General features: G+C 41.6%; 4 protein-coding genes, 1 long non-coding RNA gene and 2 pseudogenes across 7 annotated transcripts in view; 1 reads left to right on the forward strand and 6 right to left on the reverse strand.

Annotated features, from left to right (window-relative positions):
• Positions 1–7,242: 7,242 nt before the first annotated feature.
• On the forward strand, positions 7,243–20,175 carry cabp2a (calcium binding protein 2a; the record flags this gene model as incomplete). Its single annotated transcript, XM_084188756.1, has 6 exons — positions 7,243–7,485; positions 14,616–14,646; positions 15,514–15,648; positions 15,837–15,946; positions 16,167–16,314; positions 20,150–20,175. The coding sequence occupies 6 exons, from the start codon at positions 7,243–7,245 to the stop codon at positions 20,173–20,175; spliced, it is 693 nt and encodes a 230-aa protein (XP_084044882.1).
• A 3,007-nt stretch (positions 20,176–23,182) lies between these two features.
• LOC311110135 (interferon-induced very large GTPase 1-like) lies at positions 23,183–92,104 on the reverse strand. Its single transcript, XM_084188699.1, is given in 11 exon segments — positions 23,183–26,070; positions 26,074–28,703; positions 30,838–31,107; positions 37,331–37,600; positions 84,349–84,618; positions 85,708–85,977; positions 89,087–89,356; positions 89,581–89,847; positions 89,972–90,241; positions 90,440–90,482; positions 91,837–92,104. Coding segments are annotated over 11 exon segments (6,681 nt in total). The 5' UTR covers positions 91,921–92,104; the 3' UTR covers positions 23,183–24,033.
• On the reverse strand, positions 44,169–46,125 carry LOC311110146. Its single transcript, XR_014610683.1, has 3 exons — positions 46,037–46,125; positions 45,682–45,795; positions 44,169–44,251 (listed from the first exon to the last, which is right to left on the reverse strand). It is a non-coding gene; the product is annotated as an uncharacterized lncRNA (long non-coding RNA).
• On the reverse strand, positions 74,704–75,241 carry LOC311110144 (interferon-induced very large GTPase 1-like; annotated as a pseudogene). The gene has a single exon. The product of its transcript is annotated as an interferon-induced very large GTPase 1-like (transcript).
• LOC311110140 (up-regulator of cell proliferation-like) lies at positions 75,098–81,097 on the reverse strand (annotated as a pseudogene). Its single transcript has 2 exons — positions 80,859–81,097; positions 75,098–79,334 (listed from the first exon to the last, which is right to left on the reverse strand). The product of its transcript is annotated as an up-regulator of cell proliferation-like (transcript).
• A 230-nt stretch (positions 92,105–92,334) lies between the features above and the next one.
• Positions 92,335–94,678, reverse strand: LOC311110219 (uncharacterized protein; the record flags this gene model as incomplete). Its single annotated transcript, XM_084188757.1, has 3 exons — positions 94,569–94,678; positions 94,204–94,317; positions 92,335–92,428 (listed from the first exon to the last, which is right to left on the reverse strand). The coding sequence occupies exons 1-3, from the start codon at positions 94,673–94,675 to the stop codon at positions 92,335–92,337; spliced, it is 315 nt and encodes a 104-aa protein (XP_084044883.1). The 5' UTR covers positions 94,676–94,678.
• Positions 94,679–133,238: 38,560 nt separating this feature from the next.
• Positions 133,239–144,179, reverse strand: part of LOC311110220 (up-regulator of cell proliferation-like) — a gene marked incomplete at its 3' end in the record, with an annotated part of 12,188 nt that continues 1,247 nt past the window's right edge. Inside the window, exons 2-7 of the mRNA XM_084188758.1 lie at positions 143,088–143,201; positions 142,583–142,880; positions 142,401–142,449; positions 141,961–142,227; positions 136,432–136,701; positions 133,239–135,772 (exon numbers count right to left, since the gene is read on the reverse strand). Of these exons, the coding sequence (XP_084044884.1) occupies positions 133,239–135,772; positions 136,432–136,701; positions 141,961–142,227; positions 142,401–142,449; positions 142,583–142,880; positions 143,088–143,201 (3,532 nt within the window). The remainder of the gene's footprint in view (positions 135,773–136,431; positions 136,702–141,960; positions 142,228–142,400; positions 142,450–142,582; positions 142,881–143,087; positions 143,202–144,179) is intronic.

A 144,179-nucleotide genomic window follows, 5' to 3' on the forward strand; every position in this document is an offset into this window, starting at 1 on the left:
TGCACTATATAGGGAATAGGGTGCCATTTGGGAAGCATCCTAAGACATGTGGTGTGTTTAACGCTGTTGAAAAGAGGAGACAATCACATTCCCTCCGCTGTTTGATCTGGGGTTACATGTGTTGTTACTTTACAGTAGGCTTATGCCTCAGCTGTGAACACAACATCTCTTGGCATTCCGAGGACTGTGGTTTTACTTAGGAATTGATTTGCTGCTTGGTGAATGTGGACCTTTTTTTGGCTCTATTTAGCCCTTCAGTTTTCGGAAATTGTCATTCAGGGGTCGTTCCACGAACAGTGCCTTTTATTTTAAGTAGAAATTGTGCACCAATATTGCATTTTTTAAGCCTGTTATATTAAATGAAGTGGCCTTTAACATAGACCACATGGAGAATTCAATAAATACTTTTTTTATAGGAATAAAGACGCTAAAATTGCCCTCTGTGACATCTAGGAACATTTTAACCCACCTAACCCCAACATTTCTCCAAGTTTTCAGCATAATTGTAAAGCCCTATTTATTTTGTTGCTTTGAGAGTAATTTCTGAAAATTATTGTTTATTTGATATGATTAGTGATTCATTTACATCTGTCCCTCCTTTTAAGATCAACTGAACTCTCGTTTTAATATGGTAAAACTATTCCTTTTTAAATATTTTTTTTCAAAAGAAACATTGAACACTTATTAGTCAAATCATAGTGTAAAAGCAGGTGAGCTGGTTCTACTCTTTTTGGCCATTTTCTGGTGTTTTGTTTTATGAAGTGTCAACCTGTACACCATTAGATAGAAAGAAATGCATCAATTGCCACTCCCTGTCGCACACAACAAGCTTCCATTCCTCCTGTCACAAGGAGATTTATGGCTGATTTAAGATGAAATCGTCAACCCTGTTACGGTCAACCCTGTTACGGTCAACCCTGTTATTTTATTTGGCACTTACTATAGTATTTTTATTTATTTAACTTCTTGAGATGGGAAATCATGTTTTTTATTAAGTTTAACATGTGGTCTTTACAGTAGAGGCTGCTGTGGGGAGGACGGCTCATAATAATGTCTGGAACAGAGCGAATTGAATGGCATCAAACACATGGAAACCATGGAAACCATGTGTTTGATGTAGTTGATACCTTTCCACTTATTCTGCTCCAGCTATTACCACGTGATCGTCCTCCCAAATTAAGGTGCCACCAACCTCCTGTGGCTCTTTATGACAGAATGTTAAAATTAAATGAAATCAAACTGTTTTTTTTACCAAGCTACAATTCTCAAAAGGTACCGAATTGGTGGAACGACCCTCATATTGCGAACAAGTAACATCTTTATTCCAGGTAGGCTACCCTAAGAATGGGTCAACCAGAGCCAGAAGTAAATAAATCACTCAACAGCATTCACTATGATCTGACAGAGCTGGCCTGGTTGGAACCAAAGCATGCACACTCAGCAGTCCTCAACCAGAGAGTCAGTCGGTGACAATTGATCTACTGATTGTGCTAGACTGCCACCTAGTGGTGAATCTCTAGAACGACTGCCTCTAGTGGTCTAGATTGAGTACTGCAGCCTCTCATGTAGACTCGGCAAAACTGGGCTTGGCGCTATAGTTGTTGTGGTAGGACATTCCATTGCAGTTTCCTATAGAGTGATACAGAGAGAGGGAGAGAGAGAGAGAAAGAGTAAGAGAGGGAGTGATAGAGGGAGAGAGAGGTGACGACGTGGCAAGAGAGAGACACACAGAGAGAGAGAGAGAGAGAGAGAGAGAGAGAGAGAGAGAGAGAGAGAGAGAGAGAGAGAGAGAGAGAGAGAGAGAGAGAGAGGGGGGGGGGGGGTGATACAAAGAGTTATAGAACGACAGAGAGAGATACAGAGGGAGGGGTGTGTGTGATTGCCTTTCCAATCTGACAATAGGGATTAGTGTTGTGGTGCCCAGCTCTACTCTAATGGCCTGGATACACACAGCTAATCTCTACTGTAGAGTCAGCACAGACCACACTGCTGGGGGAGCACAAACACACACACACACACACACACACACACACACACACACTTTTGCATGCACTCAAGAGTGTACACACACACAGACAAACTCACACTTATCAAATCAAATCAAATGTTATTTGTCACATACACGTGTTTAGCAGATGTTATTGCGGGTGTAGCGAAATGCTTGTGCTTCTAGCTCCGACAGTGCAGTGATGTCTAACAAGTAATATCTAACAATTTCACAACATATACCCAATACACACACAACTAGTAAGGAATGGAATTTAAGAATATATACATATATGGACAAGCAATGACAGAACGGCATGGACTAAGATACAGTAGAATATTATAGAATACAGTATATACATATGAGATGAGTAATGCAAGATATGTAAACATTATTAAAGTGACTAGTGTTCCATTTCTTAAAGTGGCCAGTGATTTCAATAGGCAGCAGCAGCCTCTAATGTGCTAGTGATGGCTATTTAACAGTCTGATGGCCTGGAGATAGAAGCTGTTTTTCATTCTCTCGGTCCCAGCTTTGATGCACCTGTACTGACCTCGCCTTCTGGATGATAGCGGGGTGAACAGGCAGTGGCTCGGGTGGTTGATGTCCTTGATTATCTTTTTGGCCTTCCTGTGACATCGGGTACGCACGCAAATTACATTTACGAAATGAAAAACTGGAGTAAAAAACCTGACCATTTCTGAAATTATGATAATGTTCAACTTGAACATATTCCAGCAGCAATTTCAGGGTTTATTTGATCATGAAGATATGAAGTACATAATCGTTTTTCATAACACAACTATTACATCATAATAGACTGTGACATTTTCACCTTCATATTCTTCATCCATTTCTTATAATGCTGATACCATCTGTCTCGTTTGTGCTGAAATCTTCTTCCCAATCATCCATGGCAAAACGAGACAATGTTGGGTTCTAACTGTTCCTAGACATCGTGTACTAACCATTCCTTTACATTGCATTCTAAATGGTCCTAGACATTCTAAATGTTCCAAGACATTCTAAATGTTCCTAGACATTCCAAACATTCCTTGACATTGCGTTCTAAATGTTCCTAGACATTCTAAACGTTCTAAAGCAGTACTCTCACGTAACCCCGGCTGGATAAAGCAGTATTTAAACTGTATTACTATGGTGGCCGTTTAAATCCAAGTAATGCCTTTATCTTCTGTTGGAACCCAAATCCTGCTGGGTGATTCCACACAGAAAGAACAGCAGGCCAAGAACCCAAAACATCTGCAAGAGGAGAACATAGAAATAGAATGGATAGAATAAAAATCAGGTTTGAGGTTGACCATGCGGTTTGATTTTAACAGTGAGGAGGCATACAAGGAAGATGTACTTTTTTCTTGCCAATGTGAGGCTTTTTATTTGCAAAGTGAGGATAGAAGAGCCGGCGAACTGTACAATTATTAACAAAATCAAATAGGACGATGACCAAAAAGAAAGCTAATAACCTGACCTGAATAACATAGAACTCTATAACAAATTAACACCCAGGCTTGTTATATGTCTGTCTTCTCTGTCTGTCTTCTCTGTCTGTCTTCTCTGTCTCTCTCAAACAAAGCAATGACATGCTTCTTGTAGCAATACCCATTACCCAGAATGCATCACAAACCTTACCAATTACCTAATTGACAATCAACTTCAAGGTATGAAAATGGAAGACAAACACATTGAGGTCATAAACACACATATTAGCATCAACACACAGGTCAATAACAGTGCTACCACGCTTTAAGCATCAATACAACCTGGAATATAAACATGTACGTCCCCCGGGAATACCGCATTATCCCTTACCATAAAAACCCTTGCACTCGAAGGCGCCCCATTTGACGTCACAAATATGACCAGGAAATGGACCTAACCCTCTTGCATCAATAAGGAAATAAAAGGTAATCGTTTACATTTTGAAAAAATCTACTTTCACATTTTACTTGCTAAACATGCTCACATTATATATGTAACTTGTGATCACTAAATGCATGCACAGAAATAGTTATGTTAACTAGAGACACGCAACAAAAGGTTTTGGCGCCAAACCAAACCCAGACGCTCCTAACTCGAACTCATCATAGGCAGTTTTCTTTCTTTGACGGGTGATCAACAATAACGTGACCAATCCCACATTATTACAATACATACATGTGATTCTCAACCCCTACATCATGTCGGGTCATTTATAATAGCAAGTCTTTAGATCAAGTGACGTATGACATTATGACGATCGTCACATGAGGATTCTTATCAAAAGGCTACAGTTTTTGTATAGAGGACAATCAGCCTCAACTTTCTCCCATCCAATCTACAATTAACTAATCTCATATCCTTTCTTTCCTTTCCACTTTCTTCTTCTTCTTCTTCCTGGTGAATTCACTCTTCCTATAGTGTATGTCCTGTTAGTATCTCTACATGTCCTTCCTTTCTCTCCTCTCTACCTATCATGCCCTCATCTCCAACCCTGTGTTGCTCTCTTCTCAGGGCCAACCCCTCACTTCCCTCTCCTCTCCATCCCTCCCTTTCCACTCTCTGGCTTTCCATCCTTAATTTTCCACTAGTCCCATCGCTCTGTTCCTTTAATCTGAAATGTTGAGGATTAAAAAGGCATCCCGTTTTCCCCTCTAATTCTCCCCCTCCCTCTCAATTCTGTCAAACTGGTCATTTGCAGAGTGAGTGAGTGTGGAAATGAACGATAAAGGGCCTGAGATTTATTAAATTGAGGGGTAATCAAAGGAACATAAATGGAGTGAGAGAGTGGAATAAACCTAAAATAGAATCACCTTGCTCTCCTAATTTATCCTGCCGGTAACACCATGTGTGAGGGTTTCCACCACCTCAAGGAGCTTTGACCAGAGACACATGGCGACCGCATGGCAACCTAGTCTCTCAATAGACCAATCGGATCTTTGATTCAGCAGGACAACGATCCTAAGCGCACAGCCATCATCTTCATTATCATCAACATCAGTAGTGTTCTATTGGTGGCCGAAGAGCTCCCTTCTGGGATAGATTAGAACTTCAGGTTTGGACCGGGACTTTGGCTGGAGAGTTTATGTAATAGCTAACTGGAGAGAGAGAGGGAGGGAGAGGGACTGGGCACGGGACGGAGGGAAAGAGAGGGGGAGGAGAGGAGGACTCAGAAAGAAAAGCTGATGGGAAACAAGAGAAGTAAAATGAGGAAGGTAAGGGATTATTCCTATGTTATTTCTTGTTGTTTAGATTATTTGGGATTTAGTATTGGAGATCTATTGATTCTATTGATGTGTGAGAGACAGACGTAGTACAGTGCCTTCGGAAAGTATTCAGACTTTTTCCAAATGTTACGTTACAGCCTTATTCTAAAATTGATTACGTAGTTTTTTCCCCTCATCAATCAACACACAATACCCCATAATGACAAAGCAAAAACAGTTTTTTAGAAATCTTTGCAAATGTATTTAAACAAAAAAATACCTTATTGACATAAGTATTCAGACCCTTTGCTATGAGACTCTAAATTGAGCTCCGGTGCATCCTGTTTCCATTGATCATCCTTGAGATGTTTCTACGACTTGATTGGAGTCCACTTGTGGTAATTTCAATTGATTGGACATGATTTGGAATGGCACACACCTGTCTATATAATGTACCACATATGACAGTGCATGTCAGAGCAAAAACCAAGCCATGAGGTCGAAGGAATTGTCTGTACTGCTCCGAGACAGGATTGTGTTTAGGCACAGATCTGAGGAAGGGTACCAAAAAATGTCTGAAGCATTGAAGGTCCCCAAGAACACAGTGGCCTCCATCATTCTTAAATGGAAGAAGTTTGGAACCACCAAGACTCTTCCGCCAGGCCAATCTGAGCAATCCGGGGAGAATGGCCTACGTCTGGGAGGTGACCAAGAGCCCAATGGTCACTCTGACAGAGCTCTATAGTTCCTTTGTGGAGATGGGAGAACCTTCCAGAAGGACCACCATCTCTACAGCACTCCACCAATCAGGCCTTTATGGTAGAGTGGCCAGATGGAAGCCACTCCTCAGTAAAAGGCACATGACAGCCCGCTTGGAGTTTGCCAAAAGGCACCTAAATACTCTCAGACCATGAGAAACCACATTCTCTGGTCTGATGAAACCAAGATTGAACTCTTTGGCCTGAATGCCAAGCGTCACGTCTGGAGGAAACCTGGCACCATTGCTATGGTGAAGCATGGTGGTGGAAACATCATGCTGTGGGGATGTTTTGCAGCGGCAGGGATTGGGAGACTAGTCAGGATCGAGGCAAAGAGGAACGGAGCAAAGTACAGAGATCCTTGATGAAAACCTGCTCCAGAGTGCTCAGGACCTCAGACTGGGGCTAAGGTTCACCTTCCAACAGGACAACGATCCTAAGCGCACAGCCAAGACAATGCAGGAGTGGCTTCAGGACAAGAATCTGAATGTCCTTGAGTGATCCCAGCCAGAGCCCGGACTTGAACCCGATTTGAACATCTCTGGAGAGACCTGAATATAGCTGTGCAGCAACGCTCCCCATCCAACCTGACAGAGCTTGAGAGCATCTGCAGAGAATAATTTAAAAAACTCCCCAAATACAGGTGTGCCAAGCTTGTAGCGTCATACCCAAGAAGACTCGATGCTGTAATCGCTGCCAAAGGTGCTTAAACAAAGTACTGAGTAAAGGGTCTGAATACTTATGTAAATGTAATATTTAATATTGTTTTTGGTATAAATTAGCAAAAATGTCAAAAAAGTTGTTTTTGCGTTGTCATTATGGGTTATTGTATGTTGATTGATGAGGGGGAAAAAACAATTCAATACATTTTAGAATAAGGCTGTACCGTAACAACATTTTGAAAAAGTCAAAGGGTCTGAATACTTTCCGAAGGCACACTATATATATATATTTTTTTACAGTAGGTGGGGTAAATGTAACTTTTCTAAGACTTACAATGTGCATGACTTCAAAAATCAACATTATTGCTTGTACATTGACTTTTAGCTGAACCAGAAATGTGCTTTTTTAAATGTGTATTAGCATTGACGACACTGAGTCAACTGTACAGCATACTGGTTCATACACGCTGCTAGGAATGACTAACACCAGGAAGCATGGAAGGAAGCCTACTTTAGTGATCTAGTATACAACCTAGTGTGTCTTAGAACAAGGCACAGGGCTTAAAAACTACTTCACTCACCTGCCATTTTGATTGGCCGAACACACCTTTTCTGATCATTCTGATTGATTGGGCATGTGGTTGGTTCCCCTCCCTAAGGGGGTGTTCCCCTCGGAGGGGAGCGGAGCCCCATTGGCGGCGGCGATGCTTGGGGGCGTGGGGGTCCTGGAGGAAGAAGAAGAGGATGAAAGGAGCGAGGAGAGGAGGAGAGTGGTTGAGGAGCCGCTGTGTGCTGTGGTCCAGAACTGCACCGTGCTACACAACATCGTGGGGCCCGCCTGCATCTTCCTCAGAGAGGCGTTCATTCAGAGCCAGCTCGTACGTAACCTTACCGAAACACACACACTAATGTAAACTACATGCCATACTGATATAATAGTCATCCATTTATCCATTTCAGATATTTTGTCTGAACAAATCACCAGTTCTCTATGGTCCTTGACTAGCTTTTACAAGAGTGTAACACCATATGAGCTTGTATGTTCACCAATACTTTATATCCATCCCATAATATCATTACCATCATGATCACTTCATTAAACGTCACTCTGTCCACAGCTCTGACCCTATCCACCTGGATCACTTCAATCGTCACCCTGTCCACAGCTCTGCCCCTATCCACCTCTGGATCACTTCATCAAACGTCACCCTGTCCACAGCTCTGACCCTATCCACTCGATATCAGGTTCTATATCTATGGCACCAGCATCTCCCCTTGTGACATCATCATCACCCTCACATTACGAGTGGCGTGATTGGAGGAAACCACTACTACATCATCTCCACCAATGCACATCTGCCAACCCTGTGAGTGTCCCCTATCCGTTGATGCCCCTTTCCATTGTTTTTAGTGATGGCTTATTTACTTGACATATAGAGTCCACCGTACATTATTTTAGCAAGGGAAGACCACATCCTGCTGTGTTTTATATGATAATTTCCCACTATGTGGTTGGAATAATACTGTGAAATTGTAACAATGATGATAATGTCCTATTAGTGTAAGAGCTGTTTGAAAAGACCACCTGAAATTTCAGCTTGTTTTGCATGGGTGGATTTTTGGCCTGCCTGGCGACATCACCAAGTGATTTAAGTTAATAGACCAATAGCAAAGAGTTTCAAACCTCACTGCCAATAACAGCTAGTTTTCAGGTTACATATCCCTCCCGTTTGCCTCCTCCAATTAGACCCCTTACTCAGACCACTCCCAGACAGTCCTAGCAAAATTCTTGCTTGAGAAATGCAATTTTGCTAAGAAGCCATTTTTGTTTCTTTTTGACACTTTTAATTAAAAACCATCACAGTAAGGGATACTTCGGGATTGTTGCACTTCCCAAGAGTAAGATGAACTCGTGGATACCATTTCTGTGTCTGCGTGCAGTTTGAAGGAAGTTGCTAACTAGCGTCAGCGCAATTGCTAACTAGCGTCAGCGCAATTGCTAACTAGCATTAGCGCAATGAATGCATGCTAGCTGTTCCTGTAGACATCCAGTTATTGCTTTAACTCTACTTAGAATTGGCTCGCAAAACTACCTCTAACTTCCTTCATATTGGACGCAGAGACATAAAAAATGTGTCTCCATGAGTTGATCTGACTGGGGAAGTAGACAAAGAGAACATTGCCAAAATCCCAAAGTATCCCTTTAATTGATATCCAGAAATGATTTGATAGAAATAAAAACCTTTAAAATTTCTCAGTTTTGTGTAGAACAAAGAAAGACAAAAGAGAACGACGGCCAGTGCTCAGCCTGTTCCTGGAACAGATTGTACTGTAGATGTTGTCGAAGACAGAGTGTGTGGCGATAACACGGCCAGTGCTCAGCCTGTTCCTCAACGTTGTAATTTAGATGATGGATTCATCCACTGTTCACCGAGCGAGCAGCGTCTGATATAGCCTCTTATTCCAGATGAGTGTCTTTGTTCGAGTGAGATCATATCATCTCAGTCCCAAATGGAACCCTATTCCCTATTTAGTGCCCTACTACCAGGGCTCTGGTCAAAAGTAGTGCCCTATTTAGGGAATAGGGTGCCATTTTGTACACAGCCATAATCACACAAATAGGAGAGTAATTTCCTGATAGCAGCTATGCTAGGCTAATGCTAAGCGCTATTAGCTGGGTGTTTCCCATTTGGGCCAGGTACTTACAGTAACTGGGACTAACTAGCTAGCACTTGAAAGTGGATCTGTCCTTGGATGGACTGTAGAGGAGAAATATCACATTATGTTGGGAGATGGTGTGGTTTTGATGTCGCCATTTTGAATTGGAGATGCTTATTAGTGATGGGTATTTCGTAAACTAACGGCTTTTTTTGAACGGCTCTTTTTGGTGAACGTTGGAAATCGAATCGCATCGGTGAAAGAGCCGTTCATTTGGCTCCCTGATTTGCATACTGCTACTACTGCTTTTTTGAGCGCACAACAACGATTATGACGCGTTACAACAACATTGTCTAAAGAGGGTGAATCCTCACTGCAGAAACAATACATAGTGGGGAGTGCACGTCATTCTGCTCATTTTTGCAGTGCGTAAAAATAATGCAGACGACCTACATTAATAATTTGGCCAGTTAAAAATGCATTTGAATGTGCATATAACGGTCTGACATAATGGTAGCCTACTTTTTTGGCATTGCGTTAGAGATTTTAATTTTTTTTAATGGTTCTAGATTTTCAAGCATTTTTGAATGAAGAGCCGTTTGGGAGCCAAACGATGCGACTCACCGAAAAGTTTTGGAATGCCCATCACTCATGCTTATGGGAGGCCAGTTTAGAGGCAAGTGGGCAGTGATTGGTCAATTTGAAAGCGTTGGACCATTTGAACCAATCATGAAGTGTAGTACTGATATCTATACAGGGCTGCCGATCAATCAATAATGAGAACCAAGTCTACACAGGTTTGACCTAAAAGCTACAAAGGCGAGGAGGGTAAATGGGAGGGTATTGGACCATCTGACCCACTCATAGAATTAACTCAATCTATACAGGGATTCAATCATGAGGATCTCTACAGGCTTGACCCATGATACACTGAACAAAAATATAAACGCAACATGCAACAATTTCAAAGATTTTACTGAGTTACAGTTCATATAAGGAAATCAGTCAATATAAATACATTCATTGGGCCCTAATCTATGGATTTCACATGACTGGGCAGGGGTGCAGCCATGGGTTGGCCTTGGAGGGCATAGGCCCACCCACTTGGGAGCCAGGCCCACCCACTGGGGAGCCAGGCCCAGCCAATCAGAATTAGTTTTTCTCCACAAAAGGGCTTTATTACAGACAGAAATACTCCTCAGCAACCCCTGAAGAAACCGGATGTGGAGGTCCTGGGATGGCGTAGTTACACGTGGTCTGTGATTGTAAGGCCGGTTGGACGTACTGGCAAATTCTCTAAAATGACATTGGAGGCAACTTATGGTAGAGAAATGCATATTAAATTCTCTGGCAACAGCTCAGGTGGACATTCCTGCAGTCAGCATGACAATTGCACGCTCCTTCAAAAATTGAGACATCTGTGGCATTGGGCTGTGTGACAAAACTGCACATTTCAGAGTGGCCTTTTATTGTCCCCAGCACAAGGTGCACCTGTGTAATGATCATGCTGTCTAAGCAGCTTCTTGATATGCCACACCTGTCAGGTGGATGGATTATATTGGTAAAGGAGAAATGCTCACTAACAGGGATGTAAACTAATTTGTGCACTTTTTGTGCCTATGGAACATTTCTGGGATCTTTTATTTCAGCTCATGGGACCAACACTTTACATGTTGCATTTACATTTTTGTTCAGTATACAAAAGTGAGATGATTCCTTGATAGCACAGAACAGATTAGGTAGAGTTAGAATGGAATAAGGGTTAATACTCTATCGATCCAGAACACAAAGTACAGGTTATGTAATCCCACAATCCTCTCTGTTCTCTGAAATGTAGATGAAAGTTGATCTAATGTCTGAGACCAGTAGGAAGTGTCTGTAGGTCCAGAGTGAACTATGAGCTATGTTGATGCATGTTGCTGGGGATATGAACCTATAAGTCCATATTTTTTGTATGGGGGCTGCGATGAGCTTCGCCATCAATCTGTCTGTCCTGTCCCTGTCTCTGTCTCTGTCCCTGTCTAGACAAAATGGTTGGTTACCCCAACACCTTGGTTGGAATGTGAAAGTCTAAATACCATTTTGTGTGTCTGTGTGTGTAAACAAGTCGATGAGCATAGTGCCGGCAGACAAATTAATAATAGAGAGGAGAACCAATTAATAAGCATTAGAGATTTATCTTGATACAATTTAGCATAGATGTAATCTCTCTCCTGCTCTCTCTAATCCAATCCTGTCCTTTTACTATTCCTGGTGATGTGATTGTGATGTCACTGGCTGTCAATCACAGAACAGAACAAAATGGAAGACACAGAACACGTGTGAAACAAGGCCGTTGTGACACATTCCAAACTCTCCAGCCACCCTAGAAAGCACACGACCGGGAGAAAATGGGTGTGCTTAGTCAAATTTGTGTCAAAGAACAGTAGAGCAAAACTCCATTCCAACTCCATTCCAATGTGCATTTGGATGACATTACAGTATATAAACACTGACGTTTCAGGTCATACTGACCTTCATCAGAAATAACGTCAAAGCTTTTGATATCATTGAGATAAATGATGGACTTTGAATTTATGAACGAGAGATTTGAGCCTTTATTTTTAGCAAGCAGATGTTGCTTATTTTGGCTGCGTCATCACCTCAGCATCAGTTGAAGTGCTGTGACTATCCTCCACCATCCAAACTCAACATGTTACTGTAACATGTATCCTATAGAACAGTCCCTGGTTTAGGACTCAACATGTTACTGTAACATGTATCCTATAGAACAGTCCCAGGTTTAGGACTCAACATGTTACTGTAACATGTATCCTACAGAACAGTCCCTGGTTTAGGACTCAACATGTTACTGTAACATGTATCCTATAGAACAGTCCCTGGTTTAGGACTCAACATGTTACTGTAACATGTATCCTACAGAACAGTCCCTGGTTTAGGACTCAACATGTTACTGTAACATGTATCCTATAGAACAGTCCCTGGTTTAGGACTCAACATGTTACTGTAACATGTATCCTATAGAACAGTCCCTGGTTTAGGACTCAACATGTTACTGTAACATGTATCCTATAGAACAGTCCCAGGTTTAGGACTCAACATGTTACTGTAACATGTATCCTATAGAACAGTCCCTGGTTTAGGACTCAACATGTTACTGTAACATGTATCCTATAGAACAGTCCCAGGTTTAGGACTCAACATGTTACTGTAACATGTATCCTATAGAACAGTCCCAGGTTTAGGACTCAACATGTTACTGTAACATGTATCCTATAGAACAGTCCCTGGTTTAGGACTCAACATGTTACTGTAACATGTATCCTATAGAACAGTCCCAGGTTTAGGACTCAACATGTTACTGTAACATGTATCCTATAGAACAGTCCCAGGTTTAGGACTCAACATGTTACTGTAACATGTATCCTATAGAACAGTCCCAGGTTTAGGACTCAACATGTTACTGTAACATGTATCCTATAGAACAGTCCCAAGTTTAGGACTCAACATGTTACTGTAACATGTATCCTATAGAACAGTCCCAGGTTTAGGACTCAACATGTTACTGTAACATGTATCCTATAGAACAGTCCCAGGTTTAGGACTCAACATGTTACTGTAACATGTATCCTATAGAACAGTCCCAGGTTTAGGACTCAACATGTTACTGTAACATGTATCCTATAGAACAGTCCCAGGTTTAGGACTCAACATGTTACTGTAACATGTATCCTATAGAACAGTCCCTGGTTTAGGACTCAACATGTTACTGTAACATGTATCCTATAGAACAGTCCCAGGTTTAGGACTCAACATGTTACTGTAACATGTATCCTATAGAACAGTCCCAGGTTTAGGACTCAACATGTTACTGTAACATGTATCCTATAGAACAGTCCCTGGTTTAGGACTCAACATGTTACTGTAACATGTATCCTATAGAACAGTCCCTGGTTTAGGACTGAGGATGTACAGGCTTGGTGCTGTTTAAAAAAGGTTTTCTGAGTGCATGCGTGCGTATATTCACGTGTTCCCCACTCGTACTAAAACCCCCAAATCTCCTCATCTCCATTTGTGGCCTGGCAACCTCTCGCCCCGTAATCTGTTTTGACCTATGACCCTGGCTGCATGTCATACACTACCCAAAATAGAAGAAATCAATTCAGATCAAATGCAATTTTATTCGTCACATGCTTAGTAAACAACAGGTGTAGACTAACAGTGAAACGCTTACCCGGTGCCCGGTCACTGGCAGAACCCACTGAGTGTGTGTGTGTGTGTGCCCAGTCACTGGCAGAACCCACTGAGTGTGTGTGTGTGTGTGCCCAGTCACTGGCAGAACCCACTGAGTGTGTGTGTGTGTGTGCCCAGTCACTGGCAGAACCCACTGAGTGTGTGTGTGTGTGTGCCCAGTCACTGGCAGAACCCACTGAGTGTGTGTGTGTGTGTGCCCAGTCACTGGCAGAACCCACTGAGTGTGTGTGTGTGTGCCCAGTCACTGGCAGAACCCACTGAGTGTGTGTGTGTGTGTGTGTGTGCCCAGTCATTGGCAGAACCTACTGTATGTTTTGAGACTGACTACGTTGCAGTCAGATTGCACAACATCACTGATCACTCTACAAATCCCCTTGCAACAAACTGATCCCCTCTAACCCGCGGCCTGTGTCTACCTCACACGGACTGCATCCCAAATGGTACCCTATTCCCTTTTGATTCATGGGCCCTGGTCAAAAGTAGTGCGCTTTAAATAGAATAGGGTGGCATTTGGGACACAGCCACTTTGATGTAGCCTACCACTGACAGACAGAGCAGTGCAGCCAATCACAGGCGACGGAATAGGACTGTGTTGAGCGAACTGAGGTTACTAAAGCCAATCGGATCACATGCTGAGTAATCCTGTAACAAACCGCTGGTCTGGCTGCGTAACATTCATTTATGGGGTTTTAGAAATGAGGGAGGGAGGCAGTGAGGGGAGAGAGTGAAAGGATGGAACTTGTGTGTGAGAGAGAAGTGGATGAATCCTCTGTATTTAGGTTTCTGCCAACTCTCACTCTCAAATGAGTCCATATCAAATGAGTCCATATCAAATGAGTCCATATCAAATGCTTTACTACCTGTCTAGTTCAGTACGCAACATTCAGATGGAGCTACATCAAAGATGTGCTTTACTCTTTGTTTTTATGAGGATGTTTCTCTGTCAGTCACTGTGTGTTTGTATTTCTGTGCATCAACACTAAAGTATATTCAGTGCACGTGTGTGTGTGTGTGTGTGTGTGTGTGTGTGTGTCCATGCGAGCTAACACACTGTCTGTCACTCTGTGTGTGTCCCCTCCAATCTGAAACCCTGCAGGACAGAGACCTACGGCCAGAAGAGATTGAAGGTACAGATAAGACATTACACAGAGCCAGTCAACACCATTATCCTCCCGCTCTCCCTGTTTCCTTCAGTCAACACCGTTATCCTCCCTCTCTCCCTGTTTCTTTCAGTCAACACCGTTATCCTCCCTCCCTCCCTGTTTCTCTCAGTCAACACTGTTATCCTCCCTCTCTCCCTGTTTCTCTCAGCCAACACCGTCATCCTCCCTCTTTCCCTGTTTCTCTCAGTCAACACCATTATCCTCCCTCTCTCCCCGTTTCTCAGTCAACACCATTATCCTCCCTCTCTCCCTGTTTTCTCAGTCAACACCGTTATCCTCCCTCTCTCCCTGTTTTTTCTCAGTCAACACCGTCATCCTCCCTCTCTCCCTGTTTCTCTCAGTAAACACCATTATCCTCCCTCTCTCCCTGTTTTCTCAGTCAACACCGTTATCCTCCCTCTCTCCCTGTTTCTCTCTCTCTTCCTGTCTTTTCCGTACATACTCACATTTTCAACATACTGTATTTAGTCCCAGACAACAACAATACATCCCAGTGTTCTGACTCTACTATGTTGTCCTCCTTTAAAACGTAGATACTTGGTGGCTGCTGGTTTTTCCGCCTCTCATACAGGAGTTCTAAAGCCCTAGTTCACAATTATATGTATTTGTTTATCAGGGGGACTGCATCACCCTCAGCACCCCTACTTCCTGTGGCTATGGGTGTGGCTTGTCATCAAAGAGTCTGCAATGAATATAAGAAACAATGTATATTTTTCAAATTTCTATTCAACACATCTACCCCTCCTCTCCTCTCCACCTCCTCTCCCCCTATCCGTCTCTCCTCACCCCTCTCTCCTCTCCTCTCCCCCATCCCCTCTCTTCCCTGTGCAGAGCTGAAGGAGGCGTTCGGGGAGTTTGACAAGGATAAAGATGGTTACATCAGCTGTAAGGAACTTGGAGAGTGCATGAGGACTATGGGGTACATGCCCACTGAGATGGAGCTCATCGAACTCAGCCAGAACATCTGTGAGTCACACACACACACACGGAGTTAAAGACACGCATGCACACATTGTGAGTGTGCACGCATGCAGCACACACACGCACATTAACCAGAGAAAGCCAGGACATACCCACTGTGTGTAGTATTTGAAGCTCTTCAGCTCTTCATCGCCCCCATAACAACTTCTGTAATGACTCTTGTTTTCCTCCAGGTGGCGGCAGAGTGGACTTTGAGGACTTTGTGGAGCTGATGGGTCCTAAGATGTTGGCAGAGACAGCAGACATGATAGGAGTGAAGGAGCTCAGGGATGCTTTCAAAGAAGTACGGAGACCCAATATTCATCATATTATATCTGTTTACAATATAAGACCACAGAAATGTAATTAGAAGTTATTTTCTATTAACCTGCTCTTTCTATACCTCTCTCTTTCTCTATCCCTTTAATATCTCCTCTCCCTTTCTACTACTCTTCCCCTTTTTCTGTTCCTCTCTCCCTCACCTCACCTCTCTTCTTCTTCTTCTTCTTCTTCTTCTTCTTCAGTTTGACTCTAACGGGGACGGTCAGATCAGCCTGGCTGAACTGAAGGAGGCCATGAAGAAGCTGGTGGGGGAGCAGCTCAACCAACCGGAGATTGATGAGATCCTCAGAGACGTTGACCTCAACGGGGACGGCCTGCTCGACTTCGAGGGTGAGGGGAGAGGGGGAAAGAGAAAAGGAGATGGGTTTGGTGAACATCAAATGGGAGAGAAGGTGAGGGAGGAGGGGAGGAAAGGGTGTGGAGAGGAGTAGAAAGGAACTAAGAGAAAGGAGGTGAGAGAGGGGATGAAGGAAAGAGAGAGAGAGGAAGAGGGAAGGAGAGAGGAAGAGGGAAGGAGAGAGAGGAAGAAGGAAGGAGAGAGAGAGAGGGGATGAGGGAAGGAGAGAGGGAAGGAGAGAGGGGATGAGGGAAGGAGAGAGAGGGGATGAGGGAAGGAGAGAGAGAGAGGGGAAGAGGGAAGGAGAGAGAGAGAGGATGAGGGAAGGAGAGAGAGGATGAGGGAAGGTGAGAGAGAGGGGATGAGGGAAGGAGAGGGAGAGGGGATGAGGGGGAGGGGTTGAGGGAAGGAGAGAGGGGATGAGGGGGAGGGGATGAGGGAAGGAGAGAAAGGGGATGAGGGGGAGGGGATGAGGAGAGGAGAGGAGAGAGAGGGAAGGTGAGAGAGAGGGGATGAGGGAAGGTGAGAGAGAGGGGATGAGGGAAGGAGAGGGGATGAGGGGGAGGGGTTGAGGGAAGGAGAGAGGGGATGAGGGGAGGAGAGAGAGGGGATGGGGGGATGAGGGAAGGAGAGAGAGAGAGAGGGGGTGAGGGGGAGGGGATGAGGGAAGGAGAGAGAGAGGGGATGAGGGAAGGAGAGAGGGGGGATGAGGGGGAGGGGAGGAGAGGATGAGGGGAGGAGAGAGAGGATGAGGGGAGGAGAAAGGATGAGGGGAGGGGATGAAGGAAGGAGAGAGAGGATGAGGGGAGGAGATGAGGGAAGGAGAAAGAGAGAGGGGATGAGGGAGGGGGGATGAGGGAAGGAGAGAGAGAGAGAGGGGGGGGTGAGGGGCTGAGAGAGAGTTGATGAGGTAAGGAGAGAGAGAGGGGATGAGGGAAGGAGAGAGAGAGGGGAAGAGGGAAGGAGAGAGAGAGAGGGGATGAGGGAAGGAGAGAGAGGATGAGGGAAGGTGAGAGAGAGGGGATGAGAGACGGAGAGGGAGAGGGGATGAGGGGGAGGGGTTGAGGGAAGGAGAGAGGGAATGAGGGGAGGAGAGAGAGGGGATGAGGGGGAGGTGATGAGGGAAGGAGAGAAAGGGGATGAGGGGGAGGGGATAAGAAGAGGAGAGGAGAGGAGAGAGAGGGAAGGTGAGAGAGAGAGGGGATGAGGGAAGGTGTGAGAGAGAGGGGATGAGGGAAGGAGAGGGAGAGGGGATGAGGGGGAGGGGTTGAGGGAAGGAGAGAGGGGATGAGGGGAGGAGAGAGAGGGGATGAGGGGGAGGGGATGAGGGAAGGAGAGAGAGAAGGAGAGAGAGAGAGGGGATGAGGGGGAGGGGATGAGGGAAGGAGAGAGAGAGGGGATGAGGGAAGGAGAGAGGGGGGATGAGGGGAGAAGAGAGAGGATGAGGGGAGGAGAGAGATGATGAGGGGAGGAGAAAGGATGAGGGGAGGGGATGAAGGAAGGAGAGAGAGGATGAGGGGAGGGGATGAGGGAAGGAGAAAGAGAGAGGGGATGAGGGGGAGGGGATGAGGGAAGGAAAGAGAGAGAGAGAGGGGGGGGTGAGGGCGGAGAGAGAGGGGATGAGGGAAGGAGAGAGAGAAGGGATGAGGGAAGGAGAGAGAGAGGGGATGAGGGAAGGAGAGAGAGAGAGAGGATGAGGGAAGGAGAGAGGGGGGATGAGGGGGAGGGGAGAAGAGAGAGGATGAGGGGAGGAGAGAGAGGATGAGGGGAGGGGATGAAGGAAGGAGAGAGAGGATGAGGGGAGGGGATGAGGGAAGGAGAAAGAGAGAGGGGATGAGGGAAGGAGAGAGAGAGGGGGGGGGTGAGGGGCGGAGAGAGAGGGGATGAGGGAAGGAGAGAGAGAGGGGATGAGGGAAGGACGGAGAGAGGGGAAGAGGGAAGGAGAGAGAGAGGGGATGAGGGAAGGAGAGAGAGGATGAGGGAAGGTAGGAGAGAGGGGATGAGGGAAGGAGGGGGAGAGGGAATGAGGGGGAGGGGTTGAAGGAAAGAGAGAGGGGATGAGGGGAGGAGAGAGAGGGGATGAGGGGGAGGGGATGAGGGAAGGAGAGAAAGGGGATGAGGGCGAGGGGATGAGGAGAGGAGAGGAGAGAGAGGGAAGGTGAGAGAGAGGGGATGAGGGAAGGTGAGAGAGAGGGGATGAGGGAAGGAGAGGGAAAGGGGATGAGGGGGAGGGGTTGAGGGAAGGAGAGAGATGATGAGGGGAGGAGAGAGAGGGGATGAGGGGGAGGTGATGAGGGAAGGAGAGAAAGGGGATGAGGGGGAGGGGATAAGAAGAGGAGAGGAGAGGAGAGAGAGGGAAGGTGAGAGAGAGAGGGGATGAGGGAAGGTGTGAGAGAGAGGGGATGAGGGAAGGAGTGGGAGAGGGGATGAGGGGGAGGGGTTGAGGGAAGGAGAGAGGGGATGAGGGGAGGAGAGAGAGGGGATGAGGGGGAGGGGATGAGGGAAGGAGAGAGAGAAGGAGAGAGAGAGAGGGGATGAGGGGGAGGGGATGAGGGAAGGAGAGAGAGAGGGGATGAGGGAAGGAGAGAGGGGGGATGAGGGGAGAAGAGAGAGGATGAGGGGAGGAGAGAGATGATGAGGGGAGGAGAAAGGATGAGGGGAGGGGATGAAGGAAGGAGAGAGAGGATGAGGGGAGGGGATGAGGGAAGGAGAAAGAGAGAGGGGATGAGGGGGAGGGGATGAGGGAAGGAGAGAGAGAGAGAGAGAGGGGGTGAGGGCGGAGAGAGAGGGGATGAGGGAAGGAGAGAGAGAGGGGATGAGGGAAGGAGAGAGAGAGGGGATGAGGGAAGGAGAGAGAGAGAGAGGATGAGGGAAGGAGAGAGGGGGGATGAGGGGGAGGGGAGAAGAGAGAGGATGAGGGGAGGAGAGAGAGGATGAGGGGAGGGGATGAAGGAAGGAGAGAGAGGATGAGGGGAGGGGATGAGGGAAGGAGAAAGAGAGAGGGGATGAGGGAAGGAGAGAGAGAGAGGGGGGGTGAGGGGCGGAGAGAGAGGGGATGAGGGAAGGAGAGAGAGAGGGGATGAGGGAAGGACGGAGAGAGGGGAAGAGGGAAGGAGAGAGAGAGGGGATGAGGGAAGGAGAGAGAGGATGAGGGAAGGTGTGAGAGAGGGGATGAGGGAAGGAGAGAGAGAGAGGGGGGGTGAGGGGCGGAGAGAGAGGGGATGAGGGAAGGAAGAGAGGGGATGAGGGAAGGAGAGAGGGGGGGTGAGGGGGAGGGGATGAGGGAAGGAGAGAGAAGGGATGGGGATGAGGAGAGGGGATGAGGGGAGGAGAGAGAGGATGAGGGGAGGGGATGAGGGAAGGAGAGAGAGGGGGGGAGAGAGGGGATGAGGGAAGGAGAGGGAGGATGAGGGAAGGAGAGAGAGGATGAGGGGAGAGGATGAGGGAAGGAGAGAGAGGGGATTAGGGAAGGAGAGAGGGGGGATTAGGGAAGGAGAGAGAGAGAGAGGGGATGAGGGAAGGTGTACAGCAAAATCTTAGGGCCAAGTTCCCTCTATCACACTTTCTGCAACAGTCAGCATATTGTAGACTCTAAGACACTACAAAGGAGAGAGAGGGGATGAGGGGAGAACTAAAGGATCAGAGCGGAGAATGTGAGGACATTGAGATATGAAGGCTGCCCTCTAATACAATACTATGTTCACCCTGTTGTCACCATACCAATACTCACCACGTCGTCACCGTACCAATACTCACCATGTCGTCACCGTACCAATACTCACCACGTCGTCACCGTACCAATACTCATAGTTTGTGTTCTCTCTACAGAGTTTGTCAGGATGATGTCTCGCTGACTCTCCTGTCCAGAAGACCATGATGAAATGACTTTAAGAGAATAGTCAACAACAACAACCTCCTCTATTAGATGTTATGGACCAGTCCTCAGTATGTTGTTGTACATTTAATTACAGTATTATTGATGTACAAATATTTAATGTTGATTTTAGGGTTTTTGTTGGTACTTTTGTATTGCTATAGCAACAATCCCTAATAATACTGTATGTATGATTTTGTTGTATAAATGTAACGTTATAATAATAATAATAATAATAATAATAATAGCATTTGTAAAGTGCTTTTCATGCATTATGTTTAAAGTGCTACACTATGTTATCAATTAAAGTGATGCTCTTATATAGTTTCAGCCAGCAGTTTTGAAAGTAGTGCTCACGAGCCAAAACGGGTCCCTGAAAGTTGTGCACAATTGTGTATTACGTCATCCATTTTGTATGATATGTTACGTCTTGAAAGAAAATACAATATTATGATACGAATTCCAATTCGTACAATATGTTACGAATTTGTAAGTGCTTCAGATCCTGGACTGCATCATTTTAAAAAATACTGATTTATTGATAAATTATTTTCATATTATTGATCAGAGACTAAGAGTAAAGGTCTGATTATATCATAGTGATGTTGACATACAGTTGAAGTCGGAAGTTTACATACACCTTAGCCAAATACATTTCAACTCAGTTTTTCACAATTCCTGACATGTAATCCTAGTAAAAATGCCCTGTCTTTGGTCAGTTAAGATCACCACTTTATTTTAAGAATGTGAAATGTCAGAATAATAGTAGAGAGAATTATTTATTTCACCTTTATTTCTTTCATCACATTCCCAGTGGGTCAGAAGTTTACATACACTCAATTAGTATTTGGTAGCATTGCCTTTAAATTGTTTAACTTGGGTCAAGCGTTTCAGTTAGCCTTCCACAAGCTTCCCACAATAAGTTGGGTGAATTTTGGCCCATTCCTCTTGACATAGCTATTGTAACTGAGTCAGGTTTGTAGGCCTCCTTGCTCGCACACGCTTTTTCAGTTCTGCCCACAAATGTTCTATAGGATTGAGGCCAGGGCTTTGTGATGGCCACTCCAATACCTTGACTTTGTTGTCCTTAAGCCATTTTGCCACAACTTTGGAAGTATGCTTGGGGTCATTGTCCATTTGCGACCAAGCTTTAACTTCCTGACTGATGTCTTGAGATGTTGCTTCAATATATCCACATAATTTTCCTACCTCATGCCATCTATTTTGTGAAGAGCACCAGTCCCTCCTACAGCAAAGCACCCCCACAGCATAATGCTGCCACCCCTGTGCTTCACAGTTGGGATGGTGTTCTTCGTCTTGCAAGCGTCCCCCTTTTTCCTCCAAACATAATGATGGTGATTATGGCTAAACAGTTCTATTTTTGTTTCATCAGACCAGAGGACATTTCTCCAAAAAGTACGATCTTTGTCCCCATGTGCAGTTGCAAACCATAGTCAGGCTTTTTTATGGCGGTTTTGGAGCAGTGGCTTCTTCCTTGCTGAGCGGCCTTTCAGGTTATGTCGATATAGGACTCGTTTTACTGTGGATATAGATGCTTTTGTACCTGTTTCCTCCAGCATCTTCACAAGGTCCTTTGCTGTTGTTCTGGGATTGATTTGCATTTTTCGCACCAAAGTACGTTCATCTCCAGGAGACTGAACACGTCTCCTTCCTGAGCGGAACGATGGTTGCGTGGTCCCATGGTGTTTATACTTGCATACTATTGTTTGTACAGATGAACGTGGTACCTTCAGGCATTTGGAAATTGCTCCCAAGGATGAACCAGACTTGTGGAGGTCTACAATATATTTTCTGAGGTCTTGGCTGATTTCTTTTGATTCTCCCATGATGTCAAGCAAAGAGGCCCTGTGTTTGAAGATAGGCCTTGAAATACATCCACAGGTACACATCCAATTGACTCAATAGCCTATCAGAAGCTTCTAAAGCCATGACATTATTTTCTGGAATTGTCCTAGCTGTTTAAAGGCACAGTCAACTTAGTGTATGTAAACTTCTGACCCACTGGAATTGTGATACAGTGAATTATAAGTGAAATAATCTGTCTGTAAACAATTGTTGGAAAAATTACTTGGCATGCACAAAGTAGATGTCCTAACCGACTTGCCAAAACTATAGTTTGTTAACAAGAAATTTGTGGAGTGGTTGAAAAACGAGTTTTAATGACTCCAACCTAAGTGTATGTAAACTTCCGACTTCAACTGTATCAATAGAATTACAATAAATGTTCATTCAAGTAGTTTCATTAATTGTATTATTTCTGTATTTATTTACCTAGAAGGGAATGAATAAAAAATAACTGTGTCAAACAATTGTTATTTTATTTTGAACTGTACATCCTTGTTAGTTTGATGTTCAGTAGAGGAATCATAGAATGTTACATGCATTTTTCTACAATAAAATAATGCTGCGGTTTAAAAAATAAATAAAATCGGAGGTATACACATTCTTCACATTTACCAAAACTGACAAATGAACAATAGAATAATGAACTTGTTACATCTTTTAACATGCAACTACAGTAGCCCTTAATACAATACATCTCCATTGTATAAGATGAAGAGCAGGACTATAAAAAGCCTTTTCCAATGTACAGTATGTAGGCATGTTGTCATGGTAATGTAAACATAACATAATCACATCTCTATGAATGTTAAACTCTAATGGACCATTCACAATAACATGATGTACAGAACATTCTGCATGATTTTAGGATCCCCTTTCAGCCCCTCATTGGGCTAGTCTTTCAAAGACTAAATGAATGACATACAAGATACATTTAAAGAAAACCAAAGACAATACAAAATATATATTTAAAAAAATAAAAAAGACCTTTATTTCATTTTTACAGAGTTACACTTCTCTCTTGCACTGATATCCTTGTTGTAATCACAATGAACATTATCTACATTCACTTCTAATCAAAATGGTTATAAAAACAATATATATTGTCTATATATATAAATATATTTGTCTAACATTGTGATTGAAGACCATACTCCAGTCCAAGTCAACTAGAAGTCAACAGTATGATAATAATCTCCACCCGGCACAGCCAGAAGAGGATTGGCCACCAGTCAGAGCCTGGTTCCTCTCTAGGTTTTTTCCTAGGTTCTTGCCTTTCTAGGGAGTTTTTTCTAGCTACCGTGACTCTACCTCTGTATTGCTTGCTGTTTGGGGTTTTAGGCTGGGTTTCTGTATAATTATAAGCACTTTTTGACATCTGCTGGGCTTTATTAAATACATTTGATTGATTGAGTATATGTGGTATAACTCCAACTTCCTTCCTATACTGCAGGTACCTGTCAGTCTACAGTATGTATGGTATAAGTCAGTGATGTCAACTCAAACACTACCCTTGCTACATGAAGGTTGTGTGAAACTACAACTTGTTGGCAGTAGCCAAATGTGCTCCTACATGGATATGCCAAGATAATAAAGGCTTTTCTTTCTGCAACTATCTGGTAAGAGTTCCGTGGGATCTTTTGGATGGTCAGTATCCTAGTTTAGTCTAAAATGTTTCTAGTTTTTTATGATTGTGAAAGGTGGTACCTTTTGATCAACAGTTTCTTCCTTCAACAAACCAATCAAGGTAAGTGAAAGATAAAAAGTACCCGATCAGCGATAGTGAAATTGTATTGGAATTGAGAGATGAGCAATTTTTTTTTCACAAGTTACTGGTTGAACTGACTGGCGTCTGGCTTTTTTTTGGATAATTAACATTCATGCTTGGTGAGTTATTTCTGGTTGCCATGTCTGACATCTTTGATTGGCCAATTCTATGTTTGGGTCAAGAAGAGTCTTGCTATCGTTTTCCACTTTATTTCATGTAGAATGCGATTTTCAAGCTCTTCAATGCGTCATCACTTGTTAAAGCCTTCCAGTCCTCTGGGATATCAGCAGGGAGTGCATCTGTGTCTGTAGCAATTCTCTCATTGAATGTGGCCATCACATACTTCCAGTAGTCTGAAGCCTTGATGCTGAGATCTCCTGTTATGATCCAGTCAGGGTAATATGTCTGGTAGTCCTGGTAGGGATAAGATTCTTTTGCTGTTGAGGATATGTAAAATGAACGGCCACTTATCACAAGAGATGAACATATGTCAGTACTAATCACCCCTGTCCATGAATTCCTCAAACCACTGACTCCGTGTGGACGGTGAATGGAGGTAAAGTGTTTGGTATGCTCCTTCCCTCCTGCTTCACAGGGTGCATGGCAGAAGGGGCATGCCTCTCCACAGCCAAACAGACTGGTGAACATCATGTCCTGAGGCTTGAATGGCAGAGATCTGAGTCTATTTTTGATGTCTCCTCCCTGAACGTACTCAGCTGCCAGTGACTGCTCCATTTCTCCCACAAACACTGTGAGGTAGTCAACAAACTGTGCTATGTTAGTAAAGTAGTTCAGAGTCATGATGGAATCCAGAGCATCCTTTGGAAAAACAAGCTTTTCTTCAAGGGCATAGCAGATGTTCTGAATGAATGTCTTGATATCTTTTACAGTGCTGGTTCTGTTTCTGATGTTTGAAATTGCAACAGTGATTATCTTGACTATCTCTGAAAGATGTTTCTTCTCCAATTTCTTCAGACTGTTGTCCTTTGAGAGTTGTTGGACAATCTGATCAAACAGCCAGTCCTTCACAAACCTTTCATAATGGTTAATGTACTCTTTATATTTCTGATATTCTCCATCAGTCAGGAGCTTTTTCAAAATGGAGAACTGGAAAGCACTTCGGGTGCTGTAAGCCTCTGACCCTTTACCGATCTTCACTTCATAAACCACATCAGGACCAATCATTTTGGTCACATAGTCCTGTACAGCTGGCTGCAAACAAAGCTTTGTGAACTCCTCAGCTTTCTTTTGGCACTGGTCTCGGTTATGAAACAAGTCTCTGAACTCAATAAGGTACTTGTTCTTAGACTTTTCCAGACAATTCCTTGGGTCATTGACTTCAATGAAATCATCATGCATCTTCTGAAACTCTCTGGCTGCTCTGCCACAGATGTGTTGTTTGAGAGAAACCTCACTTTCCTCACTGGCTTTAACTTCTGTGTGTTGTTGCAATGTTTTGTCAATTATTCTAAGCAGTTTTTTTATGTGAGTGTCATGGTAATCGGTTTTGCTTTTCACCCTCTGGGTTATAAACTCCTGACACTGTGTTATGATGTCATCACATAGGTTTTGTCGTTTTTTCCTGTGATGGTCGGGTTCCCCGTACTTTGCTACACTTTTAGCCTGCTGCCACCAACTCTCTGATTCCAAAACAAAGGCTTTTCTCCCACAATCCACCAGACTGTTTCCAACCAACATCTTGTTGGCATGACTCCCCCTCATTAACAGATTATCACGTAACATGAGGAAGGCATCTTGAGCCACATCTCTTCTTGGGAGTCCTTTGAAGTGAATCTCAGACAGAGTGTTCCTCCACATGTTTTCAAACTCTTCACTGAGGGCCTCATCTGATAGACCAGATTTGTTCTGTCTACAGTTCTGCAGCAGAGTCAGAACCTTCTTTTCCATTGTACTTGTCTGAGAGCTCTTGATGTTGTTCAGTTCTGTCATTCCCTCTTTGATTTCAACAGCTCCTTGCAGTTTGTTCTTCACTGTGTTTTCTGTCTCTCGTCTCAGTGTTTTAGCACTACACACAAAGTCCTCCTTGTATTTTTCCACCAGATTGACATGGCCATCTTGCTTTTTAAAGTATTTTACTAGATTGTCTTGGATTTCCTTTTCTCCCTTTGCAAGATTCTCAGATGCTTCTCTCATCAAGTCGTTTAGCACATATTTTATGGACTTCTGGGGATTTTGATCTGTCATGCCAATATTGGATATTTTAGTTTCAGCACTCATCATCCATTAATTCATCTCTTTCTGGAAGGCCCATTCCCAACCATTGTACTCCAAGCATATTCTGGAGTATGCATCCGCAACTAAGCTATTTCTGAAACTGAAGATGAATTTCTCAAATTTCACTGCCTCCCACAAGCTTTGTGTCCACTTCCAGAAATGTGTCAAATCATCATTTCTCTGGCATTTTCTGAAATCTTCCATCAAGGTCTTTTTGAAGCTGTACACCGCCTCACTGTAGCGTGCATTGACTGGAGCCATCGGGGGAGTCCCATGCCAGAGTCCTGGGATATAGCAGGTACTTGTGTCTGGATCATACTCCATCACGTCAGTAAACTTGGTGACATTCTCCTTCTTCTCCATTTTGGCTGCTGCCAGGGTCATTTCATTCAACTGTTCCAACAACTTCTTCCTGTCCCTCATGTTGTTGTCATGAGCAGACATGTCTGACACATTCTGGTGTACAAAATGACATACTGGCTTCTTCCCCACTTCCTTCATCCTGATAAAAGCATGAACAACTATCTGCAGAATGTCTTTCATCTCTGTTGAGTTCTCCATGGCGATGTTGATAATTGTAACATCACTGAGTCCAATCACCAGTGTGGCCAATTCATTGTCATGTTCATGGCTATCATCTAGTTGAGCCAGCTCTGGTGATTTTAACCCCTCTGTGTCAATGATCATGATGAAGTCACATTTCAGCTCCTCCTTGAGTTCTTTGTTGACTTTAATCAGTAGCATGAAGGCCCCTCTGGTGCATCTTCCACTGCTGACAGCAAACTGGACCCCAAACATGGTGTTGAGGAGAGTGGACTTCCCAGTGCTTTGGACCCCTAAAACTGTGACCACCCGGATCTTGCTGTTGGATTGGACAAGAGTATGAAGCTGAGTCAGTACAGCTGATATCCATTTCAGAGGGATATTTGATGCATCGCCATCCACAAGCTCAACAGGGGAGCCATCCAACAGCATCTGAGCACACAATCCAGGGAGATGCTCCATCTGTTTCCTTTGAGGGCTGTCTTCAGGGAGGGAGCAGGCAGCTTCATATAACTGGCCCAACTCACGTAGGAAGTGTTCAAGACCTAAAGAACAGTCAGATAATTGCTTATCCAAATCTTTAATGTCATCTTTTTTCTCCGGAGAATGTTGGCAAAGATCTTTGTACTGGTCCCGCAAACCAGACAGGTTCTGCCGTGACAGATTGTCCAGATTTATCCGCATCCACTTGAGGAAATAGGATCGCTCAGGTCCTGATTTTGACATTCTGAAAATGAAGCTTGTCATTGCATCTGACATGTCAAATTTATGTTGCTTCTTTCTCAACTCCTCCTGCTTTTTCTTCAGAGAGCTCTTGTAGTGTTCAATTTCTTGATCTCCTGCTTTTCTCAGCCTACACCTCTCTTTTTCCAACTGGGAAAGCTCTTTCCAGAGTTGGCCTTGTAAGGGTAGCTGTTCATCTTTGAATTTAATTGTGTCTGTGATGTTCCTGGTGATTTCATCTGCCATCATCCTGGCACTCTGACACTCACCGTCTTCATCAATCAGAATCCCAAACTGACGAGCCACGGCAGCCATGTTTTCAATTGTCAATTTGTTTTTACTTTTTTTGATTATGTCACCCACAGTTGACTGCAGGGTTTTGACAAATTCTGCATCATTCTGCTTCTTTTTCAAAATCACATTTGTTTCTTTGATACTGTATTGTGCGATCATTTTCTTCAATGTATCCACCTTGAATGTTTTTCTCTGAGAGTTGACAACCAGAAATAACTCTGCTTTTGTGCTTTTTCCTTCCAAAACCTTGAGATCTGCCTCGAAGTCATCAATGAAAATATAAACTGCAGCTGATGTTTGACACAGAAAGGAGAACTGTTTTTCAAAGGACCTGATGTCTCCTCTGAGATTGGCCACAGCGACAGGCTTAGTGAACATGTCTATGTTTCTGTTCCCAGATGGAAAGTACCAGCTGATTTCAACTAGACCATCTGAGATTTGCCGAGGGACATCGCTACATTCCATATCATGATGAACAAATGTATCATGGTACTGTTGAGGGTTACTAAGCAACTTGTTCAAAATCTGAGACTTGGACAAGCTGCTCTCTCCTAGCCTGACAAAAGACACCATAGGAATATCAGAGAGAACTATTCTCTCCTCCACGAAAGCATTTGTGGCCATTTGTGAAGAGGGTCTAAACTTCTTCACTATGTCCCTCAAGGCCCACAGCATCAAAGTGCTTTGTTTTGTGTCACAGTTTGGCAGCAGGAGAGGAACAGCAAACTGACACATGGACATTTTCTGGACCATCTCCTGCTGCAGGAAACCATCTGAGCACAGAAACAGGGCAGTTATCAGGTCCAGTGGATGAATTACATTGCTGGTATCAGAGTCAGTGTCCAGGTTGGCTACACCATAATAGAAAACTTCCTGGTCAGTGGACATACATTTGACACTCCTAGCATTCACATTTGCCATCATTAATTTCTTAAGGAAGGCCCCTGGAAGTGACTGCATAGTGGTAAGTGGTTCATCGGATGTAGTATTATCATTTATCTCAAGGACAGTACTTAACGTCAGCTTGTTTTCATAATGATCTTCTAGTCCAGCCTTTGACAACAGCTCCATGAGACAGGGTTCTGTAAATAGAAAGGAAGATTAGGAAATAGGAAAGATCCAGGGAATTCACCATCATATATTTCCCATCAGGGAAGATACTGTACCTTTACATCCCATGCTGACACATCCATTATGATTAGTTCATAGAGTCATTTTGATAACTACCCACTGGGCAAACAACATCATTTCAACATGGATAATTGGGTAGTATTTGGTTGAGACGTTGATCAATGAGATTACAACCTACATTCACCCACTCAAAAACACAGCCAAAATGTAGTTTATATCCCAATGTGTTATCACTATGCTTTCAACCATCTAAAAGCACAACCAAATTCCAATGGGAATACAATGTGAGATATTTTGTTTATTTATTCAACACAAAAACAGTGGCGCAGTGGTCTAAGGCACTGCTTTGCAGTGCTAACTATGCCACTAGAGATCCTGGTTCGAATCCAGGCTCTGTCGCAGCCGGCCGCGACCGGGAGACTCATGGGCGGCGCACAATTGGCCCAGCGTCATCCAGGGTAGGGGAGGGAATGGCCGGCAGAGATGTAGCTCAGTTGATAGAGCATGGCGTTTGCAACGCCAGGGTTGTGGGTTTGATTCCCACGGGGGGCCAGTATAAAAAAATATATATATGTATTCGCTAACTGTAAGTCGCTCTGGATAAGAGCGTCTGCTAAATGACTGAAATGTAAATGTAATAGCCTAACCTAGTGACCTGAATTGCAGTTGAGATTACATTAAAAGTATATGGTGCAAGTTATCAATGCCATTCGAGATTCTACCAGATTATTACAGCAATTGTGAAGATCTGCGATGACCTTTGCATGCTATCTTAAACATGCAGACTTTATATGATTACATAAGAAGAAATGTATAGTTACAGTAACCTCAACATGTGGCCATGGATGTGTTACTCATTTTAAGGTTGAACGTTACATTAAGATACCTTTAGGCTATGTACTGTATTACAAAAGTAATATGGAATTGTGTTTGGTTGACAAGGCAACCAAATATCAACATTAATGCTAGAATCCTTAGTTGCTACATCCATTTTGGGACTTTTAAAGTAATTATATATACCCATTGATTTTTGAAGAATACACATTATAAAAGCATCAAAAGCTTAGTTAAACTGTTGTACCCCATAAGAACCCAAAATATTAGCTTGTTTTACTCCAGTGTTTGAAAGCAATTTAAATGTAAACAAACTCTGTATAGCCTCAAAACATTGTCTATAATGTTGATTTCATGGATAGTCAGTCCTTGCAGCCATAGCTTTGTCTATGAATTTGAGTGGTTACATTTCTCCAGGCCCATCCCTCAGCTTTTTACTTAAACTGAGGCGGGCTGGTCTGCTTTGTTATTGTTTCAGTTAAGGATTCTAGCTTTAAAGGAGACGTAACTAGTTCCATTTGAACAAATGGCTTAATCCCATCCTTTAACTTTTGTTTTTGGTTGAGTTAAAGACGTCAAGTTAATAGGCTATTTATTGTATTTCAAAAGGAATATGGAATTGTGTTTGGTTGTCAACGCAATCAAATAGCAATATTTCAAGGTGATTTATCTTCTGCCTGGATAGTTCCATCTGTGCCACTGTCTTGGTTTAATTCCAGTTTGTCTACAAATTAATCATTGATGTGTTGGATTCACGTCTCCATCTCAACCAAAAATCTAAGTTAAAGAACATGACTAAATCAAACGTTAAATTCGCTTTAAATAAAGTTTGATGTGATTTAGTCCTATTTTTTTTACTTTTATGTTTTGTTCAGTGACAAATATCATAGCTAAGAAGGTTAAAACCCTGGGAAACAAAAGGGTAGATCAATTCTCCAGTAGGAGGTGCTGCCCAGCCGATTGTTTATTTATTCTGATAGTGGATATTACATTGAAGATCCAACATTGTTTTAAAAGGTACAAATTCAACATATTTTACAAAAGGTTTTTCTATGTTGAAATTTGGTTACCATGATGACAATCCTGTGGTATAATTTTTCTCCTGAAAACAACATTGTTGATTACGTTTTTCAAATCCAATGTATTTTCCATGTAGATTCCATGTCACAATACATTGACAAATTATGTTTAAATATAGTTGATTTAACCCGTTTTTTTCCCAGACAATACTTAAGTAGTGTACTTCCTTACTTGTGGTGAGGGTTGTTGACACCAGTGTACTTTGCATTCCATTCTTCAGCACAGTGTAGACAGTGACTGAGTATTGAGTCCCACTCTGCAGGTCAGAGAGAGTGATGATGTGTGAAGATGTGGAAGTGATATGTGGTTCTGTCCCTGGACAGTGGTAGGAGATCTGGTAATGATGTTTGGTTTGGTCCAATCCTGGTGGTTGGCTCCAGCTAACAGCAGCTGATGTGTTCTTCACTGAGTCAACATTCAGCTGGTCTGGAGCAGGCAGTACTAAAGGAAAATACATTACTGTTAGTGCTACAGTTTAACTCCAGAAATAAACTACAGGAGGAAAAGTAGAATAGTAGTTGAAAAGTAGAAAAGGTTAGCTTGCAATTCTTTTTGATATGGGAAGAAATAAGCTAAAAACAGAAGTCACAACAGAAGTTGTATTTGTAGTGTAACAAAAATTAAGGGTTTCTGCTATATTCATTTAGTAATAGTGTTTGCAAAAATAAATAACTATAAAACTGGTTTGGATCCTGGATGCTGATTGGTTGATAGCAGAGAGTAAAGCCACATTCATGTGCTAGTCGGAAGTAGGAAACTTGGACATTTCCGACTTGCTAACTCGTTGCAGAAAGATGAATCAACCAATAGGAAGCTCCACGTTCATTTTAACTCAGAGGTTCCTAGTTCCGACTATGTGAATGCGGCATTATTCCCCACAATCCCATGCTACTGTGCTAGGATTTGGTTTGTAACAGTTGGGGTTTGTCTAAACCTGGAGTTCCAGGTCTCAGGCAGCCTCTGGAACTGCCGTTCTGCTGCCAACAAAGCTGACTTCATCCCAGCCTATGCTAACCTCCATTCCCTCGACTTCCTGGCGCTGACGGAAACATGGATTACCACTGAAAACACTGCTACTCCTACTGCTCTCTCCTCGTCTGACCATGTGTTCTCGCATACCCCGAGAGCATCTGGTCAGAGGGGTGGTGGCACAGGAATCCTCATCTCTCCCAAGTGGACATTCTCAATTTTTCCCCTAACCCATCTGTCTATCTCCTCATTTGAATTCCATGCTGTCACAGTCACTAGCCCATTTAAGCTTAATATCCTTGTCATCTATCGCCCTCCAGGTTCCCTTGGAGAGTTCATCAATGAGTTTGACGCCTTGATGAGCTCCTTTCCTGAGGATGGCTCACCCCTCACAGTTCTGGGGGATTTCAACCTCCCTACGTCTACATTTGACTCATTTCTCTCTGCCTCCTTCTTTCCACTCCTCTCCTCTTTTGACCTCACCCTCTCACCGTCCCCCCCTACTCACAAGGCAGGCAATACGCTTGACCTCATCTTTACTAGATGCTGCTCTTCTACTAATCTCACTGCAACTCCCCTCCATGTCTCCGACCACTACTTTGTGTCCTTTTCTCTCTCGCTCTCCTCCAACACTACTCACTCTGCCCCTACACAGATGGTAATGCGCCGCCGCAACCTTCGCTCTCTCTCTCCCACTACTCTCTCCTCTTCCATCCTATCATCTCTTCCCTCTGCTCAATCCTTCTCCCTCCAATCTCCTGATTCTTCCTCCTCAACCCTCCTCTCCTCCCTTTCTGCATCCTTTGACTCTCTGTGTCCCCTATCCTCCCGGCCGGCTCGGTCCTCCCCTCCAGCCCCGTGGCTTGATGACTCATTGCGAGCTCACAGAACAGAGCTCCGGGCAGCGGAGCGGAAATGGAAGAAAACTAAACTCCCTGCCGACCTGGCATCTTTTCACTCCCTCCTCTCTACATTTTCTTCATCTGTTTCTGCTGCTAAGGCCACTTTCTACCACTCTAAATTCCAAGCATCTGCCTCTAACCCTAGGAAGCTCTTTGCCACATTCTCCTCCCTGCTGAATCCCCCCCCCCCCCCCCCCTCTACTCTCTCTCTGTGGATGACTTTGTCAACCACTTTGAAAAGAAGGTTGACGACATCCGATCCTCGTTTGTTAAGTCTAATGACACTGCTGGTCCTACTCACACTGCCCTACCCTATGCTTTGACTTCTTTATCCCCTCTCTCTCCAGATAAAATCCTGCGACTTGTGACTGCAGGCCGCCCAACAACCTGCCCGCTTGACCCCATCCCCTCCTCTCTTCTCCAGACCATCTCCGGTGACCTTCTCCCCTACCTCACCTCGCTGATCAACTCATCCTTGACCGCTGGCTATGTCCCTTCCGTCTTCAAGAGAGCGAGAGTTGCACCCCTTCTCAAAAAACCAACACTCGATCCCACTGATGTCAACAACTACAGACCAGTATCCCTTCTTTCTTTTCTTTCCAAAACTATTGAGCGTGCCGTCTTTAGCCAACTCTCTTGCTATCTCTCTCAGAATGACCTTCTTGATCCAAACCAGTCAGGTTTCAGGACTGGTCATTCAACTGAGACTGCTCTTCTCTGTGTCACGGAGGCTCTCCGCACTGCTAAAGCTAACTCTCTCTCCTCTGCTCTTGTCCTTCTAGACCTGTCTGCTGCCTTTGATACTGTGAACCATCAGATCCTCCTCTCCACCCTCTCCGAGCTGGGCATCTCCGGCGCGGCTCACTCCTGGATTGCGTCCTACCTGACCGGTCGCTCCTACCAAGTGGCGTGGCGAGAAGCTGTCTCCGCACCACGTGCTCTCACCACTGGTGTCCCCCAGGGCTCAGTTCTAGGCCCTCTCCTATTCTCCCTATACACCAAGTCACTTGGCTCTGTCATATCCTCACATGGCCTCTCCTATCATTGCTACGCTGACGATACACAACTAATCTTCTCCTTTCCCCCTTCTGATAACCAGGTGGCGAATCGCATCTCTGCATGTCTGGCAGACATATCAGTATGAATGACGGATCACCACCTCAAGCTGAACCCTGGCAAGACGGAGCTGCTCTTCCTCCCGGGGAAGGACTGCCCGTTCCATGATCTCGCCATCACGGTTGACAACTCCGTTGTGTCCTCCTCCCAGAGTGCGAAGAGCCTTGGCGTGACCCTGGACAACACCCTGTCGTTCTCCGCTAACATCAAGGCGGTGACCCGATCCTGCAGGTTCATGCTCTGCAACATTCGGAGTACGACCCTGCCTTACACAGGAAGCGGCACAGGTCCTAATCCAGGCACTTGTCATCTCCCGTCTGGATTACTGCAACTCGCTGTTGGCTGGGCTCCCTGCCTGTGCCATTAAACCCCTACAACTCATCCAGAATGCCGCAGCCCGTCTGGTGTTCAACCTTCCCAAGTTCTCTCACGTCACCCCCCTCCTCCGCACACTCCACTGGCTTCCAGTTGAAGCTCGCATCCGTTACAAGACCATGGTGCTTGCCTATGGAGCAGTGAGGGGAACGGCACCTCCGTACCTTCAGGCTCTGATCAGTCCCTACACCCAAACGAGGGCATTGCGTTCATCCACCTCTGGCCTGCTGGCTCCCCTTCCTCTGCGGAAGCATAGCTCCCGCTCAGCCCAGTCAAAACTGTTCGCTGCTCTGGCACCCCAATGGTGGAACAAGCTCCCTCACGACGCCAGGACAGCGGAGTCACTCACCACCTTCCGGAGACATTTGAAACCCCACCTCTTTAAGGAATACCTGGGATAGGATAAAGTAATCCTTCTACCCCCCCCCCAAAAAAAAAATTATATATATATATATATATTGTAAAGTGGTTATCCCACTGGCTATAGGGTGAATGCACCAATTTGTAACTCTGCTAAATGACGCAAATGTGCCCTTGAGCAAGGCACTTAACCCTAATTGCTCCTGTAAGTCGCTCTGGATAAGAGCGTCTGCTAAATGACTAAAATGTAAAATGTAAATGTAAACCTTTTTGTCTGCCTTTACGACCTGTGCAACAGTATCTACATTTCCATTAACTTGTCCAGTGATTTTTTGACAACATTTAGAAAGTTTGCATAGAAAATAGATGTGACAAGTGCCTGCTAGGGTGCGTTTCCATTGAACGACCCTGTCTTGATAAAACCAGCTTTACGTAATGACGTCACATATAAAACAAAATATTGTAGTAAAAAACGAATAATGCCGTGTTTCCATGCTATCATAGTTATTGGAAATTCCTTGTATCGACTGGGAAGTTTTACTTGAATGACCCTCCATGTTGGAATTACAAGTGGGGAAACTGCCCGAGTTGCTGAGTTGTGATGTTTCACCACTGACCTTTTAACTTTTCAACCAAAAGATGACAACAAAGAAAACATTTGACAACTACAACCTTGTCAATATGTATAATGTAGCTAGTTTGACCATATTGTCAATGTTAGGCATATAGCTAACTTTATTATTAGCAATGTTAGCTAGCTTATCAAGCTAGGTAAAATGTTATTGGTTGAAGAATTGTATGCCCTTTCGACATATCTGTTTCATGTCTCAGGTAGCCCACTAAAGCCAGCATGGATAGAATGCAAGAATTGACTAATATTTTCTAATAATTATCACAGTCTATATACCATAGTGAAACCATAGAATAGCAATAGAAATAGTAGTAATTTAATAGGATTTATATCAGTGAAAATTGCAGTCCTGTAGCGTAGATCTGAAATAATTGGATGTTGAAACTTGCAACCATCCAACCAGAAAAGCAAAGTGAAGCAATTCAGGCATTCTTGAAAGTTAAGACAATCCTTGTCCTGCAAAGAAACATTTTTATAGAAAAATGGATTTAGCAGTAAGCATTTAGAATTAAATGTAGACGGTGCTTCATAGTTATGCGATGACATCATGTGCCCCGCGTACCTTCAAATTTATTCTGCAATCATTATTTTTTCCCAAAAACACAGTTTCAATTAGAATGTTTTGCAATAAAGAAAGTTAGACAAAATAAAAATCCACCCGTCGAACGGATACAGAAGTTGTCGATCTTTAGAAAAATTTTCCTATAGCTGTTTCCATTACACATGTCGCAATGTTTTCATTTGCGACATTGCTTTTGTAGAATAAACACGGATCAACGCATTGTCTCATGTCAGATAGCGAGTTGATTCTACCTGCACTGATCGATTGAGGGACAAGCGTCTCGTAGGAGTGACGCCATCTGACATAAGACAATGGTGTCAATGCAAACCTGCCTACTGTTGCAATTATTTTGTGATCTCCACCGTGCCATAGCAGGCTAGCCTAGAGAATGAACATGAAACTAATAATTCACCTTGGAAACCTGTAAACACTCAGAATTCTATTAATTCATAGACCAGCGCAGTGCAGCTGCTACAAACACAAACAAAACATGGAGAAGTCCCCCCCCCCAAAAAAATAAATAAAAATACATTAAACAAAATATAAAAAATATAAAAAAACACAAAAACATTGTAAAGTGGTTATCCCACTGGCTATAAGGTGAATGCACCAATTTGTAAGTCGCTCTGGATAAGAGCGTCTGCTAAATGACGTAAATGTAATGTAAATGTAAATAATTAATTTTAACATTTGGGGAGACATGGATTTAAAAGTATGGTGGGAACAGGATATGGGAGGGGGAGGAAATCCCAAAATAACCAACTGGCACGCACAGGTGGAGATAAAGGGTTATGTAACCACAGCTACAGTGGCTTGCGAAAGTATTCACCCGCCTTGTCATTTTTCATATTTTGTTGCCTTACAACCTGGAATTAAAATTGTTTTTTTGGGGGGGTTTGTATCATTTGATTTACACAACATGCCTATCACTTTGAAGAGGCAATATATTTTTTCTTGTGAAACAAAAAAGCAGAAAACTTGAGCGTGCATAACTATTCTCCCCCCCCCTCCCCCCCCCCCCCCCCCCCCCCCCCTCTTCCTTTTCTCTGCTCATTCCAGAAAGGATTGATTTGGTAAGAGCTCTATATTAGAGTGCATAAGTAGATACCATATTGGATTTATTCAATATAGTGCTACATAACCCCCTGGAAAAGAGCCATAATTAAGCCAACACAGTCAAGTAGACAAACTGGGCTGAGATGTTTCATGGACTGGCTATGTGAAAAGGAGACAACTTTCTCTTTTGAGACAACTGCAAAAGAAGGGTTGAATAATATTCTGTGGGAGTTTTATGGCACTGTGAGGAATATTAAGGGTTAAATGTACGGGCTGAGCAGCTACACGGGTCTCTGTGCTGAGTTAAACCGCTACATAACGCCCCCCCTCTGAGCCTTTCCTGGTGTCAAATGAAAGACTCAGAGTTCACGACATCCAACAACATCGTAGTGGGCACCGTTAAGCAACTGCAGTGACAGGGGAAAGACAAGACAATGCACCATGCAGCCATCAGTGAGCAGGACTTCTAGAAGATAAAGAAGTCAACAGCAGTAGACCAACACACCTGGGGCTTGTAAAAAAAAGTGTGGTTCAAAATACAACTTTACAAGAAGAGGCAAGGAGGATAACTAACAACTGGCTTTTGCCCAGACTATATTTTCAAGAGTGATACATTGCATGCTGACAAATCCATTAGAGTGATTTGAAAAAATGTGACACTAGAAATAATCCTTAAGTAGGGTATTTCCTTACTTGTGGTGAGGGTTGTTGACACCAGTTGACTTTGCTTTCCATTTTCCATCACAGTGCAGACAGTGACAGAGTACTGTGTACCACCTTGCAGGTCAGAGAGAGTGATGCTGTGTGAGGATGTGGTAGTGATGTTTGGTTCTGTCCCTGGACAGTGGTAGGAAATATGGTAATGATGTTGGGTTTGGTCTAATCCTGGTGGCTGGCTCCAGCTAACAGCAGCTGATGTGGTGTCCACTGAGTCAACAGTCAGCTGGTCTGGAGCAGGAAGTACTAAGGGAAAATACACAACTCCAGAAATGAACTACACGAGGAAAAGGTTGAATAGTAGTTGAAAAGTAGAAAAGGCCAGGTTGCAATTCCTCTATGGGTTAGAAATATACTAAAAACAGAAGTTACACAAACATTGGATTTGTAACGTAACAAAAATAAAGAGTTTCTTGCATTGGAATTATATTGAATTCTACTTATATAATCACGCTATACCACAAACAAAGTTAAAATGTCGAGACTCTGAGATCATTGCATGCTTTTGAAATCTTTAGCCTCTCTGCTGTTCTGTATCAGCACAATGGACAGCGCCCTACAGCAATGCTGTTTTGGTAAAGAATACAGGCTGCAAGATAGATAGGGTAATTCACCTATTAAAAACAGCCTATGTGAATGCACCGTACACACAGCTGTCTTACCAAAATAATGCTAACTAAATGCTGAAAGTAGTATCCTAGTTATTCACGCATGCAAAGAAAAATACTGAAAAGTTTGGCTTAGAATACCAACACAACTGCAAATGTGAACGAATGAATGGGAACAGAACAAAACAGGGGTAACAAGTAGTAGGCCAAGTAACATTAATGTCAGATCGATAAAGGCATGACACCATCTATATTCAGGCTAGTTAGATTAACAGTAAACAAACGCAGTAAACAACAGGTGAATGGAGATCCAAAGAGCCAAAACATAGCCTACAGCCTATTACAGTGAGATGCAGCCAAGCACAGCTGTTTAGACAAATAAATACGCCTGTAGGCCCACTTCAACATGGACAATCATGCCACTCATGAGTTCAGCAACACCTTGTGAAATGGCACAATACACAGCTGTCTTACCAAAATAATGCTAAAACTTCACATTATATGTTACGAATTTGCTAGATGTACAGTATGTAAAGAATTAGCAAAACGGATAATAATTTTAATGAAAACATGTTGATAATCTTTTTTTAATATGTTGGAAACTGTTTTATAAAAGCAATAAGACCCTCGAAACCGGAAATTATCATGAATGTCACCCTCCTAAGAACAGCACTTAGTCAAGAGTTACTCACACTATAGTCCCCAGGTTATCATGCCTTATTACTTAAACATAAATGAAAAGAGTGGTGTGATTAGGAATCCTCTACACAATAAGTGTTTTACACTGTACTACTGATAAAGTTTTAAGCAAGCAGAGACAGATCAACTCCTTGACATAATGACTAACAGGAATGGAGGAAAGCATGAATTCAAATATGATAAAAAATACATTCGATTGATTTTAGCACCTAAGAGCACGATGAGATCTGGGGAATTCACCATCATATATATCTCCTCAGGGAAGATACTGTACCTTTACATTGCATGCTGACAAATCCATTATGATTATTTAATGAATATTACAGTGATTTTGACAACTAGTCAGTTTGACAACAGACATACAGTGCCTTGAAAAAGTATTAATCCCCCTTGGCGTTTTTCCTATTTTGTTGCATTACAACCTGTAATTTAAATGGATTTTTATTTGGATTTCATGTAATGGACATACACAAAATAGTCAAAATTGGTGAAGTGAAATGAAGAAAATAACTTGTTTCAAAAAAATCTAAGAAATAAATTACGGAAAATTGGTCCATGCATATGTATTCACCCCCTTTGCAATGAAGCCCCTAAATAAATATCTGGTACAACCAATTACCTTCAGAAGTCACATAATTAGTTAAATAAAGTCCTCCTGTGTGCAATCTAAGTGTCACATGATCTCAGTATATATACACACCTGTTCTGAAAGGCCCCAGAGTCTGCAACACCACTACGCAAGGGGCACAACCAAGTAAGCGGCACCATGAAGACCAAGGAGCTCTCCAAACAGGTCAGGGACAAAGTTGTGGAGAAGTACAGATCAGGGTTGGGTTATAAAAAAATATCCGAAACTTTGAACATCCCACGGAGCACCATTAAATCCATTATTAAAAATGGAAAGAATATGGCACTACAACAAACCTGCCAAGAGAGGGCCGCCCACCAAAACTCACGGACCAGGCAAGGAGGGCATTCATCAGAGAGGCAACAGAGACCAAAGATAACCATGAAGGAGCTGCGAAGCTCCACAGCGGAGATTAGAGTATCTGTCCATAGGACCACTTTAAGCCGTACACTCCACAGAGCTGGGCTTTACGGAAGAGTGGCCAGAAAAAAGCCATTGCTTAAAGAAAAAAATAAGCAACCACGCTTGGTTTTCGCCAAAAGGCATGTGGGAGACTCCCCAAACATATGGAAGAAGGTACTCTGGTCTGATGAGACTAAAGTTGAGCTTTTTGGCCATCAAGGAAATTGTCTGGCCTCTCATCACCTCGAGAACACAATCCCCACAGTGAAGCATGGTGGTGGCAGCATCATGCTGTGGGGATGTTTTTCATCGGCAGGGACTGGGAAACTGGTCAGAATTGAAGGAATGATGGATGGCGCTAAATACAGGGAAATTCTTGAGAGAAACCTGTTTCGGTCTTCCATAGATTTGAGACTGGGACAGAGGTTCACCTTTCAGCGGGACAATGACCCTAAGCATACTGCTAAAGCAACACTCGAGTGGTTTAAGTGGAAACATTTAAATGTCTTGGAATGGCCTAGTCAAAGCACAGACCTCAATCCAATTGAGAATCTGTGGTATGACTTAAAGATTGCTGTACACCAGTGGAACCCATCCAACTTGAAGGAGCTGGAGCAGTTTTGCCTTGAAGAATGGGCAAAAATCCCAGTGGCTAGATGTGCCAAGCTTATAGAGACATACCCCAAGAGACTTGCAGCTGTAATTGCTGCAAAAGGTGGCTCTACAAAGTATTGACTTTGGGGGGGGTGGGGGGGTGAATAGTTATGCACGCTCAAGTTCTGTTTTTTTGTCTTATTTCTTGTTTGTTTCACAATAAAAAATATTTTGCATCTTCAAAGTGGTAGGCATGTTGTTTAAATCAAATGATACAAACGCCCCAAAAATCGATTTTAATTCCAGGTTGTAAGGCAACAAAATAGGAAAAATGCCAAGGGGGGTGAATACTTTCGCAAGCCACTGTAATACTTTAGTAGGGTACTTACCTGTGGTGAGGGTTGTAGACACCAGTTGACTTTGCTTTCCATTTTCCAGCATAGTGCAGACAGTGACAGAGTATTCAGTAGCAGGTTGCAGGTCAGAGAGAGTGATACTGTGTGAAGATGTGTTAGTGATGTGTGGTTCTGTCCCTGGACAGTGGTAGGAGATCTGGTAATGATGTTGGGTTTGGTCCAATCCTGGTGGCTGGCTCCAGCTAACAGTAGCTGATGTGGTGTGCACTGAGTCAACATTAATCTGGTCTGGAGCAGGAAGTACTAAGGGAAAATACATTATTGTTAGAGCTAAAGGAGAAAATGTAGAATAAGGCCAGGGATAAACATGTCTTTGCAATCACTTATAATGTGGGAAGAAATAAGCTAAAAACAGAAGTCACAATAGAAGTTGATTTGTAATATAGCAAAATGTCTGTTCTGGTAAAGATGATGAACTGTAATAAGGTGAGGAGATCTCTTACTAGTGCAGATAGTTGTAGAGACAGGTTCACTCTCTTCCCCATTCTTCAGTACAGTTGAGACGCTGACGGTGTACTCAGTAACAGGCTGCAGGTTTGAGAATGTTTTGTGGCAGTCTTTAGTATTCTCTGCATGGAGGTCTGTTCCTGGGCTGCAGTAGGATATGAGGAAGCGTTGTGGGACTTTCTCCATTCCTTCAGCCTTGGACCAGTGGAGAGTGAAGGAGGTATGGTTCAAATGGTCTACCTTTAAGTCTCTGGGTGGAACCACTGGAACAAAAATCAAGATTTGTTGTAAGAAGATCTTCCTTGACAGATGAGTCCATAACAATATCGCTCTTAAAACACAACAAAGTATGTCAGTAAAACATGACTAAAACAAAACTCTTTACCTGTGGATAGGGATGCTGAGACACATCTGCTTTGTCTTCCATCTTCTCCCTCTGTAGCCACGTTGAACTGGTACTTTTCACCAGGTTGGAGACTGCTTATTTTAAGATGATACCCGCCTTTCACTTTTGATGAGTCCGTTTCCCCCAGGTCACAGCCCCAGGTCACTCTGAACTTGTGTGGTGCCTTCAGCCCCTCAGGAGAACCCCAGCTCAGAGACACGGAGTCTGATCTCACTGACAGGACCTGGATCTTCCCAGGAGGGGGCAGCACTGGAGAGAAAAAAACAGACTTAATTGGAACCACAAATGCATACTAATTTACTTATATCAGAATAGGAGTAAAAAATTATATCTTAAATACTTTTTTACAAACGTTATGTACATCATTGTTCACAAGTTATGAGCTATCACTAAAGATCTCAAAGAACAACTTTTGGGTTAATTCATTATTGATTGTACATGCACTTACCGTCGACTGACTCTGGCCTTTGGCGTTGCTCTCCATCAAAAGTCTTCAGCAGTGGAAACAGAGTAAGAAACAATCTTTTCATTGAAAAAACTAAATGTTTATGTTGCAAAACAAGAAATGACAAAGCTTGTAGCATGAACTTGAATTAACAGTATTAGCAAATCTTCTGTAATAATTACACTACATTGCCAATAGTATTAGGACACCTGCTCGTCGAACATCTCATTCCAAAATCATGTGATTTAATATGGAGTTTCCTCTAGATGCTGGAACATTGCTGCGGGGACTTGCTTCCATTCAGCCACAAGGGCATTAGTGAGGTCAGGCACTTATGTTGGAAGATTAGGCCTGGCTCGCAGTCTGCGTTCCAATTCATCCCAAAGGTGTTCGATGGGGTTGAGGTCAGGGCTCTGTGCAGGCCAGTCACGTTCTTCCACACCGATTTCGACAAACCATTTCTGTATGGACCTCGCTTTGTGAACGGGGGCATTGTCATGCTGAAACAGGAAAGGGCCTTCCCCAAACTGTTGCCACAAAGTTGGACGCACAGAATCGTCTAGAATGTCATTGTATGCTGTAGCTTTAAGATTTCCCTTCCCTGGAACTAAGGGGCCTAGCCTGAACCATGAAAAACAGCCCCAGACCATTATTCCTCGTCCACAAAACTTTACAGTTGACACTATGCATTCGGGCAGGTAGTGTTCTCCTGGCATCCGCCAAACCCAGATTCGTCTGTTGGACTGCCAGATAGTGAAGCGTGATTCATCACTCCAGAGAATGCGTTTCCACCACTCCAGAGTCCAATGGCAGCTTTACACCACTCCAGCCGACGCTTGGCATTGCGCATGGTGATCTTAGGCTTGTGTGCGGCTGATCTGCCATGGAAACTAATTTCATGAAGCTCCTGACGAACAGTTCTTGTGCTGGCGTTGCTTCCAGAGTTAGTTTGGAACTCGGTAGTGAGTGTTGCAACTGAGGACAGACAACTTTTATGCTCTACGTGCTTCAGCACTCGGCGGTCCCCTTCTGTTGTAGGCTTGTGTGGCCTACCGCTTCGCGGTTGAGCCATTGTTGTTCCTAGACGTTTCCACTTCACAATAACAGCACTTACAGTTGACCGGGGCAGCTCTAGAAAGGCCGAAATTTGACGAACTGACTTGTTGGAAAGGTGGCATCCTATGACGGTGTCACGTTGAAAGTCACTGAGCTCTTCAGTAAGGCCATTCTACTGTCAATGTTTGTCTATGGAGATTGCATGGCGGTGTGCTCGATTTTATACACCTGTCAGCAACGGGTGTGGCTGAAATAGCCGAATACACTAATTTGAAGGGGTGTCCACATACTTTTGGCCATGTATATTCAGTGTATACTCAGGTATAATGAGGGGGGGAATCAACTACCTGTCTTCCTGTTTGTTTTATCTCTTCAATGATCAGGTCATGACCTTTGTGCTTTGTCACTGAACACTCAGCAACATGTCTTCCATGAAATCATCAATATGAAATAGTTTTCAGAACAAGTGGTATTTTATGGAGAAACAAACATTTTGTATAGTGGGATGCAAAAAAAGTTGCACTACTTTGTATTGGACAATGATGACAACAGAGGAAAGTAAGTATGTTTTCTGATAAAGGGGAGAAGAAAGCATAAACTATACCTGTCTTCCTGCTTGTTTTATCTCTTCATAGACTACATCATGTCCTTTGTGTTCTGTTACTACACACAGACTGCAGATCAGCTTCTGGTCTGTCCTGCAGAACACCTCCAGAGCTCTGTGGTGCTCCTGACAGAGTCTCTCCTCCAGGTCTCCAGTCACCTCCACCAGGGTGTGTCTCTGTAGTTTAGGTACTGTGTAGTGCTTCCTAACGTGTGTCTCACAGTAGGACTGAGTGCAGGTCAGACAGAACTTCACAGCTTGGACCTCAGAGCAGATATCACAGGGTACCTCTCCTGGCCTGGTTGGGAATTGGAAAATAACATTCATCAAATACATTGATCAAAAGAACCTGACCCATTCAGTTTAACACATAATGGCCTGATAATATAACTCATGTTAACCTACTCATCATTATGTGCATTTTTGTCTCACCTTAAGTCACAAATAATTAAGAAAATATTATTATTATGACATAGGCTCAAAGGACTATGTAAAATATTACCCTTTCAAATTAAAAGGGGGTTCCATGGATTGGTCACTCTTCATTGATAAATAACCAGATGAAACAGACTCTGCTATCTCTGGTTGGGACCTGCAAGCAGCACAAGAGAGTCATGCAACATAATACAACATTGAATATTGAGTCATAATTCATAATTTTAGTTTAAATCATTTCTACAGACATAAAATTATTCTGATCCTTTATCTAATATATTGATGAACAGAATATTTTATGTGAAGTTTATTCTACACTGCAACATTAACATGAAAAAGTAAAAACCATGTGATAACTAAAGAATTACACTTATAGGTGGTTATTACTAAATTATACAACGGGTGGGTCTAATCCTGAATGCTGATTGGTAAAAACTGCATTCCATCTGGTGTCTATTCCACAAGTTGCCACCGGCTAAATCTTTGACATTAAAATGCCTATTTACTCTGTTCCATCTGACTGCGCAATCCACTGTCTCATCAGCCCAGCCAGGCAATGTATAAACTTGATTTCCACTATAAAAAGCATGTAGACATTATCTCACATTTATTTTAGACTAACATTTCGTTTTCAACAGTGGAGATTTGTATAAACCTAGCTGTCTGTCTCTCCGACATTTGCAACATTGTTTCAATATTCAAATTCAATCTCCTGCTGTCCCATAGTAATGAACGTGTCGGGAGTCGGGACGAGTCATTCGAAATCATGAATCAGCTGGCATCATTTTTATGGATATATACAAAGAAATGTCAATTGAAAAAAGGTAAAACAGTAGCTCATTAGCTCATTGTTATGGATTGATCCGAATAAATGTCACTAGAAAACAGCTTAAACAAATGCAAATGCAGCTACTGTTGTTATTTTGGCTGCACTGTTTGACGTGACTGTAAGTTAGCCGTAGTTGGCTAGCTAGCAAGCAAAGGATAAAAGCGTTGCCAGACAGTATGGCAATGGAACATTTAGAAAGAACGACTGGGTCGCGTCCATAGGTACAGAACAAAAAGACTGAACGACTGGGTCGTGTCTCTGGCAACCGAACCAATAGAACGAATGACCAGCCGGGTTGGGTAGCAATCCTAGATTTGTGCCGGGACTATATCTTGTGGCAGGATGAAATAGTATGAATAAATTCATCAAAATAATTTTTTGGGGGAAAATATGTAAATCAGTATTTGAATATGTTGGTAACCCATTGTATAAAAGTGATAATGCCCTCAAAGCCGGTCTTCGTGCCTAACAACATCCGTGCCAATATATCCTCCAAACACCGGCTTCTCTTGCATTATCACTTAATTATAGAGATGGGTTACCAACATATTCAAATAATGATTTACATATTTTCATTGAAAACTTCAGTCCCACAGCGCTTCCTCATATCCTACAGTAGCCTCGGGCATTATCACTTAATTACAGAGATGGTTCTAAATATGAATGTTAGCGGTAATGTGAATTGCAGCTTCTCCTCTTCTAGCCAACTACATGTATTACATAACTGTTCCATTTCCTGGTAACATGTAGAAACTCACCCTTTTCTTTGTGAAGAGGCCCCCTCTTTGACATGAAGAGAGTGAACCATTGATGTACCAATCTTCATTGATAAATAACCAGAGGAAACAGACTCAGCTATCTCTGGATGGACACTGCAAATAACACAAGACAGACATGCACCTTTAGTAAATACTAAAATCACATGCAGCATTACAGAAGTGAACTACCTTTGGACTTGGTTTGTCCTCAGTCATTTACACTTACCAAATCATTCATATTTTCTGTTAAATGTACTATGCAGTAACTCAGTATCCTTCTAAAAATGCATTACTTTTCAACAGGATACAGATCTAAAAGTCTTCAACAAGCAGTTGTGCGCGCACACACACACACCTCTTCATATCAGGGTCCATGGTCTCATCAAGATCCTTGTTTGGTGACCCATCCTTCTGTCTTTCTTTAGGGATGGCACCACCCTTAGCCCCCAGATGATAATAATAATTATAATAATATGCCATTTAGCAACTCATTATAACTCTCAGAGAGGTGGTTTCACAATCCTGAAGAGGACTGGTCTGGTCCCATATCAATCTGTAAATAAGAAGAGTAAATACCATTATATTATATATTATAATGATATTCTGTAAAGCATTTTGTGCCGAATACAATTGTGAAAAGCAGTAAAGGCTGAATGTTTTTTGTTTAAATTATTATTATTATTATAAAACAATAAAAAAAGATTTAACCTAGCAATGTAGCATAATTACATAGTGAATATGTAATTATGTTATTTAGTTGTCTTTTTCGTGTCAGTCCTCTTTTAGGAAATTGTATTATGCCTAGGCAGGACACCAATCCGCCCCAACCTGGGCATGGCTAGATGGTGCACAGTTTGTCAAATTGACGTTAAAAGTTTGTTTTTGTATTTTAGTTAACCCTTTACTTAACTTGAACCTAATTTTCCCAACCTACTACGTTAATTATACTAACCTGCGGAGTATTTCTCCTAACCTGCTAGGAAAAGTCTATCCTGGTCAATTCTGACATAAACTGTATCCCGGCTAGTCCCAACCTGCCCCAACCATAGAGAATGATAGAGGCCTCTAGTGGCCAAAAGGCTGTATTAGCATGAGCAGCGGTTCCACCATTTCAACGTATTCAACTGTGTGGGGCTTCCACCTTCATTGGCTTATTCTTCCTGGTGACCCTGTTGTGTCCAGTCGGGTCATCGGGAGGGATCAACCAGTGTACTACTTCAAAAAGGAGATAGCATCAATAAAGCTGCCTCTGCTGTATATCAAATCAAATTTTATTGGTCACATGCGCCGAATACAACAGGTGCAGACATTACAGTGAAATGCTTACTTACAGCCCTTAACCAACAGTGCATTTATTTTAAACAAAAAAAGTAAGAATAAAACAACAACAAAAAAAGTGTTGAGGAAAAAAAGAGCAGAAGTAAAATAAAGTGACAGTAGGGAGGCTATATATACAGTAAAATAAAGTGACAGTAGGGAGGCTATATATACAGGGGGGTACCGTTGCAGAGTCAATGTGCGGGGGCATCGGCTAGTTGAGGTAGTTGAGGTAATATGTACATGTGGGTAGAGTTAAAGTGACTATGCATAAATACTTAACAGAGTAGCAGCAGCGTAAAAAGGATGGGGTGGGGGGGCAGTGCAAATAGTCCGGGTAGCCATGATTAGCTGTTCAGGAGTCTTATGGCTTGGGGGTAGAAGCTGTTGAGAAGTCTTTTGGACCTAGACTTGGCACTCCGGTACCGCTTGCCGTGCGGTAGCAGAGAGAACAGTCTATGACTAGGGTGGCTAGAGTCTTTGACAATTTTGAGGGCCTTCCTCTGACACCGCCTGGTATAGAGGTCCTGGATGGCAGGAAGCTTTGCCCCAGTGATGTACTGGGCTGTACGCACTACCCTCTGTAGTGCCTTGCGGTCAGAGGCCAAGCAGTTGCCATACCAGGCGGTGATGCAACCAGTCAGGATGCTCTCGATGGTGCAGCTGTAGAATTTTTTGAGGATCTGAGGACCCATGCCAAATCTTTTTAGTCTCCTGAGGGGGAATAGGCTTTGTCGTGCCCTCTTCACGACTGTCTTGGTGTGTTTGGACCATGATAGTTCGTTGGTGATGTGGACACCAAGGAACTTGAAGCTCTCAACCTGTTCCACTACAGCCCCGTCTATGAGAATGGGGGCGTGCTCAGTCCTCTTTTTTTTTCCTGTAGTCCACAATCATCTCCTTTGTCTTGGTCACGTTGAGGGAGAGGTTGTTGTCCTGGCACCACACGGCCAGATCTCTGACCTCCTCCCTATAGGCTGTCTCATCGTTGTCGGTGATCAGGCCTACCACTGTTGTGTCGTCGGCAAACTTAATGATGGTGTTGGAGTCGTGCCTGGCCATGCAGTCATGGGTGAACAGAGAGTACAGGAGGGGACTGAGCACGCACCCCTGAGGGGCCCCCGTGTTGAGGATCAGTGTGGCAGATGTGTTGTTACCTACCCTTACCACCTGGGGGCGGCCCGTCAGGAAGTCCAGGATCCAGTTGCAGAGGGAGGTGTTTAGTCCCAGGATCCTTAGCTTAGTGATGAGCTTAGAGGGCACTATGGTGTTGAATGCTGAGCTGTAGTCAATGAATAGCATTCTCACGTAGGTGTTCCTCTTGTCCAGGTGGGAAAGGGCAGTGTGGAGTGCGATAGAGATTGCATCATCTGTGGATCTGTTGGGGCGGTATGCAAATTGGAGTGGGTCTAGGGTTTCTGGGATTATGCTGTTGATGTGAGCCATGACCAGTCTTTCAAAGCACTTCATGGCTACAGACGTCAGTGCTACGGGTCGGTAGTCATTTAGGCAGGTTATCTTAGAGTTCTTGGGCACGGGGACTATGGTGGTCTGCTTGAAACATGCTGGTATTACAGACTCAGTCAGGGACATGTTGAAAATGTCAGTGAAGACACTTGCCAGTTGGTCAGCACATGCTCGGAGCACATATCTCTATGGCCCAACGCAAAACCAAAGTGGCTAAGTTTTAATGAATCCATTTTGTCAAGGTTGGCTGGGAGTCATAGGTCGTATCCGAAATACTTACTAAAACGACATAATGTGTATTACTAATCGTAAAAATGTATGCAGTAACAACAAATATCAACATACTAGACTCACCGTTCATTTGGGTATAGTGCGTCCTTCCTCAACAGTGTGCAGAGAATTATAGCCGAAATTAGTATAACATCCTGGCACTTAAAGCTTAGTCGATTTTCCAAATGTCACATACAAAAACGTTATATTTTCGCATACCTAAAATGCCTAATATTTAGAACGCAAGAATGGGTATTCTGACACAACTGTAAAAATGTAACAGGACTCAAATAGGCCTATGACCGCCTATCAAAGTTAGGAAGAAATACACTGTATGTATACAATACACACGATTGTCCATTATTTCTTTCCTCATAAGCATCTCTTATTTTAGGATAAATATATTAATATATCTGCTAAATATCTTAACTCTCAGCGTCAGGTAGCTGTGTAAAAGAGAACACGTTTCGTGGTCTTCCTTGTGCGCACTCTGCCATTATGGTAGTGGGCCTAGCGGGGTACTAGATTTTTGTACTTGCCATGTATTAGAAAGAAGTTGAAAAATCGGGCCTTTATTATAAGACAGTTTCGTTGAGTTGAATAAGAATCGACTCCCAAAGAATCTAACACCTGACTTTCATAATTAAAATATTAACCTACAATTTCTCCTGCTGTCTTGCAAGTCGAATATACCTGGGTGTAGCCACAGAAAGACAGAAAAGTTGTCGAATTTACTCTCACTTTCTAACAGGAAAGAACTTCGACAAAACAACTCCGCTTTAAAAAAACACAACAGGTCTACGTTTTCTAAGAGGCAGAATATGTAGTTCTAATATTTGAAACGTTTGTGGTGTCAAATATTGATAGGGTCAAATTAATTAAAAACATCTGGAAATAACACGACACATCTTAGCATTGGCATACGCCGCAAACTCTATAAAGAAAATATTATTTGTCCATTAAAATGATTTGATAATGTGGGAATGTGTCTTCAGCTCGTAGTTATTAAATGCAGTGAAAATACAAACAAGCATAGATCCGAAAACATTATACAGTATTCGTATCAACTTTTTGGCCTTCCTGTGATAGTTGTAATCACTCCTTTGTTCCTCTAGGGAGCGACAGAGGACGTTGTAGAGCTGATGGGTACTAAGACGATATAGCAGAAATACAATACACACGAATGTCTAGCTCTTATTTTAGGATAAATATATTATTATACCTGCTAAATAGCGTAAATCTCAGCGTCAGGTAGCTGTGCGAACTCCGCCATTATGGTAGTGGGCCTAGCGGGGTACTAGATTTCTGTACTTGCCATGTATTAGAAAGAAGTTGAAAAATCGGCCCTTTATTATAAGACAGTTTCGTTGAGTTGAATAAGAATCGCCTCCCAAAGAATCTAACACCTGACTTTCATAATAAAAATATTAACCTGCCATTTCTCCTGCTGTCTTGCAAGTCGAAAAAACCTGGGTGTAGCCACAAAAAGAGAGAAAAGTTGTCGAATTTACTCTCACTTTCTAAGAGGAAAGAACTTCGACAAACAACTCTCGCTTTAAAAAAACACAACAGGTCTATGTTTTCTAAGAGGCAGAATATGTAGTTCTAATTTTTGAAATGTTTGTGTTGCCAAATATTGATAGGGTCAAATTAATTAAAAACATCTGGAAATAACACGACACATGATAGTTGTAATTACTCATTTGTTCCTCTAGGTGCGACAGAGGACTTTGTAGAGCTGATGGGTCCTGAGATGTTACAGCAGAGACAGCAGAAATTAAAGGAGTGAAGGGACGCTTTCAGATGTACAGAGACCATAGCCACAGGAAGTCGTTTGGGGGTGGAGGGGGCTGCGTTTTATTTTATTTTTAACAGACACCTCAGTGCATTCAACATGTTAATACTTCTTACAAAAAGTCAATCTCTCCTCCACTTTGAGCCAGGAGAGATTGACATGCAAATGATCAATTATCTCAGTTTACATTTAAGGACCAGCTGTGCTGCCCCGTTCTGAACCTATTTTAATTGTACATGGCTAAATAACAGTTGACAAGTTACATTTTAAGCCCATCTCAAAATATATATATTTTAAAGCCCTCTGCTTTACACCTCTGAAGCCCTCCCATGTCATGGTATATTTTCATAGAACTGTACAGTGCAGAGGAGGCTGGTGGGATGAGCTATAGGAGGATGGTTTCATTGCAATGGCTGGAATGGAATTCATGGAATGGAGTCAAACATGTGGTTTCCATACATTTGATGTGTTTGATACCATTCCATTCATTACAATGAGTCCATCCTCCTATAGCTCCTCCCACCAGTCTTCTCTGGTACAGTATCATTGAATATCCTTTACTGAATCAAAGTGTAGCGATGTGAACAATCCCTCTGTAAATATTGATGTACATGTTTACTTTCTACATTCTTTTTACAGTTTATGTTGATATTTTTACTGGGGAAAAGGTAGATATTCACAACTACATAGCCTCTATAGCTCATGAAGCATTGTGGGGATACATAGATACTGTGCATTGTTGTTCACTAACTCTGTAGACGAACTAGTGCATAAATAAAACATGGAATGGAGTCCTTAGTCCATCCGTTATCAGTGTAATGAAAACATGGACTGGACTAGCAGTAATGTTCACTAGTAGTTATCAGTATAATGAAAACATGAACTGGACTAAGGTAATGTTCACTAGTAGACTACACTACAGTAGTTATCAGTATAATGAAAACATGAACTGGACTAAGGTAATGTTCACTAGTAGACTACACTACAGTAGTTATCAGTATAATGAAAACATGAACTGGACTAAGGTAATGTTCACTAGTAGACTACACTACAGTAGTTATCAGTATAATGAAAACATGGACTGGACTGCAGTAATGTTCACTAGTAGACTACACTACAGTAGTTATCAGTATAATGAAACCATGGACTGGATTAACAGTAATGTTCACTAGTAGACTACACTACAGTAGTTATCAGTATAATGAAAACATGGACTGGACTACAGTAATGTTCACTAGTAGACTACACTACAGTAGTTATCAGTATAATGAAAACATGAACTGGACTAAGGTAATGTTCACTAGTAGACTACACTACAGTAGTTATCAGTATAATGAAAACATGGACTGGACTGCAGTAATGTTCACTAGTAGACTACACTACAGTAGTTATCAGTATAATGAAACCATGGACTGGACTACAGTAATGTTCACTAGTAGACTACACTACAGTAGTTATCAGTATAATGAAAACATGGACTGGACTACAGTAATGTTCACTAGTAGACTACACTACAGTAGTTATCAGTATAATGAAACCATGGACTGGATTAACAGTAATGTTCACTAGTAGACTACACTACAGTAGTTATCAGTGTAATGAAAACATGGACTGGACTAGCAGTAATGTTCACTAGTAGTTATCAGTATAATGAAAACATGAACTGGACTAAGGTAATGTTCACTAGTAGACTACACTACAGTAGTTATCAGTATAATGAAAACATGAACTGGACTAAGGTAATGTTCACTAGTAGACTACACTACAGTAGTTATCAGTATAATGAAAACATGAACTGGACTAAGGTAATGTTCACTAGTAGACTACACTACAGTAGTTATCAGTATAATGAAAACATGGACTGGACTGCAGTAATGTTCACTAGTAGACTACACTACAGTAGTTATCAGTATAATGAAACCATGGACTGGACTACAGTAATGTTCACTAGTAGACTACACTACAGTAGTTATCAGTATAATGAAAACATGGACTGGACTACAGTAATGTTCACTAGTAGACTACACTACAGTAGTTATCAGTATAATGAAACCATGGACTGGATTAACAGTAATGTTCACTAGTAGACTACACTACAGTAGTTATCAGTATAATGAAAACATGGACTGGACTACAGTAATGTTCACTAGTAGACTACACTACAGTAGTTATCAGTATAATGAAACCATGGACTGGACTAACAGTAATGTTCACTAGTAGACTACACTACAGTAGTTATCAGTATAATGAAAACATGGACTGGACTAACAGTAATGTTCACTAGTAGACTACACTACAGTAGTTATCAGTATAATGAAACCATGGACTGGACTACAGTAATGTTCACTAGTAGACTACACTACAGTAGTTATCAGTATAATGAAACCATGGACTGGACTTAGGTAATGTTCACTAGTAGACTACACTACAGTAGTTATCAGTATAATGAAAACATGGACTGGACTACAGTAATGTTCACTAGTAGACTACACTACAGTAGTTATCAGTATAATGAAACCATGGACTGGACTAACAGTAATGTTCACTAGTAGACTACACTACAGTAGTTATCAGTATAATGAAAACATGGACTGGACTACAGTAATGTTCACTAGTAGACTACACTACAGTATTATCAGTATAATGAAACCATGGACTGGACTACAGTAATGTTCACTAGTAGACTACACTACACTACACACATAAATGAGAGTGTCTTAACAAATCATGGTATCTGTCCAGCACTGCCTCAATACTCTCATAATATATTGCTGATGGCTGCTGTATTAGGACAGACTACTTATAAAGGAGCACCATCATCATGTGATTTGGTTTATCCTTTTCTTGTCAGGCATTTCTAATGAAATTATAGTTCATTGTAGAGTTTAAAAAATGTATAGACAGACTACAACTCCGCCATTTTAGGCCATATTTAACTGCCAGAGAACAGTGAATATTGTCATCAGGTGGCTGCCCTTCCCTTGTCCTTAGTCTGCCTACTGTCCCTCCTATCTCCATGGAGACACCTTCATGAAAACAATAACACTGTACTTTGCTTAAACCTGTTCTGCCAGTTCATGTCCTTAAATATTAGAATGTTCCAAAAAGATGACAAGATGGTTCATACATTCATCATCCAGGGTTACTATTAAAAAGATATGTTATATTTCTGGTTTGTCCACTTGTTTCCTGCTTGCAGTTACAGGAATGTTCTAACTACAAGACACATGACTACATGAGAAAATGTTTCTGCAGTCAGGGTGGGTAATGCAAGTAAAGGTGTCCTTGGATGAATGTCAACTAAAACACTCAAATTCAAATCTGGACCTCGAAGCCTGTTCCACTGCTTTTGTCTTCTAATTTTCTCTATCAGGGACTGATTTAGACCTGGGACACCAGGTGGGTGCAATCAGTCATCAGGTAGAACAAAATCAGCACCATTTCAGATTTGAATACCCCTTCCCTAAAATAATACAATGTTCAAAGGTAGTGCATGAGGAGGTAGGCCTATTAGGATTATGTGCACAGCTATTAACCTCACATGTAGCTATAGCAACTGATTAGGGACCAGGGGTATTCACATTTTACCCTACGAGGACTGCTGCTGGTTTTCTGTTCTACCTGATAATTGATGGCAGCAACCTGGTGGCCCAGGTCTAAACCAGTCCCTGATTAGAGAGGAATCATTTTTAAAAAGCAGTGGAACTGGCTCTGGTCCAGATTTCAATGTGAGGGGGTTAGGCAGCTATATCGAGAGGAAGATGGCGTTCCAGATCGTCTTTTTCTGCATACGAACATTATCACATCTCACACCACCTGGAGAAGTATGTATCATGTCAGGAAACCCATTAATGTGACATATTATTATATTGCAATCAGACTCGCAGCGCAACTGCAAAAAAAGACTACCTGGAACGCTGTCAGATAGTTTGCCTGTAGTGTTTTGTTTTGCAAGTAGTAACAAAATATGTTAACATTTGACAATTTCATGTATGCTAACAACAAATTAAATCCCTTTTTGTGAACATCCTTACAATCTGTCATGCGAGATCTGGTCCATTCGATTTGTACCTGTTCAAATTACCTGAGAGGAATAGCAATTGTTACAACGTTGAGTCCTAAAGTCTTCCCCAGTTTGAATAAGAATTAGCCTACCTGCCGTCAAACATATATTAACCTGACACTTTTATAAAACATGTTGACTTACCATTTCCCTGCTGCATTCAGAGTAGCCTAGCCTGGAGCATGTACTGACACGGTCATCATAAAAAGGTGGAAGCCTAAGGTGACGTTACTGAGGGGAGGAGCATCTGTGTATCCATCACTTCGAAGAACTTTAGCAAAGATGGTGAGCGTGGGCACGCTTTCTCCGCGTGAGCTCACTGGTTCCTCTGCCTCGCTCCGCCTATCCAGAAAATATTAGCCAGTGAGATGTCTTGCCCTGGGGCAGGGCAATAAGTAGACCACTCGATTGGCCCCTTTCCGATCCGAATAAATGGGGGATGTAGGTGTTTCGCTTTCTCTACAGTCTCCGACTTCAGAGATCCCTGTTGTCAAAATACTACAATAGCCACAAGACTGTCGACAACCAAAGCAGCCATTACTGCAGTTGTTTAACATAGCAGTCAACCTATTTCCTGTAGTCTCAAAATGGTTCAAGTTTTCATTTAGTAAAGTTTATTTTCGATTTCTACTTTAAATGGAGCATACTTTGTTAATAACATGCATTAAATCACATGAAATATCTCCAATCCAAAGTTAAATCTAGGATCGGCTTCCTATTTCGCAACAAAGCCTCCTTCACTCATGCTGCCAAACATGCCCTCGTAAAACTGACTATCCTACCGATCCTTGACTTCGGCGATGTCATTTATAAAATAGCCTCCAACACTCTACTCAGCAAATTGGATGTAGTCTATCACAGTGCCATCCGTTTTGTCTCCAAAGCCCCATACACTACCCACCACTGTGACCTGTACGCTCTTGTTGGCTGGTCCTCACTACATGTTCGTCGTCAAACCCACTGGCTCCAGGCCATCTATAAATCACTGCTAGGCAAATCCCCGCCTTATCTTAGCTCACTGGTCACCATAGCAGCACCCACCCGTAGTCTGCGCTCCAGCAGGTATATCTCACTGGTCATTCCCAAAGCCAACACCTCCTTTGGCCGCCATTCCTTCCAGTTCTCTGCTGCCAATGACTGGAACGAATTGCAAAAATCTCTGAAGCTGGAGACTCTTATCTCCCTCAATAACTTTAAGCATCAGTTGTCAGAGCACCTTACCGATCACTGCACCTGTACACAGCCCATCTGAAATTAGCCCACCCAACTACCTCATCCCTATATTGTTATTTAATTTGCTCTTTTGCACCCCATTATCTCTATTTGCACATAATCTCTTGCACATCTAGCATTCCAGTGTTAATACTATTGTAATTATTCTGCACTATAGCCTATTTATTGCCTTACCTCCATAACTTGCTACATTTGCACACACTGTATATATATTTTCTGTTGTATCTCTGACTTTATGTTTTTTTTACCCCATATGTAACTCTGTGTTGTTTTTTGTTGCACTACTTTGCTTTGTCTTGGCCAGGTCACAGTTGTAAATGAGAACCTGTTCTCAACTGGCTTACCTGGTTAAATAAAGGTGAAATAAAAAAATAAAAAATAAAAAAATAAAAAATATGTTGACTCACCCACATAAGTATACATGGAGGCACATGTGTCAACTCTGAAAAATGGTTTTCTTTGTTTGGGCTAATGGCTAGGCTAATGTGACTTCTACCTGAGGACATGGCCCTTGGTAATAGCCTGCAATTCACATTTCCCATGTAGATAGAGATCATTAACATAACTCTCAGTGTTCTGTCCCCCTTTCCCGCCAAACATTCCTTTGTTCATTGAGCAGCTTTTCTGCATGAGCTAGGCGGTGGAGACCATAGAGAATGATAGAGGGCTCTAGTGGCCAAAAGCCAGTGTTAGCATGGGCAACGCCATTGAGGGCTTCCACCATTTTAATATAGTCAACTGGATGGGACTTCCAACATTATTGGCTGATCCCTCCTGATTACCTAGTTGGGTTCATGTCCAACCGGGTCATTTTAGGGATCAGCCAATCGTGAAGAAGAAAATGGACTACTATATGAAGAATGGAAATTGCCTCATGGTGCTGCCCATGCTGTCACAGATGCTATACAGACACGGATACAAAGGTGAGTCCTCTATCTGTCTATATGATGGAGACCCACATAGCCGCGGGAAATAGGGGTGCTGAGGGTCCTGCATAAGATAAATCAAAATTAAAGAAATTATAATAAAATAATAACATGTTCACAAAATTTGTGAACTAGGCCTTTATTACTCCTGTATGAGAGGACATGGAACAAATATATATATATATATATATATATATATATATATATATATATATATATATAGTACCAGTCAAATGTTTGGACACCTACTCATTCAAGGGTTTTTCTTTATTTTTACTATTTTCTACATTGTAGAATAATAGTGAAGACATCCAAACTATGAAATAACACATATTGAATCATGTAGTAACCAAAAAAGTGTTAAACAAATCAGAACATATTTTATATTTGAGATTCTTAAAATAGCCACCCTTTACCTTGATGACAGCTTTGCACACTCTTGGCATTCTCTCAACCAGCTTCATGAGGTATTCACCTGGAATGCATTTCAATGAACAGGAGTGCCTTGTTAAAAGTTAATTTGTGGAATTTCTTTCCGTCTTAATGTGTTTGAGCCAATCAGTTGTGTTGTGACAAGGTAGGGGGGGGGGGTATATAGAAGATAGCCCTATTTGGTAAAAGATCAAGTCCATATTATGGCAAGAACAGCTCAAATAAGCAAAGAGAAATGACAGTTATTGTCCCTTCCTTTCCTGTGGCGGTTCTCATGAGAGCCAGTTTCATCATAGCACTTGATGGTTTTTGCGACTGCACTTGAAGAAACTTTCAAAGTTCTTGACATTTTCCGGATTGACTGACCTCTTAAAGAAATAATGGACTGTCGTTTCACTTTGCTTATTTGAGCTATTCTTGCCATAATATAGACTTGATCTTTTACCAAATAGGGTTTTCTTCTGTATACCACCCCTACCTTGTCACAACACAACTGATTGGCTCAAACGCATTATGAAGGAAAGAAATTCCACAAATTAACTTTTAACAAGGCACACCTATTCATTGAAATGCATTCCAGGTGACTACGTCATGAAGCTGGTTGAGATAATGCCAAGAGTGTGGCTACTTTGAAGAATCTCAAAAATGAAATATGTTTTGATTTGTTTAACACTTTTTTGGTTACTACATGATTCCATGTGTTATTTCATAGTTATGATGTCTTCACTATTATTTTACAATGTAGAAAAGTAAAAAAAAAAAAGAAAACCCCTTGAATGAGTAGGTGTATCCAAACTTTTGACTAGTACGATATATAGAACAATTTACGAACAAAAAAACAAAATCATATTTCAATAAGAACATCTCCACATGGCCTGTCCTCCCTATAGGCCTACATTAAAATGCAACCAATGCGGTTCTAAAAATGTAATATGTTTTTTTTCCTCGCTGATGCTACGTCAGTGTGAATCATTTCACATATCTCCCCTCTTTCAGGGGTTTAACGTTACAATTGTATAGATAGGCTATGTGTTTGTAGATTGACTAAGGTGAATGAACCTACAGCAGCCAAGGTGATAACGGCTGGGGTCATTTAGGCTTGTTTTTGCAGTTCTCCAAATAGCATTTTATCGTTTTTTTTTTTATTGTATCAAAATTCAATAAATGAGCTTCAACTTAAAAAAAAAAATACCTTGAGGAGGGGATAGCAAACTCGTCCGTTCACCTACCAATTTACACTTTCCTCAATTTTTTTTATAGACAGACTACAACTCCGCCATTTTAGGCCATATTTAAGAGAAAGAGAACAGTGAATATTGTCATCAGGTGGCTGCCCTTCCCTTGCCCTTAGTCTGCCTAGTGTCCCTCCTATCATCATGGATACACCTTCCTGAAAACTATGGCACTGTACTTTGTTTAAACCTGTTCTGCCAGTTCATGTCCTTAAAGATTAGAATGTTCCAATGTGGTTAGTCAAAAAATATGACAAGATGGTTCACACATTCATCATCCAGGGTACTATCAAACAGATATGTTATATTTCTGGTTTGTCCACTTGTTTCCTGCTTGTAGCAGGGCACAGTTAAAGGAATGTTCTAACTATAAGTCACATGATTACGTGAGAAAATGTTTCTGCAGTGAGGGTTGGTAATGCAAGTAAAGGTGTCCTTGGATGAATGTCAATTAAATGAATTAAATCTGACCATACCAGTTCATGCCCCAAAACACTCAAATTCAAATCTGGACCTCGAAGCCTGTTCCACTGCTTTTGTCCTCTTCTAATATTCTCTATCAGGGACTGACTTAGACCTGGGACACCAGGTGGGTGCAATCAGTCATCAGGTAGAACAAAACCAGCACCATTTCAGATTTGAATACCCCTGCCCTAAAATAATACAATGTTCAAAGGTAGTCCATGAGGAGGTAGGCCTATTAGGATTATGTACATAGCTATTAACCTCACATGTAGCTATAGCAACTGATTAGGGGCCAGGGGTATTCACATTTTACCCTATGAGGACTGCTGCTGGTTTTCTGTTCTACCTGATAATTGATGGCAACAACCTGGTGTCCCAGGACTAAATCAGTCCCTGATAGAGAAAATTAGAAGAAGACAAAAGCAGTGGAACAGGCTTCGAGGTCCAGATTTGAATGTGAAGGGGTTAGGCCTACAACTATATTGAGAGAAAGATCGTCTTTTTCTGCATACGAACATTAACAGATCTCACAACGCCTGGAGAAGTATGTATCATGTCAGGAAACTCATTAATGTGACATATTATTATATTGCAATCAGACTCGCAGCACAACTGCAAAAAAGACTACCTGGAACGCTGCCAGATAGTTAGCCTGTAGTTTTTTTTTAAAGTAGTGAAAAATATGAACATTTGACAATTTTTGTATATATGCTAAGAACAAATGAAACCCTTTTTGTGAACTTCCCTGTGCGCAATCTGTCATTATGCGAGATCTGGGCCATTTGATTTTTACCAGTTCAAAATACCTGAGAGGAATTGCAATTGTTATGACATTGTGAGTCCTAAAGTCTTCCCCAGTTTGAAAAAGAATTAGCCTACCTGCCAGTCATCAAAACATATATTAACCTGACACTTTTATAAAAACATGTTGACTTACCATTTTCCAGCTGCATTCAGAGTAGCCTAGACTGGAGCATGTACTGACACGGTTATAATCAAAAGGTGGAAGCCTACGGTGACGTTACTGAGGTAAAGTGAGGAAGACCGGCAGGAGGAGAGGGGAGGGGAGGAGCATCTGGGCATGCATCACCTGGGACAATTTTAGCTTCTTCTTCGATGAGGTTTAACGGCGGTTGGCATCCAATAAATGTCGCAATACTGCTACCTACTGGACTGGAGTATAACTCCCTTTATACTTTGCCTGAATTGAAATCATAATAAAAAAAATATAAAATAAAATAAACACCCCCTACTCCACTATTTAAATACCCTACCATCTAACCCAATCACAAAAAACCCACCACCCTAATCCACTATTTAAATACCCTACCATCTAACCCAATCACTAAAAACCCACCACCCTACTCCACTATTTAAATACCCTACCATCTAACCCAATCACTAAAAACCCACCACCCTACTCCACTATTTAAATACCCTACCATCTAACCCAATCACTAAAAACCCACCACCCTACTCCACTATTTAAATACCCTACCATCTAACCTACTCACTAAAAACCCACCACCCTACTCCACTATTTAAATACCATACCATCTAACCCACTCACTAAAACCCACCACCCTAATCCACTATTTAAATACCCTACCATCTAACCTACTCACTAAAAACCCACCACCCTACTCCACTATTTAAATACCATACCATCTAACCCACTCACTAAAACCCACCACCCTAATCCACTATTTAAATACCCTACCACCTAACCCACTCACTAAAAACCCACCACCCTACTCCACTATTTAAATACCCTACCATCTAACCCACTCACTAAAAACCCACCACCCTACTCCACTATTTAAATACCATACCATCTAACCCACTCACTAAAAACCCACCACCCTACTCCACTATTTAAATACCCTACCATCTAACCCACTCACTAAAAACCCACCACCCTACTCCACTGTTGAAATACCCTACCATCTAACCCACTCATTCAAAGCCCACCACCCTACTCCACTATTTAAATACCCTACCATCTAACCCACTTACTAAAAACCCACCACCCTACTCCTCCATAATATCTGGCATGCTCACGGTTCCTCCATAATATCTGGCATGCTCACGGTTCCTCCATAATATCTGGCATGCTCACGGTTCCTCCATAATATCTGGTATGCTCACGGTTCCTCCATAATCTCTGGTATGCTCACGGTTCCTCCATAATATCTGGCATGCTCACGGCTCCTCCATAATATCTGGCATGCTCACGGTTCCTCCATAATATCTGGCATGCTCCCGGTTCCTCCATAATATCTGGCATGCTCCCGGTTCCTCCATAATATCTGGCATGCTCACGGTTCCTCCATAATATCTGGCATGCTCACGGTTCCTCCATAATATCTGGCATGCTCACGGTTCCTCCATAATATCTGGCATGCTCACGGTTCCTCCATAATATCTGGCTCACGTGAGAGAGGGAACAGCTGGCTCTAACCTACTTATTGTCCCATCCCTTACCGCCAGACAAGAAAGAATTTGCCAGTGAGAAGTCTCGCCTGGAGCAGCCCCTCCGTGGGGCGGGGGCAATAAGTAGTCCACTCGAGTGGCCCCGTACTGATCCAAATAAATGAGAGAGTGGGGTGTCTCGCTTTCTCTACCGTCTCTGACTTTAGATATCCCTGTTTTTCTATGGTCAAAAGACGTCAATAGCCACAAGACTGTTGACAACCAAAGCAACCATTACTGCAGTTGTTTAACATAGCAGTCAACCTATTTCCTGGAGTCTCAAAATGATTAAACGTTTTATTTCATGTAAAGTTTATTTTAGATTTCTACATCAAATAGAGCACACTTTGGCTAGACTAATGTGGCTTCTACCTGACGACATGGCCCTTGGTAATAGCCTGAAATTCACATCTCCCATGTAGATAGAGATCATTAACATAACTCTCAGTGTTCTGCCCCTCTTTTCTGCCAAACATTCCTTTGTTCATTGAGCAGCTTTTCTGCATGAGCTAGGCGGTGGAGACCATAGAGAATGATAGAGGGCTCTAGTGGCCAAAAGTCTGTGTTAGCATGGGCAAAGCCATTGAGGGCTTCCACCATTTTAATGTAGCGAACTGGATGGGACTTCCAACATCATTAGCTGATCCCTCCTGATGACCCAGTTGGGTTCATGTCCAACCGGGTCATCAGGAGGGATCAGCCAATCGTGAAGAAGAAAATTGACTACTATGTGAAGAATGGAAATTGCCTCATGGTGCTGCCCATGCTGTCACAGATGCTATACAGACACGGATACAAAGGTGAGTCCTCTATCTGTTTATATGATGGAGACCAACTTCAGCACTCTGCATAGCCACAGGAAGTAGGGGTGCTGAGGGTGCTGCGCCCCCCCCCCCCCCCGATAAATCCAAATGAAAGAAATAATAATAATAAAATAATAACAAATTCACAACATTTGTGAACTAGACCTTTATTACTCCTGTATGAGAGGACATGGAAAAATACATATACAGTAACAGTCAAAAGTTTTGACACACCTACTCATTCAAGGGTTTTTCTTTATTTTTACTATTTTCTAAATTGTAGAATAATAGTGAAGACATCAAAACTATGAAATAACACATATGGAATCATGTAGTAACCCAAAAAGTGTTAAACAAATCAAAATATATTTTATATTTGAGATTCTTCAAATAGCCACCCTTTGCCTTGATGACAGCTTTGCACACTCTTGGCATTAGCTCAACCAGCTTCACCTGGAATGCTTTTCCAACAGTCTTGAAGGAGTTCCCACATATGCTGAGCACTTGTTGGCTGCTTTTCCTTCACTCTGCCATCCAGACTCATCCCAAACCATCTCAATTGGGTTGAGGTTGGGGGATTGTGAGGCCAGGTCATATGATGCAGCACTCCATCACTCTCCTTGGTAAAATAGCCCTTACACAGCCTGGAGGTGTGTTGGGTCATTGTCCTGTTGAAAAACAAATGATAGTCCCAAACCAGATGGCATGACGTATCGCTGCAGAATGCTGTGGTAGCCATGCTGGTTAAGTGTGCCTTGAATTCTAAATAAATCACAGACAGTGTCACCAGCAAAGCACCCCCACACCATAACACCTCCTCCTCCATGCGTTACGTTGAGAAATACAAATGCAGAGATCATCCGTTCACCCACACCGCGTCTCACAAAGACACAGCGGTTGGAACCAGAAATGTCCAATTTGGACTCCAGACACATTTCTACTGGTCTAATGTCCATTGCTCGTGTTTCTTGGCCCAAGCAGGTCTCTTTTTATTATTGGTGTCCTTTAGCAGTGGTTTCTTTGCAGCAATTCGACCATGAAGGCCTTGTTCACACAGTCTCCTCTGAACAGTTGATGTTGAGATGTGTCTTTTACTTGAACTCAGTGAAGCATTTATTTGGGCTGCAATTTCTGAGGCTGGTAACTCTAATGAACTAATCCTCAGCAGCAGAGGAACTATTGGTCTTCCATTCCTGTGGCGGTCCTCATGAGAGACAGTTTCATCATAGTGCTTGATGGTTTTTGCGACTGCACTTGAATAAACTTTTAAAGTTCTTGAAATGTTCCGTATTGACTGACGTTCATGTCTTAAAGTAATGATGGACTGTCGTTTCTCTTGGCTTATTTGAGCTGTTCTTGTCATAATATGGACTTGGTCTTTTACCAAATAGGGCTATCTTCTATATACCCCCCCTACCTTGTCACAACACAACTAATTGGTTCAAACGCATTAAGAAGGAAAGAAATTCCACAAATTAACTTTTAAGAAGGCACACCTGTTAATTGAAATGTATTCCAGGTGACTACCTCATGAAGCTGGTTGAGAGTATTTCAAGAGTGTGCAAATCTGTTATCAAGGCAAAGGGTGGCTATTTGAAGAAACTCAAATATAAATATATATTATGATTTGTTTAACACTTTTTTGGGTTACTACATGATTCCATATGTGCTATTTCATAGTTTTGATGTCTTCACTATTATTCTACAATGTAAATAATAGTAAAAAATAAAGAAAAACCCTTGAATGAGTAGGTGTGTCCAAACTTTTGACAGGTAGTGTATATAAATTCTCACAACATTTGTGAACTAGGTCTTTATTACTTCTGTATGAGTGGACAGAAATTCTCCTCAGCGTAATTTTTCTTAAACGCTGGGACACTTTCTGGCTATGAATCCAGCGTAAACCGCCAGAGTTCTCTCATCCGGTGTTGCGTCGATTCTCCTTAGCATAGGAATGAGCCCAAAGACTGTAGCCATGGAGATAGATAGAGGACTCATCTTTATATCTGTGCCATTATAGCGCCTGTGACATCATGGGCAGCGCCACTGAGGCTACAACCCATAGGAAACCCTACCTAATTGACTACTTTAAAATGGCAGAAGCATAGTGGAAGCCCTCAATGGCAATATCCATGCTGGAATGAGTTATAGTCATGATGAGTCCTCTATCTAACTCTATGACTGTAGTGTTCTTTCAATCTCGTCTGCGACTCTGTCATTCAGGAAATACATTTAGGTTGGCCAGAATAATTTATATGTATTATAAATTATTATAGGCCCTATTATAAATTCAGGACAAACAACTTTCCCATCTGTTCTTCTAAAACATTTTCAAAGATACTCAATCCATTTTGCATAGCACATATGATATCAAATTGATAAACACAATTTTAGGCTACTTTGTTTATTGTCAAATATGATGAATTAAAACAAAGCGTATTAGCCTAATCATTTGTGAGCCGACACTCGCAAAGCGCAGTCAAGCCATCCGCTCTTCAGTTTCCTCCTGAAGTTGGTGGCACAACACTTTACGGCAGTGGTCACCAACATTTTCAGAGTCAAGATCACTTTCGCAGTCAAAAACAAACCGAGATCTACTGCTCAGATTTGTTTTAAACATTAGGCCTACTTAGAAAATGTAACATTAACCTAATAAAACAGTTGTGTATGAATGAGGTTTGTGCAGTAGGCCTAATACATCACAGCATATTGGCTATATGCCTGGCCTGACAATATTGTTATTCTCAGACCATATTATATTTTAAAACATGAGCTTTGATAACAAAATAGATCAGTTGGTGTAACATAAATTGAAATTATTAGTTTATTTTATTTTACTGGACTGATGGTACCTGCATCTGATGGTCATGGTGCTTTCAAGACAACTTGGAACTCGGAAAAAAACGAAGTACAAATATGACGCCAGTGATCTTCAGGTCGGAAAGTCGGAGCTCTAGAAAGATGCCAGAGTTTCCGACTTGAATAACGAGTTGGATGACCTTTTAAAATATTTATCCCAGTCGGATCTCGTTTTTTTCAGAGTTTGCAGTTGTCCTGAACACACTGAAGTCAGAAGTCTGAGATTTCCGAGTTCCCAGTTGGTTTGAATACAGCATTTGTCTCAGAGGGTTGACCTCTCACAGTCCCTGCTCTCTCCTTCCTTTCCTCTGGTGAGACTGACAAGAGAGAGGGGACATAGTCTTCTACCTGATGGCGAAACATGAGTCGCTATAGTAGTGTAGATGTCAGAACACTATACTATCACCAGATAACTGACCTGTTATAGTAGTGTAGATGTCAGAACACTATACCATCACCAGATAACTGACCTGTTATAGTAGTGTAGATGTCAGAACACTATACTATAACTAGATAACTGACCTGTTATAGTAGTGTAGATGTTAGAACACTATACTATCACCAGATAACTGACCTGTTATAGTAGTGTAGATGTCAGAACACTATACTATCACCAGATAACTGACCTGTTATAGTAGTGTAGATGTCAGAACACTATACTATAACTAGATAACTGACCTGTTATAGTAGTGTAGATGTCAGAACACTATACTATCACCAGATAACTGACCTGTTATAGTAGTGTAGATGTCAGAACACTATACCATCACCAGATAACTGACCTGTTATAGTAGTGTAGATGTCAGAACACTATACCATCACCAGATAACTGACCTGTTATAGTAGTGTAGATGTCAGAACACTATACTATCACCAGATAACTGACCTGTTATAGTAGTGTAGATGTCAGAACACTATACCATCACCAGATAACTGACCTGTTATAGTAGTGTAGATGTCAGAACACTATACTATCACCAGATAACTGACCTGTTATAGTAGTGTAGATGTCAGAACACTATAGACAAGTTTTTGAGCCGTTTCCGCTCTACTTCCTGAACTCCTCCCGTCGATGCAATCCAGTTCCGTTCTGCCGGGCTGGGTTTGTTTTGCTAGCTAGCTCCGTTGTGCCGACAAAGCACTGATATCGCAGTGACAAAGAGGATATAAAAATTACAATTACAACATGAAGAAAAGTGGTTCGGGAACGACGTGTGCGGTAGTTGGTTGCAAAAACTCGAGAAAGCACCTGAACGAGTGGTTAGATAGAGAGTGCTACGACCACAAACCAGCTACAAAGAGGCAATGACCATACGCTCCATTGTTAACATTTTTTCGCAAGCCTGATACCGACTCGGAATCAAGGACCTGGCTGAAGGCATTGAATCTAAAGAAACCACCCCTCAACGTTTTTGTTTGTTCCTATCACTTTGTTGACCAAAAACCTACCAAGGATAATCCTTTCCCAGAGTTGTGGTTGGGATACAATCGCCCTCCCCAGCCAAATAGGCGTCAACTCACCCAGCGGACCACTGCCTCCTCCCAGATAAAGAAACGCAGACTTGAATCTGAGGGTAAGTTCAGCAACTTTAGCTATGAAGCTGACAATACTGTTAATTATGAAGAAGTTGTCATACATTAACATTGCTACCGATATTTTGCTAAGGCAGTTGATTGTTTTGGAGATGGGACAAACAATGCCCACGATAGCTACATCATTAATTGTGTGTGTGTGTGTGTGTGCCTGCCTGCGTGTGCCTTAGTCTACATCATAAATACAATGCAAGGTGGCAGGCTGTTGTGATGATGATTGTGTGTGTGCGTGTGAGTGCAATGTTGTAGTACACATTTTTCCATTGTGATGTTTGTAGTGAGAGGACTCTATGCCTGCATTAATTTTGCTCCATCCATGTTTTCTCTTCCCCTTTTTAGATGCTCCAGAAACCTGTCAGCCTGTCTGTGAGGCCGAGCCTGCTACACCAAAATTTCGAGATGCCCAGACCCAATGGGTAGCCAATGTCCGCATACATGTGGAAAGAGCAATCCAGAGACTGAAGGTGTTTAAGATTTTATCCCAGAATGTTCCCATCAGCATGGCACCGAAACTGGACAACATCTTAACCATCTGTGCTGGCCTAGTTAACCTGAAGAGTCCACTGATCAGTGAGGTTTAGAATCTTGCCCTATGTCCCTGTCTACAAACACCCAGCCATGTTGTTCATTAAATACAGATAAACACAACAAATACTGCGTGCATTGTATTTTTAAATATTATATATGAATATTTTCATAGTGATGTAATTGTGTGGGCTGCTTTTGTATTTTACTTTTTAATACCTGTTGAGATTAAACACACCATCTTTCTTGTTGAAGCCATTTGTTTAGTTTCCTCAAAACAATTCATTAATCGAGTGTTATTTATGTACAGTATGAGCTTACTATGAATTATGAACTGTGTTAAAATAAATTGTAGCACTCTAAGGATTGAAATTACATCAAACTTTATTTTCACTCAAACAGTAGGCACACTGATATATTGCACAGCATAAAGAGATCATGTAAACAATGGACATCTGTTGGCTCCTGTGGGCATGACCTAAATAAGGCAGTTTATTTTGGTTTTAAAATGCTGAGATATTTACTGCAGAACTGTAACCTTCCCTCAACAAAATCATCAACAATTTTCGGGAGCATGTGGGCAAAGTAGAATGTGCGCAGCCTTATGATATGCCCCTGGACAAAGCCTTGGTCGTAGGGTACTTCGATTTCTAGGTGCTCAGTTTTGTTCCAGATCACCAACCTGGAGTGCTGAAGCCCTGTGCAGTGCATCCCAATTTGTACCTGCTTGTAGTAGCATTTTGGACCATTGCAGGCAATATGGTAATCTACCCTATCTCCGTTTGCCACAGTTGTGATTTCGCAGTTCTTTGTTGCCAAAAATTCTGCAAGTGACTTGTTTCCCATCACAGGTGATTTGATCTCCAACAGAATGTCGTTGTTTATCACTCCATCGGGAGATGCTGCAAGCCACGGTTCCTTTTCGCACACCACTAAGCCTTTGGTTTCAATGCTGTTGCCCAGAGTTTCCAAATAGTCCCTTGCAAGTTCCTCCCCCTCCGCTCCTTGACGGGTTGCGGCATTGCCACGGAAGGATGGGTGTAAGTGTTCTGACAAAAACTTGTCAGGCGCCGTGGTTGAGCGAATGGGCACCTTTCTAGCTGTGCTCGCTGTGATGCGCACTCTCCGAGCATTGTCCGTCTGTGCAGGCACGCCCGGTTTTCCCCTGTCTCACAGCATTTTCTACCTAGAGAGATATAGTAAAAACAGTGCATAGATATTATAATGGGTTCACTGCACACATGTCATATGATGTAACACGAATATGAAGAAAATGCGTTATTATCATAATTCAATTCAATTATGAGCGCGCTTATCTAAACGGCACCTAAAAGCTGTCTCAAAGAACCAGCAAAAGTAATGATTATGAATATGTAAAATATTGCAATGAGACATTTTAATTGTTTATTCATAAACAAGTGTTCGGTTCATGCATAAGCTCCAGTTCAGGCCGGAGCCTTATGTTGTCATTATCTATTGTCTGTCTGCTGAATTAAAATTAAGATACAATTAATACAAAACAAAATTCGCTTTAAAGGCTTTGTTCTTTCTGTTTTGAGGTGTCTGTGAAAGTTTGAAAGTCTTTAGTGCCGCTTTCAGAGCGCTCACGTCCGTAATGGAGAACTGTCGTAGGCCTAACATTGTTTTTTCCTCATAAATGCAAACACGAAAATTAAAACACAAAATAGTGTTTTTTTTTTAATAACAAATTTATGGATTTATAGCGTTTTGAAAAAAAGACATAGGCCTAGGCTACAATGGTCAAATAATTACCTTCCACAGGATCGCAGCTGAGTGGGAACAAGATCTCCCTGGTCCAGCAACACACGTACATCCCGCAGTTTTGACTTCTCCAGCTTCAGTTACCAGCACCCAAGCATTATGCCATGCATTGTTCAAACACTGGCTAGGCTCTACATTTGCTTTCAGATAAACAAAACGATCATGTTTGTATGACATGACACAACCGACTTTGTTGCTGTGCAGATATTGATATGCCTCGGAGGCTTTCAGATTGTCCATTGCTTTTCCATCTATTGCCATGGATTGCACGAAGTAGGAGCAAATCTTGCTGTATGTTATGTTGGGCCACGTCGTCATGTTATCCTCCCAGTTCTGCACTGAATTCGGGTGGAGGAGAGTAACGCCATCTCCAGTCAAAGTAGTAGAACCGTGTTCCCAAGCTAGCGTCGACATCGCTGTGTTTACACCGGCAGACGTTGTGTAAACAACTTCCGGCGGAAATGAAATGCATTTGTGTAGAGTTATGGCGCCACCCGTGATACAGCGCGTAAACTTGTCTATACTATCACCAGATAACTGACCTGTTATAGTAGTGTAGATGTCAGAACACTATACTATCACCAGATAACTGACCTGTTATAGTAGTGGAGATGTCAGAACACTATACTATCACCAGATAACTGACCTGTTATAGTAGTGTAGATGTCAGAACACTATACTATCACCAGATAACTGACCTGTTATAGTAGTGTAGATGTCAGAACACTATACTATCACCAGATAACTGACCTGTTATAGTAGTGTAGATGTCAGAACACTATACTATCACCAGATAACTGACCTGTTATAGTAGTGTAGATGTCAGAACACTATACCATCACCAGATAACTGACCTGTTATAGTAGTGTAGATGTCAGAACACTATACCATCACCAGATAACTGACCTATTATAGTAGTGTACTGGTCCCCGTTATAGACACCGTACTGGTCCCCGTTTTCTCCACAGTGCGGTTCACGGGAATATCAAAGGTGAGTGGAACCTCGTCCATGTTGGTGATGTGCTCTGGCCGGATCTTCTTTTCAGTGAACTTCTTTTTGCAGTATGCGCGGAAAGTGACCAGCTTTTCTTGGTAATCTTTTGGCAGTTGCTGCGAGACGGTAGTTCGTGTGCGGATGGAGAGATTACGTATTTTCATAAAACGAAAGCACCAAGAAGGACCGCCTCGAAATTCATCGATTGTCATGTCCCGTGCTAGCGCTGTTGCCTTCATTCGAATAGTGACTGTAGAGACGCTTTTACTTGCTGCTCTCTGTTCAACAACCCACTGTTCGAGTTTGTCCTCTAACTGTGGCCATCTCGCTTTGTTCCCTCGGAAACTGTTTAGTCTTCTTTACTTGGCGCAGGTCATCTTCTTGCTTCCTCCACTTCCGTACCATTGATTCATTAATGTTGAATTCTCTCGCTGCTGCTCTATTCCCATATTCTACTGCATGACCGACAGCCTTGAGCTTGAACTCTGCGTCGTAAGCGTGTCTCTTGAAAGGTGCCATTTTGGGGTCTTTATACACACACAAGTGGTGTGGGACTGTGAGTAAGCACATTACCGGTGTGTACTGGCTACCGTAATGCTGCAAGTGGTGCGGCTTTGTAGTTTACCAGTCGTACTGAAACATTTCATTATTATTAAATTGTTTTTATTGGTTTTTCATACTGAAACATTTTGACAGAGCACCTTGAGCGCCGTGTACAACCAGTATGGATCAACCAATTAACCAATTGATCCATATATAAGGCGCTCCGGATTATAAGGCGCACTGTCGTTTTTTGAGAAAATTAAAGGCTTTTAAGTGCGCCTTATAGTGCGGAAAATACGGTATTTGGCTAAGGTGTATGTCAACTTCTGACTTCAACTGTATATCATGGTGTCAAGGCATATGAACTAACACGTTATAGAGCAAACAACGCAATTATCACACCACATTGGTTGTAATATGGCTTTTTTTCTGACTTCCCCAGTGATTTTACCCACACACCCCTACTGGTGTGATGACTAGATGTGATTATTAAAGATAATTAAACTAGTAAACAAGTGGTGCAGATGCTGTTTGGTTGTTTTTCAATAATCCCAAATTAAATTGAAGATTAAATATTGAATTCAGATGAATAGAGGAGTGATGAGACGACTCAAGGATGTCTTGGTCAGTGTATTCACTGGTCCAGAATGAGCAGGTAGAGGAATTTCTCTATCAGCTTGTCTGCGGACGTTTTAAGTGTGGTTTCTGATTTCTGAACAGTAGTGAGTAATCCAACACAGTATAAACATTCTACTGATTCACATAGTGCATGCATATAATATATAGAATATACTGGATACATACTGTATATTGGGTATATATTGGATTAGAATAATTGAGAATATATATAGGTTCAAATGTTGGTCTTCAAAACTATAGAACCAAGGACTACTTGTTTTATTCAACACACAACACTACCCTTATACACTTTGGCTCTTTCTCAGTTGTCTAAAAATCACTCCTCTCCTTCACTGATCTGCCAATCAGTGCAGATTCAGGGCAGGAGACAAGGAGAGAAGGGATCTTTAAGCAATTGGTCTGTTTACATTTCCACAGATGACATACCAACACTACCATCTAGTGGTCAATTCTGTTTTTTTTATTAACAGGGGCTGAAAGTATAAAGCGTCAGAGCAAGAGCACTAATTTAGGATATGTTTAGCCTTTTACATTTACGTCATTTAGCAGACACTCTTATCCAGAGCGACTTACAGGAGCAATTAGGGTTAAGTGCCTTGCTTAAGGGCACCGACAGATTTTTCACCTAGTCGGCTCGGCGATTAGAACCAGCGACCTTTCGGTTACTGGCACAACGCTCTTACCCACTAAGCTACCTGCTTTTTAGATCACATTGAATAAGACTACAAGGACAGGGTTTGCCTGGTCCTAGATCAGCACTTCACTCTTAGATACTTGATACACACATTGTGTGCCTTTATTTGTATATAGCTGATTAAAATGGTATAGCCTACAACAGATTCCAAGTGAACCAAATAATGATTTTAAACCAAATAAAGTTTTTAAACCAAATAATGTTTTCAACCAAATAATGTTTTGTTAATTGTATTCATCATTTGCATTATTTCACAATATGTCTGTACACAATGTGTTCACTGCAGAAAAAAAATATAAACAATATCAACTATTGGCTGAAAAGTAATTCCCTCAATCTCACATTACTTTCATACAGTGGGGAAAAAAAGTATTTAGTCAGCCACCAATTGTGCAAGTTCTCCCACTTAAAAAGATGAGAGAGGCCTGTAATTTTCATCATAGGTACACGTCAACTATGACAGACAAAATGAGAGAAAAAAAATCCAGAAAATCACATTGTAGGATTTTTTATGAATTTATATGCAAATTATGGTGGAAAATAAGTATTTGGTCAATAACAAAAGTTTCTCAATACTTTGTTATATACACTTTGTTGGCAATGACACAGGTCAAACGTTTTCTGTAAGTCTTCACAAGGTTTTCACACACTGTTGCTGGTATTTTGGCCCATTCCTCCATGCAGATCTCCTCTAGAGCAGTGATGTTTTGGGGCTGTCGCTGGGCAACACAGACTTTCAACTCCCTCCAAAGATTTTCTATGGGGTTGAGATCTGGAGACTGGCTAGGCCACTCCAGGACCTTGAAATGCTTCTTACGAAGCCACTCCTTCGTTGCCCGGGCGGTGTGTTTGGGATCATTGTCATGCTGAAAGACCCAGCCACGTTTCATCTTCAATGCCCTTGCTGATGGAAGGAGGTTTTCACTCAAAATCTCACAATACATGGCCCCATTCATTCTTTCCTTTACACGGATCAGTCGTCCTGGTCCCTTTGCAGAAAAACAGCCCCAAAGCATGATGTTTCCACCCCCATGCTTCACAGTAGGTATGGTGTTCTTTGGATGCAACTCAGCATTCTTTGTCCTCCAAACACGACGAGTTGAGTTTTTACCAAAAAGTTATATTTTGGTTTCATCTGACCATATGACATTCTCCCAATCCTCTTCTGGATCATCCAAATGCACTCTAGCAAACTTCAGACGGGCCTGGACATGTACTGGCTTAAGCAGGGGGACACGTCTGGCACTGCAGGATTTGAGTCCCTGGCGGCGTAGTGTGTTACTGATGGTAGGCTTTGTTACTTTGGTCCCAGCTCTCTGCAGGTCATTCACTAGGTCCCCCCGTGTGGTTCTGGGATTTTTGCTCACCGTTCTTGTGATCATTTTGACCCCACGGGGTGAGATCTTGCGTGGAGCCCCAGATCGAGGGAGATTATCAGTGGTCTTGTATGTCTTCCATTTCCTAATAATTGCTCCCACAGTTGATTTCTTCAAACCAAGCTGCTTACCTATTGCAGATTCAGTCTTCCCAGCCTGGTGCATGTCTACAATTTTGTTTCTGGTGTTCTTTGACAGCTCTTTGGTCTTGGCCATAGTGGAGTTTGGAGTGTGACTGTTTGAGGTTGTGGACAGGTGTCTTTTATACTGATAACAAGTTCAAACAGGTGCCATTAATACAGGTAACGAGTGGAGGACAGAGGAGCCTCTTAATGAAGAAGTTACAGGTCTGTGAGAGCCAGAAATCTTGCTTGTTTGTAGGTGACCAAATACTTATTTTCCACCATAATTTGCAAATAAATTCATTAAAAATCCTACAATGTGATTTTCTGGATTTTTTTTTCTCAATTTGTCTGTCATAGTTGACGTGTACCTATGATGAAAATTACAGGCCTCTCTCATCTTTTTAAGTGGGAGAACTTGCACAATTGGTGGCTGACTAAATACTTTTTCCCCCCACTGTAACCACCATACTTGTTGTCATGAACTACACAAATGTAATAATCAATAGCAAAAATGTAATCATCTTTAACAAAAAAATGCAATTATCATCAGCAAGAAGAAAATCATCATCATCAACAACAAACATAAAATCATCATAAAATCATTGTTATCAACGTCATTAAAAATAAAATCATCATTGAATAGATTGACGCTGGGAAATACCTTCAAAACTGGCCACGTCATTGAACAAATCACTATTAAGGTGTGGTCCAATAAAAACATGTTTTATCTACTTAGTAAGTAATCATTTTTCATTAAGTAAATTGGTGAAAGTATGAAAACGGATGAAAGGATGAAAACGCAAAGCGTAATATAAAAACAAAAGCCAAGCCAACAGTTTCCCACTGAACCCAGTCCCGTCTAATCATTAATATGTGATCAAGGCATATCAAGCCATAGGTTAGATGGTAAGTAAATGAGATAAATATTTTTATTATAATTGAAACTAAATGAACAATGTCAGACTAGCTCCTTATTTACCTGTGTATTGTGTTTATTTATGGACATTATCAAGTAAAACACTGAATCTGTTGGTTAACCTGTTGGTGTTCATCTTGACTTTTCTTATTTGTAGGATTTCTGAATTTCCTTAAAGCGCTTTGCTTACATCTACATCTGATGAGAAAATGTTATTCCTTTCACATTAAATTCAAAGTGTTAGCTATGTATTTCATTATGGAACATCAGATCTGTGAATTGCTAAGATGTCATATAGTTTCTGAATGCATATAGAATAAATATATTTTTCATGCTGCATTTTTTATTTTCAAAATTCCATTGGGTATTGCCGGATCTGCACATTATTTCAAAAACGTTATTGAGACAACTGGCTCTACATATGTTGATTCTGTGATATGTCATTCCTGGTTGTTAAGTCTATGAAAAGTAAATCATGTTTTTGGTTAAGAAGTCATTATATAGTACTTCATTTCATGTTGAATGACATTTTTAAGCTTCTCATTGCATCATCAGGTGTTAATGCCTTCCAGTCCCCTGGGATATCAGCAGGACGTGCCTTTACTTCATCAACGATTCTCTTATGGAATGTGGCCATCACATACTTCCAGTAGTCTGACGCCTCCACGCTGGCATCACAAGTTATGATCCAGTCAGGGTAATATGTCTGGTAGTCCTTGTAGGGGTGAACCTTTCCTCCAGTCACAGCATTGGAGAATGTTGCTTTGCAACTAACCACAAGAGATTAACATATCTCAATTACTAATTTCTGTGAATAAGTATCCCTATAACCACAGATACCTTGTGAACGGTGAATGGAGGAATGGTGTTTGTTGTGCTCTATCCCCCCTGCTTCACAAGGCACACCACAGAAGGGACATTGCTTCCCACAGCCAAACAGACTGGTGAACATCTCGTCGTGAGGCTTGAATGGAAGAGATCTGAGTCTTTCTTTGATGTCTCCTCCCTTTTCGTACTCAGCTGCCAGTGACTGCTTCATTTCTCCCACAAACTATGTGAGGTATTCAGCAAACTGTTATGTGTTTGCATATTTAAGAATGCTTCTCTCCAAGAGCATTGCAAAAAATATCAATGAATATCTTGATATCATTTACAAAAGCTGTATTGCTGACATTTGAAATGGCAGCAATTATGAATTTGACTACCTCTGACAGATGTTTTATCTCTAGTTTCTTAAGACTGTTCTCCTTTGAAAGTCGTTGGACAATTTGGTCAAACAGCCAGTCCTTCACAAACCTTTCATAATGGTTAATGTACTCTCAATATTTCTCATATCCTTCATCAGCCAGGAGCTGTTTCAAAATGGAGAACTGGAAAGCTCCTCGGGTGCTGTAATCCTCTGACCCTTTACCGGTCTTCACTTCATCAACCACATCAGGACCAATCAATCTGGTCACATAATCCTGTACAGCTGGCTCTAGACAGAGCTTTGTGAAGTCCTTAGCTTTCTTTAGACACTGGTTGGTTATGAAACAAGTCTCTGAACTCAGTAAGGTACTTGTTCTTAGACTTTTCCAGACATTTCCTTGGGTCATTGACTTCAATAAAATCATCATGCATCTTCTGAAACTCTATGGCTGCTTTGCCACAGATGTGTTGTTTGAGAGAACCCTCACATTCCTCACTGGCTTTAACTTGTGTGTGTTGTTGCAATGTTTTGTCAATTATTCTAAGCAGTTCTTTGATGTGAGTGTCATGGTAATCGGTTTTGCTTTTCACCCTCTGGGTTATAAACTCCTGACACTGTTTTATGATGTCATCACAGAGATCTTGTAGTTTCTTCCTGTGATGGTCGGGATCCCCGTACTTTGCTATGCTTTTAGCCTGCTGCCACGCACTCCCTAATTCCAAAACAAAGGCTTTTCTCCCACAATCCACCAGACTGTTTCCAAACAACATCTTGTTGGCATGACTCCCCCTCGTTAACAGATTATCACGTAACATGAGGAAGGCATCTTGAGCCACATCTCTTCTTGGGAGTCCTTTGAAGTGTATCTCAGACAGTGTGTTCCTCCACATGTTTTCAAACTCTTTACTGAGGGCCTCATCTGATAGATCAGATTTGTTCTGTCTACAGTTCTGCAGCAGAGTCAGAACCTTCTTTTCCATTGTACTTGTCTGAGAGCTCTTGATGTTGTTCAGTTCTGTCATTCCCTCTTCAACTGCTCCTTGCAGTTTGTTCCTCACTGTGTTTTCTGTCTCTCGTCTCAGTGTTTTAGCACTAGACACAAAGTCCTCCTTGTATTTTTCCACCAGATTGACATGGCCATCTTGCTTTTCAAAGTACTTTACTAGATTGTCTTGGATTTCCTTTTCTCCCTCTGACAGCTTCTCAGATGCTTCTCTCATCAAGTCTTTTAGCACATCTCTTATGGACATCTGGGAATATTGATCTGTCATGCCAATATTGGACATTTTAGTTTCAGCACCCACCATCCATTTATACATCTCTTTCTGGAAGGCCCATTCCCAACCATTGTACTCCAAGCATAATCTGGAGTATGCATCTGCAACCAAGCAGTTTCTGAAACTAAAGATTAATTTCTCAAATTTTACAGACTCCCACAACCTTTGTGTCAACTTCAGGAAATGTGTCAAATCATCATGTCTCTGACAGATTCTGAAATCTTTCATCAAGGTCTTCTTGAAGCTGTACACAGCCTCACTGTAGCCAGCATTGACTGGAGCCATCGGGGGAGACCCATGCCAGAGTCCTGGGATGTAGCAGCTGCTTGTGTCTGGATCATAGTCCATCACGTCAGTAAACTTGGTAACATTCTCCTTCTTCTCCATTCTGGCTGCTGCCAGGGTCATTTCATCCAACTGTTCCAACAACTTCTTCCTGTCCCTCATGTTGTTGTCATGAGCAGACATGTCTGACACATTCTGGTGCACAAAATGACATACTGGCTTCTTCCCCACTTCCTTCATCCTGATAAAAGCATGAACAACAATCTGTAGAATGTCTTTCATCTCTGTGGAGATCTCCATGGCGATGTTGATAATTGTAACATCACTGAGTCCAATCACCAGTGTGGCCAATTCATTGTCATGTTCATGGCTATCATCTAGTTGAGCCAGCTCTAGTGATTTCAATCCCTCTGTGTCAATGATCATGATGAAGTCACATTTCAGCTCCTCCTTGAGTTCTTTGTTGACTTTTATCAGTAGCATGAAGGCCCCTCTGGTGCATCTTCCACTGCTGACAGCAAACTGGACCCCAAACATGGTGTTGAGGAGAGTGGACTTCCCAGTGCTTTGGACCCCTAAAACTGAGACCACCCGGATCTTGCTGTTGGATTGGACAAGAGTATGAAGCTGAGTCAGTACAGCTGATATCCATTTTAGAGGGATATTTGATGCATCTCCATCCACAAGCTCAACAGGGGAGCCATCCAACAGCATCTGAGCACACAACCCAGGGAGATGTTCCATCTGTTTCCTTTGTAGTCTACTTTCAGGGAGGGAGCAGGCAGCTTCATATAACTGGCCCAAGTCACGCATGAAGTGTTCCAGACCTAAGGAACAGTCAGATAATTGCTTATCCAAATCTTTAATGTCGTCTTTTTTCTCCGGAGAATGTTGGCAAAGATCTTTGTACCGGTCCCGCAAAGCAGACAGGTTCTGCCGTGACAGATTGTCCAGATTTATCCGCATCCATTTGAGGAAATAGGATCGCTCAACTCCTGAACTTGACAATCCTGAAATGAAGCTTACCATTGCATCTGACATTTCAAATTGATTTTGCTTCTTTCTCAATTCCTCCTCCTTTTTCTTCAGACAGCTCTTGTAGTGTTCAATGTCTGCATCCCCTGCTTTTCTCAGCCTACACCTCTCCTTTTCCAACTGGGAAAGCTCTTTCCAGATTTGGCCTTGTAAGGGTAGCTGTTCATCTTTGAATTTAATTGTGTCTGTGATTTTCCTGGTGATTTCATCTGCCATCGTCCTGGCACTCTGACACTCACCGTCTTCATCAATCAGAATCCCCATCTGATGAGCCACGGCAGCCATGTTTTCAATTGTCCATCTGTTTTTACTTTTTTTGATGATGTCACCCACAGTTGACTGCAGGGTTTTGACAAGTTCTGCATCATTCTGCTTCTTTTTCACAATCACATTTGTTGGGTTGATACTGTGTTTTGTGATCATTTTCTTCAATGTGTCCACCGTGAATGTTTTTCTCTGAGAGTTGACAACCAGAAATAACTCTGCTTTTGTGCTTGTTCCTTCCAAAACCCTGAGATCTGCCTCGAAATCATCAATGAAAATATAAACTGCAGCTGATGTTTGACACAGAAAGGAGAACTGTGTTTCAAAGGACCTGATGTCTCCTCTGAGATTGGCAACAGCCACAGGCTTAGTGAACATGTCTATGTTTCTGTTCCCACATGGAAAGTACCAGCTGATTTCAACTAGACCATCTGAGATTTGCCGAGGGACATCGCCACATTCCATATCATGATGAACAAATGTATCATGGTACTGTTGAGGGTTACTAAGCAACTTGTTCAAAATCTGAGACTTGGACAAGCTGCTCTCTCCTAGCCTAACAAAAGACACCATAGGAATATCAGAGAGAACTATTCTCTCCTCCACAAAAGCATTTGTGGCCGTTTGTGAAGAGGGTCTAAACTTCTTCACTATGTCCCTCAAGGCCCACAGCATCAAAGTGCTTTGTTCTGTGTCACAGTTTGGCAGCAGGAGAGGAACAGCAAACTGACACATTGACATTTTCTGGACCATCTCCTGCTGCAGGAAACCATCTGAGCACAGAAACAGGGCTGTAATCAGGTCCAGTGGATTAATGACATTGCTGGTATCAGAGTCAGTGTCCAGATTGTCTGCTCCATAATATGGAACTTCCTGGTCAGTGGTCAGACATTTGACACTCCTAGCATTCACATTTGCCATCATTAATTTCTTAAGGAAGGCCCCTGGAAGTGACTGCATAGTGGTAAGTGGTTCATCTGATGTAGTATTAGCATTTATCTCAAGGACAGTACTTAACGTCAGCTTGTATTCATAATGATCTTCTAGTCCAGTCTTTGACAACAGCTCCATGAGACAGGGTTCTGTAAATAGAAAGGAAGATTAGGAAATAGGAAAGATCCAGGGAAATCACCATCATATATTTCTTATCAGTGAAGATACTGTACCTTTACATCCCATGCTGACACATGCTTTATGATTACCGTATTTTCCGCACTATAAGGCGCACCGGAGTATAAGCCGCAGCAGCTAAATTGAATGATATTGAATGATGCGTACATATATAAGCCGCACTGGACTATAAGCCGCAGGTGTTTTAATGTTTAATTACCATATGTAAGGGTTCGTGCACAGAGGGGATTGTCGGGAAAGAGACAAACTGTCTCGCTCTCGTAATGTCTGTCTGTCTTGCTCTCGTTCTGTCTCTCGTTCTGTCTCTCGTACCACTCTCGGTTCCACTTTTAATTTTGCGCTCTACCTGTCTCACTCTTTTCCGGCCTCCAGCTTTTCCTGCTGGAGCCCGCCGCTTAAAGGTGGGGGGCGCGGACCGGTCATGGAGCCCATAGAGTTAAAGTTGGTGGACTGTAACCTGTAAAATCCATAGATTTAGGAGGTCTTCTAGTGGCCGTTAGCTGTAAAAATCCATAGATTAGCCGCACCGTTATATAAGCCGCAGGGTCGAAAAATATGAAAAAAGGTGCGGTTTATAGTCCGAAAATTACGGTAGTTCATAGAGTCATTTTGATAACTACCCACTGGGCCACCACATCATTTCAACGTGGATAATTGGGTAGTATTTGGTTGAGACGTTGATCAATGAGATTACCACCTATAATCACCCACTCAAAAAGACAGCCAAAATGTAGTTGAATTCCCAATGTGTTATCACTATGCTTTCAACCATCTAAAAGCACAACCAAATTCCATTTGAACAACTGGCTTAATCCCATCCTTTAAATTTGGTTGAGTTAAAGACGTCAAGTTAATAGGCAATTTATTGTATTTCAAAAGGAATATGGAATTGTGTTTGGTTGTCAACGCAATCAAATAGCAACATTTCAAGGTGATTTATCTTCTGCCTGGATAGTTCCATCTTTGCCACTGTCTGGCTTTAATTACAGTTTGTCTACAAATTAATCAGTGATATGTTGGATTCACGTCTCCATCTCAACCAAAAAATCTAAGTTAAAGTACATGACTAAATCAAACGTTAAATTCACTTTAAATAGAGTTTGATATGATTTAGTCCTGTTTTTTTACAAATTTTTTGGTCAGTGACAAATATCACAGAGAAGAAGGTTAAAACCCTTGGAGACAAAAGGGTAGATCAATTCTCCAGTAGGAGGTGCTGCCCAGCCGTTGTTTTAAAAAGTTCAAATTCAACATATTTTACAAAAGGGTTATCTATGTTGAAATGTGGTTACCATGATGACAATCCTGTGGTATAGTTTTTTTCCTCAAAACAACAGATTGTTGATAACTTTTTTCAAATGCAATGTATTTTCCATGTAGATTCCATGTCACAATACATTGACAAATTATGTTAAAATACAGTTGATTAAACCAGTTTTTTGCCCAGACAATACTTAAGTAGTGTACTTCCTTACTTGTGGTGAGGGTTGTTGACACAAGTTGACTTTGCTTTCCATTCTTCAGCATAGTGCAGACAGTGACAGAGTACTGAGTACCACTCTGCATGTCAGAGAGAGTGATGCTGTGTGAGGATGTGGTAGTGATGTGTGGTTCTGTCCCTGGACAGTGGTAGGAGATCTGGTAATGATGTTGGGTTTGGTCCAATCCTGGTGGCTGGCTCCAGCTAATAGCAGCTGATGTGGTGTCCACTGAGTCAACATTAATCTGGCCTGGAGCAGGCAGTACTAAGGGAAAATACATTTTTGTTAGTGCTACAGTTTAATTACAGAAATAAACTACAGGAGGAAAAGTAGAATAGTAGTTGAAAAGTAGAAAAGGTTAGCTTGCAATTCCTTTTGATATGGGAAGAAATAAGCTAAAAACAGAAGTCACACAACAGAAGTTGTATTTGTAGTGTAACAAAAAGGAAGGGTTTCTGCTATATTCATTTAGTAATAGTGTTTGCAACACTGCTAAATTGTTGCCACCACAACAAAAATAAAGAATTATAAAACTGGTTTGGATCCTGGATGCTGATTGGTTGATAGCAGAGAGTAAAGCCTCATTCATGTGCTAGTCGGAACTAGGAAACTTGGACATTTCCAACTTGCTAACTCGTTGCAGAAAGATGAATCAACCAATAGGAAGCTCTACGTTCATTTTAACTTTGAGGTTCCTAGTTCCAACTATGTGAATGCGGCATTATTCCCCACAATCCCATGGTACTGTGCTAGGATTTGGTTTGCAACAGTTGGGGTTTGTCTAAACCTTTACGACCTGTGCAACAGTATCTACGTTTCCATTAACTTGTCCAGTGATTTTTTGACGACATTTAGAAAGTTTGCATAGAAAATAGATGTGACAAGTGCCTGCTAGGGTGTGTTTCCATTGAACGACCCTGTCTTGATAAAACCAGCTTGACGTAATGACGTCACATATAAAACAAAATATTGTAGTAAAAAACGAATAATGCCGTGTTTCCATGCTATCAGAGTTATTGGAAATTCCTAGTATCGACTGGGAAGTTTTACTTGAATGACCCTCCATGTTGGAATTACAAGTGGGGAAACTGCCCGAGTTGCTGAGTTGTGACGTTTCACCACTGACCTTTTAACTTTTCAACCAAAAGATGACAACAAAGAAAAAATTTGACAACTACAACCTTGTCAATGTGTATAATGTAGCTAGTTTGACCATATTGTCAATGTTAGGCATATAGCTAACTTTATTATTAGCAATGTTAGCTAGCTTATCAAGCTAGGTAAAATGTTATTGGTTGAAGAATTGTATGCCCTTTCGACATATCTGTTTCATGTCTCAGGTAGCCCACTAAAGCCAGCATGGATAGAATGCAAGAATTGACTAATATTTTTTAATAATTATCACAGTCTATACCATAGTGAAACCATAGAATAGCAATAGAAATAGTAGTAATTTAATAGGATTTCTATCAGTGAAAATTGCAGTCCTTTAGCGTAGATCTGAAATAATTGGATGTTGAAACTTGCAACCAGCCAACCAGAAAAGCAAAGTGAAGCAATTCAGTCATTCTTGAAAGTTAAGACAATCCTTGTCCTGCAAAGAAACATTTTTATAGAAAAATGGATTTAGCAGAAAGCATTTAGAATTAAATGTAGACGGTGCTTCATAGTTATGCGATGACATCACGTGCCCCGCGTACCTTCAAATTTATTCTGCAATCATAATTTTTTCCCAAAAACACCGTTTCAATTAGAATGTTTTGCAATAAAGAAAGTTAGACAAAATAAAAATCCACCCGTCGAACGGATACAGAAGTTGTCGATCTTTAGAACATTTTTCCTATAGCTGTTGCCATTACACATGTCGCAATGTTTTCATTTGCGACATTGCTTTTGTAGAATAAACACAGAACAACGCATTGTCTCATGTCAGATAGCGAGTTGATTCTACCTGCACTGATCGATTGAGGGACGAGCGTCCCGTAGGAGTGATGCCATCTGACATAAGACAATGGGGTCAATGCAAACCTGCCTACTGTTGCAATTATTTTGTGATCTCCGTAGTAGGCTAGCCTAGGGAATGAACATGAAACTAATAATTCACCTTGGAAACCTGTAAACACTCAGAATTCTATTAATTAATAGACCAGCGCAGTGCGGCTACTACAAACACAAACAAAACATGGAGGAGTTCCCCCCCCCCAAAAAAAATAAAAAAATACATTAAACAAAATATAAAAAAAAAAATATTAAAAAAAACATTGTAAAGTGGTTATCCCACTGGCTATAAGGTGAATGCACCAATTTGTAAGTCGCTCTGGATAAGAGCGTCTGCTAAATGACGTAAATGTAATGTAAATGTAAATAATTAATTTTAACATTTGGGGAGACATGGATTTAAAAGTATGGTGGGAACAGGATATGGGAGGGGGAGGAAATCCCAAAATAACCAACTGGCACGCACAGGTGGAGATAAAGGGTTATGTATGTAACCACGGCTACAGTGGCTTGCGAAAGTATTCACCCGCCTTGTCATTTTTCATATTTTGTTGCCTTACAACCTGGAATTAAAATTGTTTTTTTGGGGGGGGTTTGTATCATTTGATTTACACAACATGCCTATCACTTTGAAGATGCAATATATTTTTTATTGTGAAACAAAAAAGCAGAAAACTTGAGCGTGCATAACTATTCACCCCCCCCCACCCCCCCAAACCCCCCTCACCCCCTCCGCCTCACTACTTCCTCCTCTTCCTTTTCTCTGCTCATTCCAGAAAGGATTGACTTGGTAAGAGCTCTATATTAGAGTGCATAAGTAGATACCATATTGGATTTATTCAATATAGTGCTACATAAACCCCTGGAAAAGAGCCATAATGAAGCCAACACAGTCAAGTAGACAAACTGGGCTGAGATGTTTCATGGACTGGCTATGTGAAAAGGAGACAACTTTCTCTTTTGAGACAACTGCAAAAGAAGGGTTGAATAATATTCTGTGGGAGTTTTATGGCACTGTGAGGAATATTAAGGGTTAAATGTACGGGCTGAGCAGCTACACGGGTCTCTGTGCCGAGTTAAACCACTGCATAACGACCCCCCTCAGAGCCTTTCCTGGTGTCTAATGAAAGACTCAGAGTTCACGACATCCAACAACATCTTAGTGGGCACCGTTAAGCAACTGCAGCGACATGGGAAGGACAAGACAATGCACCATGCAGCCATCAGTGAGCAGGACTTCTAGAAGATAAAGAAGTCAACAGCAGTAGACCAACACACCTGGGGCTTGTAGAAAAAAGTGTGCTTCAAAATACAACTTTACAAGAAGAGGCAAGGAGGATAACTAACAACTGGCTTTTGCCCAGACTATATTTTCAAGAGTTATACATTGCATGCTGACAAATCCATTATGATTATTTAATGTACATTAGAGTGATTTGAAAAAATTTGACACTAGAAATAATACTTAAGTAGGGTATTTCCTTACTTGTGGTGAGGGTTGTTGACACCAGTTGACTTTCCTTTCCATTTTCCAACACAGTGCAGACAGTGACAGAGTACTGTGTACCACCTTGCAGGTCAGAGAGAGTGATGCTGTGTGAAGATGTGGTAGTGATGTGTGGTTCTGTCCCTGGACAGTGGTAGGAGATCTGGTAATGATGTTGGGTTTGGTCCAATCCTGGTGGCTGGCTCCAGCTAACAGCAGCTGATGTGGTGTCCACTGAGTCAACATTCATCTGGTCTGGAGCAGGCAGTACTAAGGGAAAATACATTAATGTCAGGATTACAGTTTATCTCTAGAAATATACTACAGGAGGAAAAAGTTGAATAGTAGTCGAAAAGTAGAAAAGGCCGGCTTGCAATTCCTTTTGATACGGGTAAGAAATATGCTAAAAACATAAGTCACACAACAAAAGTTGGATTTGTAATGTAACAAAAATGAAGAGTTTCCTCTGCGACGCGGGGGATACGTTTTTTGGGCGTTCTTGCATTGGAATTATATTGATTTCTGCTTAAATAATCACGTTATACCACAATAAACATAAAGTTAAAATGTCGAGACTCTGAGATCAACGCATGCTTTTGAAATCTTTAGCCTATCTCTGCTGTTCTGTATCAGCACAATGGACAGCGCCCTACAGCAATGCTGTTTTGGTAAAGAATACAGGCTGCCAGATAGATAGGGTAATTCACCTATTGCAAACAGCCTATGTGAATGCACCGTACACACAGCTGTCTTACAAAAATAATGCTAACAATTCCCTTTATATTTCATGAATTTGCTAGATGTACAGGATGTAACGAATTAGCAAAACGTACAATATTTTTAATGAAAACATGTTGATAATCTTTTTTTAAATATTGGCACCGTTTTATAAAAGCAATAAGACCCTCGAAACCGGAAATTATCATGAATGATACCCTCCTAAGAACAGCACTTAGTCAAGAGTTACTCACACTATAGTCCCCAGGTTATCAAGTTATTACTTAAACATAAATGAAAAGAGTGGTGTGATTAGAAATCCTCTACACAATAAGTGTTTTACACTGTACTACTGATAAAGTTGTAAGCAAGCAGAGACAGATCAACTCCTTGACAAAATGACTAACAGGAATGGAGGAAAGCATGAATTCAAATATGATAAAAAATACATTCGATTGATTTCAGCACCTAAGAGCACGATGAGATCTGGGGAATTCACCATCATATATATCTCCTCAGGAAAGATACTGTACCTTTACATTGCATGCTGACAAATCCATTATGATTATTTAATGACTATTACAGTGATTTTGACAACTAGTCAGTTTGACAACAGACATAATACTCAAGTAGGGTACTTACTTGTGGTTAGGGTTGTAGACACCAGTTGACTTTGCTTTCCATTTTCCAACTCAGTGCAGACAGTGACAGAGTATTCAGTAGCAGGTTGCAGGTCAGAGAGAGTGATACTGTGTGAAGATGTGGTACCGATGTTTGGTTCTGTCCCTGGACAGCGGTAGGAGATCTGGTAATGATGTTGGGTTTGGTCTAATCCTGGTGGCTGGCTCCAGCTAACAGCAGCTGATGTGGTGTCCACTGAGTCAACATTAATCTGGTCTGGAGCAGGCAGTACTAAGGGAAAATACATTAATGTCAGGATTACAGTTTATCTCTAGAAATATACTACAGGAGGAAAAAGTTGAATAGTAGTCGAAAAGTAGAAAAGGCCGGCTTGCAATTCCTTTTGATACGGGTAAGAAATATGCTAAAAACATAAGTCACACAACAAAAGTTGGATTTGTAATGTAACAAAAATGAAGAGTTTCCTCTGCGACGCGGGGGATACGTTTTTTGGGCGTTCTTGCATTGGAATTATATTGATTTCTGCTTAAATAATCACGTTATACCACAATAAACATAAAGTTAAAATGTCGAGACTGAGATCAATGCATGCTTTTGAAATCGTTAGCCTATCTCTGCTGTTCTGTATCAGCACAATGGACAGCGCCCTACAGCAATGCTGTTTTGGTAAAGAATACAGGCTGCCAGATAGATAGGGTAATTCACCTATTACAAACAGCCTATGTGAATGCACCGTACACACAGCTGTCTTACCAAAATAATGCTAACTAAATGCTGAAAGTTGTAGCCTAGTTATTCATGCAATGCAAGAAAAATACTGAAAAGTTTGGCTTAGAATACCAACCCAACTGCAAATGTGAACGAATGATTGGGAACAGAACAAAACAGGGGTAACAAGTAGTAGGCCAAGTATCATTAATATCAGATCGATAAAGGCATGACACCATCTATATTCAGGCTAGTTACATTAACAGTAAACAAACGCAGTAAACAACAGGTGAATGGAGATCCAAAGAGCCAAAACATAGCCTACAGCCTATTACAGTGAGATGCAGCCAAGCACAGCTGTTTAGCCAAATAAATAGGCCTGTAGGCCCACTTCAACATGGACAATCATGCCACTCATGAGTTCAGCAACACCTTGTGAAATGGCACAATACACAGCTGTCTTACCAAAATAATGCTAACAATTCACATTATATTTCATGAATTTGCTAGATGTACAGTACGTAACAAATTAGCAAAACGTACAATATATTTAATGAAAACATGTTGTTAATCTTTTTTTAATATGTTGGAAACTGTTTTATAAAAGCAATAAGACCCTCGAAACCGGAAATTATCATGAATGATACCCTCCTAAGAACAGCACTTAGTCAAGAGTTACTCACACTATAGTCCCCAGGTTATCATGCCTTATCACTTAAACATAAATGAAAAGAATGGTGTGATTAGAAATCCTCTACACAATAAGTGTTTTACACTCTACTACTGATAAAGTTAAGCAAGCAGAGGCAGATCAACTCCTTGACATAATGACTAACAGGAATGGAGGAAAGCATGAATTCAAATATGATAAAAAATACATTCGATTGATTTCAGCACCTAAGAGCACGATGAGATCTGGGGAATTCACCATCATAAATATCTCCTCAGGAAAGATACTGTACCTTTACATTGCATGCTGACAAATCCATTATGATTATGTAATGTACATTACAGTGATTTTGACAACTAGTCAGTTTGACAACAGACATACAGTGCCTTGAAAAAGTGTTAATCCCCCTTGGCGTTTTTCCTATTTTGTTGCATTACAACCTGTAATTTAAATGGATTTTTATTTGGATTTCCTTTTAATGGACATACACAAAATAGTCAAAATTGGTGAAGTGAAATGAAGAAAATAACTTGTTTAAAAAAAATCTAAGAAATAAATTACGGAAAATTGGTCATGCATATGTATTCACCCCCTTTGCTATGAAGCCCCTAAATAAAGATCTGGTACAACCAATTACCTTCAGAAGTCACATAATTAGTTAAATAAAGTCCTCCTGTGTGCAATCTAAGTGTCACATGATATCAGTATATATACACACACCTGTTCTGAAAGGCCCCAGAGTCTGCAACACCACTAAGCAAGGGGCACCATGAAGACCAAGGAGCTCTCCAAACAGGTCAGGGACAAAGTTGTGGAGAAGTACAGATCAGGGTTGGGTTATAAAAAAATATCCGAAACTTTGAACATCCCACGGAGCACCATTAAATCCATTATTAAAAATGGAAAGAATATGGCACTACAACAAACCTGCCAAGAGAGGGCCGCCCACCAAAACTCACGGCAAGGAGGGCATTCATCAGAGAGGCAACAGAGACCAAAGATAACCCTGAAGGAGCTGCGAAGCTCCACAGCGGAGATTAGAGTATCTGTCCATAGGACCACTTTAAGCCGTACACTCCACAGAGCTGGGCTTTACAGAAGAGTGGCCAGAAAAAAGCCATTGCTTAAAGAAAAAAATAAGCAACCACGCTTGGTTTTCGCCAAAAGGCATGTGGGAGACTCCCCAAACATATGGAAGAAGGTACTCTGGTCTGATGAGACTAAAGTTGAGCTTTTTGGCCATCAAGGAAAATGTCTGGCGCAAACCAAACACCTCTCATCACCCCCAGAACACAATCCCCACAGTGAAGCATGGTGGTGGCAGCATCATGCTGTGGGGATGTTTTTCATCGGCAGGGACTGGGAAACTGGTCAGAATTGAAGGAATGATGGATGGTGCTAAATACAGGGAAATTCTTGAGAGAAACCTGTTTCGGTCTTCCATAGATTTGAGACTGGGACAGAGGTTCACCTTCCAGCAGGACAATGACCCTAAGCATACTGCTAAAGCAACACTCGAGTGGTTTAAGTGGAAACATTTAAATGTGTTGGAATGGCCTAGTCAAAGCACAGACCTCAATCCAATTGAGAATCTGTGGTATGACTTAAAGATTGCTGTACACCAGTGGAACCCATCCAACTTGAAGGAGCTGAAGCAGTTTTGCCTTGAAGAATGGGCAAAAATCCCAGTGGCTAGATGTGCCAAGCTTATAGAGACATACCCCAAGAGACTTGCAGCTGTAATTGCTGCAAAAGGTGGCTCTACAAAGTATTGACTTTGGGTGGGGTGGGGGGGTGAATAGTTATGCACGCTCAAGTTCTGTTTTTTTGTCTTATTTCTTGTTTGTTTCTTCAAAGTGGTAGGCATGTTGTTTAAATCAAATGATACAAACCCCCCAAAAATCGATTTTAATTCCAGGTTGTAAGGCAACAAAATAGGAAAAATGCCAAGGGGGGTGAATACTTTCGCAAGCCACTGTAATACTTTAGTAGGGTACTTACCTGTGGTGAGGGTTGTAGACACCAGTTGACTTTGCTTTCCATTTTCCAACTCAGTGCAGACAGTGACAGAGTATTCAGTAGCAGGTTGCAGGTCAGAGAGAGTGATGCTGTGTGAAGATGTGGTAGTGATGTGTGGTTCTGTCCCTGGACAGCGGTAGGAGATCTGGTAATGATGTTGGGTTTGGTCCAATCCTGGTGGCTGGCTCCAGCTAACAGTAGCTGATGTGGTGTCCACTGAGTCAACATGAATCTGGTCTGGAGCAGGAAGTACTAAGGGAAAATACATTATTGTCAGTGCTATAGTTTAACTCCAGAAATAAACTACAGGAGAAAATGTAGAATAAGGCCAGGGATAAACATGTCTTTGCAATCACTTATAATGTGGGAAGGAATAAGCTAAAAACAGAAGTCACAATAGAAGTTGATTTGTAATATAGCAAAATGTCTGTTCTGGTAAAGATGATGAACTGTAATAAGGTGAGGAGATCTCTTACTAGTGCAGATAGTTGTAGAGACAGGTTCACTCTCTTCCCCATTCTTCAGTACAGTTGAGACACTGATGGTGTACTCAGTACCAGGCTGCAGGTTTGAGAATGTTTTGTGGCAGTCTTTAGTATTCTCTGCATGGAGGTCTGTTCCTGGGCTGCAGTAGGATATGAGGAAGCGTTGTGGGACTTTCTCCATTCCTTCAGCCTTGGACCAGTGGAGAGTGAAGGAGGTCTCTTCCAAATGGTCTACCTTTAAGTCTCTGGGTGGAACCACTGGAACAAAAATCAAGATTAGTTGTAAGAAGATCTTCATCTTGTCAGATGAGTCCATAACAATATCGCTCTTAAAACACAACAAAGTATGTCAGTAAAACATGACTAAAACCAAACTCTCTACCTGTGGATAGGGATGCTGAGACACATCTGCTTTGTCTGCCATCTTCTCCCTCTGTAGCCACGTTGAACTGGTACTTTTCACCAGGTTGGAGACTGCTTATTTTAAGATGATACCCGCCTTTCACTTTTGATGAGTCCGTTTCCCCCAGGTCACACCCCCAGGTCACTCTGAACATGTGTGGTGCCTTCAGCCCCTCAGGAGAACCCCAGCTCAGAGACACGGAGTCTGATCTCACTGACAGGACCTGGATTTTCCCAGGAGGGGGCAGCACTGGAGAGAAAAAACGGACATAATTGGAACCACAAATGCATACTAATTTACTTATATCAGAATAGGAGTAACAAATTATATCTTAAATACTTTTTTACAAACGTTATGTACATCATTGTTCACAAGTTATGAGCTATCACTAAAGATCTCAAAGAACAACTTTTGGGTTAATTAATTATTGATTGTACATGCACTTACCGTCGACTGACTCTGGCCTTTGGCGTTGCTCTCCATCAAAAGTCTTCAGCAGTGGAAACAGAGTAAGAAACAATCTTTTCATTGAAAAAACTAAATGTTTATGTTGCAAAACAAGCAATGACAAAGCTTGTAGCATGAACTTGAATTAACAGTATTAGCAAATCTTCTGTAATAATTACACTACATTGCCAATAGTATGTGGACACCTGCTCGTCGAACATCTCATTCCAAAATCATGTGATTTAATATGGAGTTTCCTCTAGATGCTGGAACATTGCTGCGGGGACTTGCTTCCATTCAGCCACAAGGGCATTAGTGAGGTCAGGCACTTATGTTGGGCGATTAGGCCTGGCTCGCAGTCTGCGTTCCAATTCATCCCAAAGGTGTTCGATGGGGTTGAGGTCAGGGCTCTGTGCAGGCCAGTCACGTTCTTCCACACCGATCTCGACAAACCATTTCTGTATGGACCTCGCTTTGTGAACGGGGGCATTGTCATGCTGAAACAGGAAAGGGCCTTCCCCAAACTGTTGCCACAAAGTTGGAAGCACAGAATCGTCTAGAATGTCATTGTATGCTGTAGCATTAAGATTTCCCTTCCCTGGAACTAAGGGGCTTAGCCCGAACCATGAAAAACAGCCCCAGACCATTATTCCTCGTCCACAAAACTTTACAGTTGGCACTATGCATTCGGGCAGGTAGTGTTCTCCTCGCATCCGCCAAACCCAGATTCGTCTGTTGGACTGCCAGATAGTGAAGCGTGATTCATCACTCCAGAGAATGCGTTTCCACCACTCCAGAGTCCAATGGCAGCTTTACACCACTCTATCCGACGCTTGGCATTGCGCATGGTGATCTTAGGCTTGTGTGCGGCTGCTCTGCCATGGAAACCCATTTCATGAAGCTCCCGATGAACAGTTCTTGTGCTAACGTTGCTTCCAGAGTCAGTTTGGAACTCGGTAGTGAGTGTTGCAACTGAGGACCTACGACTTTTACGCTCTACGCACTTCAGCACTCAGTGGTCCCGTTCTGTAAGCTTGTGTGGCCTAACGCTTCGCGGTTGAGCCATTGTTGCTCCTAGACGTTTCCACTTCACAATAACAGCACTTACAGTTGACCGGGGCAGCTCTAGCAGGGCAGAAATTTGACAAACTGACTTGTTGGAAAGGTGGCATCCTATGACGGTGCCACGTTGAAAGTCACTGAGCTCTTCAGTAAGGCCATTCTACTGTCAATGTTTGTCTATGGAGATTGCATGGCGGTGTACTCAATTGTATACACCTGTCAGCAACGGGTGTGGCTGAAATAGCCTAATACACTAATTTGAAGGGGTGTCCATATACTTCTGACCATGTATATTCAGTGTATATTCAGGTACAATGAGGGGGGGAATCAATTACCTGTCTTCCTGTTTGTTTTATCTCTTCAATGATCGTGTCATGACCTTTGTGCTTTGTCACTGAACACTCCAAGCAGATCAGCATCTGGTCTGTCCTGCAGAACACCTCCAGAGCTCTGTGGTGCTCCTGACAGAGTCTCTCCTCCAGGTCTCCAGTCACCTCCACCAGGGTGTGTCTCTGTAGTTTAGGTACTGTGTAGTGCTTCCTAACGTGGGTCTCACAGTAGGACTGAGTGCAGGTTAGGCAGAACTTCACAGCTTGGACCTCAGAGCAGATATCACAGGGTACCTCTACTGGCCTGGTTGGGAATTGGAAAATAACATTCATCAAATACATTGATCAAAAGAACCTGACCCATTCAGTTTAACACATAATGGCCTGATAATATAACTCATGTTAACCTACTCATCATTATGTGCATTTTTGTCTCACCTTAAGTCACAAATAATTAAGAAAATGTTATTATTATGACATAGGCTCAAAGGACTATGTAAAATATTACCCTTTCAAATTATAAGGGAGTTCCATGGATTGGTCACTCTTCATTGATAAATAACCAGATGAAACAGACTCTGCTATCTCTGGTTGGGACCTGCAAGCAGCACAAGAGAGTCATGCAACATAATACAACATTGAATATTGAGTCAGAATTCATAATTTTAGTTTAAATCATTTCTACAGACGTAAAATTCTTCTGATCCTTTATCAAATATATTGATGAACAGAATATTTTCTGTGAAGTTTATTCTACACTGCAACATTAAACATGAAAAAGTAAAAACCATGTGATAACTGAAGAATTGCACTTATAGGTGGTTATTACTAAATTATACAACGGGTGGGTCTAATCCTGAATGCTGATTGGTAAAAACTGCATTCCATCTGGTGTCTATTCCACAAGTTGCCACCGGCTAAATCTTTGACATTAAAATGCCTATTTACTCTGTTCCATCTGACTGCGCAATCCACTGTCTCATCAGCCCAGCCAGGCAATGTATAAACTTGATTTCCACTACAAAAAGCATCTAGACATTATCTCACATTTCTTTTAGACTAACATTTCGTTTTCAACAGTGGAGATTTGTATAAACCTTGCTGTCTGTCTCTCCGACATTTGCAACATTGTTTCAATATTCAAATTCAATCTCCTGCTGTCCCATAGTAATGAACGTGTCGGGAGTCGGGACGAGACATTCGAAATCATGAATCAGCTGGCATCATTTTTATGGATATATACAAAGAAATGTCAATTGAAAAAAGGTAAAACGAAACAAAGTGCAGTTAGTTTGCAGTCTTTCCAGCTTCAGTTTGAAGTGATTGTGTTACTGTAGCTGTGTTGTTGGCTAGCTCCTCTGTCCAACAGTGTCCTGACGAGAGAGCACATTCTCTATGCCAGGCGAAATTGCATCTCATTAGCTCATTGTTATGGATTTATCCGAATAAATGTCACTAGAAAACAGCTTAAACAAATGCAAATGCAGCTACTGTTGTTATTTTGGCTGCACTGTTTGACGTGACTGTAAATTAGCCGTAGTTGGCTAGCTAGCAAGCAAAGGATAAAAGCGTTGCCAGCCAGTATGGCAATGGAACATTTAGAACGAATGACTGGGTCGCGTCCATAGATACAGAACAAAAAGACTGAACGACTGGGTCGCGTCTATAGATACAGAACAAAAAGACTGAATGACTGGGTCGCGTCTATAGATACAGAACAAAAAGACTGAACGACTGGGTCCGTCTATAGATATAGAACAAAAAGACTGAACGACTGGGTCACGTCTATAGATACAGAACAAAAAGACTGAACGACAGGGTCGCGTCCATAGATACAGAACAAAAAGACTGAACGACTGGGTCGTGTCTCTGGCAACCGAACCGATAGAACGAACGAACGACCAGCCGGGTTGGGTAGCAATCCTAGATTTGTGTCGGGACTTTATCTTGTGGTAGGATGAAATAGTATGAATAAATTCATCAAAATAAAGTTTTTAATGAAAATATGTAAATCAGTATTTGAATATGTTGGTAACCCATTGTATAAAAGTGATAATGCCCTCAAAGCCGGTCTTCGTGCCTAACAACATCCGTGCCAATATATCCTCCAAACACCGGCTTCTCTTGCATTATCACTTAATTATAGAGATGGGTTACCAACATATTCAAATAATGATTTACATATTTTCATTAAAAACTTCAGTCCCACAGCGCTTCCTCATATCCTACCGTAGCCTCGGGCATTATCACTTCATTATAGAGATGGTTCTAAATATGAATGTTAGCGGTAATGTGAATTGCAGCTTCTCCTCTTCTAGCCAACTACATGTACTACATAACTGTTCTATTTCCTGGTAACATGTAGAAACTCACCCTTTTCTTTGTGAAGAGGCCCCCTCTTTGACATGAAGAGAGTGAACCATTGATTCACCACTCTTCATTGATAAACAACCAGAGGACACAGACTCGGCTATCTCTGGATGGACACTGCAAATAACACAAGACAGACATGAACCTTTAGTAAATACTAAAATCACATGCAGCATTATAGAAGTGAACTACCTTTGGACTTGGTTTGTCCTCAGTCATTTACGCTTACCAAATCTTTCATATTTTCTGTTAAATGTACTATGCAGTAACTCAGTATCCTTCTAAAAATGCATTACTTTTCAACAGGATACAGATCTAAAAGTCTTCAACGAGCAGTTGTGCGCGCACACACACAAACACACACACACCTCTTCATATCAGGGCCCATGGTCTCATCAAGATCCTTGTTTGGTGACCCATCCTTCTGTCTTTCTTTAGGGATGGCTCCACCCTCAGCCCCCTGATGATAACTCATTATAACTCTTAGAGAGGAGGCCTCACAATCCTGAAGAGGACTGGTCTGGTCCCATATCAATCTGTAAATAAAAAAGAGTGAATACCATTACATTAAAACGTTTAAACACAAAAGCAGAGTAGGCCTAGCGTTGGCCTGCTGTTTTGGGGATTTAAATTGACATTATAATGTCATTCTGTAATGCATTTTGTGCCTAATTTAATTGTGAAAATACAAGATTGTAGACACAAAAATACAACTGCCCTGTTCTGGTGTTTTGTAGCCTAAGCACGTAGTGATAAATGCATTGGTAAAAATCACAATACACTGTAAACTCCTCTTGTTGTATTATCGTATCCTCCTGAGACCCAGCAATTCATTTTTGTCCTTTCTAATGAACTTTCGTTTTTTGGTCGATATCTCTAAGACCATACATGGCATGCCACTGTGTATTTGTATATGTACACTGCTCAAAAAAATAAAGGGAACACTTAAACAAAACAATGTAACTCCAAGTCAATCACACTTCTGTGAAATCAAACTGTCCAGTTAGGAAGCAACACTGATTGACAATACATTTCACATGCTGTTGTGCAAATGGAATAGACAACAGGTGGAAATTATAGGCAATTAGCAAGACACCCCCAATAAAGGAGTGGTTCTGCAGGTGGTGACCACAGACCACTTCTCAGTTCCTATGCTTCCTGGCTGATGTTTTGGTCACTTTTGAATGCTGACGGTGCTTTCACTCTAGTGGTAGCATGAGACGGAGTCTACAACCCACACAAGTGGCTCAGGTAGTGCAGCTCATCCAGGATGGCACATCAATGCGAGCTGTGGCAAGAAGGTTTGCTGTGTCTGTCAGCGTAGTGTCCAGAGCATGGAGGCGCTACCAGGAGACAGGCCAGTACATCAGGAGACGTGGAGGAGGCCGTAGGAGGGCAACAACCCAGCAGCAGGACCGCTACCTCCGCCTTTGTGCAAGGAGGAGCAGGAGGAGCACTGCCAGAGCCCTGCAAAATGACCTCCAGCAGGCCACAAATGTGCATGTGTCTGCTCAAACGGTCAGAAACAGACTCCATGAGGGTGGTATGAGGGCCCGACGTCCACAGGTGGGGGTTGTGCTTACAGCCCAACACCGTGCAGGACGTTTGGCATTTGCCAGAGAACACCAAGACTGGCAAATTCGCCACTGGCGCCCTGTGCTCTTCATGCTTTAGTCCAGGTCTGGGAGGAGATCCCTCAGGAGACCATCCGCCACCTCATCAGGAGCATGCCCAGGCGTTGTAGGGAGGTCATACAGGCACGTGGAGGCCACACACACTACTGAGCCTCATTTTGACTTGTTTTAAGGACATTACATCAAAGTTGGATTAGCCTGTAGTGTGGTTTTCCACTTTAATTTTGAGTGTGACTCCAAATCCAGACCTCCATGGGTTGATACATTTGATTTCCATTGATAATTTTTGTGTGATTTTGTTGTCAGCACATTCAACTATGTAAAGAAAAAAGTATTTAATAAGATTATTTCATTCATTCAGATCTAGGATGTGTTATTTTAGTGTTCCCTTAATTTTTTTGAGCAGTGTATTTATTACGGATCCCAATTAGCGGCTGCCAAGGCAGCAGCTACTCTTCCTGGGGTCCAATCACAATTTACATACAATACATAACACAACACATTATTACACACTACTCTACCATAACATATTTACAATGCAAAATCAATAATAGAGCAAAATAACAACATTAAAATGTGTGTGTGTGTGTGTCTCTTCACAGTCTGCGCTGTTCCATAAAGTGTAGTTTGATCTGTTTTTTAAAATCTGATTTTACTGCTTGACTGAGTTACATTATGTGGAATTGAGTTCCATGTGGTCATGGCTCTATGTAGTACTGTGTGTTTCCCGTAGCCTATTCTGGACTTGGGGACTGTGAAGAGTCCCCAAGTCTCGTGGGGTATGCATGGGTGTCCGAGCTGTGTGCCAGCATTCCAAACAGACAGCTCGGTACATTCAGCTTGTCTACACCTCTTAAAAAAACAAGCAGTGATGAAGTCAATCTCTCTTCCACTCTAAGCCTGGAGAGAATAACATGCATGTCATTAATGTTAGCTCTCCGTGTACATTTAAGGGCCAGCCGTGCTGCCCTGTTCTGAGCCAACTGCAATTTTCCCAAGTCCCTCTTTGTGGCACCTGACCACACTACTGAACAGTAGTCTAGGTGCGACAAAACTAGGGCCTGTAGGACCTGCCTTGTTGATAGTGTTGTTAAAAAGGCAGAGCAGCACCTAATTATGGACATACTTCTCCCCATCTTAACTACTGTTGTATCAATATGCTTTGACCATGACAGTTTACAATCCAGGGTTACTCCAAGCTGTTTAGTCTCCTCAACTTGCTCAACTTCCACATGATTCATTGTGTTAGGTAAAGCTGTACCTTTGAGAGACATTCTGGGCTCAGTGACCAATGTGGGAGTGTCACCGTGATACTTTTTTCTTTCTAGTTCTTTAAAATGGCTATCATCACAATTATCATCACACTTAGTACATTTTATGTTAAGTGTGCGTAATTGTGTCATTATAATTTTTCTAATTGTTTCTAATAGGTAAATATCTCAGGAATAGTTTGACGAGTTTTCAGAAAAGTGCAACCATTTTTTCACATTAAATAACAGCTAAATAGTCAGGATGTGCTAACTATGTTGTTTAGTGTCCCCATTTACTGTAATGTTTCATATTTACTACCAACCGAGTCCTAATGGCCACTACAGTGCACATACAATGAAAAATAAATACTAATATTTGTTCACATTTTGCTCTTTATAGGGTAACATGGGGTAAGAGGGATTATTAGAATGTAGGTCGGGTGTCTGATTTCGAAAGCATTGTGGAGATACATAGATAGCCTACATTGTTGTTCACTAGCCATGTAGCTCAACTAATGCATGAGTAAAATATGGAATGGAATGGTGACTGCATCAGTTAACAGTATAATGAAACCATGGACTGGATTACAGTAATGTTCACTAGTAGACTACACTACAGTAGTTATCAGTATAATGAAACCATGGACTGGACTTCAGTAATGTTCACTAGTAGACTACACTACAGTAGTTATCAGTATAATGAAACCATGGACTGGACTACAGTAATGTTCACTAGTAGACTACACTACAGTAGTTATCAGTATAATGAAACCATGGACTGGACTAACAGTAATGTTCACTAGTAGACTACACTACAGTAGTTATCAGTATAATGAAACCATGGACTGGACTACAGTAATGTTCACTAGTAGACTACACTACAGTAGTTATCAGTATAATGAAACCATGGACTGGACTACAGTAATGTTCACTAGTAGACTACACTACAGTAGTTATCAGTATAATTAAACCATGGACTGGACTCGAGTAATGTTCACTAGTAGACTACACTACAGTAGTTATCAGTATAATGAAAACATGGACTGGACTGCAGTAATGTTCACTAGTAGGCTACACTACAGTAGTTATCAGTATAATGAAACCATGGACTGGACTTACAGTAATGTTCACTAGTAGGCTACACTACAGTAGTTATCAGTATAATGAAACCATGGACTGGACTGCAGTAATGTTCACTAGTAGACTACACTACAGTAGTTATCAGTATAATGAAAACATGGACTGGACTACAGTAATGTTCACTAGTAGGCTACACTACAGTAGTTATCAGTATAATGAAACCATGGACTGGACTACAGTAATGTTCACTAGTAGACTACACTACAGTAGTTATCAGTATAATGAAACCATGGACTGGACTACAGTAATGTTCACTAGTAGACTACACTACAGTAGTTATAATGAAAACATGGACTGGACTTCAGTAATGTTCACTAGTAGACTACACTACAGTAGTTATCAGTATAATGAAAACATGGACTGGACTACAGTAATGTTCACTAGTAGACTACACTACAGTAGTTATCAGTATAATGAAACCATGGACTGGACTACAGTAATGTTCACTAGTAGGCTACACTACAGTAGTTATCAGTATAATGAAACCATGGCTATCATCACAATTATCATCACACTTAGTACATTTTATGTTAAGTGTGCGTAATTGTGTCATTATAATTTTTCTAATTGTTTCTAATAGGTAAATATCTCAGGAATAGTTTGACGAGTTTTCAGAAAAGTGCAACCATTTTTTCACATTAAATAACAGCTAAATAGTCAGGATGTGCTAACTATGTTGTTTAGTGTCCCCATTTACTGTAATGTTTCATATTTACTACCAACCGAGTCCTAATGGCCACTACAGTGCACATACAATGAAAAATAAATACTAATATTTGTTCACATTTTGCTCTTTATAGGGTAACATGGGGTAAGAGGGATTATTAGAATGTAGGTCGGGTGTCTGATTTCGAAAGCATTGTGGAGATACATAGATAGCCTACATTGTTGTTCACTAGCCATGTAGCTCAACTAATGCATGAGTAAAATATGGAATGGAATGGTGACTGCATCAGTTAACAGTATAATGAAACCATGGACTGGATTACAGTAATGTTCACTAGTAGACTACACTACAGTAGTTATCAGTATAATGAAACCATGGACTGGACTTCAGTAATGTTCACTAGTAGACTACACTACAGTAGTTATCAGTATAATGAAACCATGGACTGGACTACAGTAATGTTCACTAGTAGACTACACTACAGTAGTTATCAGTATAATGAAACCATGGACTGGACTAACAGTAATGTTCACTAGTAGACTACACTACAGTAGTTATCAGTATAATGAAACCATGGACTGGACTACAGTAATGTTCACTAGTAGACTACACTACAGTAGTTATCAGTATAATGAAACCATGGACTGGACTACAGTAATGTTCACTAGTAGACTACACTACAGTAGTTATCAGTATAATTAAACCATGGACTGGACTCGAGTAATGTTCACTAGTAGACTACACTACAGTAGTTATCAGTATAATGAAAACATGGACTGGACTGCAGTAATGTTCACTAGTAGGCTACACTACAGTAGTTATCAGTATAATGAAACCATGGACTGGACTTACAGTAATGTTCACTAGTAGGCTACACTACAGTAGTTATCAGTATAATGAAACCATGGACTGGACTGCAGTAATGTTCACTAGTAGACTACACTACAGTAGTTATCAGTATAATGAAAACATGGACTGGACTACAGTAATGTTCACTAGTAGGCTACACTACAGTAGTTATCAGTATAATGAAACCATGGACTGGACTACAGTAATGTTCACTAGTAGACTACACTACAGTAGTTATCAGTATAATGAAACCATGGACTGGACTACAGTAATGTTCACTAGTAGACTACACTACAGTAGTTATAATGAAAACATGGACTGGACTTCAGTAATGTTCACTAGTAGACTACACTACAGTAGTTATCAGTATAATGAAAACATGGACTGGACTACAGTAATGTTCACTAGTAGACTACACTACAGTAGTTATCAGTATAATGAAACCATGGACTGGACTACAGTAATGTTCACTAGTAGGCTACACTACAGTAGTTATCAGTATAATGACACCATGGACTGGACTATAGTAATGTTCACTAGTAGACTACACTACAGTAGTTATCAGTATAATGAAACCATGGACTGGACTACAGTAATGTTCACTAGTAGGCTACACTGCAGTAGTTATCAGTATAATGAAAACATGGACTGGACTACAGTAATGTTCACTAGTAGACTACACTACAGTAGTTATCAGTATAATGAAACCATGGACTGGAATACCAGTAATGTTCACTAGTAGACTACACTACAGTAGTTATCAGTATAATGAAAACATGGACTGGACTAACAGTAATGTTCACTAGTAGACTACACTACAGTAGTTAACAGTATAATGAAAACATGGACTGGACTACAGTAATGTTCACTAGTAGACTACACTACAGTACACACATAAATAAGAGTGTCTTAACAAATCGTGGTACCTGTCCAGCACTGCCTTGATACTCTCATAATATAATGCTGATGGCTGCTGTATTAGGCTAGTGTGATAAATCAGTTGATTTAGGATAGACTACTTATAAAGGTGCACTATCATCATGTGATTTAGTTGATCCTTTTCTTATCAGTCATTTTTTATGAAATTATATTAATAAATTGTAGAGTTTAATTTGTAATAGACAGTCTACCACCCTGCCATTTAGGCCATATTTAACTGCCAGAGAACAGTGAATATCATCCTCAGGTGGCTGCCCTTCCCTTGCCCTTAGTCTGCCTGCTGTCCCTCCTATCACCATGGATACACCTTCCTGAAAACAATAACACTGTACTTTGTTTAAACCTGTTCTGCCAGTTCATGTCCTTAAAGATTAGAATGTTCCAATGTGGTTAGTCAAAAAGATGACAAGATGGTTCACACGTTCATCATCCAGGGTCACTATCAAACAGATATGTTATATTTCTGGTTCCTCCATAAATAGTTTCCTGCTTGTAGCAGGGCACGATTACAGGAATCCTTTTCTGTAACTCTAAGTCACATGATTTCATGAGAAAATATGTCTGCAGTGAGGGTGTGTGATGTAGGGTACTAGTGGGTAAAAAGCAGCGTTTGGAAGAAAAAAATGTTATGTGGATGAAGGTCATGCTTAGGTGAATAAACTTAAAAGGGAGATTAATTGCTACAGTTGACATTTACACTTGTTTAGTTATTTCAATAAATGTTGTTTTTTGAAAGGGGGCGTTTTTTTAAGTACCGGGGAGTGTGATGCAAGTCAAGGTGTCCTTGGATGAAGATGCACAACCAGCATTGTAAATATATGTTTTAATTCAATTAGACCAGACCAGTTTACGCCCTAAAAGAAGGCATTGATGGGATTTGATCAGTGGCGGCTCCTGAAAAAATTCTCAGGAGGGGCAATTTTTCTGATGATTTAGGTGACCTACACACATTTTTAAAAATATATGTCCAGCAACAACATGAAGACAGGGGCAGCATATAAGTCAATACCAGAAGCATTTATTGACTGATCTGGGGAGATGGATTCCAGTTTCTGTGACAGATTATAAATAATCTCTGATGCCTTTGTTATATTAGCTTTTGGTTGAATGTACTGTCGTAGTAAATATATAATGTTATAGCTTGGTCTGACTAAAATCTTGTGCATGACCCATTTTTTGTTGGGCGTTTGTTTTCAATCAATGCTGTTCCTATCCTATAACAATGGACAAAAGAGTCCTATCTTGTCAGCCTTGTCAGCAGGTGGCCAAGGACAACACCCACGCCATAGGTCTCTCAGTTCTTCCAACTCACGAGTTCTTGCTCTGAGGACACACACACACACACACACACACACACACATCATCACTGATAACACACACACACACACACATCATCACTGTTAAACACACACACACACACACACAAAAATCCCCTCTCTTTAGGCTGAACATTTGAAGACAGAGAACCCGACTCAGAGCCAATGCAACAGTGGAGGGGACCTCGCCCAACTCATCAGGACCAATCAGAAGATCAGAACTACTAGATTCAACCTACATCATTTATTGTATAAAATGTCTGCACACAATGTTTTCGGGGCTCTCTTCAGATAGCTCCCTAAGAGTTTGACGAACGAGTCCGTGCACGCGATTCCAGATATCTTTACCGCTGAATAAACTGCCTTTATTATACCATATCCACCCTGTCCAAAGTCTCTACTTGGTCTCAGTTCTCCAGTAAACTTGTGATTATCAACAGTACACAACGGTAACAAACAATTGGGGGAACTCACGGGGCAGATAGTAAGGTCGCAGTGACACAGAAAGCAGTTCAATGTCGGGGGTACAGAGTCGCTCTCTTACCAGGATCGCGGTCCGCTCTGACCAGGGTGAAGCCGGCCGGCTCCACTTCTCTGTCCGGGACTCTGTCATCCAGCCAAGTCTCCCAGCTGTATTGGATTCCGCTGCCAGCAGCGTTTTCATTATTTAGTCCGTTCGTAGCGGGTATGTACACGATCAACAAGATCAGTCCAAAACCCACCACTGGAAATCCATGGTTGGCAGAATGTTTGTAAACTAAGTCTACAAATTAAAAACATAAAATAACGCCACTAAGTGTACAAATTAAAAACATAAGATAACGCCACACTGCAGGTCGCAACAGAGACGCTGCTAGCCGCTATTTTCTTAGTTACGTTCATGGTTACGTCACGTATGACGAAAGCGCGTAAGTGCAAGCCCACAGACACCCATAGAGAATGTATTGAAAGCTTTGAAATTTGAAAAAAATAGATTTTACATGACAGGCTATGAGAGACTTCTGGGCGATTTTCAACCTGACTGAAATCGCCCCAAAAACGGGCGGGGCCATTTGAAGCACGACTTTAGCCTGATTTGACATTTAGTGGCAGTCAGATCAGATTACAACACTGATAACTACTGTTGCCGTGATATAATTGATTAGAAAAAAAATCCCTTCCTTTTCCCGTTTGGCAGTGCGTCGCCCATATCGCCCTATTGAACAGGCCGTCCCTGGATTTGATTAAGATGGCCCTGGTTGCACCGGGCTATGGCCATTCACGTGACCGGGCAAAGCCATTTGGGAGGCTCGCCCTGCTGTCAACAATGTAGCATGATGCATTGTTCAGAAAACATACATCTCTTTTCCATATATGTTCGAATTTTCAAATTAGTTTTCATTGGGAAGGCAGATAATGCGTTATTATCAAAAGCAAAAAATGTGCATGTGAAAACACAGAATCCTACTAATTTACAACAGGTAATTACCACCTTCCCACTTGGGTATGAACGCATTACACTTGACTGTTTTAAACGAAAGATGTTGTTCCAGATCCTCTTTTTCTGCAGTTGTGCTACAAACATTATCACATCTCACAACGCCTGGATAAGTGTTTAACGTCTCAGAAAACACATTCATGTGACATAGCAATCTTCTGAGACTCGCGCAACTGCAAAAAAATTCGACGTGAACGGAGCACCGCCAACAGGATTTTACTTGTCCCGCGTCTCAAACAGGGTAAAATAGGAGTAGCAATGTAGTTTTTGAATCATAAACATTTGACAATGTATGCTGTGTTTGGTCATATATGCTAAGAAAAAATAATAGGCTTGGATCCGATGTTAGGCCTAATTGTAAAAAAAAAAAAAAATCGTGATCTTCCTTGTGCATAATACGCCATTAGGCTATGCAAGTATGGGAAATTAGATCTTTACCTGTTCAAATTACCTGAAAGGAATTGCAGCGACCTATTTTGAATAATAATTAGCCTACCTGCCAGTCATCCAAAATATCCTTGACACTTGTATACTACTTTTTCGTCTGTTCTTCTAAAAACATTTAGTAAAAGTCCCAATCCATTTTTGCGTGGCCCATAGCTTGGGTTTAGCGATATCAAATTGAAATCAAATCAAGTCAAATTTTAGGCTCCTTCCTTATTGTTTATGGTCAAGTGTGATATGAATAAAACATATTTAGCCTAATAATTTATACAGGCTCTATTTATGATTAGGAAAAAATATTTCATGAATATGAGCATTATATTAGGCCTATTTTAGTTGTGTAGTCAATTATAGAGAAATGTGCCATTTTTATTCCAAGAAGGCTGGTGGCCTTGTGTATAATTTTATGGCATGCGGTAACAACAGATAGGCTACATTATCATCAGTCTGCTGCCAATGACTGGAACGAATTGCAAAAATCTCTGAAGCTGGAGACTCTTATCTCCCTCAATAACTTTAAGCATCAGTTGTCAGAGCACCTTACCTATCACTGCACCTGTACACAGCCCATCTGAAATTAGCCCGCCCAACTACCTCATCCCTATATTGTTATTTATTTTGCTCTTTTGCACCCCAGTATCTCTATTTGCACATAATCTCTTGCACATCTAGCATTCCAGTGTTAATACTATTGTAATTATTTTGCACTATAGCCTATTTATTGCCTTACCTCCATAACTTGCTACATTTGCACACACTGTATATATATTTTCTGTTGTATTTTTGACTTTATGTTTTTTACCCCATATGTAACTCTGTGTTGTTTTTATTGCACTGCTTTGCTTTATCTTGGCCAGGTCGCAGTTGTAAATGAGAACCTGTTCTCAACTGGCTTACCTGGTTAAATAAAGGTGAAAAAAATAAAAAATAAAATAAATAAAAAAGTCAATAAGTCACTGATAAAACCACAACCACTGGCCAGAGCATATGGATTAAATTCACGCTTTGCTTTGGAAACCAATAAAGATGTTCAGTTTGATTTAGCATCCTTCTAGACACATTCACAGCCTACCATGTTTTGAAAGTCATGTTAAAGGAGGAATAGCGGAGGGGCTTGCTTAGCCTAGCCTATCGCGCATGGGAACAGCTGGAAGAGAGGTTAGAGATCTGTAGCCGATATTGGAAGCTAAATAATAGCTAGATATTAGGCCATTAATTTGTTAAATAGTAGGGCTATAAATATTTACCTGTCAAAGTGCGATAAAACAAGTTGACATATTATAAAATGGCAGATCTGTGCGTTTCTCCGGGCATGCGTTCTGCAGTCCCGGACACGCAAAACTACACTATTAATTAGGCCTACGTTCTTAGACAAGAAAATTATTATTTCTAAGCTTCAACAACACTGCAATGAGGAATGAATTGCAATGGTGAATTAATTATTGTTATCACAATATTAGTACACAATTATTGTGTAGGACTGTAAACTGCAGTTTGTAGGCTAATTAGAAAAACCGCTCAAAACGTCCAGTTTTTATAAGACATTATTTTTGTTAAATTTAACCTTTATTTAACTTGATGACCATGTCGAAATAACTGCATACAGTCTAGGCCTTATTACGCAACCATTTGGATCAGTTATGGGTCCATTCTCGACAGTTTACAAGGTCCAGAAACCTACATTAGCAGGCTAATCATACGGTGTTAAATATATTACACCATCACGGCTCTCTCGCTCTCCTTTCAAACTCCCCTATTTTACATTCAGCAAGCATTAGCAAGCTGGAATCTCTCCTCCACAGGCTAGTAGTGGTAGGTAATAAAATGCTCGAATTAAGTGTACAACAGGCTATCGTAGTCTACCTTTTCCTGGGACTCCAAGAGCTACAAGTATAGCTGTAGCTGAGAGGCAGCGGAGAGGCCAGGTGCGTAACTGCGCAACGAGAACCTTGAAGACAGAAAGATGTGTAGCATAAGTTAGAAGCGTATGCAACCCGATATTCATTAGATAAATATTAGGCCTAATACTATTAATATTTCTCAGGGACAAGTAAATGATCATACCTAAGTTATTACGGCACAATGCAATAATGCATTATTTGTTATTCTTCTACTGAGTAAAGTAAACCGCAGTGAATATGGCATTTCAAAACCGCTAAAAAGCCCTACGTTTTGAATGCCGAAATAATACTAATCTAGTCTAGGCCTGATTATGCAACCATTGGGATCAGTAATGGGTCTTTTATCAACAGTTTACAAGGTCCAGAAAGGCATATTAGCAGGCCAGTAGAAAGGCATATTAGCAGGCCAGTCTTACGGTGTATTTTGTCAGGATGTATCGGCGTTAATGGATAGGCCATCATAAAATATGGCCTTCTCATGTGCTATTTGTCGTGGATCATCATTCTCCCAAGTCGTCCTATTAGTGTGGACATAAATATGCTCACAAATGCCCAGTTATTCAGGCAAGCTAACTGTGCGCACTGACAGACTTAGCATCAGGCAGAAAAGGCAATGAGCTGGGCATACGTTTAAAAAACATTTTTTTTAGAAGAAGACAATGACAATGAATATGAAGAAATCACTCCAGAATTTCCTGCTTGGTGAAATTCTAATAGTTCACCTAATTTTAATTTATGTAACAAAACAAGCCGTTATTGTGTTATATCTAGCCTAGTTGTAGAAGAACGGACATCTGCACAATTTCACATTGAACATCACTCTGTCGTTTAATGACATGTGCCACGCATTCTGACAACCCATTCATCCGTAACGCAGCACACTGTCGTAAACCATAACAACGTACAGTACGACGTACAGCACGTCGTACCATACATAACATTTCCCCCCCCCCCCTTTCCAAAACCAGGGACTGGTACCATATATAAAATGTCCATAGGGCAAGAACCTAGAGTGATACCTGTAAGAAATAAACATTAACCCTTAAACGGATGGACTCTCCAAACTAGCCAGTTCAGTCCATTAACCTGGAGGTTGACTAAGACACCTAACGGAGCCTAAGAATGAAAAGAGGTTAAGTAGTCCCCCAGATAAGCAGGGCGAGTTCGTGCCCGCATAGGCCTTTCTTCCACCGCCACCGCTTGTGGCTCTGGCCCTTGGGGAACCCACAGAGGCTGGGGCTCAGGTGGTAGTGGTGGAGGAGGTCCATCCGGTGGCGTCTCTGGCCTGCATGTCTGTTTTGTGTGCCTTCGTGTTCCTTGAGGGGCAGGGACTTTTCTGAGGCGGCTGGCGTGCCAGCGTGATCCATTGCTCATCATGAATGTGGCGGGCCCCAGTTGTCGACTGACCTGCAAGGGGTCCGACCAGAATGAGGCCATTTTGTTGCACCGCTGAGGCCGTCGGGCTCGGACCCAGTCTGCCACTTGAATGATCGACTTCTTCACCCTGTGTGCCTTGTCAAAACGCTGATTCATTGCTCTTTGGTGCCTGGTCACTGCCTGCTGTTCTTGGGTGCGCCTAGTCGCCGGTTCTGCTACTCTCTGTGTTCTGAGTCTGTCCAGTGGCAGTTCCATCTCACGACCTAGCATGAGGGATGCCGGGGAGACCTGTGTTGTTGTGTGTTTGCTTGCTCTGTAGTGCATTAGCGTTTGATTCAAAGCAGTTTGGAACGTGCACCCCTGGACCAGGTGCGCTCTGATGCCGTTCTTCAGCGTTTGGTTGAAGCGTTCCACCCCTCCGTTAGCTTGTGGGTTGTAGTAGGCCGTGCGGATGTTTTTGATTCCCTTGTTGCTGAGATATGAGGAGAACTCGGCAGAGGTTAGCTGGGGCCCATTGTCCGTGGTAAGGGTGAGGGGTAGGCCCCACCTTGTGAACAGGCTGTCTAGGATGTCCACGATGGCCTGTGCTGTGACAGTTCCGACAGGAACCACTTCTGGCCACTTAGAGTGGAGGTCATACACCACCACCAGGAAGCGCTGATGGTGAGGGACTGCGTGTCCATGGATCTCGCCACAGATGTCCAGTTGGATGTGCTCCCAGGGGCGGGACGGCCATGCGAGAGGCTGCAGGGGGGGTGGGGCGGACTGTCCTGTTTTCCCACTGAGGAGGCATGCAGCACAATCCCTGACCAGGGCTTCAATGTCGTGGTCGATGCCTGGCCACCACACAAGGTCTCGACATCGCTGTTTGACCTTGACTATGCCCAAGTGACCCTCGTGCGCCATGGATAGAACACGCGCACGCAGGCCACTCGGGACCACAGTGCAAAACCCTCGAGAGACACAGACTTCTTCCCAGCAAGAAAGTTCGTGCTTCACTCTGGCGAAAGTCGCCAGCTCTTCCGGCACATGTGCTGGCCATCCAGTGCGTATGTAGGTGCGCAGGGTAGACAGTGTGGGATCCTGTTCCGATGCTTGCTTCAGCTCCTCCAGTGAGACGACTGACTGAAGAGGAGCGTAGAGCATTTGTACAAGCTCTGTTTCGTTGTCGTCTGGCAAGACGGTCGGAGTAGGAGCGTCAAAGGAGCGTGAGAGGAGGTCTGCCACCACGTTATCCCTCCCCGGAGTGAACTTCAGCTGATAGTCATACTGTCTGAGGCGGTCGGCCCATCTGTGCAGCCGAAGTGGCTTGTGGCCAGTTCCTGATGCTGACAGTAGCGTTGTGAGGGACTGGTGGTCGGTTCTGAGTGTGAACAGACGGCCATATAGGTAGAGGTGCCACCTTTCGCACGCCCAGACACAGGCCAGTGCTTCTCGTTCGCCCACAGAGTACCGTTGTTCTGTGGGGCTCAGGGCCCTTGAGGCGAAGGCGACGGGCCTCTCAATGCCATTCTGCAGCTGTGAGAGGACAGCTCCTAGTGCTCCAGCTGAGGCGTCACATGTGACAATGGTGTGGCAGACGGGGTCAATGTGAGCCAAGACTGGGGCTGTGGTGAGCTGGCTCTTCAGTGAGCGGACCGCGTCTGAGCAGGCTGCCGTCCAGGCCCATGGCTCATCCTTCTTGAGGAGCTGGCGAAGGGGCGCTGTGGTCTGAGAGTAGTGGGGCAGAAACCGGAGGTAGTAAGCTGTCATCCCCAAGAATGAGGCCACCTGAGAGGCTGAGGTCGGTTCCGGGATCCGGTGGACGGCTTCAATGTTCGACATGAGTGGGGCAATGCCTTTGGCCGACAGGCGGAAGCCCACAAACTCGACGGCTGGAGCTGCAAAGGTGCACTTTCCACCGTTCAGGGTCAGGTTGTTCCGCAGTAGAGCACTGAATACTCTGTGGAGTCGATAATCATGGATGTGGAGGTCAGGGCCGTGGACCACGATGTCATCCAGATAGACCGCCACCCCAGGTATTCCAGCGAGGATGGTGCTCATCACCTTCTGGAAGCAGCTGGGGGCGGAGCTAAGTCCAAAAGGCATGCGTGTGTATCTGAACACGCCAGCATGTGTGACAAAGGCCGTGAGGTCTCTGCTAGCTGCGTGGAGGGGTACCTGAAGATAACCCTGACGAAGGTCAAGCTTCGTGAAGATCGTGGAGCCATGGAATTGTGCGGTCAGCTCCTCAGCTGTAGGCAAGGGGTACTTATCCGGGACAACGGCCTTGTTCACAGCACGGAGATCCACACAGGTCCGGATTCCACCGGACTTTTTGGTTGCAATGACCAAGTTTGAAATCCAGGGGGCAGTGTTGACTGGCTCAATGATGCCTGCATCCAACTGTGACTGGAGATCTTTTGTGACATCATCACGCAGTGCAAAGGGAATGGGCCGCAGGGGCTGCATGACTGGGGTCACTTCCGGATTCACTAGGGGCCTGTGAGTAAAGGCTGTGAGGCAGCCCAGTCCATCAAACAGAGTCGGCCAGTTCTGTTGCCATGTGCAGGTAACCTGGTAGATAGCTGACCCACTGTCATCTCTCAGTGTGAATCCCAAGCCTGTGAAGAGGTCGAGGCCCAGGAGGTTGGCACCCTGCTTTGCAACATGAAATGTGAATGATGGCAGATGTTTGGTGCCATAGTGTACTGGGACCTGGAGGGTGCCTACAATGTCTATCTTAGATCTACCGTACCCACACAGGGCAGTGGAGGGCTGTTGGAGTGGTAGGTGACTGAAAAACTTGTAGTAAGTGGCAAGGTTGAGCAACGACACCGCAGCGCCAGTATCCAGCAGCAAAGGCAAACCCACCTCACCCAGCTGCACAGTGCATGTCCTGAATGACACATGGTTGGTGGAGACGGTTCGGATTTCCGTGTGTTCATGTTGAGAGTGAGATGAAACGAAGGGCCTGTTCTGGGTGGAGCTAGTAGCAGGGGCAGAACGACACACTTTCTCAAAGTGATTGTATTTTGAACAGTTCTTGCATATTTTCCCACGGGCTGGGCAGTTTGAAGCCCTTGAATTGTGAGAGCTAGCCCCACAGTTGCCACAGCTAGTTCTGTTTGTTTGTCTGTGTGCCTGCTGCACGGGCATGTCGGTGTCTGTGTCCATGCAGCTATCGACGCGGGAGGGCGTGCGCAGCGCGTGATCGTTGTAGTGCGCCTGCTCGGGCTGAAGCTGCTGTGTGAGAATGGCTGGGGGCCGAGTGTATGCTGCAGAGCTGTCTGTTAGCATAGAAGAGCATTCCAACGCCGCTTCAACCTGGAGTGCTATTTTAATAGCTCCATCTAGTTGTAAATTATCCGATTCCAAAAGCAGTTTCTCCCTTGTCTTTTCACATAACGTCCCCTCTATCAACTGATCCCTGATGATCTCGTCCTGAAGTGTCCCGTAGTTACAAGAGCTAGCCAAATCCCTCAGATTAGCCACGTAGCTTTGAATGGACTCACCCGGCCGTTGGTGTCTCTTCCGTAGCCGGTAGCGTCGGAGGAGCACTCGCTCTTTCCCGGCGAAGTGGTTCCGTAAGAGGCTGATTGCAGCAGTGAATGTAGGAGCCGATCCAAGCGCTCTGAAAATCCTCTGTCCCTCTGTACCAAGGCAGTGACGGAGCAGTGCTGTCCTCCGCTAGTCGGAGATTGTAGAAAAGTCCATAGCTTCTAAATAAGTGTTAAAACTATCAAGCCAGTTATTCCACGGGACTGGAGGTTCGCCAGGCACGGCGAGGAATGGTGCTGGCGGTGGTAAACTGAATTCAGCCATCTTCGTCGCCAATGTTATATCTAGCCTAGTTGTAGAAGAACGGACATCTGCACAATTTCACATTGAACATCACTCTGTCGTTTAATGACATGTGCCACGCATTCTGACAACCCATTCATCCGTAACGCAGCACACTGTCGTAAACCATAACAACGTACAGTACGACGTACAGCACGTCGTACCATACATAACATATTGTGTAGAGAATCATTGTACCATCTAAACCGCTGTGAAATGTATTTTCCATAACTAAAAATATTGTTTTTTCAGGTGTTTGTTCGTCGCCCAAAAAGTTACATATTACAGCTTTAAGCTAGAGAAATTAGTTTTTTTGCATGGGCTGCATCTGTAACAGATCGTGTGTGACACCCAGTCTGTGACTGCCACTACGTCGGCAAGACAAAAAAACTACAGGAAAGATGGTTGTTTCATGTGCAAAGCTCAAGCAATGTTTACATTTTGAAAGGCGTGTAGTGTCCACCCGGCTTGTCAGACACAGTAGACATGATAGGAGTAACGGAGCTCAAGGATGCTTTCAAATAGGTACAGAGACCCAATATTCATTATATTAAATGCGTTTATGATATGAAGAGATTGGTCACAGAGATGAAAATAGAGAACTAATTCTCTCTCTCTCTCTCTCTCTCTCTCTCTCTCTCTCTCTCTCTCTCTCTCTCTCTCTCTCTCTCTCTCTCTCTCTCTCTCTCTCTCTCTCTCTCTCTCTCTCAGTTTAATAAAGCAGGTGCACGTTTGTGGTGCCAATCCCAGACACAGTTCACGTGTCTCCTCAAAAAAGGAAAAGCAAATGCATAATATATCCTTCATATTACATACAGTATAACACAATGTTGAACACATCATCATATCAAAGTGATGGTTGTATGTGAATAGACACAAAGAAACTGAACAAAAGTAGGGCATTTAGTAATTTATAAATTATTATCCAAGTGTTGAGGTTGTTTTGTACTTAATCTAATGTGTGTAAACAATTAGAATATGTTCACAGACAGTCGTCATTGTACATAGCATTCCCCTTGTTTTACTATTTCCCCTCTCTCAGCCTCTTGTAACATCTCAGTGGTGTAATGGCTTCCTCCATTCATCATGACCATCTTCTTTATCTTGTCAAGCAGCTCAGTGACCTGAGAGGGATTCTGATCTTCATTGTCGATCACATGATATCCCCCTTTACATTTCTGAGTAAAATCCTTAAAGAGCTGACAATTATCCAGTCTTTAATTGACATTCCCTTCAGTAGATCTCCATGGGTAAATATGACCATTGTATGGTCTGCTGCCCGTTTTCCAAAGGTTTTATAGTATCTGAAGATTATGCCTTTGTTAAATGTTTTTCATGAAGAAATGGAATGTTGTTTATGTTCGTATCAAGAGGGAATGTTTTAGGTGTAACACCATATACAACAGACCGGAAGTGTCTTGTAGACAGGGGAGACTGGGGATTGGCCAGAAGAGGGAGTTTCATTGTTTATAAATAGGGGGGTTAAACGAAGAAGACGTCAGAACGGCCATGGCAATCGGGGGAGCCGTTCTCCGGGTGTCATGTCACCTGTCATTTATGCTGTAACCTCGTGATTTTAATAAAAGCCTCTAACATGATGCAGCATAAAACGGACTCTTTGTTGACAGCAATAATGGCCACCATTCATCCGATACGACATAATGGCGCCCAACGTGGGGCTGGGTTTGCGTCTCTTCCTTGTTTCAGTCAACCGCCAGGCTAACTCCCTTTGAAGCATGGCCAAAAATGGTGAGTGTTTCTTACCGCTTCGGAGTTTGTTAGATTGGATACGACTTGTGTACACTGGAGAGATGTACCATTTCGACCTTGCCTCGGGTGGCGTTGTTGCTGGTGACTAGAGTCTGCTAAAATGTTATTCCATTGAAACGGCAGATAATTGGAAATTTAGAGCATTAAACGGTAGGATTTAAGTATTGAAAGTGTATATTCCATTGGTAACGGGTGACAATGGTTGGAAATTATAGTCCATTGGTAACGGGTGACAATGGTAAATTCAGATATGCGCATTCTTTAGGGCACTGGACCGCTTTAAGACCCCGAGGGGGCCATTTTAGATAATGGGCTGGCAAACCCGTGTGTACGATAGAATGTATATTCGGTGAGTTTTTGAAGAGAACTCGGGTTGGTGGAATTTATCTGATTGTGATTATGATTTGACTCTCGTCCGACGGGGTGTTTGATTGGGTCTGATTTCTCGGTGTAATGGTCATTAATTCTCGGCAACAAAAACGGTAGGAGAAATAGGTTCAAAATAATTAGGCCAGTGCAGGGTGTGTGATTGTGTAGTAGGCCGCAGTTAGCTAGAGGCTAATGCTAAATGCTAATTGTGTTGTGTGCTACATGCTAACGTATCCTTAGAGATTCCATTGCGATGGATTAAAGTCTCTTAAATTTGTCTCTGTGTGTAAGTCAGGTTATATGTTTTGTGAGCGCTGTTAAATGTTGTTTGACTATAAGGGGGAAACGGGAGTTACAGCTGGAGTGTTATTCTGTCTGTTTGGGGAGAGAGAGTAGAAAATCTCCCTTCCACGGTGAATAAGTATTTTTGAATGGATGTGCGCATGTGCATGATTTTGCGACACTACACTACAGAAAGGGGGAGTTTATGGCACGAGATTAGGACACGTTTTGGTTTACGGCACTAAACTACAACACGAGGGTATTGTAAAACTACAAAACAAAATGGTGGGTTAAGGTCATAGGTCCCATTTGGCGTTACCCTGCAAGGGAAAATAGACAGACAGAGGAGAAATTTTAACACGAATATTCTAGTTGTTACATCGGCGATGGTTAAAGATGAAACTTGTTTTGTGATCTATTGAAGGTATACATTAAATATATGTTGGCGAAGTATAATGAATTAAATTAAAGACCGATTAAAATAAAAATGTTTTTTGAGCGATCTATTTAGTTCTGAGTTTAGTTTTAGAGTGAATAATGTAGAACGAACGAATATTGAATGGTTGGAAATACTCAGTGATTGCATTAACTGCTGAAATCTTGTGTGTTTCTATGTTTTTTGAAATATGAGAGGAACATGGAACGAGAGGAGAGAGAGAAGGGGCTGACGTGCGTCACGTGACAAGGTGTGACGAGGCAGACGAGAGGATCAGATCAGGCTAGTACACAAAATCATCCTAACAAAATATGTGATGTTATGACAATTTTACATAGGCTTGGCAAATGCTATTTCATTAAAAATTGCATTTTGGAAGATCTGTGTATCACTGGGGTTTGATTACAGATGTGTTGGGAATCAAGGATTGACATTATTCTGTAAATTTAAGATAATTAGAGCTGATAGAGCAAGGGGTTTATGGGAATTGGAGTAATGATAGGGTTAGAGGCTTTGTTTATGGGTATTTTAGTCTGAAGATGACTAACTTGCATTTACTTGCAGTTGATGGGTTGTGGTAAGATAGCCACCACTAATGGATAAATTGGGGACATAGGATATAGGAATAAAAATTGGTTTTAATTATTCATGATTTTTAATTGATTTATTTGGAGTTTATTTGGATTTATTTGGAGTTGTTAGGGTTATATTAATAATTACAGGGGGGAAGCCTTAGGCTATACAGTCTAAAATAAGCTAATTCATAATAAAGGAATATAAAAGAGTTTTTACAAGGGGGAGAAAGGACAGCAAGGCTAGATGAAGGTGATTACACCGATTGATATAGGGGTAAAATAGTAATCCTTTAATTAAAGTAGGGTTAGAAAGTAGGGTTAGAAAAACTAATGGCAGATGTTAGTACACCTTTCTCACATACGGATTCAGCAAAAAGACCCCCACCTTATGAGAAGGAAGCTTTCAGTGATCATCCAGGAGGGTGATTATGGCATCAGAGATGAAGACGAATAATAGATAGAGGACAAGCAGAAACGACGATAAAGATGAATCCAAAACTCCAGAAGGAAGGAAAACCGAGATGTCGGGAAGAGAAGAGTGAGGTTAAAGAGGACGAGGATGATGAAGATGAGAGTGATGATGAAGAGGTCATGCATGGGTGGATATGACTCTGTGATCAGAAGGAAGTTGGCAAGAGGGAAAAAGAAGAAGGATACACGAGATTTGATCTCAGATGGAAGTTGAAGATGAAGAAAGCGATGAAGATTTGGAGATTAAGGGTGCTTTATGTTCAAGAGGATTTTATCCTACAATGACTAGCAAAGAAGAAATGGATATATAGACCGATGCTTATCATGCCTGGATAAAGCAAATAGTTTAGAAGTAACACAGCTGAAGATACAGAAGAGGAGAAACTGCTGAGAGGATCCCAAGAATTGGAGAAGAAGAAGGAGAAGGTAAGTTTTGGTTATGAAGAATCAGAATGAACCAAATCAACAATCACTGTTACAGCTTCAACTGAACAATATCAAATGCAATTGTACCAGCCAAGGGGGGGTATCAGATGTTCCATATCCACAATCAGTTTCTGGACAGACACAGAATGAGAGGAAGAGGATGAGAAGACTTAGGAGGAGGAAGATTTCAGCTACACTTCCAGCAACTTTCAGAAGACTGTTATAATTGTGGACAGATGGGTTACTTTACCTGGGATGGAAATGTGTCAGGAGAAAACAACAGAGGAAGACAAAGGAGCAAGTGAAGATCACCTGTTAGTGTCTAGAAGAGACGAAGGGGGGTATCAGCTGAGAGCATCGATTAGAGAAGAAGAGAAAATAGCTAACAATTGAAGTAAAAACAACCGACCATTAGAAGTGATGGTGAATAGGGGAAAAACTTATCTGGAGTCAGCCTAAAGAGGTTAAACATCTTACTAATTGATAACTAATTAGGATAGGGATTTGAGGTAGTAAAACGGTTAATTACTCTTAAGGTACTAATATTAGAAGATACTGTTATTGCAGTGTTGGGAAGATAATTGAATTGTACAATAAGATGTACACTAGACGACTGTCTATTAGACAATCTGTCTGGAAAAATAAAGTTAAAAGGGGTGACTATTATTCTGGGTTACATTCTTACACTAAGGGATTTCAGGCTAGGCTAAAAGGTGTTTAGTCGTTTTGCCAAGTCTGTGTGTAATGAGTCAAAGGCAGTTGGGAACTTTCCCAATCACATATTCTAACATTTGGTGGTAAAGGGATTTTGTAAATATATCAGTGGAAAAAGGTTTAAAAGTTATGGGAGAAAAGATTAGATTAAAATAAGTTAGGAGGATTAGGGTTGAAGGAACTCTGAGACAGTAAGCTAAGTTTCAAAGTTAGTAGTAAGAGAGAGAACAATGGTGAATGACACTGTAGAGTAGGAAGATCAAGGTAATTATAGGGGTATTTTGTGTAATCAAAAGTTTGAAAGTCAGGGATTTAGAGATAGGACTGAGATTTGGGGAAAAAGTGACACTAGTGGTGATAGATGGAAGTACAAGTAAAGAGTTCAAAGTCTTAGGGGAAAACTGGGGGAAAATTAGGAGTAACTAAGGACATTAACACTTCAGTCTATTAGAACAACAGGGAGAAGCAATTTAACTCTTTCAACATTGATAGTTATTAAAGCCATAAATATATCGCATTTGATTATAAGGGAACGAAGACAGCACCAATTATAGGGGGAAAAGACTGTTATTAGGGTTAGGATGGGGACGTTCCTCCCATAGGGAGAGATAATTATGGAGAATAAGTATTGTTATCAGGACCAGGAGTAGAAGCTGTTGCACCTAGTCAAAGAAGGGATAGTTTGTACAACGATATGAAGTGGAAGATGTTAGGAGTGACTGTTCACTTATGTTGCGTAATGTTACAGAGAAAGGTCAGGGAGAATATGTGTACTTATCTAGTGCAAGCATTAGAATTTGTTCCGGTTAAGAATGATTGGTTAAAGGGCTATGTAATTCATAAAGTGATGCCTATAATGGAAGATTTGAAATCTGTTGAAGCTTCCGCAGTCACCAAAGGAGTTCAGGAGAAGTAGATTACAGTAGCCACTCCAACAGTAGATAATACACAGAGGATATCGGTAGCTTTCCTACTAGAAGTAATTAAGGTTAATACATCAGCTAAATCAACTACTTTAATGATAACTTTGGAAGGGATTAATGATACGATGTAGGGAGTATGGCATCGACAACAACTGTTCTGAAATTAAAGGGGGTTAGCAAGAAGGACTCAGGGGTTTATGTTACGGATGGAGAGTGCTGTCAATGATAGTACGAATAGGGTTAAAATAGGAGAACAGAGAGTAGTAGAGAGAATATAGATTCATCATGGAGATACAGGATGAGGTCTTTGATTTGAATGACAGACAGGGAGAGGTATCTGATCAGTGCCGCTCGTTCTTCTGTTGTGGAAATTAGAGATAGATTAACTCATTCTGTAAGATCAGTGAGGAATCTTGAGGGTCCATGTCTGTTGAGAATTCCAGCACCAAACATGTTAGACGGTCGCGTGGCCTCTATCAGGTATGGTTCAGTCTTATGCTTTGTCATGACTGTGGTATCAGCAACAGTCATTGACAGATAAAATAATGTCGTTGTCAGAACAGTGGTTTAAGCCTAGGTTTAAGTGTTCTTGGTTAAATGAATTACCCTATGGGAATTGTTAAATGGGAAGGGAAAATCAGGTAACAAGCAAACCCTGAAGCATTTCAGGTGAAACATTGAGGGCTAAAGGTTGTTTTTGTTCTAATAAAACATATGAGGTAAGGGGTATGTTTATGGGAAGATCAGATTGTGATGATTATATGATGACTTTGGATAAGCATGAACATAAGGTTAGAGATGACAAATATAATGTAATTTTTATGTACCAGGTAGTAGAAAAGCAGGACTTTGATGGTTCAAAGATTAGCTTGTGCCTGACAATGTGACTATGGGGAATTTTAGAGATATTTAGAGGGTTTGGGGTGATAAATCATATATATTCTTACATTATGGATGAAGGGATTTGGTTACATGTCAACGTTGAAGCTTTCATATGAGGCTTTTACTATTAAAAGAGGAGTAGCACCGAACACAGATCAATTTGAAACTAGAGTTCAAAATAGGATGAAAAGCGACATGTCATAGGCTTCAAGCCTATCATTGAAGGATAAGTCTAAGGGAGAAGGGGGGACTTTATTCATGGTATGGTGTAACATTTGGGAAGATCATATTGATAAATATTAGTTATACTTTGAGTCCAGATAGTTCAGATAAGATCACTGGGGTTATATATGCATTATAAGGGATGTGTTTGGGAGATCTGAGAGGATTTGGTTGCAAAATCAGTTAGGCCCAATAGGGGCAGTGATGGGTCAGATTTTAGTTTCAGCTTTGATAACACTGTGTGATGTTTAATTTGTTACTGACCTTTGAGAAAGTTATGATATGGAGATAGGTTGGAGAGTGATGCCTGGAGACAACACTCAGATGCCGGTGGTGACTGTTCCTGATCTGGATAAAAATGGACAAGTGGAACTGATGGATAAATATCATTTTGATTATTTGATGATTTTTCAATTTTTTTTTCAATATTGGGGTGATGTTGGTATGATTTATGAATCAAAGGGGGGAATAGGTTTATGTGATTCATGCATCATTTATATATCATTGTTATATTCCTAGTGGATATTGATGTTTAATTTGAAAGGGTTGTTTTGCAAAAGATACTGTTTGGTCGTTTCTTTTCTTTTCATTCCAGAAGCATTTGGGAGAACATGTGGAGATTGAAATACTCAAACAAAGACAATATGAAGGGACAATATGACTGGAGGAGATGAAACAAGGAGGGTGTGGCTGATTCCATCATCAACAGTCCATTAGAAGAGGGGACTTCGGGGAGATGAAGTGTAGTGGACTACATTCCAGTGTCTGCAATGAAATATAGACATGTGTAATACATAATTGTGTCATAGCCTTAGGGATTAATTTTTGTAGAATGATATTTGATGTAATTGGATACATGTGAGGATCTTAGATGTTTTTGTTTATTTCGTGAATGCTTAGGGACAGAAGGTCTAGGCAGGGAGAGTTCCACTTGTACGGTCCGGTGGGTTGACCAGCCTTGCAAGTGGATGTTTATGGATAGGATTTTGTTTGCAGGGGCTTACATGTGTATTTAATTGCATCATAGTTTCAAAATGCATTTACATGGTTAATGAGGTTATCTGGAGTACCGACGGTGGTTGCCTGGGGCAGAGGGACCGTGAGAGAATTTTACTGTCTTGATTGATGGATGGATATCTGAAAAGATGGCTGCCGGACAGTTTTTCGCTCTTACACTCCATAGAGATTTCTTCATATGTCATAGTAATGTATTCACACTTCATATGTCATAGTAATGTATTCACACTTCATAAACAGGTATTTCATTGAAAGGTATTTACACTCTAGAGGAGAATGTGTTTGGTTTAAGGTTAAAGATACTCAATAAGATAAATTGTTACTAGTCATAATCCTATTCTGTTTGTTTTCGAGACGTTTATTTCGTCTCGAAGGGGGGAATATAGTATCTGAAGATTATGCCTTTGTTAAATGTTTTTCATGAAGAAATGGAATGTTGTTTATGTTCGTATCAAGAGGGAATGTTTTAGGTGTAACACCATATACAACATACCGGAAGTGTCTTGTAGACAGGGGAGACTGGGGATTGGCCAGAAGAGGGAGTTTCATTGTTTATAAATAGGGGGGTTAAACGAAGAAGACGTCAGAACGGCCATGGCAATCGGGGGAGCCGTTCTCCGGGTGTCATGTCACCTGTCATTTATGCTGTAACCTCGTGATTTTAATAAAAGCCTCTAACACGATGCAGCATAAAACGGACTCTTTGTTGACAGCAATAATGGCCACCATTCATCCGATACGACAGTTTCCTGGATGATCTTAGCTGTGTCCTCATCTTCCTTTGTGAATCTACCCAGTGGGGTCACAATCAGGAACACATGGGGACCAGGAGAAGAGAGAGAAAAACCTCTTGATTTCTGTCAGCTCCTCCTCATTGGACAACTTGGTGTTCAGTAAACCTGGAGTGTCTATAACAGTGACCCTTTGCCCATCCACCTCTGCTTTGGCCTTTTCACAGACGGATGTGACAGAGTCGGGAAATGCATTTGATTCAAAATCTTTCTTCCCCAGGATGGTGTTTCCTGCTGCACTCTTTCCAACTCCAGTCTTCCCCACCAGAACAATCCAGACCTCGTCGTGGAGTTCTGTTTGACACCCCTGTTGTAATCTAACTCATGCCACGGAGGGCTGAGTGTCTGCGGGCTTTTGTTTTTTCATTTAAATTATGATCTAGACAACCAGGTGTGGGGAGTTCCTTACTAATTAGTGACCTTAATTAATTAATCAAGTACAAGGGTGAGCGAAAACCTGCAGACCCTCGGCGGAATTAGTTTTACAGATGTGGATTACAAGGACACTTGTTACCTTTGACATGAGTATAACCTTGATGTTCTTCCTGTTAGCACATGGACAAACACAATTTGTCAGTAAAATAGTTTTCCCTCCACAAAGTGAGTGGAACAAGGGATGGTATCAGACAAGATAGTGTTTCAGCAAAATAGTTTCAGTAAAAAATGTTTAAGTTAAATAGATAATTGGACATCACCACATTATAAATTAGATTTTTTTCCTACAGCTCTACACAACCTACTCCACATTTTCAAAGTGAAATCAAAAAAATATCATCAAGAACAAATACAAAAACTGAAATATCATAATTGGATAAGTCTCCACCCCCCTGAGTTAATACTTGGCGGAAGCATCTTTGGCAGCCATTACACTGTAAATCATTGGGAAAAAGATTCTACCAACTCATACGGCTACATATATACATGTTTTTGTCAAAATTGATCAAGCTCAGTAAATTTGGTTAGGATGGACAGCAATATTAAAACCTAGTCTCTGACTACACCAATCAGGAACACTCAGCACCTCTTGGAAAGCCATTCTGGTGTGTCTTTGGCATTCAAATTTGTGTAATTGTCTCGCTGAAAAATAAACTCTCTCCCAGGGTTTTCAGAAAGACTGAGGTGGGTTTTCCTTTAACTTTTTACATGGGCTTTGCTCCTTTCATATTTCTGTTGATCCTAACAAACTCCCCAGTCCCTGCTGGTGACAAGCATACCCATAACATGATGATGCCACCACAATACTTACAAATAGAGAAGGTTTCATTCTGTTGTGTTGTATTGGATTTGACCCTGTAGTTTTTCAAATAGGCCAACAAGTTAATTTAATTGCCGTGTTGTCTTGCAGTATTACTTAACAGCCTTGTTGCAAACAGAATGGATGATTTGGAACAGGTTTCTTTCTTTTCACTTATTCATACAGGCCAGTAATATGGTGTGAATGCAATGTTGCATTTGTACTTTTAATTATTGTAGAGACCCCCTCCACCCTGTGTTCTTCTCCTCCTTTGTGATTCTACCCACTGGTATCACAACAAGGAACACATGCGGTCCAGGAGAAGACAGAGAGATGCACCTCTTGAGTTCTTTCAGGACCTTGTCTAACTTGCCGTCAATCAAGCCTGGAGTGTCGATAACAGTAACCCATTGTCTCTCCACCTCTCCTCTGGACTTCTCACATTCTGATGTCACAGAAATACAGGACAACTTTGATCTGAAAGCTTTCCTCCCCAGGATGGTGTTTCCTGATTCACTCTTCCCAGCTCCATTCCTCCCCACCAGCACAATCCGGACCTCATGTTCTGTTGGATTACAAGGACACTGTTGCTACCTTTGACATAAGTATAACCTTGATGTTCTTCCTGTTAGCACATTGACAAACTGCCTTTTCCTGTAAAATAATTTTCCATCCACAAAGTCAAATGGATGAATGGACGACATCACCCATGTTAGAACTTGAGCATCTTTGATTCCTCAAAGCTCTATTGTAGTTTATGTTAGTTCTGTCTCATTCTTTTTCATGTCAGATGGAAAAGTATTAAACTGAAACATCACCTTCATTTTAGCAGAGGTTCCCTTGCTTGTGCCAGCATACTAAACTATACAATAAGCTGCTTTTTCAGTTTCACACTGCTTCTTGGCTGCAACAACTAACATTTACGGTCGGTAGAATATAAACTTTGTCCAAATTAACACTGACTTTATGAATCAGTGGAATTATTTAAGAAACAAGGAGGCCTACGCTTTCAAAAGTTGACACCAGTCATAGTAGGGTACTTCCTTACCTGTGGTGAGGGTTGTTGACACCAATTGACTTTCCTTTCCATTTTCCAGCACAGTGCAGACAGTGACAGAGTACTGAGTACCACGTTGCAGGTCAGAGAGAGTGATGCTGTGTGAATATGTGGTAGTGATGTGTGGTTCTGTCCCTGGACAGTGGTAGGAGATCTGGTATTGATGTTGGGTTTGGTCCAATCCTGGTGGCTGGCTCCAACTAACAGTAGCTGACGTGGTGTCCACTGAGTCAACAGTCAGATGGTCTGAGCAGGAAGTATTAAAGTAAAATATATTATTGTCAGGGCTACAGTTTAACTCCAGAAGATATATTACAGGAGGAAAAGTAGAATAAGTCCAGGGATAAACATGTCTGTAATTTATTTTGATGTTGAAAGAATTTAAAAACAGAAGCCACAACAGAAGTTGATATGTAATATAACAAAAAATTGTCAAATTCTCACACTTATCAAGAAAACATTCCTGGTCATCCCTACTGCCTCTTATCTGGCAGAATCACTAAACACACATGCTTCATTTGTAAATGATGTCTGAGTGTTGGAGTGTGCCCCTGGTTTGCTTAATATAAGGAATGTTTAATTATTTATACTTATACTTTTAATTCTTAAGTATATTTTAGCAATTACATTTACTTTTGATACTTAACTACATTTAAAACCAAATACTTTTAGACTTTTACTCAAATAGTATTTTACTGGGTGACTTTTACTTTTACTTGAGTCATTTTCTATTAAGGTATCTTTACTTTCACTCAAGTATGACAATTGGGTACTTTTTCCACCACTGACAAACTGTCTGTTCTCGTTACTGGTAAAGAGATGATGATCTGTAACAAGGTGAGAGAGATATCTTACTAGTACAGATTGTTGTAGAGACAGGTTCACTCTGTTCCCTATTGGTCAGCACAGTTGAAACACTGATAGTGTACTCGGTGCCAGGTTGCAGGTTTGATAATGTTGTGTGGCAGTCTTTAGTATTCTCTGCATGGAGGTCTGTTCCTGGGCTGCAGTAGGATATGAGGAAGCGCTGTGGGACTTTCTCCATTCCTTCAGCCTTGGACCAGTGGAGAGTGAAGGAGGTATCTTTCAAATTGTCTACCTTTAAGTCTCTGGGTGGAACCACTGGAACAAAAATCAATATTTGTTTTAATAAGATCCATAACAATACCTCTCTTAAAACACAACAAAGTATGTCAGTAAAACATTACTAAAACCAGACTATTTACCTGTGGATACAGAGGCCCATCTGCTTTGTCTGCCATCTTCTCCCTCTGTGGCCACACTGAACTGATACTTTTCACCAGGTTGGAGACTGCTTATTTCAAGATGAGATACACCTTTCACTCTTGTTGAGCTTGTTTCCCCGTCACACCCCCAGGTCACTCTGAATGTCTGTGTCCCTTTAACTTTAACCCCCTGAGCAGAACTCCAGCTCAGAGACACTGAGTCTGACGTCAGCAACAGGACCTGGATGTCACCAGGAGGGGGCAGCACTGGTGAAGGAATAATGAGAGAGAAAAACAGACTTTATTGACAATAAAATTAAAAACACAAATGTGTATTATTCATCCCAGTAGTTAAGGGACAACAATTTATACCTACCATCATCTGAGCTCAGCGTTGTGTGTTGGTCTCCATCAAAACTCTTAGGCTGTGAAAACCAAAGAAAGAGTCAATCCTTTCTGTGAAACATGTTATTTTGCTCTTGACACATAAACCTCATGCAATGAACAATATGAAAACAAACCAGGAGCTACCTCTCTTCCAGTTTTCTTCATCTTACGGAAGATGGTATCGTGTCCTTTGTGCTTTGTCTCTGCACACTGACTACAGATCAGCATCTGGTCTGTCCTGCAGAACACCTCCAGAGGACTGTAGTCATGTTGACAGAGTTTCTGCACCAGGTCTCCAGTCACATCCACAACTGTGTGTCTCTGCAGTGCAGCTATTGTATAGTGCTGTCTGATATGGGTCTCACAGTAGGACACACTGCAGGTCTGACAGAACTTCGCAGCTTGGACCTCAGAGCAGATATCACAGGGTACCTCTCCTGGCCTGGTTGGGAATTGGAAAATAACATTTATCAAATACATTGATCAAAAGAACCTGACCCATTCAGTTTAACACATAATGGCCTGATAATATATCACATGGTAACGTACCTATAACTATCTGTTATCATGATGTGCATTTTTGCTTTACATTAAGTCAAATATATTTTATTTCATGAGGTTAGCATTAATATGACATAGGGCTCTATTTCCAGCTGGGCACAAAGGGGAGTCTCTTTTTGGATGGTTAGTCGGGGTGGATAGGTAGGTGTAAAACGGGAACGTCTAGCAACCCAAAGGTTGCGTGTTTGAATCACATCATTGACAACTTTAGCATTTTAGCTAATTACTGTAGCAACTTTGCAACTACTTACTACTTTGCAATTACTTAGCATGTTATCTAACCCTTCCCTTAACCCTAACCTTAACCCTTTAACCTTTAAGCCTAGCTAACATGGATGATGGACATCCACAAATTAATACATACTATACGAAACGTAACATATCACACTAGATGGAGTGTCTCGGATTTACATAAAGAAAAACATGAAATGCTCTGAGACCACGTTGCCTAACCTGCCACATTAGTTATCCTAACCTGCCACATTAGTGATCCTAACCTGCCACATTAGTTATCCTAACCTGCAACATTAGTTATCCTAACCTGCCACATTAGTTATCCTAACCTGCCACATTAGTGATCCTAACCTGCCACATTAGTTATCCTAACCTGCCACATTAGTTATCCTAACCTGCCACATTAGTTATCCTAACCTGCCACATTAGTTATCCTAACCTGCCACATTAGTTATCCTAACCTGCAACATTAGTTATCCTAACCTGCCACATTAGTTATCCTAACCTGCCACATTAGTGATCCTAACCTGCCACATTAGTTATCCTAACCTGCCACATTAGTGATCCTAACCTGCCACATTAGTTATCCTAACCTGCCACATTAGTTATCCTAACCTGCCACATTAGTTATCCTAACCTGCAACATTAGTGATCCTAACCTACCACATTAGTTATCCTAACCTGCAACATTAGTTATCCTAACCTGCCACATTAGTTATCCTAACCTGCCACATTAGTTATCCTAACCTGCCACATTAGTGATCCTAACCTGCAACATTAGTGATCCTAACCTGCCACATTAGTTATCCTAACCTGCCACATTAGTGATCCTAACCTACCACATTAGTGATCCTAACCTGCCACATTAGTTATCCTAACCTGCCACATTAGTGATCCTAACCTGCCACATTAGTTATCCTAACCTGCCACATTAGTGATCCTAACCTGCCACATTAGTTATCCTAACCTGCCACATTAGTGATCCTAACCTGCCACATTAGTGATCCTAACCTGATATGTAAACAAGAAACTATCCGTTTCATAACATCGGAACTGACCAATAGCAGGCACCAATGGGGCGTTTTCTGATATCAAGAAACACCCTGAATTGCGATCCACACCTACGTCATGGTTCAATCATTGCAAATTGCCATGCAAAATGTAATTATTGCTGAAGCAGAATCGAGAATTTTGCACAAAATCCTTTTCTATAGACTTGAATAGGATAATAACAATATAATTGGTTTCTCTGCTATATTACACTGCACATAAAGTAAGTTACCAATTATAGCCTACTATAAGCAACAACAGTAAATAGATTCATTACTGACATCAAATTGGATAAAATGCCATAAGTAAAATGTATAATCTCACTCCTCTTTTTTGAGTCAAATTAGTTTATTTATCATTTTTTCCCCCTTATTATTATTTTCTTATATATTTATTTCTTGAACTGCGTTTTTACTTTAGTATATTTAGTAAATATTTTCTTAACTGGTTAAGGGCTCGTAAATACGTATTTCACGGTAAGGTCTACACCTTTTGTATTCGGCACCTGTGATAAATAAAATGTGATTCACTACAAGCAACAACAGTAAATAGATTAATTAGTGACATCAAATTGGATAAAATGCAATATATTAAATGTAGTGTCTTAGTCTTTTTGAGTCAAAGCTCCCTCCTTGAATACAAGAGGGGTAACCATTGACTGGCCACTCTTCATGGATAGATAACTGGGGGTTGGTGACAATGGTCTCTCCAGATCGACCCTGAAAGCAACAATAGACAGTCCAGCAATGAAATCGAACATAAACATGATATACAGTGCCTTCAGAAAGTATTCACCTCCCTTTACTTTTTCCACATGTTGTTGTGTTACAGCCTGAATTTTAAATGGGTTAAATTGAGATTGTGTGTCACTGATCTACACACAATACCCCACAATGTCAAAGTGGAATCTAGTTTTTAGAAACATTTACAAATGAAAAAATGAAAAGCTAAAATGTCTTGAGTCAATAAGTATTCAACCCCTTTGTTATGGCAAGCCTAAATAAGTTCAGGAGTAAACATTTGCTTAACAAGTCATAGAATAACTTGCATGGACTCACTGTGTGCAATAATAGCAGTTAACATGATTTTTGAATGACTACGTTATCTCTGTAACCAACATATTACCATTATCTGTAAGGCCCCTTTGGTCGAGTAGTGAATTCCAAGCACATACAGTATTCAACCACAAAGACCAGGGAGGTTTTCCAATGCCTTGCAAAGAAGGGCACCTAATGGTAGATTGGTAAATGAAAAGAGTAGACAGCATTGTAGTTACTCCACAATACTAACCGAAATTACAGATTGAAAAGAAAGAAGCCTGTACCGAAAACAAATATTCTAAAACAGGAATCCTGTTTGCAATAAGGCACTAAAGTAATACTGCAAAAAAATATGTTTGGGGCAAATCCCACACAACACATCACTGAGTACCGCTTCATATATTCAAGCCTGGTGGTGGCTGCATCATGTTTTTTTCAGGGGAAATGGAATAGAGCTAAGCACAGGCAAAATCCTAGAGGAAAACCTGCTTACCAAGACGACATTGAATGTTCCTGAGTGGCCTAGTAACAGTTTTGAAGTACAAATAGTCTTGAAAATCTATGGCAAAACTTGAAAATGGCTGTTTAGAAATGACCAACAACGAACTTGACAGAGCTTGAAGTGTTTTAAAAAGAATATTGTAGAATCCAGGTGTGCAATGCTCTAAGGTACTTACCCAAAAATACTCACAGCTGTAATCACTGCCAAAGGTGATTCTAACATGTAATTGACTCAGGGGATTAAATACTTATCTAATCAAGATACACTACCGGTCAAAAGTTTTAGAACACCTACTCATTCAAGAGTTTTTCTTTATTTTTACTATTTTCTACATTGTAGAATAATAGCAAAGACATCAAAACTATGAAATAACACACATGGAATCATGTAGGAACCAAAAAAGTGTTTAACAAATCAAACAATATTTTATACAGTGAGGGAAAAAAGTATTTGATCCCCTGCTGATTTGGTACGTTTGCCCACTGACAAAGACATGATCAGTCTATAATTTTAATGGTAAGTTTATTTGAACAGTGAGAGAATCCAGAAAAACGCATGTCAAAAATGTTATTCATTGATTTGCATTTTAATGAGGGAAATAAGTATTTGACCCCTCTGCAAAACATGACTTAGTACTTGGTGGCAAAACCCTTGTTGCCAATCACAGAGGTCAGGCGTTTCTTGTAGTTGGCCACCAGGTTTGCACACATCTGAGGAGGGATTTTGTTCCACTCCTCTTTGCAGATCTCCTCCCAGTCATTAAGGTTTCGAGGCTGACGTTTGGCAACTCGAACCTTCAGCTCCCTCCACAGATTTTCTATGGGATTAAGGTCTGGAGACTGGCTAGGCCACTCCAGGACCTTAATGTGCTTCTTCTTGAGCCACTCCTTTGTTGCCTTGGCCGTGTGTTTTCTTGAGCAGGGGGACCTTGCGGGCGCTGCAGGATTTCAGTCCTTCACGGCATAGTGTGTTACCGATTGTTTTCTAGGTGACTATGGTCCCAGCTGCCTTGAGATCATTGACCAGATCCTCCCGTGTAGTTCTGGGCTGATTCCTCACTGTTCTCATGATCATTGCAACTCCACGAGGTGAGATCTTGCATGGAGCCCCAGGCCGAAGGAGATTGACAGTTATTTTGTGTTTCTTCCATTTGCGAATAATCGCACCAACTGTTGTCACCTTCTAACCAAGCTGCTTGGCGATGTTCTTGTAGCCCATTCCAGCCTTGTGTAGGTCTACAATCGTGTCCCTGACATCCTTGGAGAGCTCTTTGGTCTTGGCCATGGTGGAGAGTTTGGAATCTGATTGATCGATTGCTTCTGTGGACAGGTGTCTTTTATACAGGTAACAAGCTGAGATTAGAAGCACTCCCTTTAAGAGTGTGCTCCTAATCTCAACCCGTTACCTGTATATAAGACACCTGGGAGCCAGTAATCTTTCTGATTGAGAGGGGGTCAAATACTTATTTCCCTCATTAAAATGCAAATCAATTTATAACATTTTTGACATGCGTTTTTCTGGATTTTTTTTATGTTATTCTGTCTCTCACTGTTCAAATATACCTACCATTAAAATTATAGACTGATCATTTCTTTGTCAGTGGGCAAACGTACAAAATCAGCAGGGGATCAAATACTTTTTTCCCTCACTGTATTTGATTTTCTTCAAATATCAACCCTTTGCCTTGATGACAGCTTTGCAACTGCACATGGGGACAAAGATCGTACTTTTGGAGAAATGTCCTCTGGTCTGATGAAACAAAAATAGAACTGTTTGGCCATAATGACCATCGTTATGTTTGGAGGAAAAGGGGCGGGGCTTGCAAGCTGAAGAACACCACCCCAACCGTGAAGCACGGGGGTGGCAGCATCATGCTGTGGGGGTGCTTTGCTGCAGGAGGGACTGGTGCACTTCACAGAATAGATGGCATCATGAGGAAGGAAAATTATGTGGATATATTGAAGCAACATCTCAAGACATCAGTCAGGAAGTTAAAGCTTGGTCGCAAATGGGTCTTCCAAATGGACAATGACCCCAAGCATACTTCCAAAGTTGTGGCAAAATGGCATAAGGACAACAAAGTCAAGGTATTGGAGTGGCCATCACAAAGCCCTGACCTCAATCCTATATAAAATGTGTGGGCAGAACTGAAAAAGCGTGTGCGAGCAAGGAGGCCTACAAATCTGATTCAGTTACACCAGCTCTGTCAGGAGGAATGGGCCAAAATTCACCCAACTTATTGTGGGAAGCTTGTGGAAGGCTACCCGAAACGTATGACCCAAGTTAAACAATTTAAAGGCAATGCTACCTAATACTAATTGATATGTAAACTTCTGACCAACTGGGAATTAATATATATGAATTAACAGGTTATAGAGCAAACAACACAATTATCACAACACATAGGTTGTAATATGGCTTTTTTCTGACTTCCCCAGTGATTTTACCCACACACCTCTACTGGTGTGATGATGACTAGTTGTGATTATTAAAGAGCATTAAACTAGTAAACAAGTGGTGCAGATGCTGTTTGGTTGTTTTTCAATAATCCCAAATTAAAATTAAAATTAAATATTGAATTCAGATTAATAGAGGAGGGATGAGACGATTGTTACGAGAATTTATATCTCTAATACTCAAATTCCCAGAGGTTGTAAGGCTCTAGTTAATTAAGAATTAAACAAGTTCTCCAGTCTGCAAGGGATCAATACTTTTATTCATCAGAGCGCTCTGGCGCCAAAAAACACACACAGGCTTTTTATATGCGTCCCTTTAGGCGGGCTGTAAATTTACACAGTATGGAATATTTAAATTCGACACTTTCTAAGTCCCCTTTCTCCTGGAATGTTTGTCTCCAGCAGTTTCTACCCCCCCTTCTCTGTTAGTGGGTTTATTGTTTTATAACCCTAACACAGTTATACACAGTTATACAGTATCGGGGTGTAACAGTTTTAGTCATTACCCTAACACACACATTTTCCTATCAATGACTCAAGGAATCTATGACAGATTCTCCAGGTCCAATATTATTTTAATACACCACGGTGGAAGGGTTGCACTTCAACAAGCACCTTAAATGTCATGATCTACAGGTCTTTTATGTTGCCAACTCACACACAATAGGTGGGCCCAAAACTGCCCATACATTTGATTGGTCGACATGGGAAAGTTCCTCGGCCGTCACTACAACTGATAATTATAGAGTTGACAGGTGAAAACTACTATGCCAAATATGATGTTTAACAGAGCGCTAACATGGTACTAAGAGCGCTGACATGGTACTTAAAAATACATGGTTCGATCTGGTCAACAACTCAGGTTTCAGAAGGTCTTGGTCAGTGTATTCACTGGTCCAGAGTGAGCAGGTAGAGGAATTTCTCTGTCAGCTTGGTTGCGGACGTTTTAAGCGTGGTTTCTGATTTCTGAACAGGAGTGAGGATTCCAATACAGTATAAACATTCTACTGATTCACAGAGTGCATGCATATAATATATAGAATATACTGGATACATACTGTATATTGGGTATATATTGGATTAGAATCATTGAGAATATATATAGGTTGAAATGTTGGTCTTCAAAACTATAGAACCAAGGACTACTTATTTTATTCAACACACAACACTACCCTTATACACTTTGGCTCTTTCTCAGTCATCTAAAAATCGCTCCTCTCCTTCACTGATCTGCCAATCAGTGCAGATTCAGGGGAGGAGACAAGGAGAGAAGGGATTTTTAAGCAATTGGTCTGTTTACATTTCCACTGATGACATACCAACACCACCACCTAGTGGTCAATTCTGTTTTTTTATTAACAGGGGCTGAAAGTATAAAGCTTCTCAGAGCTAGAGCACTAATTTAGGATATGTTTAGCCTTTTAGATCACATTGAATAAGACTACATGGACAGGGTTTGCCTGGTCCTAGATCAGCACTTCACTCTTAGATACTTGATACACACATTGTGTGCCTTTATTTGTATATAGCTGATTAAAATGGTATAGCCTACAACAGATTCCAAGTGAACCAAATAATGACTTTAAACCAAATAAAGTTTTTAAACCAAATAATGTTTTCAACCAAATAATGTTTTGTTAATTGTATTCATCATTTGCATTATTTCACAATATGTGTTCACTGCAGAAAAAAATATAAACGATATCAACTATTGGCTGAAAAGTAATTCCCTCAATCTCACATTATTATCATAACCACCATACTTGTTGTCATGAACTACAAAAATGCAATAATCAATAGCAAAAATGTAATCATCTTGAACATCAAAAATGCAATTATCATCAACAAGAAGAACATCATCTTCATCAACAACAAACATAAAATCATCATAAAGCATTGTTATCAACATCATTAAAAATAAAATCATAATTGAATAGATTGACGCTGGGAAATACCTTCAAAACTGGCCACGTCATTGGACAAATCACTATTAAGGTGTGGTCCAATAAAAACATTTTTTATCTACTTAGTATGTAATCATTTTTGATTAAGTAAATTGGTGAAAGTATAATCAATGTGAAACAAGAAATGCATTTTTTCACAATTAAAATAAAAACAAAAACCAACTGTTTCCCACTGAACCATGCAGTCCCTTCTAAATCATTAAACTGTGATTAAGGCATATGAAGCCATAGGTTAGATGGTAAGGAAATGACAGAACTATAATTGTTATAATTGAAACTAAATGAACAATGTCAGACTAGCTCCTTATTTACCTGTGTATTGTGTTTATTTATGGACATTATCAAGGAAAACACTCTGAATCTGTTAGTTAACCTGTTGATGTTGATGTTCTCTTTTCTTATTTGTAGGATTTCTGAATTTGCTTACATCTACATCTATTAGAAAATGTTATTCCTTTCGCATCAAATTCAAAGTGTTAGCTATGTATTTCATTATGGAACATCAGATCTGTAAATTGCTAAGACGTCAAATATTTATGAATGCATATAGATTAAATATGTTTTTCCAAGCTGCATTTGTTCTTTTTCAAAATTGCATTGGGTATTGCCAGAACTGCACATTATTTAAAAAACTTTATTGAGACAACTGGCTCTACATATGTTGATTCTGTGATATGTCATTCCTGGTTGTTAAGTCTATGAAAAGTCAATCATGTTTTTGGTCAACAAGTCATTATATAGTACTTCATTTCATGTTGAATGACATTTTTAAGCTTCTCATTGCATCATCAGGTGTTAATTCCTTCCAGTCCCCTGGGATATCAGCAGGACGTGCCTTTACTTCATCAACGATTCTCTTATGGAATGTGGCCATCACATACTTCCAGTATGTTGTCATGAATTTGACACACTGCTGACAGCAAACTGGACCCCAAACATGGTGTTGAGGAGAGTGGACTTCCCAGTGCTTTGGACCCCTAAAACTGTGACCACCCTGATCTTGCTGTTGGATTGGACAAGAGTATGAAGCTGAGTCAGTACAGCTGATATCCATTTCAGAGGGATATTTGATGCATCTCCATCCACAAGCTCAACAGGGGAGCCATCCAACAGCATCTGAGCACACAAACCAGGGAGATGCTCCATCTGTTCCCTTTGTAGGCTACCTTCAGGGAGGGAGCAGGCAGCTTCATATAACTGGCCCAACTCACGTAGGAAGTGTTCAAGACCTAAGGAACAGTCAGATAATTGCTCATCCAAATGTTTAATGTCGTCTTTTTTCCCCGGAGAATGTTGGCAAAGATGTTTGTACCGGTCTCTTAAACCAGATTGTCCAGATTTATCCGCATCCATTTGAGGAAATAGGATCGCTCAGGTTCTGATTTTGACATTCCGAAAATGAACTTTTCTATTGCATCTGACATGTCACATTTATGTTGCTTCTTTCTCAACTCCTCCTCCTTTTTCTTCAGAGAGCTCTTGTAGTGTTCAATGTCTGCATCCCCTGCTTTTCTCAGCCTACACCTCTCTTTTTCTAACTGGGAAAGCTCTTTCCAGATTTGGCCTTGTAAGGGTAGCTGTTCATCTTTGAATTTAATTGTGTCTGTGATGTTCCTGGTGATTTCATCTACCATCATCCTGGCACCTCCCACAACCTTTGTGTCAACTTCAGGAAATGTGTCAAATCATCATGGCTCTGACAGATTCTGAAATCTTTCATCAAGGTCTTCTTGAAGCTGTACACTGCCTCACTGTAGCCAGCATTGACTGGAGCCATAGGGGGAGTCCCATGCCAGAGTCCTGGGATGTAGCAGCTGCTTGTGTCTGGATCATAGTCCATCACGTCAGTGAACTTGGTGATATTCTCCTTCTTCTCCATTCTGGCTGCTACCAGGGTCATTTCATCCAACTGTTCTAACAACTTATTCCTGTCCCTCATGTTGTTGTCATGAGCAGACATGTCTGACACATTCTGGTGCACAAAATGACATACTGGCTTCTTCCCCACTTCCTTCATCCTGATAAAAGAATGAACAACAATCTGCAGAATGTCTTTCATCTCTCTGGAGTTCTCCATGGCGATGTTGATAATAGTGACATCACTGAGTCCTATCACCAGTGTGGCCAATTTATTGTCATGTTCATGGCTATCATCTAGTTGAGCCAACTCTGGTGATTTAAACCTCTCTGTGTCAACGATCATGATGAAGTCACATTTCAGTTCCTCCTTGAGTTCTTTGTTGACTTTAATCAGTATCATGAAGGCCCCTCTGGTGCATCTTCCACTGCTGACAGCAAACTGGACACCAAACATGGTGTTGAGGAGAGTGGACTTCCCTGTGCTTTGGACCCCTAAAACTGTGACCACCCGGATCTTGCTGTCGGATTGGACAAGAGTATGAAGCTGAGTCAGTACAGCTGATATCCATTTCAGAGGGATATTTGATGCATCTCCATCCACAAGCTCAACAGGGGAGCCATCCAACAGCATCTGAGCACACAAACCAGGGAGATGCTCCATCTGTTCCCTTTGTAGGCTACCTTCAGGGAGGGAGCAGGCAGCTTCATATAACTGGCCCAACTCACGTAGGAAGTGTTCAAGACCTAAGGAACAGTCAGATAATTGCTTATCCAAATCTTTAATGTCGTCTTTTTTCTCCGGAGAATGTTGGCAAAGATCTTTGTACCGGTCCCGCAAAGCAGACAGGTTCTGCCGTGACAGATTGTCCAGATTTATCCGCATCCATTTGAGGAAATAGGATCGCTCAACTCCTGAACTTGACAATCCTGAAATGAAGCTTACCATTGCATCTGACATTTCAAATTGATTTTGCTTCTTTCTCAATTCCTCCTCCTTTTTCTTCAGACAGCTCTTGTAGTGTTCAATGTCTGCATCCCCTGCTTTTCTCAGCCTACACCTCTCTTTTTCTAACTGGGAAAGCTCTTTCCAGATTTGGCCTTGTAAGGGTAGCTGTTCATCTTTGAATTTAATTGTGTCTGTGATGTTCCTGGTGATTTCATCTACCATCATCCTGGCTCTCTGACACTCATCGCTTTCATCAATCAGAATCCGAAACTGTTGAGCCACGTCAGCCATGTTTTCAATTGTCAATCTGTTTTTACTTTTTTCGATGACGTCACCCACAGATGACTGCAGGGCTTTGACAAATTCTGCATCATTCTGCTTCTTTTTCACAATCACATTTGTTCTGTTGATACTGTGTTTTGTGATCATTTTCTTCAATGTGTCCACTGTGAATGTTTTGCGCTGAGAGTTGACAACCAGCAATAACTCTGCTTTTGTGCTTTTTCCTTCCAAAACCTTGAGATCTGCCTCGAAATCATCAATGAAAATGTAAACTGCAGCTGATGTTTGACACAGAAAGGAGAACTGTTTTTCAAAGGACCTGATGTCTCCTCTGAGATTGGCAACAGCCACAGGCTTAGTGAACATGTCTATGTTTCTGTTCCCACATGGAAAGTACCAGCTGATTTCAACTAGACCATCTGAGATTTGCCGAGGAACATCGCCACATTCCATATCATGATGAACAAATGTATCATGGTACTGCTGAGGGTTACTAAGCAGTTTGTTCAAGATCTGAGACTTGGACACTCTAATCTCCCCTAACCTAACAAAGGACACCATAGGAATATCAGAGAGAACTATTCTCTCCTCCACGAAAGCCTTTGTGGATGTTTGGGAAGAGAGTCTAAACTTCTTCACTATGTCCCTCAAGGCCCACAGCATCAACGTGCTTTGTTCTGTGTCACAGTTTGGCAGCAGGAGAGGAACAGCAAACTGACACAAGGACATTTTCTGGACCATCTCCTGCTGCAGGAAACTGTCTGAGCACAGAAACAGGGCTGTAATCAGGTCCAGTGGATTAATTACATTGCTGCTATCAGAGTCACTTTTTAGATTCTCAAAACGGTCTATTCCCCTAATTGAAACATCTGCGTCAGAGGACATACATTTGACACTCCTAGCATTCAGATTTGCCATCATTAATTTCTTAAGGAAGGCCCCTGGAAGTGACTGCATAGTGGTAAGTGGTTCATCTGATGTAGTATTATCATTTATCTCAAGGACAGTACTTAACGTCAGCTTGTTTTCATAATGATCTTCTAGTCCAGTCTTTGACAACAGCTCCATGAGATAGGATCCTGAAAATATAAAGGAAGATCAGGAAATAGGAAAGATCCAGGGAATTCACCATGATATATTTCTCATCAGGGAAGATACTGGACCTTTACATCCCATGCTGACACATCCACTATGATTAGTTCATTTACATTAGGGTCATTTAGATGACTAGTCCGTTTGACACCAGAGATAATACTTAAGTAGGTTACTTCATTACAACATTCACTTAAAATTAACCTTACAAATAGCAGTGTTGGGCGATTTGGAAAGCCATATTCAATAAATAATATAATAATACTCATAGGAAAGGTTTTCATCTTTAGCTCACAATATGTGGATACTATATGATTAGAAAGGTTCAAAATGTATGTAAAACATCACAGCACAATTGAAAAATATATGGCACATGGAAACCAAACGAGGGTGGTCTATGGTGATAGGTGGGATGGGCTGAGAGTGGCTGAGGGGCGGGATTAAAGAGCTTATGTTTGGTAATGTATTATTGTGTGATTTGTGTATATAAAAGTACCATGTATGTATATGTAGCAGAAAAGCTAAGAATAACAAAACAAAAAAAACACACAAAAAACAAATAGTTTTTCCTCAAAACAACAGATTTAAATATAGTTGATTACCCAGTTTTTTGCCCAGAAAATACTTAAATAGGGTACTTCCTTACTTGTGGTGAGGGTTGTTGACACCAGTTGACTTTGCCTTCCATCTTCCAGCACGGTGCAGACAGTGACAGAGTACTGAGTACCACCTTGCAGGTCAGAGAGAGTGATGCTGTGTGAAGATGTGGTAGTGATATGGGGTTCTGTCCCTGGACAGTGGTAGGAGATCTGGTAATGGTGTTGGGTTTGGTCCAATCCTGGTGGCTGGCTCCAGCTAACAGCAGCTGATGTGGTCTTCACTGAGTCAACAGTCAGCTGGTCTGGACCAGGGGGTACTAAGGGAAAATACATTACAGCAGTGTTATAGGTTTTGGGGTTTTGCTCAATTTTGTTTTTGAGGTTGGTTCTGTTTCCTCATTAGTCAGTCGTTAGTTTCACCTGTGCTGGCACAGGGGATATTTAAGAGCGGCTCACCCAGTGCTCCATTTAGCATGAGAGACGTTGGAAGTGCTTGACCACGGTTTAGCTCTTACTCTTTGAGTGTGATAAAAACAAAGTATTTTATCCTGTGTTCTCTCCTTTGGTTTGCTCCACTTGCTTTTAGCTCCATATTATAAGTTGGTGTGGGTTTTTATTTTGGTTTGCCTTTTCTGAGTCAAATTTAGTGGGCGTCTTTTAGGACACAGATTCTTGTTGCTAGTCAACTTTCAGTGGACACGCCATGGTGTCTGAGAACCTGTCATGTGAATTTCTATCTCTAATCCACCCTAAGCTTGAATCATTACCAGAGGTTGTAAGGCTCTGGTTTTAATCATCAATGATTCAAGGTCCACAACTCACAAGTCTTATCTGTATTTTTATTCATGGCGAGAGCTCTGAGGCCAAAACACAAATCTCCTTTCTTTATACTTCTTGACAAACAAAAACACTATGCTCCTCCCACCTTTCTTAAACAGTTCCCGCCTCCCCCCTTGAATGGTTAGTAACGCCCCTTCTGTTAGTGGGTTGACACATGATAATTCTAACATTTATACTGTGTTTGGGGTGTAATTCTTTAGTCATTATTCTTAAAATCCAAATTAATCTAACAGAACCCCTCCTAAAATCCCACCCGTTTCATTCTGGTTGTTCAGGGCTTATTTCTTAGTTCCCTATTTCTGTTGAGCAACAATATTATTGGTTTTCTTATTGGGGAACGTAACTAAAATTGGGGCTAGTCCGGGATATTGTTTCCCATGAGTATGATAGTCACTCTAATCACCTACTCTGAAGCTTGCCTTGAGATTTGAGTGTTCAAAATACACTTTTGCGGTAGTTTCTGTTACTGACAACCACTCAGAGGGTGGTGAAAAATTACATAAACACACAGGCTAATAAACAAAACAGATGGTCTTTGATTTGGGAGCATTTGAGGGGAACCCTACTTGGGAGTTACTTGATAAATGTACTGTAGTGTAGGTTATTTGTAGGTGTTGTCGTCAATCAAGAAGTCTGCTTAGGTTGGATCGTGTTCAAAGGCCTTTATTCAAACCACGAGGTTCCAGCGTAAGTACGGACACAATATCCGGAGAACCAGACCCCAAATAAATCTTGCTGTATTCTAACTCTTCGTCATTGCTCCCCCCTTTATATAGCCCAAGAGTTGACTGGCTCCCTCTACTGTTCAATCCCCGTATCTTACCACCCCCTTCCTGTCTGTCATAGGTGACGTCACGCTAAAACCTTCCCTCTGGATAGCAATAATCAACCTTCCATTTCTTCATGAAAAACATTTAACAAAGACATAATTTTAATACACTACAGTACAAAAGGTGAATCTTCTCATTGCAAAGCATTATGACAACAAAGTGGCAAATGCCGATCAAAAAGCAGTAGTCAGAGTTAATTGGTACTGCTTTGGTGGAAATCCTTCCAGAGAGGGAGGATGATGAAAAGGGTCCTATAGGTGGTAGAGTACCTCGTAGACGTACAACTGCGACAGGTAAAACTAAAGGCAAAATGGGAGCAACAGAAATTAGAGCTCGAGCCATTTGGTTTAAAACTGAACAATAAGAAAACGGTGCCAAAGAACGAGAACAAGAACGCGAGCCAATCGGTTAAAAGAGATGGAAGCACTTTGAATCAAGTCAGTCTATCCTGCAGCCTCAATAGAGTTTGACCTTGGTCGGAACAGCCAGCTTGTACCGCCTTTCAATGAAAAGGAGATGGACGTATATATTTTACTTTGTTTGAGCAGATTGCCACATCCCTAAAATGGCCTCGCTATATCTGGTCACTGCTCCTCCAAAAGTGTTCTTGTGGGGAGGGCTCCGAAAGTGTATGCCGCTTTCTCTTGACCAGATTTCAGATTATGACAGTATTAAAGCTGCTATACTTCGGGTTTACGAGTTGGTCCCAGGGGCATACAGAAATATTTTGTAAATTACAAAAGACAGAATCACAAAGCCATGTTGAATTCGTAAGGGAACAAGCATGTCTTTTTGATCAGTGGTGTGGTTCTCAAGAGTTCAAGGACCTTGAGGATTCAAAGACTCATAGCACTCGAGCAGTTAATGAATTGCCTTCACGAAAGGGTTGCTACCTACATTTGAGCACAAGGATCTCACAATTGAGAAAGCTGCAGCTGCAGATGAGTTTGTGTTGACACATGAAACTATCTTCACAAACAAAGCACCCAGTAGTTATCCCTACACAAGAGAGAAGATTAGGCACCTCCTACTACGAGGTTTCAGTCTTTTCCCCCAGTGTCCAAAAACAAGGATCGGCAGAAAACTGGTTCTTCATATCCTCAAGTTTATAATTAATGCCGTGAGAAAGGACACAGTCTCAGTGTCCTAAGTTGAAACAGGAAAAAAATGGAGGGAGAGAAAGCCGTTTCTTCTTGTGGGAGCACTCCAGCCCGTTAAGTCTCTGGTTGGGACTGGTTTATCTCCTAAACAATATTTTGGATCAGATGTGTATGAACCCTTTGTTTCAGATGGGTTCGTGTCTCTGGTGATGCTGTTAAACAGCCTGGGAAGATACTGCAAGAAACTGGGGCAGCTCAATGCTTCCTTTTGGAGGATGTTTTGCCTTTGTCTGACACTTCAGTAACTGGTTACAGTGTGTTTGTACAAGGTGTGGAGATGGGGTGCATGGAAATTCCTTTGTATAATGTGGAACTCGAGTCTGATCTTGTTTCTGGTTCCATTATCGTTGGAGTGAGGCCTAGCCTACCGATGAAGGGGGTTTCATTCCTTTTGGGCAACGATTTGGCGGAAGTGAAGGTTGTGCCAAATCCTGTCATTTGTAAGGAACCCAGAGTAGAGGAACCTGATGGGTTATCAGAAAAGTGGTGCTATGTCTAAGAAGATTGCCAAGAGCAAGCAGTGTTGAGGAGGATGTCAGCGATTCCACCATGTTCGATCTGTCTGAGACGTTTATGTGTGGTTCTGATTTCGGTAAACCTCCTGAGTTGACTTCTCCTTTGAAAACCCCAAGGTGAGCGAGTTTGTAAGACCTCTAACAGAAGAGAGGGTCCCTACAGTTGACAATTCGATGTCTAGTAAGCAGCTTATTGCTGAACAGAGTAAAGATTCTTCCCTCGCCCCTCTTTTTGCTGTGATACGTCCGGAGGAGTTTGATAAAGTTTGTGTGGGTTAATTTGACAGAGATGGTGTTCTGGTGAGGAAATGGTGTTCTTGCGCCACTTCTGGGCAAGACGATTGGCCCAGTGTATCTCAAATTGTCATTCAGGTTACACTTCGACAACAGATACTGAGGTTGGCTCACGATGGTAGTATGGCAGGACAACTTGGGATCAACAAGACGTATGACCGTATCTTGCGTAACTTCTTCTGGTCTGGTCTGAAACAGAATGTTGTGGCATACTGTAAATCCTGTTGCGTTTGCCAGCGAAAGGGTAAACCGAAGCGAGCTGTACCGATTGCACCTTTGCAGCCTATTCCTACTTTTGACTAACCTTTCAGCAGGGTTCTGCAGGACTGTGTTGGTCCTTTGCCCAAAACAAAGTGTGGTCACCATTTTCTCTTAACCATAATGTGTGCTGTCACTCGTTGCCCTGAGGCCATTCCACGAGAGGAAAGTTACTACAGATATTCCTCTTGAAATCAGACTTGTCCGTTGTAAGGACAAATTGAAATTGGTTGCTGGTTGTCTTTCGGAGGGGGACGGGGGGTGGGGGGGTTGTGAAAAGTTGTACTGTAATTTTTTAACAAAGAATGTCCTCAAGCTTTCGGTTAAGAGATACACAACTCCCTGTCGGATAATGGCTGAATTATGCCTCTTTTAGCCTCCCCAAGATGCCAACATTTACATTTACATTTTAGTCATTTAGCAGACGCTCTTATCCAGAGCGACTTACAGTTAGTGAGTGCATACATTATTTTTTTATTTTTCATACTGGGAATCGAACCCACAACCCTGGCGTTGCAAACGCCATGCTCTACCAACTGAGCTACATCCTTGCTGGCCATTCCCTCCCCTACCCTGGACGACGCCGGGCCAATTGTGCGCCGCCCCATGGGACTCCCGGTCACGGCCGGCTACGACAGAGCCTGGACATCTCGAGTAGGTTGCTAGGTGTTGCATTAAGATTGCGATAGTATATTAAGAAGAGGTTCTACTTTGTATTTTTTCCGCTCACTCGCTTCACTTTTTAAAACAATTAAATCCGTTAAACATTTAATAAAATGTGTATAGCCTTACGGAAGGAAAGGTAAAAGAAGGCCAGGGCTTTTGATATGAAATAAGCTTAAAAAAAAACAGAACTGAAGCAACAAAACACATTTTATTTGTAATGTAACAAAATCGCTCTAGTTACTGGTAAAGAGATGATGAGCTATAATTGGGGGAAGATCTCTTACTAGTGCAGATTGTTGTAGAGACAGGTTCACTCTCTTCCCCATTGCTCAGCACAGTTGCAACACTAACAGTGTACTCGGTGCCAGGTTGCAGGTTTGAGAGTGTTTTGTGGCAGTCGTCAATATTGGCTGCACAGGGGTCTATTTCTGGGCTGCAGAAGGATATGGACTTTCTCCAGTAGGACTTTCTCCATCTCTTAAGGTCCAGCTGAGATTAAAGGAGGTCTCTTCCATCTTTAAATCTGGGTGCTAGGAAAACTGTAATAAAATCTATATTTGTTTAGGAAAGAGGATGTGCTGTTTTTGACAGTCCAAAAATGTCTCTAGGAATGAATGAATTATGTAGTCTGCAGGTAGGTAGTGATGTAGCCTGCCTCAGTTGGTAGAGCATGGCGTTTGCAACGCCAGGGTTGTGGGTTCAATTCCCACGGGAATGAAAAAATAAAATAAATATAAAGTATGCACTAACTGTAAGTCGCTCTGGATAAGAGCGTCTGCTAAATGACTAAAAATGTAAATGTAAAAAATTATGTGGGTGGGAAGTAGTCTAGTGGTTAAGCGTGTCGGGCCAGTAAAACGAAAGGTCGCTGGTTTGAATCCTCGAGCCAACTCTGTGAAAAATATGTTGACGTGCCCTTGAGCAAGGCACTTAACCCTAATTGCTCTGGATAAAAGTGTCTGCTAAATTACTAAAATGTAGTAAAAATAAAAACACAAGTTATCCTACTGTACCTGCGGATAGGAATGCTGAGAAACATCTGCTTTGGCTTCCATCTTCTCCCTCTGTAGCCACGTTGAACTGGTACTTTTTACCCGGGTTGAGTCTGCTTATTTGAACTTCATGAACATTTTTCACCCCTAGACTGCACAGTTCCCCGTCGCACCCCCAGGTCACTCTGAACATCTGTGGTCCCTTCAGCCCTTCAGGAGGACTCCAGCTCAGAGTCACAGAGTCTGACGTCAGCAACACGACCTGGATGTCACCAGGAGGGGGCAGCACTGGTGAAGGAATAATGAATAAAAAAAAACAGATTTAAAATTACAAACACAAATGTGTATTATTCATCCCAGCAGTTAAGGGACTACAATTGATATCTTACTAAATGTATCTTCTTAAATGTAGATTTAAATTAAATAATATTGTTTAGATCAGTTTATTCTGTGTTACCTACCATCATCTGAGGTCAGCGTTGTGAGTTGGTCTCCATCAAAACTATTATGCTGTGAAAACCAAAGAAAGAGTCAATCCTTTCTGTGAAACATGTTATTTTGCTCTTGACACATAAACCTTTATCTTTATCGAGCAAATACTGTACATCTGCAATGAAGAGTATGAAAACAAACCAGGAGCTACCTGTCTTCCAGTTTTCTTCATCTTACGGAAGATGGTATCATGTCCTTTGTGGTTTGTCTCTGCACACTGACTGCAGATCAGCATCTGGTCTGTCCTGCAGAACACCTCCAGAGGACTGTAGTCATGTTGACAGAGTTTCTGCACCAGGTCTCCAGTCACATCCACCACTGTGTGTCTCTGCAGTGCTGCTATTGTATAGTGCTGTCTGATGTGGGTCTCACAGTAGGACACACTGCAGGTCTGACAGAACTTCACAGCTTGGACCTCAGAGCAGATATCACAGACCACCTCTCCTGGCCTGGTTGGGAATTGGAAAATAATATTTATCAAATACATTGATCAAAAGACCCTCATCTATTCAGTTTAACACATAATGGCCTGATAATAATACACATGGTAACCTACCTATAACTATCTGTTATCATGACACATATTTTATTTCATGAGGTTAGCATTAATATGGCATAGGGTTTTATTTCCAGCTGGGCGCAAAGGAGAATCTCACCCTTTGTTTTGTAGAGAGACCCCTCCTTTGAAATGAATAGGGTATGTCATGGATTGGTCACTCTTCATTGATAGAACACCAGAGGAAATAGACTCTGCTCTCTCTGGACTGCCCCTAGTAGTACAAGACAGTCAGGCAAAACACACCAAAAAACTAATAAAACACAATGATAAACACACTAAAAAACTACTAAAACACTATGCTAAACACACTAAAAAACTACATGCTAAACACACAAAGAAATACAATAAAACAACAATGTATTATATTCCTCTCTTCCACATAATGTGAATTTTAGTTTATCTTCTTCTAGCCAACTACATGCATTAACATAATAATTATAGGCACTTATTGACTTTTTCAGGTAGAACATGGAACGTAGAATCTCACCCTTCATTTTGCTGTAAGGTCTCCTCCTCTTTGAAATTAATAGGGATATTAATTGATTTGTTACTCTTCATTGATATAAAACCAGAGGAAATAGACTCTGCTCTTCTAACATGGCACCGTCATAGGATGCCACCTTTCCAACAACTCAGTTCGTCAAATTTCTACCCTGCTAGAGCTGCTCCGGTCAACTGTAAGTGCTGTTATTGTGAAGTGGAAACGTCTAGGAGCAACAACGGCTCAGCCGTGAAGTGGTAGGCCACACAAGCTCACAGAACGGGACCACTGAGTGGTGAAGTGTGTAACACGTAAACATCGTCGGCTGGAGTGGTGTAAAGCTCGCCGCCATTGGACTCTGGAACAGTGGAAACACGTTCTCTGGAGTGATGAATCACGCTTCACCATCTGGCAGTCCGACGGACAAATCTGGGTTTGGCGGATGCCAGGAGAACGCTACCTGCCCCAATTCATCGTGCCAACTATAAAGGTTGGTGGAGGAGGAATAATGGTCTGTGGCTGTTTTCATGGTTCGGGCTAGGCCCCTTAGTTCCAGTGAAGGGAAATCTTAAGGCTACAGCAAATAATGACATTCTAGATGATTCTGTGCTTCCACTTTTGTGGCAACAGTTTGGGGAAGGCCCTTTCCTGTTTCAGCATGACAATGCCTCCATGCACAAAGCAAGGTCCATACAGAATTGGTTTGTC

This window comes from Coregonus lavaretus (genome assembly GCF_964263955.1).
Source record: "Coregonus lavaretus genome assembly, contig: SUPER_35_unloc_2, whole genome shotgun sequence".
In the NCBI taxonomy this organism is placed as follows: Eukaryota; Metazoa; Chordata; class Actinopteri; order Salmoniformes; family Salmonidae; genus Coregonus; species Coregonus lavaretus.